Raw genomic sequence first — 144,179 nt, forward strand, 5'->3', positions numbered from 1 at the left:
ATCCACCAAATGTCGCAGAAAAACCCCTCTGCTGGTCTTCACATTCATTAAAGAATTTTAACCCTCTCACTAGTAATATCTGCTGGTAAAGAGTCAAGTTCTTCCCATTTCACCCATTTCACCTGAGGCAATGTACCTTCATAACAGCTGTTTTTCTGATATGCAAATGAGTTGAAAAAAGTATAAGGCGTACAGTGCCTGTTCTTCATGATAGGTTCCCTTTAATTTATGATGTGCCTTCTTTTATTGTAGAATCTGAGTGTGATAAATCATAATTTTTTTTTTATCTCTTTTGGCTTTAGAATCTTACACTTTAACCCCTCACCACATGGGCGCCGCCATCTTGTGACGCCATTGGGGAAAGGCGATCCGTTGCCATGACAGCCTCGGGTCTTCCGCGCTACTTTGTATTAACCCTTTCATTACAATGTGCTATCGCAGCTCCCCCGAACGTCATCGGGAGGCAGCGATCGGTTGCCATGACAGCCTCGGGTCTTCATCTGACCCAAGGCTGAATGGCTTCTGCATATCCATTACATGAGCCAGTGGCTCATTGTAATGTATAGTGTGCAGAAATGCCATACATTGCATTACTGTAATCTGGGTCTCAAGCTCTAGGCCTGACTACACTGACAATGAATGCTATGATTCTCTAATTAATGTCTAATCATCAAATATAAAACTATTATTTTGTGATAATAATATCATTATGATATTCATAATATCGTGGAAACATGTGCCATAAAGGGACAAGATGTAAAACTGCCATACAGATGGTAAATGTCCAAAGAAACTGTAGGAGTATTATCTATAAATATACTTATACACAAGAACCACCTGTGTCTCTACTGCTATATACTAAGCCCATAGTTCATGACATCCCTATTCTCCCCATTCCTCTGCTCCAACACACTTTGATATCCCTGTCACTTCTATAAACTATCAGTCTCAAATATCCTCGTTATACTCTACAGACCTCATGAACTCCCACCTTTATAGCATCCCCCCACCTCCATTTCTATAGTTTATGACATACCTAGTCTTATAGCATTCTAGCCACAGTTTATATATAAATTTACTGCTTTTAAGTACAGCCCCTCACAACGTTATGCCTTTGGCACAGGACCTCCATTTTGTAATTGCAAATACGGTCATGCAGATAATTTAAAGTGTGACATTGTAAGGGTTTATGTCATGCTCAGGGGTGGCCTAAGACTGCTATGGGCCCGGGGCTGTATGAATATTATAGCGCCTACAAGTCCAAAATTCACTTACTACATATGGTGCTAGAATCACACTTCTTGGAGAATGGAGGATGTGTCCCTTCTGACTCCTTTCCATCTGCGGTTTCAGGACATTTGGAGGAACTTCAAAGGTCCTGAAATGGTTCTTATGTACAGTACAGACCAAAAGTTTGGACACACCTTCTAATTCAAAGAGTTTTCTATATTTTCATGACTATAAAAATTGTAGATTTACACTGAAGGCATCAAAACTATGAATTAATGCATGTGGAATTATACACTTAACAAAAAAGTGTGAAGCAACTGAAAATATGCCTTATATTCTGAGTTCTTCAATGTAGCCTCCTTTTGCTTTGATTACTGCTTTGCGCACTCTTGGCATTCTCTTGATGAGCTGCAAGAGGTAGTCACCTGAAATGGTCTTCCAACATTCCTGAAGGAGTTCCCAGTGATGCTTAGCACTTTTTGGCCCTTCCCCCTTACTCTGCAGTCCAGCTCACCAGATGTATGAGGATTTCATGGGTGAAGGTCATTCTCAGTATAAGACTTGGTGGACGGTTTGGATGGCCAAGAACCCCCTAGAAGGCTTGGGCCCTGGGCTACCCCTAAACTACTTATATTATAATCTACTACTGGCTATGCCCTTAGGACAAATTCTTGTTATACAGGGTGTATCATATATCTCTTATAGATGTCTATAGGACAATATTGTATAGCGGTATTTTGAGTATTTTTTTTTAAATAAATCGAGGAGAAATCAAGTATCTACATATCTCCCCATATGTTATATCACAAGCTGCTTATGAGGCCATAGGCAGAATGCTCAAGCGTCTGTCACCCCTTCTGCTGGGGACTGTGATCAGACACCCAGACCTTGATATTGGTGAGGATTCTAGCATCAAATATAGACACGTAGAAACTATAACTCACTTTAGGGGTATACTCATCTCCTCAGCTGTAAAAAACATTGGTATTTTAAAAATACACAAATAAAACAATTATCAAATGCTGCCACTCCATACAATAGTGTTAGATTATTTAGTGAAATAAAGCTAATTTAATATGTAAGATCCAAATCTAAAACTTCCAGTGTTACTGAAAGGGATTTGAAAGAATCAAAAATATTTCTCTAAATTCTCTTCCCATCCCCTGTAACTCTGAGGAAGGCGATGATCTTACTGCTCTCCAGCTTGCGGTGTGAGGGAGAATGTCATTGGATGAGGGGTTGGCTCTGATCCAGGGTTAAACCTCTATATACTTCTGCTACTAAGAGACTGCTCCAGAGTGAGAGAACTAGAGAGTGCTTCTGTCAAAAGCTAAAGACAGCTAGAGCAGACAGTCAGAGACCTACCGGACTGAAGACTGCCAGAAACAGAAGAACAGAAACAACTGCACAGATACAGGCACTTACTTCTGAGAAAGAAAAAGCTTTCCCCAATTTCTTCTCAAGGACCAGACTCACTCCTCAGAAACCAAAATGTGTAAAGGATTAGCAGCTCTGCCCCACACCTGCCTGGAGAGGTGAGAGAATTTGGATGTGCTATAATAATATTGTTTTAATAGACTTAGGAGCCCCTGAGTGATGGGTACAGATATGTAGCATACTTTTATATGTCGCAGATCTAAGGTTGTCAATGGAAAAATCTCACTGCCATGCAACTTGTATTGTGTCATTTTTATATACAATAGGACTATAAAGAAGGTTAAGTTTTGAAGAACATCTGTAGATACTATTCTTATGACTGTATGATCATTCATTGTGATCTCATGGAAACTTGTGGCATAAAGTCACTGGATGATACTGTTGTTGAATGTCCTAACATACTGTAATTTATGTATACTTATAGACTATCACCTGTTTCCTTACTTCTATATACTAAGACCCCCCCCACCCATATTACTACTATAGGTCATGACACACTATGTGCCCACTCATCCATACTACGTAATACTACATCAAAATGTTACTTTTATTCAGTATGAAGCAGATCTGAAGTTGTCATTGAAAACAACTAATTGTGATACACGTGTATGATTTACAGCTGTCTGTAAGGAAAGTTGAATTTGATGGAGTTGTGTAGAACATCTGGAGGTATAATGCTAATGACTAGATATATAACAGTGGGTAAAGTCAATGAACTTTTGAAAAATATGCTACTCAAAGAGTTAAATAACTAGTTTACAGTTGTTTGAAGCTTGCGTGAGATAGCGTTTTTCACGCTATGAATATGATAACATTGTTATCAAATGTCCCAAAGTTTTAGCATTAAAGTATCATATCTAAGCCAATTGTTGCAGAGGAAGATGTCCTGTCAATGAGCAATTTTGTAAGACACCATAGAGAAGTTTTTATGTTGTGTCACAGGACTTTTATCTGTTTCATTTTGTCCAAATCTCATGACCCATAAACTAATCTAAATAATAGCATAAGGAGATCATTCATTTAAGTTTCCAAAAACAGGATGAGAATAGCGGCATGTGTAACATTAAACATGGGGATCTGCTACTATTCAAACTTTATGTATCTGCCATAAAAAGAATGAAAGAAGAGCCTTGGGGTATTCATCTGAGAAATGGGATCTATCCATGTATCTCACATCTATCTATCTATCTATCTATCTATCTATCTATCTATCTATCTATCTATCCATCTATCTATCTCACATCTATCTATCTATCTATCTATCTATCTATCTATCTATCTATCTATCTATCTATCTATTGTATATCTATCATCTCTCTATTATCTATCTTTCTATCTTTATAACATTGGTTCTGTATTTGGGGATATTTTCCACCATTTTACCATATCGTTTACCTGTTTTACCATATTGTTTTCCATTTTTCATGCATTTGGTTTTAATCTTGTGACTATTTTGTTTAAATCTAGCCTAAAGGGGTTTTCCATTTCCAGTAAGTGATAGATTTTGCTTGTATAATGGAAATGTACACACTTTTGCTAAATAATCTCTCCATCATCTCATGGTTAAGTAGATCTCTGCTTGCTGTCATTCATTACTTCCAGTGAATAAAAACCAGTCCCCAGTCGGCTGTGCTGTGTCTTGTGGTGACCATACTCTTGGATGTCCATCATATCACTGTGCTCTATTTTTATCCACTGGAAGCAGACAATTAAAGACAATAAAAGTGATAAAGAAAACTGCAGAACTTTCAATTTTACAAGAAATATTGTATTTGCTGGCACTGGACCACACCTATAAGTTTCTTGTCGCATGTGCCTTGTGGCATCTGCAAGCCACAATATAATTGCACAATTTAGCCCAATGGATCCCAGTGACTAGTACTTGACTCCTATTAAGTTTTCTGTTATTTGGCAACACCCATTCTTTATTACTCTTACCATTAAATGTGATGGAATCGCATAGCTTTCTATGACAAATTTGGCTCTGCTTCATCAGGATATTTATAAAAAAGGCACTAAAATGGACATTATATGACTTGGAAACTTGCATCTCTAATGCTATGTAAATCTGTGCCTTTGTTCTAGATAATTTTGCTTCTCTGCTAATTTAAATTTATTAATACAATCTGCAGCATCTTGCAAATTAAGCATCTTCCAGGCTCGGTCTTAACTTCACTCATACACAAAGACCTTTAACTCCCTGGTGATTTTGTAAAATTTTTATCCAATGTATAATTTCCATTGAAAGGCTTCCAGATGTAAATCAATCAAATGTTCAGCCACTTGGAACTAATGCGATAGCGCAGTATATAGACTGATTGGTATCAGGCCAGAATTTCTCTAACTCTCCAAAAATCAAACTATTCAATCAGTCCAAAATCGTTGTGCTCACTTCAGTTTTTTCATGTTTTATTGCTGTTGTGTGACTATGGAATCAAAAATGCTTTCTGAAAACATCAACCATCACTAACCTGGCTGTGTATAATGCCTAAAACATCATGGATTGATTTCAAGTGTCTTAAAGTTGTCACTTTTTCACGATCCACTCACCAATCCCGAGTACAGTACAGACTCATGTAGTCAGGGGATGTCTACAGCCAAACTTATTCTTTTTAAAGTATCAAAATACTCTAAACAGCTGCGTTAATGTAGATAAGGATTCAGCAGTGCTGAATTTGGTGCATTGATATAGTTTAAGGACAATTATTTAATGGTAGTCTTACACTGGGTAAGATTTGGCGGAGCACCCTTATTTTAGGGGGATAGGCTAAATGTTGGGGGTCATCCAACTGCCTGGCAAAAAAGTATGAAACATGTTAAATCTCAGTGGCCAATCCTTTTTTCCCAGGGTATATAAACTGTGAGGTAGCTGGGGGGTATCTGAAGCATGTACCCCAAGTCATGGCTGCCAATAAGCCACCTGTGTCTTTCAATTCTTCGGAATGGTTGTCTTTTAGTGTTTTTGCAGAAACTTGTTCAACTCGCCTCATACATAACACATGCATGCTCAGCAGAGCTGAGTGTGTGTGTATATGGGGAGTTCATTAACTTTATGAACTCATATACTCATGTAGTATTGAAGCTAAACTACATTGGGTGTTTGTAAAGTTGTATTCACTTCTTGAAAATTTAGCAGAAGCCTCAGTGTCAGACTCAAAATGAACAAAGATAAAGTAGTGGGGAGAAGCCAGATTATTTCTTTGGGAGACATGATTTACAACACAGCAGAAACCCAATGGACCCCATTAAAGTCAGTTGGCTCATCATAATACATTAATGTCCATTATATGGCAGACATATCGTTTAAATGATGGAACAGAATGACTATGAGAAAATAACTTTTATACTTTAGTTTTTCCCATCCACATCACTGAATGTATCACCTATGTGATGATTTGGTGGTAAATTGAGCTTTACAACCTTTTGGACAGCCCCTGGCAAAAACATGATAAGTATAAAAAGAAAATATTATCGCAAAGCGCAGGGCACAATTTGCGTAAAAGGAGAAGAGAGATATGACAAGACTGACTCTACAATGTAATGGACGTTCTCCAATGATGGATTTCCCAATGTTTCCTTTGGCAGCCGTTATTAATCACCCTATAACTCGATACAGATAGAACACTGATGTGTTATACAGCGCAGCAGCAGGTAAACAATTGTGGCTCTGTATTAGGCACTTTGAAGGTAGAGTCATTGTCATATTGCACAAGAAGACTTGTTGTATCTTATTATTATGAGTTTAAGGGAAACTTCAGTTTAGGGTTACTAATGATTATATTACAGAATTATATAACTAGCAGTCATAGAATAGACCATGAGCAAAATGTAATCTGTTTACATAGTTGCATTTTATATTCCTTATTTCAGTTCTATTACTTCATAGAGGACAGGGTATGAAATGTCCTTTCTAGAATTCCCTCTTTTATTTAAAATCTCACACATTTTGCTATAAAAAACTTTCAGATTGGATCAGACCTGGGGTTCTGGGAGCTACAGAACTGGAGATTCACACAGTTAAATCATAGATAGAAATGTGAACTGCATATAAAGATCCAGTCCCAGCCTCTGTTTAGAACTGACTGTATCAATGGTTCTTTAACTGTAGTCCGATGCAATTGAGATTTTATATTTAAAAGATGAGTTTTTTTTTTAAATACAAGAAACATGTTTCTAGATACTTCAGAACCAAAGATGGGGGCATTAGAAATGTCACCTCTGAACTTGACTCTTCCCAGGAAACTGTCACAGTTCTCTGCTCATTGCCGCAGGACTTTGGAGGAGAGTTTCCATCTCAGATTTTTCAGGTAGTGAGATTTCACATAAAAGAGGGAATTCTAGAAAGGACATTTCATAGCCATTTCAAGCCTATTATAAAGCCAAATATTCAACTTTCAACCTCAAATAGCATTCATACTGGATGCTAAAGGACTTCTATCACATTTACTGGCTGGATACCAATTCTGCTTCACTTCCAATGAAGAAGCTTCCGTGTTTCCTTGCGCGGCCGCACTGGTATTCAGTCGACTGCGCAAGGAAGGTATGTTTGCACATGATTTGCCGGGTGACATTAGCGTCTGTCTGCAGATGAGCAGGTGGGACCAGAATATTAAGACAGTGGGGGCATGTGTACATTACGAGACCGCAGATCCGGGAGACGCTCGGTGATGTCGGCTGGAGCACTTCCGACTCATTTGCATATTTTACAAAGTTGTTTTTAAAAGAATCGGGCAAAACAAAAACAGTTCGATCCCACTAGATGTGCAGATAAGTTAGGGCAGTCTACCTTCAGTAGATCTGATGGTAAATGTTCTTTAAAATGCATCAACATTAAATAAATAAAAATAATATTAATATTATTAATGAGAATAAAATTCTTAAAATACACTAACATTATTCCTAAAGTCTCCAAATAAATTGAGTCTTATTAAAAATCTGTTCACTCTCAGATGTCCTTTGTGATAGTCTGAAATGTGCAAAAATCTACAAAAATATTTTTAATAAGGCTCAATCGTGTTTGGTTAAGTTATATTATGGATGCTGGATGGTTTGCAGCCTTTTGGAGGTACTCACAGTTTACAGAATACAGACTTCCATAAATAGTTCTTATGGCACCTGTATGGAACCAATATATGGAAATTAAAGACTCCAAGAAGGTCTTTAGTATATAGTAGTTTTGTTCATAAAGGAAATAAGTAAAATAACATTATAAGGAATTGCTATGTAGGCTTCACTTTAATGGAGATTTGAAGAAATGTAGATTTATAGATAACTCTGTGTTATTACAGACTTGCTTTTAGTACTTCTCATTCTGAAAGGAGTGTTCACATCTTAGACATTTATGACTTATCTCTAGAATCGACCTGAATGTTAAATAAGTTAGTGACATATTCTGCAAGAACGCCATGTTAAACTGCAGAACATGATACATTATCATGTATAATGAGGCTGGTCTCAGATATAACCAGGGTGCATTCTTAGGTCCGTATTTAGGACATGGACAACATACGTGTAAGACAGTTAATCATAGAATATTTTGGTGCTCTAAATGTGTTTCTGTAGCGTAGATGGGTCATCATGACTGCACCATGCGAGTATACCAGGGCACAGGGCAGTCTTTTATATTAATAAAAAACACATTTGAAAATTCCTGAGATCCAAGCTTGTCCTGGGTCGATCTTATAAGCCATCTAAGTGAACTTTGTACTGGACAGGGGTAATATCCAGCAGAGATAACTCACCAAACTGTTTTCACCACACTGTTATCATGGCAATTTTTTCCACCATAGGTCTCATGCAGAAAAACCCATGGGGGACATTGATATGGCCACATAATTTATGGCACCCATTCATGGTGAGGTGAGCACACATTGTCTCACCGTACAGTTACAGAGTCAGGCAGCTGCTGTCCTATATTTTGCCATGTTACGGTGCCGGCCTTTCAAATTTCAATGGAGGACTTACCCCTCTTCTCCGGTTGTATGTAGCCCCGGTGAGCATATGTTTGTTTGCAGGAGGCCTCATAATGGGATCTCTATCTCTCTACCATTAAAGGGGTACTCACTGCTCTATGGTGTTATTCAGGCTACCATGGATTACTCTGACATTGTATATGGCTGTCATTAAAACATCACTTTTAGAAGGTTTATGTGAAAAATCATCCCTAAATCTCCATAAAGATTGTTTTATCAAAGATCCAGATGTGGAGCATTTGTGATATTTTTCTTCTCTTTGACATCAATAGAGAAAAACAGAAAAATAAAAACCATGTGTACGTTTTACATGTGATTCCACATCTGAGTTTTTTTCATATTTTTATGCATATGTATAAAGCTTTGGTTAGACAGTTATCTTTTCAATAAAAGCCACCCCAAAATCACATAAAAAAACGAGAAAGGTCTTTTTTTCCATATGAAATCGAAGCATCAATATTCCCCAACATGACCATTGCTTGAATCGGACTAGTGTTATCAAATACACTTTAAGCAGCTTTATTATTCTCTATGGAAAATCATTGGAATTTAGTTCTACAAAAATAGTTTTTCTGCTCCTTACTCCTTGGTATTTGGAAGTATTGCAGATCAGCCCAAGTGTTTTGACAGTCCTTGTGCTGATATAAACTTATTTATTCTGTTTTATGACATAATGTTGAACTGAGATTTGCAGCATTATTATCACCTGGGTAAGTTATGATGGAGATTATCCAACGCAGGCGTTATTTTTAGAATCACAAAATGTTCTATCAGTTGCGGGAAGTTTATACATCTGCTCGGATCAGAATGCCAAGTATCACTTCCATTCCTTGTTATGGATGATTGCTATGTGGTTCTTTGTGGATACTGAACTGTCTTATTCTTCGCGACTGAATATTTCGGGCAGTTGCTGTTGCCTTTCATCCGTGTTATTCCTTTTAGACAAAGTAATAAAACCGAAACATTAAGCTTTTCTTTTAGGAAGTTATTCAGGCTTGTAAAACAGATGTCTCGTCTTTAGGAATCGGGGAGCTCAGGATGTTCTAAGTTCTGCAGAATTTGCCAAGTACAGTGCACAGTTTTAACCTTTTTATCAATGAATTGGGGCAAAGCTATATTATCTGGAATTGTTATTAATAAAGGTAGGGCATTTAGCAGAACAAACCAAAGTAAGCGTAATAGAGGCTGCAATACATTGCAACCTAGTTATGGTGGCAAGAATAGGACAACCTCTCATCTAATAATCTGGAGCTTCCATACATTCAACTCTGAAGGCCAGCTCTGAGCATAGAAATTAACAAACCATACACAGACTTGGCTATGCACTGTACACTTAGTCCCTACCAGTTTTGTAAGAGCTATTTGTATTTCACATAAAGTTTCAATTAATCTTTTCCACTTGTCCCGTCCCATCAGGGTTGTAGCCGGAGTAGATGGCATGTACCCCTAGGCCTTGTGCAGCACAGAGAGGAGTCAACAAGCCAAATCAAATATGGCTGCCTCATGAAGAAATCATTTTCTATATTGTCTATTTGGCCCCTATGACATTTTAGACAAGTTTTTCAACTCAATATCCTATGTACATATGGGCTAAAGCAGGAATTCATGAAGTAAGGTTGATGACTGTAGGAGATTTTGACTAGGTCCTGTTCTTTTATTGGATTATTAGTATGGTCGATCACTGGGGTGAACGCTTAAGAGATGGGATTGGCTTGAAGAGCTTGAAGTCTACTGCCAATAAAATTGGTCCAATTGGGTTGATATTTATAAGCGGGCTACAGCTTGAATCAGAGGGTCAGTATTCCCATAACCCTTTTTCACTGTTTCGAAAGGTTACAGTTGGGCAAGATGTAGCTTATTATGTTGATGTTGTGAATACTATGGTGCAAATTTATAAAAAGTGTCCTAATGTTAGACATGCATAGTACAACTAGACAGTCTTATTCTGCACCAGATTCATATAAGTGTTTGGTGCTAGATGATAAATCTATCCTGGTATAAGACTGTCTAGTCGTACTCTGCACCTCCTATTAGTTGGTTTACTTTACACCAGAAAGTTAGGACGCAATTCTGTCGGGTCAGCATCATTTCTGGAGCACAGACCTTTTTAGCGCGAGGTCAAGCCCCTTTTGTCAAGATAGTCGTAGGAGAGCCAGAAAACGGTCTAAAACTCTTTATAAATGTGTTTAAGACAGTATTTTAGTGCAACTATGACAGAATTCTGTCATGGACAGATTAATAAATCTCCCCCTATACGTATAATACTGTAAATGTGATGGTACAAAATACAATGCATATTCTGTGCTTACATCCCAAATATTTGTTTATGCACTTTTGCGAGTAGTCAATATCACAGGGAGCCATTTCACAGACTGTATGTAACCACCATGACTCTTTTGAGAGTGTTGGAGACCACCATGCCAGATGACTATTGTTAGGGAATTGGTAGCTACCATGCCAGATTACTCTTGTAGTGTTTGTAATCACCATTTGCTTTTATGCATTGTAAGCCAAACATACCTTTAGAATGCTGTAGCTACACTGATGCAGAAACATATCTTCTTTTATCCCTCAATTGAGTGGTTTTGCAGGAAAATTATTATAAAATTATGATAATGAGGCTATTTCGCTCCTGTGGCTGGCTCAGCTATTCTTCTCTTTCCCTAATTATGCACTGCTCCAGAGAATTATGTAATCGCTGTTTTGTCCCTGATAGGCGATAGTAATCAATCGCTGCACCCTTCCCCAGCAACGATTGATTAAGCTCAGATTGATTATTCCTGTCTGGATAGTTCAGGAAGTTCCGTGTAATGCGTCTATGGCCGGCAGCCAGCATGAAACCCAGCTTTTCCAAGGACCTGACTTTTATAATTGTTTTTTTAGCAAAACCACTCAGATCAGGCATTAAACAAGATTTGTTTCTGCATCAGTGTCACTACAGCATTCTCAATGTATGTTTGGTTCACAATGCATAAAAACAAATGGTTGATTTCCTTTAAAACAAAGTGCCAAAAAGCTAGTGGGTATTCATCTTATTCCCTTTTCCAGGTTAGAAAAGTTTTTTTTTATATTTTTAGGATAGTAGGCAACCATTTGATTTATTACGACAGAACATCAAATTAGAAACAGGATTCAAAGGCTTTGAAAGCAAATAAAGACATTTAAGTCTTGCTGTGCCTTGGCATCATTGCCAATTCTCTGTGAGAAAGCAGTGACTAAATGAGTGGTGACATAAATAGAGACCCTCCTGTATATGCCTCAGGCTGAGCCCCTTTATATAAGGGCATCTAAGTGCCCCCCTGGAGTGCCAGTACTAAGACTGGAAATAGTTTACCATGTATGTACTCTCTTTTAAAAGCTGCCTCAGCCATTAAGTGTAGGGGTTAGCTGTATCTAAAGCACAGATTACTACGCAGCAGCAAGTCCGGGGGTTCTTTAAATGGACCCTGAATTGAGACTTTGGCCTATAATTAAATGCATCTGCACAAGTTTCTTCTATTCAAAAGCTCATCATATAGATTTGAAAAATCTAAAAATAATCGAATGTATAATGCATGGTTTCCTGTATATTTATGAAGTCTATGCACAGAATTAACTATAGAAGACTGTGAGAATCTATGACATAAATTCTGCATATTGGAAACTTTTCAGCGGATGTAATAAAATATTAGATGGACAATCCATAATGATGCTTTTAGCGGTCATTGCATAGCGCGCTTAGCCTATGAAGATATTGCCTTTAAACGGAGCAATGTAAAATTAAATGGTCTGATAATAATTATTACAATTATTCTATTCACTATTTCATGACCTTTACATAGACAGTTCTCTTCACTGAAACCTTAAAGGGGCTGTGCAGTGATAACATATAATAAAATGTTACTTACCTCTCTTTGCTCCCCCTCCATTCTCTTAAAGTGCACTCCACTTTCTGGGTGTATACCAACACCAAAAGAAATAAAGGTTTCACATCCAATTATTACTTGAGCTTCCTCCCCTTGTGTTCCATGTGGTTTTGCTCATTGGTTCTATAAGGTTTTAATGAATGGTTTAGCTGGGGGGACCCTGTGACCCGGCTGCTTGTTTCCGTCAAAGCCATGAGATGCAACCAAATGGTTTACCCATAATGCAACCCATGCAATTGTTTGTGTTCAGCAAAACTTGAGACTTGGGGTGCACTCATTGTCGGAATGCAGCTAGCTCCCCCAGCCAAATAAAGTGGGAGGCCAACCCTTACCCCCACCTTTTGCAGTAAACACTACCTCTAGAATGTCCGTACAGTACATCTGGGGGACCCCAGACATAAATCTGCATTCGGCCCCAGAAATACCAAATCACATGATGTAACAAGCACCTTGATGCATGTTTTGGGCTATTTTTGATGTTTACTTGACATGTTCTCCACTGTGCAAAATTTGTGCAGACTCCTTCAGCGGACATACATACATACACACACACCTGCACATACACTCACACATACACTCCGCTTTATATATTAGATGTCAGGTCTTCCAGAGTAACATACATCATCGTCCTCTCTGTTCAAGAGGATCCTTTAGAGAGAAAACCTCTTTAGAGTCCTTCTACATGAATGTACGGGACAAGAAAGTAGCATACATATCGCTCCTCACCCCTCCCCTCTCCATAGGGAGGGGCTGTTCTTACAGCAAAAGATAGAGCGCGGCATGCCCGGCAATGGCAAGGTAGAGTGACACACCTTGCTCGCTGTACGTCATGTGCACAATGCACTTATATGGCGGCCGCATGAGAGATGCTGTTCGTACAGCTAGTAAATAGGGTCATGTGTAAGGGGCCTAAGGATAAGGAGCTGTACAGTCTAGAAGTATCTAAGCTGCAAACCCAGACTCGGTGTATAAGCAAAAAGTGTGGCATTTTCTATTACTTAGTAATAAGTTGGGATATGCCCTTTTGGGAATTTATTGTCATTGTCAGACTGGATACAAACAAATGTGATAAACCATCTTTCAAAGGAGAAAATGTGATACAAGACTTTAATCCAAATGTCAGAACAACACTATGTGACATTTCGGCAGGCTTCTTCTTTTTGGATTAATGCTATGATGTAGCCTTGGAGAGAGATATCATTACACTATCATTGTATAGAACAAGGGTTGGCATTTATTATGTATTTAATATGGAAATATGAGGCATGGCTGTATCTCTCATTTCCCTCAATTGCTATGCATGGTGCAGCATCACTGAATGTATCATTTATCTGTATGACAATCTGTGTACATGGGATGAGCACTGAGACCCAAATTGATCATTAGAACAAAGGCTCGTGGATGAGAAAATGATGTCTTACCAATGAAGACAACACATGGATAGAAGCAGTGGCGTAACTTGACGCTGATGGGCCCCAGTGCAAAGTCTGTGCCAGGCCCCCCGACTATAATGTATGTTTTGTAGTACTAGTCTTCTCATATTGGAAAGTGAGACCTTATGGGCCCCCAAAGCCTCTTGGGCCCGGTGGTGACTGCATCCTCTGCACCCCCTCAAGTTACGCCCCTGGATAGAGGTAGATTGAGAGAGAAGCACACAGTGCAAATGTTATGGGGTCCATGGAAGAGACTTTTCTAGTTCTACCCTCTCCTTACCTCTGGAGGCTTTAACATGTACAGGACTCTCTCCAGAGAAATGTTATTGTTAGCTAAGAACTAAGTGGGGAATTACAGTCATAGAAACAACAGGGAGAATGAATAGAGCAGCCCCTTCTATCCCAGTGGGCACCAATACTGGGTATTATTTTTTATATTTGCTATGGAAACCTATTATTTCTATGTATTCCATTGAATAAAGGTGTCACATCTACCAAGAGGAAGAAGGATTGTAAACCCAGCACACTGATATACTGGTGTGCTCCCCCTCTGCAGGATCTGCTCTTCTCTTAGCTTCTTAAGCCCTTGTTTTTCCCCCAAAAGTCTTTTAAAATTATGCAAATTAGCCTGAGGGACTCCAGGCTCTATAGGTGTTAATGGAACCTGGAGCCCCTCAGTATGCCAATGCTTGGTTTACAATCCTTCATCTTGGTGGTAGATGTCCTGTCCTAGAAAAAAAGCTGAAGAAGATACCATAAAATATGAAAACTATTAATTTTATCTCCTCAATGTGGCCACTGAAAGAGACCAGCAAGCAGTAAGGTAACCATATGCAGCATTTGCTAATTAGGGACAGCGATGGTCATTAGTGTAATTGCAAAGAGAGAAATAAACAAATCTCCCGTCCCCCTTTTAAATGGCAGTGGATTAAAGGGAAAAAAGTGGAGCTTCCTCAGTGCACTGCTACATTGATTTCAGGTTCAACCAATGTTTGATCACAAACTCATTTTATTCAACAAAGTGTCAATTAATGAACAACGCGTTTCGGGGGCGGACCGCTCCCTTTGTCAGGTTCTTAAATATTCTACAAATACATAATAAGAAAATGGCAATAAAAACAGTGATAAAAAGTAAAAACTGATAAAAATGAATTGGAATAAGACAGTGGTGTGTCTAGGACTGAACTAAGTACGCAATATTGTTGGAGAGACAACTAATAGATATGAAGGCATGTAGACACGCCTATATAAAGGAAATTTGAGGTAAAAATGTCAATGACTTGTTGTGTATCACTGTACTCTAATGTTGATGCATGGGGTGAAGAGTGTCTATACATGTAGGAAACTGATACTCGTCCGTTTGGTATGTACATATCATTTGGTGTGTACATATGTGTACATATTACATATATGGAATTCCCAAAACATGACATTGGTTATGTGATGTACATGTCTACTATTTGTATTAAGTCGGTTTTTGTCCTTACCGTGATCTAGTTGGAGGAGGAATATAGCTGATTGAAAAGCAGTGGTAGTCTAAGGGGAAATCGTATGTTTAAATATACAGAATGAGAAAACCTCTGTTAAGTTAAGGGGAAATTACCCTAAATTTAAGGGGGGAAAACCTCTAAGTTAAGGGAAATTTACCCTAAGTTTAAGGGAGAAAACCTCTGAAAGTTAAGGGAGATTTCATTCATAATTATACACTTTAATGGAAACCCCAGATACAGCTGAAAACTGCAAAAAATAAAACAATCCATACATGGCAACCCAAACCATCACCATATCTACCTGTAATCCAAGACTACACACTAGTATATGTGAACAAAGCAAACAGGACACCACTTTCCAAATAAATGATCCATGACCCATCACTCTGAGTAGAAAGTTCAACATAGATGAAAGTTTTAGCAGTTTTCAGCTGTAGAAGAAACAACCTGCAGAATTTAATAAATGCCAAAACACAGCTCAGAACCCATGTGAGTCGGAAGCAGATTACAGAAATTACAGGGAGGATTACATTTCTTGAATTAAAACAACAGGAACTGAGCAAATTTAAAGAGTCTTTCAGGTAGGCAGTCGTTCATTCCAGACCAAGATCTGGCTTTATTTTCTCCTTGTACTGAGTTTCCATGTATTTTAGTGAGACGTCTCCCTCCATGTAATATACCATGACCGATCTGGAGACATTATGTAATGTATATAATTACAGACTGGTAATCTTATTCTCTATAACATAGGAAATATTGCTGTGGCCACCTACAGAATGTATTTTCACATGGAATAACACACCATTTCATATTGGGCAGATGGGAATTTGCCACATCCAAAGAAAATGTAATATTTTATGATCAAAATGAATATTTTCACTAAGTTATAGCATTAACGGATTCCCCTGCCAAAGGCCTCTGCATCAACATGAAAACTAGTATTTAGCAAAAATTGGAATCATATGTTAGTTATAAGTCATCTGAAAAATGGTAGCTAAAACACCAACAAAAGGCGCCAATAGTGTGTGTGTGTGTGTGTGGGGGGGGGGGTGTATTTGTGAAGACTGCCCGTGACTGTGAGAGTTTACCATGCGTCTTCAGGACTCCAATATTGAGGGACTATTATTACAATAAATAATTATTGCCGATTGGTGAAAGTCTATTTATCAGAACAGACCAAATGTAGATTAAAGCATATTTAAACATTTAACAAAATTTCACAAATTAAAAGTTTAGATGATGATAGTAAACTGTGTAAATACTTCAGCAAAGAAATCTGTTGTTGTGTCCTTCGTTTTTCCCTGCCTTTCTCCCTTATTTAAGCAGTTTATGTAAATCAGCTTTCTGTCTCTTAATCCATGTTCTACGTATGAGAAGAGTGGGGGTCATTTACTAAGGGCCTGAATCGCGTTTTTCCGTCGGGTTACCCGAATTTTACCGTTTTACGCCAATTTTCCCTGAATTTCCTCGGGTGGAAAGTGTCGCTTGTCACACACTTACCTGCACCCACGATAGCTTGGTGAACTCCAGTGAACTCTGACAGACTTCAGCGCAGCAGAGACACCTGGTGGACATCGGGCGCACTACCTTAGTGAATCACCGGAAGACCCGAATCCTCCACAGAGAACGCGCCGCTGGATCGCGACAGGACAGGGTCAGTAAATCTCCCCCAATGACTCTAAGCACACAGCTAAAATAACAAAGCAGTGGCTTCAGAACATCTCTTTGGCCATTCCTGACTGGCCCAGAGCCCTGACTAAACCCAATGGAGCATCTCTGGACAGACTGAAAAATGGCTTCCACCAAGGTTCACCATCCAACCTGAGGGAACTGGAGATGATCTGCCAGAGGATCCCCAAATCCAGGTGTGAAAAACTTGTTGCATCATTCCCAAGAAGACTCATGGCAGTACTGGCTGCTTCTACTCAATACTGAGCAAAGGGTCTGAATACTTATGACCATGTGATCTTTCAGTTTTTCTTGTTTAATAAATTAGCAAAAATATCTACATTTCTGTCAAGATGGTGTGCACAGTGCTTGCACATGTATTTATGAAGTGTTTGCACCAGTTTAGTGTTGTGGCTGTACTGTGGCCCCGCGACAAAAAACTATGCACCTAAAATCAGGGGAAAATGTGACGCGCAACCGATAAGCTGAGGGCACCAAAAAAGAACTCAAGCAGGATGCACCGGATTATTGAACACCATGCGCCAGTCTTCAATAATCTCATACACTCTAGATGTTAGTGAGGCACGTTGTGCAGTTTGCCTCACTATTAATAAATGTGGCCCAATATCTGGCCTGTCTACTGGAAGTGATTAATTGATCCCTGCTCACATCTATTCTGCATTTATTACATCTTCTGGATATATTATATAATACAAGAGATTGGGAACCCCTTTATCACTGTCTAGTCTGGACTAACTTTCCATTAGTTTTCTTAGCTAACCTTAACTTACCCTCCTATTTTTTAACCAAGTAAACCACAACCCTTACAATAAAACCACAGTTTATTTTACGATAGACGTCAATGGCGGCCCGGCAGCAGTACGGTGCCGCACATGTGCAGCACCATTCCGCGCCCTACACAGGAAAAAAATAGAGCATGCTCTATCTTTCCCTGTGTGTGCGGTGCTTTTCTCTTTCCAGCGCACAGCGGTATGCGCTGCGGCCAGGCTGGAATATGGCTGTGTGAATGTACCCTTAGGCTGCATTCACACTACTGTATGTTGTACATATGTCCTCCATAGACAGCAATGGGTGCACAGAGCAATACGGTGCGATTGTTCCATACACGGGGATACAATAGTACATGTACGCCATGCATCTCTATGGAGAGGGGAGGGGTCACCCCCTACTCCTCCCCAGCGCGCTGGACGTATGCCCACCGCGCCGTTGCCGGGTGGTATACGTTTATGTGAATTCAGTGTAATGCTGTTACAATAGATTGCAGGAGCTTTAATCCCACATCATACAATACAGAACCACCAGCCATACATGTATGATGTTTTGTCATTAGGTTTATCTCCAGACTTGGTAATACGGTTGATTCTTTTACGTGATAATGAAGAATTATTAATGGCATAAGTTCATTAGAAAGGTTATGCTTTTTACATATGAAGCCTTTGGAGACTAATTCCGATAACAATGGAGACCCTCTTCAAAGGAAAGCTAGGAGCCAAAAGAGCGGATTCCTTTGTACCAAGCGCACACATAGCGTTCATGAGTCATCTGAAGAATGCAGGAGAAATTTGCTGATGCTAAGTAGGATTGTTTGGTGGGAATAAAGGTTATTTCAGGTCAGCAGAATGGCTGCTCAGTGCAGATATTTAATATATTTTCTATTTATTGAATGACCTATGGTGTCGTCCACATTTCTGCTGAGACAACTATACTCAGAACTCATCTGCTTCCATTAAATTTCACTCCAATGATTTTTTCTGCCATATGTTAAAGTCTGTTTGCTCATGGATGGGAGCTGTCGTGTCGCCTGTGTAAATGTTTAGTTAAGAATCATACAGCAAGAAAGCATCAGGGCAGCTTCAGGTTGATGTGAGGCTGGTTTTGGCCCAGTATTTTGCAGAACCAGTTGGCACAACGAGTCTCCGTACTGTAAAGTGTCCTCTTAGCCTCACTTATTGCAGATAATGGCCTGTCCTGGCAAAGACTGGATGGGAAGTCTTAACGCTCCTTCATGGAGCATATTACTTAATAATATCACACCTTAAATGTTGATAATCATTCACATAATAAGGATAGTGGCAATTTACAAAGGACCTGTCACATAGAACATATAGGAAGCACGTTATAGAGCAGAAGGAGCTGATCAAATTGTATATAGTGCTCTATCTGCAGAGATCACGTTATAGAGCAGAAGGAGCTGAACAAACTATACATAGGGCTTGATCTGCAGAGAACATTTTATAGAGCAAGAGGAGCTGAGCAGATTGTACATAGGACCCTATCTGCAGACATCATGTTATAGAGCAGAATGAGATGAGCAGATTGTACATGGTGTCCTATCTGCAGTACTGTCCGCAGACAGGTCCCCATGTACAATCTACTAAGCTCCTCCTGCTCTATAAGATGCTGCCTGCAGATAGGACACTATGTAAATTCTACACAGAATGTCCTATCTGCAGACAGTACGTTATAGAGCAGGAGGAGCTGAGTAGATTGTACATGGTGTCCTATTTGCAGACAGTACATTATGGAGCAGGAGGAGCTGAGTAGATTTTACATAGTGTCCTATCTGCATGCAGCATGTTATAGAACATGAGAATATGAATTATGAATATGTTACTACACTCTATGCATCCCCTTAAGTTGCATCCTTGGTGTTGCAGTGGAAACCCAGTGGATAGGGTATCAAAAGATTAGACAGTAGTATTGTCTGATATATTATTTTTGCCCTTAATGATATTTCAGAATCCTTTGATTTATGTAGAATTTAGCTTTTGTACAATTTGTTCCTCCTTTGTTCTATAAGTTTTCCTGTAACTTTTTTGCTGATATGCTTTTGAGTCTTTACGTGGCTCTCGCTATTCTCGCATATGTGAACATTTTTTCCCGTCTAGCTGAACTGAAGTAATATTAGTATCTAAAATATTTATCCCATATGGTATTAATTTGCGGCGATTATCAGCGGGGTGAAGCCTTTGCGCACACTTCCCGCACATTGCAAGTGAGTAAATGCTGTCATCAGGGGTTGGCGAGAAAGAACACAGACTAAAGTCTGAACATCATAAAGCAATGCCATCCACAGATGTTCAGCATGGACGGATGGTCGTGTTGCAATATCTGATGAATTGTTTGTACACATTTTTATTTCAGTTGCACAAAGCAATATGGGGGGGGGGGAGGGGCTTCCTCCTAAATTGACCGACATCGCATTCTCTTCTGCAACCTCTTCTCAGGTTTTTCCTATGCCTGATCGGGACTGGAGTTTATTTGTGACTCTTTAACCACTGTTAAAAACGTTCACATCGGGAATTTGAAGATATATCAGACGCAACACTAAAAAAATCTTGCAACTACCAACTAGGCAAGTGCAAAAGTCACAAATTTGATCTGAAAAATTAATTGAATAATCTTATTTGTATATTAATTTATTTTGCCTAGTGCTTTTTTTAAGGAAGCAATACTACACTATATAAGTGTAGGGCATCATCCTAAATAGTCAAGTCTTAGATTTGTTTCCATTTCTGGATACTAAGTTTATGGGGTTGTACCAACTATTTAATAGGATAGGTGATAACAAGCTGATCAGTGAGGGTTGGATTGCTTAAGTAGTTGGTATTAAAGGGGTATTACTATTTTTTAGTATAGGAGATATTGGATTGGTGGAAAAAAGTCATGTCCCATCCATCAACCACTTAGCTTACTTGTAGGGCAGTCCAATTCAAGTTAATGGGGCTTAGCTGCATTATCAATCACAACCAGCAAAGCACAAGCAGCACAGTCTGAAGTCTGCATTCTCTATTATTGGCTGATCTAGAAGCATGTGTCCTAATAAGAAGTTCTCAATGAACGATGTTCCTCAGGATTTCTTTTATTATAACTCTATACACTGTGATTGCGGAAATATAGAGTTATAAAAGTTATGCAAATTACCCTGGGGGGCTCAGGCTACGTCATTCGAGTACCTCAAGGAGCCACGTATTTTAATTTATGCCCACCCCCATTGCGCTAAGGCATATAGAGTTATAATTAAAGTCCTGAGGAACTTCTAGTGAGGACACATTTACCATGACTAAACTGATGGTAGATGTCCTTTAAGGGAGTATAAGTTGTCCTTAGTTATATTTATAAAAAGGTCAAGCCTTTAGTAGTTTTCCTGTTGTCAAAAAGAAAGAACCCTTATGTAAGGACATATTACATCACAGGCTATGTACTGTATGTCCATTAGCTGTCCCACCAGCGGTATGAGGTTGGCCTTCCTGCTCTTGTTTCCCCTGAGAGCAGTTGGTGAAAGGAAAGCCGGTGAGGCTTTTGATCAGAACATTTCCTCTCTTGCAATGTACAGACAGGGTGGCAGAGACATGAAGGAAGCCATTCTCATAACAATCGTGCCCGTCCATTGTGTCCTCACCATTCTATCCTTGCCTTAAAGATTGCACGTATTTGGCTTCAATTCAAAGACTTTTCACTAATGGCCCATTTGCACATGCAGCTTGTATTGAGCCAAGTGATTTTTATTTAATATCTAGTTATGTGATGATTTATCTTTACACATGGCCCAAACCAGTGCTTTTCATAAGGGTGCTCTTGATGATGTTCTTGACACTTAAAGTAACACTCCAGGGAGGAGCATGACTGATTTTCATTGTATTTCTAGAACCATGCTCCTCCCTTCAGTCCGTGCACAATGTATAATTTAATAAATTAGTTTTGACTAGTCTAAATATCAAGCGATATGGAGGAAAGTAGTGACACTAACCACAGGGATTAGAGACGAACATCTTTATTAGATCAGTGCGGCAGTGCATCTAATAAGGATGTTTGTCTCTAATCCCTGTCAATGAGTGCCAATACTTTCCTCCTTATCCCATGGTCATGTGATGTCACACAGGTTCACGGCTTGTTATAACACACCTCTGATTACTCTATGTGAGATCCACAAGAAGTAAACACTGAACAAAGAATTGATGCATAAAGTGTATAGTAATATTGTATAACTTTTCATACAAACAATTTACTTGTGTAACCTGGACAACCCCTTTAAAGTCTTCTTGGAGCACTTGCAAGCAGGGTAAGTAAAGGAGCCTTGAAAAAGAAGGTTGTATTGGCCTCCCTGAAGAAGTGGTAAATACAAATGTATGTAGATGTTTGCAGCAAATGTGTCAGACACCGTTGGACATATACATAATTAAACACACACAAACCACATATATTATATATTTCAGACATATATAATTATACATATCATGCACATACCAGTGTAGTTGGAAAGGGCTCCACTACCCTATGGTCTATGGATTTGCTCAGGCTGTATAGGAAATATACCATCAAAATCAGGCACTTACTCATAGATCCAGGCACATTGATCGGCTGAGCAGTGTGTAGGAACTTTGCCTATTGCAATTGGTACCTATTGGTATTTAGCGTCCATCATATAGTGAATGATCAACCAAATCCAGATGTATCAAAAAGTATTATCACCAAGTACAACAGAACACTAACAAAGTTGGCACAAGAGAACTCCAAAGTCGAAAGTTCATCCAATATTTTACGTGACAGATGCCAAGTTGATATCATGAATAGACAACTTCTCATGTCATCTACCTTGAGTGAGTCATGTTCTGTGGACATCATCTATCACGACCTCTTACTTCTCTTCCACAGAAAAGCTCTGGAAGTGTTTAATCTTTTAAAGATAAATTGTTTAAAGGGAAAAAACTTCAGCTTTGTGTCTTCATCGGAGCAAAATTCTTTCTTCGATGCGGTCGCCTCTGAATAAATAAACAGCATTTCTGAAAATAGCAGCTGTTCATCTAGATGAATAGCTGTAGCTCCAATTATGGAAACTTTCTTTCTGTTGTTTCTCACTTTTCTTGGCCTTTTCGGATTTGTTAACTTGTTGATTTGGCACGTTTATGTGACCCACTAGAGGTTTTCTTGGGTCAGAATGGTCTATCATAGAGTCTTACCACTGAAACCTGGCTTAGAAAACTCATCTATGAAGAGCATCACTCACATCACATCACTGACATGATATTATACTGAACAAACAGCACATTGACAAGCACAGTGTAATTTTGTACTTCTCCTCTGGGGGAGCTACTGGAAAATTAAACACTTGCTTCTTTTTAAGCAGGACATATAAGGGGTGCATTGTAACAGAACAAATTGCATCAAGCAGACAAATGGATAAATGTCCAGAACAAATATGGATATTTACACCTGGTACAGACATGTTTATGGCACTTATCCTTTTGCTTCTTATTGACGTCATTTTCTAAGCTATCTACAAAACACTTCACTTCACCTTCTGTGCTGCTTTCCTAGGAAATCTAATGAGACGCCAGGTACTGTAGGGACAAAAATTCAATTCAATAGCCTTGGATACATAAGCTGGTTGGGTAATGCTTCCTGTTTTTCTGCATGAAGTGGAATGTTTGCCCTTCTGGGTTTCCCTTGGTAGTAAAAGGACCTGTTTTATACACACAAGATTCTGGAGTAGGAAGCTACATGGTAAACATTTATCTTATTATATGGCCATTGTACCAGGTCCAAGACATAATAATGACCCATTTTATGTGAACTAGCCATGATTTTTTACTAATTGTTTATGGCAAAATCATTGAGCTGACTAATGTTTAGTCTTGTAGCATCGTTAACTCCTCAATGGTTAAGGACATCTATCATCAAAATCCATCATGATAAACCAGGGACACTTAGGCCCGTTCCACACTTGCGGGTGTGATGCGATGAACTCGCATTACACTCGCAACACATGCTGCCGGGAACGCACGGCCCGAACGCTGCACCGCGGGAGTGAACTGACATGCTGAGTTCACTCCCGTGGTGCAGCGTTCGGTCTACCTCCCTCTCAATGCTGCTTTTTGCGTCTTGCCCATCTAGTTTAGGAAGTTTAGATGTACATCTGCTTCATTAGTATAGTGGCTGATGCTTAATTTGTTCTTCGCCACAGATCGGAATTATTCCTGGCAGTGCGCCAAATATTTGCCACCCAAAAAACAAACGAGAACCAAAAATTATAAATGCCTGCCTATATGTCTGTAGGTGAAATGTGGTAAAAACTATCTCTTTTTCCAACCACAAACTGGGGTTGAATTTGTTTTACAATAGATTAGTCAATAGATCAAAGTTTAGTGTTTTAGATTGTTTTTATAATCCATATGCGTAAGGGATCTAATCAGTTTCCAGGTGTTGTTGATGTTAGCAAAATATTATACTAGATTTTGCGGAACTGGACAATTTTTCAGAAATTTGAGGAATTCGAAGTCTGTGATCTAGAACACTTATGGAAACTATTTTATGTCTAGTCTTATAAAAATTTGGCGGAAGACGAAAAATTAGAACGAGAGGGAATTGATTCAAGGAAAGTAACAGAGGCCATTTAAGAAACATTAGACAGACAATACTCTGGAATGCAATTGTTGACTTCACAGAGACAGTCGGGTTTTAAGCTGGGCAGCACTAAGAAAGATTTCTGGATGTGATCATTAGGGAAGTTCACCATTATGACCAGATGTAAATACTCCCTTGGTATTGCTGTAGATAAAATAGTTTCTATATGCATTCAGATATAACACTCTTAAAGGGATTGGTTAGAGATTACAAATGATAACCAATAAATTTCTAATCTGTTTAGGGTATCGGTAAACCTTTCAGGATATAACTTTATGGTCTGCATTTATAGAACTTACATACCCTGTGAATAAGGGATAGAGATCATATTCCATGTATCACAAAGACCAAAAAACACACCATGGTCTCCTTAAAGAGAATCTGTCACCTCAAAATACCTACCCAAACTAAATTGTGGTGACAAATTCCTTTTAATGATGGTTAGAACCTTAACAATAGGGAGTACTGGTCCAAATATCATGATATAGGAACATCACACAGTCGAGACTATAATCCATGTTACTCTATCATCTATATTTAAACCTTTGCTGTTTAACTATTAGAAATCGTTGGTAAACATGGTCCAAATTATGTGTTGATGTGACTTCAACTATTGCTTTTCTTCTTCCAAGGGCCAAGGAAATCAAGACCAAACTTGGAACTCTTCTCCAAAAGCCAGAAACAGCCATCGACCTTATCATCCCGTACCCTGAAAAGCCTGAGAAACCAATAAAAGCACCCAAGTAGGTATCTATAACCAGCCAACGTACTTCAGTGTATAGAGAACTCATTGTTCTTCATGATTACTGTATGAGGTAGCTTTATCGTCTTCATGCTTCACCACTCATGATCTCTTGAAATAATTTAGTACATTATTACATACATTTACATTTTCTAATGTTCATAATTTAGTGTATCATCTAAGATGTACACTGGGTACGCAGGGATTGGTTAAAAAAAATTATGTTTGCAATTCTGAAGCACAAAACAACAAATTTTATGTGTTCATAAACTGTCTAAAACAAAAACTGTCTGCAACCAATGATATTTCAAGAGTACCAGAGTAAATATGGTAATAAGTTACTAAAAATAAATATATGAAGATCAAGCTTCGACCTCCGAAAAGACAGGGGTTCCGGATTTTTTTTATACGGTAAGTATGTTCCAACAGTACATTTCAGTTTTTCAAATAAAACAATAGACAGGCTACAACTGTCGCCTTCTTTATCCTTTGAACATCTTGTTGATCCTTGTTCACACCATCTCCAAAAGAAACGCTGCTATACTTCGGATCAAATTTCCTCAATGTGTTCTTCTCTCACAAAAGGACCGATCTCAATGGTGCAACACAGTCGGGAGAAGTGTAATAGTAAAGTATTTATTATATTCACAAAACGAGTGTTAAAAAGCTCTTCATATAAAATCACAAAAAGCCAGAAGACTTCACTGCCTGACCCTGGGTTTGCCGTAAGGCTTCTTCTGGGGCATATATCTGGCTATTCATAGTCATACTTTTAAATTAAAAACATACCCATACATAAAAACATCCGTTGTCCATAATACTGTATGTCTACATATTTTAACTTTTACATAAGGTTTAAATAACCACTTTCCCAAGTTTTCCTTTTTCATAAAACGCAGGTTTTGTCTTCTTAAACAGATTAACCAATCATAGTGCCCCAAATGATAGTATTCTAAAGTCCCGCTAAATTCTCCACCTATCCCTGGGTATTTAATACTGACCAGCCATATCCTTGTGAATTGGCCATTCCATATCAGCCATTCATTCAAAGCAGAGGCGGGCAAATGTCTACCCGGGTAAGCGCCTCATCTCTATGGGATTTACTTACTACATGGTTCTATCTATCAAATTCCTAAACAGTGACACACCTCCCTCTGGTGGCTAATCCTAGGCATACCTTCTCTCTATGGGGTTTCCCATTGTGTTTCCTAACCCATCACAAATACTAAATAGGGCACACCTCCCCTTACTGTCCAACCCTTTGAGCACCCTACCTCGATGGGGATTATTAGTCAAAATATCATCCAACCTGATGCAGTTTCAGATACACACCTCTAGAGAACTGGCCAATCCAAAGACAGCCTCTTCTCTATGGAAATTCTAACTCTTCCTACCATCTAAAGGAAACCTATCATTACACACACCCCTCCCAACACGCCAATAGGAGAAAAAGGAATTTCTCTATGGGGTTTTCTATTTATAAGTTTATATCAATGTTCCCTAAATCTTCTAAATCGTTTCTCCCTTATATTCCAAGGGAGTAAACCACTGAACTTGTTCTGTCCCTAAACCTACATGTTTTTGCCATGGATCCCTATTATGTATCTTCACAAAATGGGCTGAAACCCTGTGTGTTATGAAGCCCTTTCTGATGTTTTGCATATGTTCACCAATCCTTATTTTTCATATAAATTTTCCTATAAAAAAGTTATTTCAGCTGATTTGACAAAAAAAAACATGTAGGGTTAGGGATAGAACACGTTCAGTGGTTAACTCCCTTGGAATATAAGGGAGAAACTGCTTGGAAGATATAGGGAACATTGATATGAACTAATTAATAGGAAACCCCTGATTTAATTTTTCATTTGCTTTAAAAAGATAAGGACTATGTCCTTATTTGCGCCCTGTGTTTCCCTTAACCTCTGTCCCTGCCCTCTTGCCATGCCTGCGCTAAATCGCGGGTGACAACTAGGCAACAATTCCTTCCCTAGGTTTCCGCACAGAACAGTAAGTAAAATAAAGAAGAGAAACAGACAGATGATAGAGAGGTAAGGCAAACCAAATCTGGATGGCAGCAAAGGTACAAAGTCATAAGGCAATACAATAGTCAAAGGTAGAAGCAAAAGCACAGTAGAATATACAGAAAACCTGTAAAATGGAGTGTCTGGACGCTGCCTTCCCCCAGCAGCTGACTGATTTGGGCAACCAGCAAGCCACATGACGCCTGTGACACTCCCCCCACTCCCCCCAAGCTCTTAGATGCAGCAAGATGTCAGTCACACTGTCTTCTCTCCACCTTTGGCTGGAAAGAAATATGATATAATGCACAATTAATCCTACAGTCGTGTTGGGAGGGGTGTGTGTAATGATAGGTTTACATTGGATGGTAGGTACAGTTACAATTCCCATTGAGATGAGGCTATCTTTGGATTGGCCAGTTCTCTAGAGGTGTGTATCTGAAACTGCATCATATTGGATGATATTTTGAATAAGAATCCCCATAGAGATGAGACACTCTGGGGATTGGACATTAAGGGGAGGTGTGCTGATTTAGTATTTGTGATTGGTTAGGAAACATAATAGGAAGCCCGATAGAGAGTAGGCCTGCCTAAGATTGGCCACCAGAGGGAGGTGTGTCACTGTTAAGGAATTTGATAGGTGGAACCATGTAGTAAGGAAATCCCATAGACATGAGGTGCTTACCCGGATTGGTTAGAAATTTTCCCTTCTCTTCTATGAATGAATGACTGACATGGATTGGTCAATTCACTAGGATATGATTGGTCAATATTAAATACCCAGGGATAATTGGAAAATTTAGCAGGACTTTATAATATTATCATTTCACACTCTATGATTGGTTAAGAAGATAAAACACACGTTTTATGAAAAAGGAAAACTTGGAAAAGTGGTTATTTAAACCTTATGTGAAACTTAAGATATATAGACATACAGTATAATGGACAATGGATGTTTTTATATGTGTGCATGTTTTTAATATAAAAGTATGGCATGCCCTGGAAGAAGCCTTACGGCAAAATCCGAGATGTCTGAAGTGCTTTTTAACACTCGTTTTGTGAGTGTAATAAATACTTTACTATTACACTTCTCCCGAATGTTTGCATTATTGAGATCTGTCTCCCTCAGTATAACCTTTTGTGAGAGAAGAACACATTGAGGAAATTTGATCTTGATTGATTTGACTGCAGCGTTTCTTTTGGAGATGGTGTGAACAAGGATCAATGAGATGTTCAAGGGATAAAGAAGGTGACAGTTGTAGCTTGTTTATGGTTTTATTTGAAGCACTGAAAAGTACTGTTGGAACATACTTACCGTATAAAAAAAATCTGGAATCCCTGTCTTTTCGGAGGTCGAAGGTTGGATTTGCCTTTGATTGTAGCTCCCTCGTTAACATCACCATAGAGCCTTTTTTTCCACATTTAAAAAAAAAATTGCTAAGACTGGTTTTATGATTATATTTTATATAATAATTCTCTCCTAGTAAATTGTGCTTAAACACCACTTAAAAACTAAATAACAGCTCCATAAGGAATCAGAAATATCATCTACAGGTTCTCCAATGTTTATCCAGTGGAAGGTTTCATAAAAATAGGTAGAAAAAAATGTTCCCATTCAAGTTCAAAGAAAATTCTTTTAAAAAAAGATTTTCCACCGCAATCCTGAAAAGTCTGTTTTAGTAGATGATTGTATTTTTTCTTAATAACTCTTAAAGCTCATTTCTATGTTATAAGGTGCACTAAGAGAATTACGAATAAATTGATACCTAGTTGTTACCATTCATCTTTTCACAGAGGTTTGTCCCGCTATGGTCACTACTGAGTGGACATTTTTGGGTCTCATGCACAAGAATTGTAATGGGGCCTTTTGTGAGCCATGTTTTTGAGGTCCCATTACTTTCTATGTGCCCTTGGCCACAGCATATAAATGCAACGTGCCATGGATGGGTCGACTAGCTGCAAATTATAGAGCCGGTCCCTTTCCTGCCTGTCTTTTTGGCACGGGCAATCGATTTTTTAATTGACAAATAGGGGAACTTGTTTTGCAGCCCGCAGACTGCACATGTTCATGTGCATGAGGCCTCAGATTGTGTAGGGACATTATTACCAATTTCTAGTAGGAATTACAAACAGCACAACATAAAAATTATATTGTATAAAACAAGCTTTTACTAAAACCGATACTGTATCTTTACATTTCGACAATCAATTTTTCTATGATTTCGAAGAAATCTTAAAATCCTAATAGTGTAGGCGATAAAGTGTTGAGATATTTGGGCAGAAATCTTAAAATCCTAATAGTGTAGGCGATAAAGTGTTGAGATATTTGGGCACTTATCATTAGGTTTTTTTTTACTTTATGCTATTATTGATACATCTGCCCCAGTACTGCTGTTAGATTTCATCATATGCCCATTACTCCCGTTCAGAATCTCTCCCATATGCCGGTACACGTGCTGATGACTTCTTTATCAGTGATATAAGCCTCTTCCTGCAGGCACACGGCTGGATCCCTGTATAAGTAATGGCTGTACACCCCTCATTGCTCTGAACACCTCCCTAAATGACACAGCTTTATTGAATATTGTAGCTGTGGCACCTCTTTAATCTAATTGTGAAGCAATTATTGGACGGCTGTGAAATATCCCACAGAACATCTAATTTTGTGCTTTCTTCCTGCTGAGGGCTGAGACCTGAGGCGAATATGTCAATTACTGTTACGGGTAATGGTTCCTGTGCAAGGACAATGATGAACAAAATGTCACATTTAAGATGTACTTTTAATAAGAGTATTGTATTAGTGTCTGGGGAACACATTATCTCCAGCATTCCCTATTCTGCCTGAGCTTTTCAGATTAAAGAATTGAAAAAGTATAAAAATAGTAAAAGACAAGGTTTGTGTTATTTATGAGAAATATCCACCATTTTCCCTAAAAGTAGAAGACTGGAAACCCCTTTAAGGGCTCTTTCACACTAGTGTTTTCAGGCACAAGTCCTGTACGAGTTCATGATCAATGGGACTTGCATTGAACACTCCTTATATGGGGGACACTCATCTTAGTATCTGCACCAGGTTTGTGGCATGGGATTGTCCATGTCTTTGCTACTTTTTACTATCTACTCCACATTGACATAGTCCCATTTAAGCCCAACGTAGCTAATGTGTCAGCTAGTGTTATACTACGCAAACTTAAAATAATGAATGACAACTTTTGAAAAAGTCCCCCATTTCATTTCAAATCCACTCCAGTTGATGTATCCAACCTATGATTTTTACACCACTTTTTGGTCCCCACTGCACACTGGAGTAATTTAGTTCTTTTCATACTTCTATCTTCCCCAAAATCAAATTCTAGCAAACTTGAAGTACAAAACCACCATAAAGTATATACTAAGAATAACTCTTACTAATTCCACAAAAGTAAACATTATTAGAAGATAAATGAAAAAGATAAGTTTTAGAAATTGGACTTGGTTTTGCTTTTGTAGATACTGTAGATTTCTCTTAGCAGGGGATTCTGTCAGAAAGTGTTCTGTTGGTTAAGTGTATATCGGTTATCTGTTTTATCCAAATTGGTAAGAAACACTCATAGAGGTTCTATTTTTATTAGAAGAATTGAATTAAATGAGTGTTATTGCACAAATAAGAATTGCACATGTAGAAGCATCAATAAAGGAACTAAGAAAACTTCATTATTGAAAACCCATTGAGGAAAAATATTTACTCCACAATATATGTGGACTTGCGTATCCTTGAATTCTTCTATAGCTGAATTTGCAACATTTCTTAACATTAATTACCATAATTAATCACAGATTTCCTGTATACTTTTCAGAAAAAAAATATTTATCAATCTATTAGGGATTTATAGTGAATTGTTCATGATGCATTTTTATGAAATATGTGAATTATGTCACCGTGTTTATGTCAAAGCTGGAGCCTGATATTTTATATGTCATAGCCGGAGCCTGATATTTTATATGTCATACCTGGAGCCTGAGCTGTTATATTTTATCTTGTGTGTTTCCTTTACTAGGCCATCAGTAGAAGAGGCTGTGCAGTGGAAAGATTCTCTGGAGAAGCTTCTTCAGAACAGCTGTGAGTATCCATCTCCCTCTTCTCCGATTCTCTCAACTTCCTGCCTGTATCCCGTCAGCGAAGGCTTAGCATCACTATGATCCATGCCATTGACCCCATATAGCTTCATGTCATTTCCCACAAGTAGAATATTTCTCTAGCTGGAAAATCCAGACCTTCCTGTCCTCTATTCTCAGATGACCCTGTCCCGGTTTGGATTCCTGGAAAGGTTTAATAGGGGCCCCTCCAAAATACTGATATGATTTGTTATACATAGTTTTAGCGTATAGTAAACACTACACATATGTTTCATTACGAATTAATAGAGATGACTAAATCCCTGAAAATCTGCTTCACTCCAGTCCTTTCACTGTTTCACACCGATGTGCAAACAAATATCTGCATTAGCTGATGGACCATATTGGGGGTTCTAATTTCTTTTTTTCAGAGTTGGGGACATATATCTTTTCAAATATAAAAACAGATGCTTTGATGGGAAATAGCTCATACTAACTAGGGGTTGGTGATTTTTTATTTTTATACAGTGCATCCACCTTGGCTAGAAATATCACCCAGCATGGCCATACACAATAGAAGCATATTGGCTGAGCTTGCCCATTTTGGAAGATGTGGCTGATGATCCAAGATGCTTCTTGATGGGACACATCAGGACGATAAGGATAGCTCAGTTAGATCTCAATGTGATTCTTTTTTATTTGGGAAGCTGACAATTTTCCAGAATAATCGAATCTGATTTTTCTGATTTTTGTTCTGTTTTTTCAAAATGGTGGCATAACTGCCTTCAAACATTCAAAGAACCTAGCTTTTAGATTTCAATTTAGGTTAGGATTAACCCTAATGCTAACCCTTTAAAAATATTTGTAAACATAGAAAAAATGAGATAGGACCCTTGTTTAAAAAAAATTAATAAGATGACAAGAAGGGTACCAATATCCTTGACAATTGGAACAACATCACCTTGGACTGATTTGATTCAGACTAGAGATGAGCGAACATACTCGTCCGAGCTTGATGCTCGTTCGAGCATTAGCGTACTCGAAACTGCTCGTTGCTCGGACGAATACTTCGCCTGCTTGAGAAAATGGCATCTCCCGCCGTTTTGCTTTTTGGCGGCCAGAAACAGAGCCAATCACAAGCCAAGAGACTCTGCACTCCACCCAGCATGACGTGGTACCCTTACACGTCGATAGCAGTGGTTGGCTGGCCAGATCAGTTGACCCTGGAATAGACTAGCCCCTGCCTGCGCTGCTCGGATAATTCTGTGTCTGGATGCCGCTAGGGAGAGAGCTGCTGCTGGTCAGGGAAAGCGTTAGGGTGTTCTATTAGAATAGTGTTAGGCAGGAGTGATTCTACAAGAACCCAACAGCCCTTCTTAGGGCTACAATAACGTTATACTTTTTTTTTTTTTAATTTGCTTGTGGCTGGGCTTGCTGGCACTAGTAGTGCAGCTAGTACCATATTGTGAGGAATTTGCTGGGAGACCTGCGACCGTTGTGTTTAGCTCTTAGTGACACACATATCCACCTCAAACACCGAAGTGGGACAATTTATTAGGGGTTTGAGTAGAATTAGGCAGAGTCTGCTGATTTAATATTTTTTTTTATCTTTATTTCATTTTAAACTCAAACTCATCTTGCAAAACAGTGTGCTTTCATTGTAAGCTACAAAATAGCCTTAGGAGAACCCCAACGGCTTACTTAGGCCTACAATGGCGTTATATTTTCCTTTTTTTTAATTTGCTTGTGGCTGGGCTTGCTGGCACTAGTAGTGCAGCTAGTACCATATTGTGAGGAATTTGCTGGGAGACCTGCGACCGTTGTGTTTAGCTCTTAGTGACACACATATCCACCTCAAACACCGAAGTGGGACAATTTATTAGGGGTTTGAGTAGAATTAGGCAGAGTCTGCTGATTTAATATTTTTTTTTATCTTTATTTCATTTTAAACTCAAACTCATCTTGCAAAACAGTGTGCTTTCATTGTAAGCTACAAAATAGCCTTAGGAGAACCCCAACGGCTTACTTAGGCCTACAATGGCGTTATATTTTCCTTTTTTTTGTTTGCTTGTGGCTGGGCTTGCTGGCACTAGTAGTGCAGCTAGTACCATACTGTGAGGAATTTGCTGGGAGACCTGCGACCGTTGTGTTTAGCTCTTAGTGACACGCATATCCACCTCAAACACCGAAGTGGGACAATTTATTAGGGGTTTGATTAGAATTAGGCAGAGTCTGCTGATTTATTTATTTTTTTTACCTTTATTTCATGTTATAGCTCAAACTCATTTTTCAAAGCAGTGTGCTTTCATTGTAGGCTACAAAATAGCCATAGGAGAACCCCAACGGCTTACTTAGGCCTACAATAGCGTTATATTTTCCTTTTTTTTGTTTGCTTGTGGCTGGGCTTGCTGGCATTAGTTGTGCAGCTAGTACCATACTTTGAGGAATTTGCTGGGAGACCTGCGACCGTTGTGTTTAGCTCTTAGTGACACGCATATCCACCTCAAACACCGAAGTGGGACAATTTATTAGGGGTTCGAGTAGAATTAGGCAGAGTCTGCTGATTTATTTTTTTTTTTTACCTTTATTTCATTTTATAGCTCAAACTCATCTTGCAAAGCACAAAATCCAGTTGTGTGCTGTCAGTGTAGGTTAGAAACTAGCTATAGCAATAGGATAGCATCGTTTTGTTAAAAAAAATAAAAAAATAAAAAAAAATAAACACAAAAATTTTTTTTTTTCAAGTTTACACTTTAATTTGGAAAATGTTTAACCCGAGGGCTAGGGGTAGAGGACGAGGGCGTGGACGTGGGCGTCCAACTACTGCAGGGGTCAGAGGCCGTGGTGGTGGGCGGGGTGAGACACCACCTGCTGATGGGGGAGCAGGGGAACGCCGCAGAGGCACACTCCCTAGGTTCATCATGTCTCAAGTTACTGGGACTCGTGGTAGAGCACTGTTGAGGCCAGAACAGTGCGAAGAGGTGATGTCGTGGATTGCGGACAATGCTTCTAGCCATTTGTCCACCAGTCAGTCTTCCACGCAGTCCACCCATGTCAACGTAATCGGCACTCCTCCAGCTCCTCCACCTCAGCCTCCTTCCCCCCAGTCTGCCCCCTCCTAGCAAAATTTGGCATTTGAAGCGGCATACTCTGAGGAACTGTTTTCTGGACCCTTCCCACAGTCACAAACCACTTGTCCTGCTGCTGCTGAGCAATTTTCCGATGCCCAGGTTTTCCACCAGTCGCAGTCTGTGGGTGATGATGACATTATTCACGTAGTGGAAGAAGTGTGTAAAGAGGTGTCGGACGATGAGGAGACACAGTTGTCAGACAGTGGTGAAGTTGTTGTCAGGGCAGGAAGTCCGAGGGGGGAGCAGACTGAGGGATCGGAGGATGATGAGGTGACAGACCCAAGCTGGGTTGATAGGCCGGGTGAACACAGTGCTTCTGAGACGGAGGCGAGTCCTATAGCAAAACAGGTTGGAAGAGGCAGTGGTGCGGCCAGACGGAGAGGCAGGGCCAGAGCTGGTGCATCAGCGCCAAATGTTGCCCGTAGTCAAGCTCCCGTGGCGAGGGCTAGATTTTCAGAAGTCTGAAGGTTCTTTAAAGAAACACCGGATGACCGACGGACTGTGGTGTGCAACCTTTGCCAAACCAGGATCAGCAGTTGTTCCACCACTACTAGCTTAACTACCACCAGTATGCGCAGGCATATGAATGCTAAACACCCCACTCAATGGCACCAAGCCCGTTCACCTCCGGCCGGGCACACCACTGCTCCTTCCCCTGTGTCATCTGCTAGTCAGCCCCCTGCCCAGGACCCGGCCCAAACACCTCCCGTGCGAAAACCCCATCTTCGCCTCCACGATCCTCCACAGCATCCACCAGCGTTCAGCTCTCCATACCCCAGACGCTGGAGCGCAAAAGGAGGTATAGCGCAACCCACCCACACGCCCAAGCCCTCAACGTCCACATCTCCAAGTTGCTTAGCCTGGAGATGCTGCCCTATAGGCTGGTAGAGACCGAGGCCTTTCGAAACCTCATGGCGGCGGCCGCCCCTCGGTATTCCGTCCCCAGCCGCCACTGCTTTTCCCGATGTGCCGTCCCAGCCCTGCACAAGCACGTGTCAGAGAACATCCTCCGTGCCCTGACCAACGCCGTTTCTGACAAGGTCCACCTGACCACGGACACGTGGACGAGTGCTGCCGGGCAGGGCCACTATATATCGCTGACGGCACATTGGGTTAACTTGGTGGAGGCTGGAACCGAGTCTGACCCTGGGGCTGCTCATATACTGCCGACGCCGAGGATTGCGGGGCCTACCTCGGTCCAGGTCTCAAAGGCCTACTATGCCTCCTCCTCCTCCCACCCCTCCTCCACCTCCTCCTCTGAATTACCATCCATGGGCATGGCGCCATCAGTCGGTAGCTCTAGGCACAGCAGCAGTGCCATCGCTAAGCGACAGCAGGCGGTGCTCAAACTGCTGAGCCTAGGCGATAAAAGGCACGCCGCCCAAGAGTTATTACAGGGCATCACGGCGCAGACTGATCTGTGGCTGGCACCGCTGAACCTGAAGCCAGGCATGGTTGTGTGTGACAACGGCCGTAACCTGGTGGCAGCTCTGCAACCCGGCAGACTGACACATGTGCCATGCCTGGCCCATGTGTTAAATCTCATAGTTCAGCGTTTCCTCAAGACATACCCCATTCTGTCTGATTTGCTCACGAAGGTTCGCCGCATCTGTGCGCATTTCAGGAAGTCCAGCACAGATGCTGCCACTCTCAGGGCAGCGCAGCGCCGCCTCCAACTGCCCGCTCACCGACTGTTGTGCAAAGTGCCCACGAGGTAGAATTCAACATTAAACAAGTTATCCAGAGTTTACCAGCAGTGCAGAGCGATTGTAGACTGCCAGATGTCAACTTCCACCAGAACTGGTAGTCAGGTCAGTCAGCTTCCTCAAGTCTACAATGAGGAGTGGACGTGGATGTCTGATATCTGTCAGGTGCTGAGTAACTTTGAGGAGTCAACACAGATGGTCAGTGGTGATGCCGCCATCATCTGCCTCACCATCCCGCTGCTTGGCCTGTTGAAAAACTCTCTGGTCAGCATGAAGTCGGAAGCTTTGCGCTCGTCACAAGAGACGGGGGAAGAAGATTCCCTTGTTGATAGCCAAAGCACCCTTAGGTCTGTTTCTCAGCGCATATCGGAGGAGGTGGAGGAGGATGAGGAGGAAGAGGAGGAGAATGTTGGCGAGACAGAAGAGGGGACCATTGTTCAGTCCTTCACTGTTCAGCGTGTATGGGCAGAAGAAGAGGAGTTGGAGGAGTTGGAGGAGGAGGAAATGGACAGTCAGGCCAGTGAGGGGAGTGAATTCTTGCGCGTTGGGACTCTGGCGCATATGGCAGATTTCATGCTAAGCTGCCTATCCCGTGACCCTCGCATTCAAAGAATTTATTCCAGCACCGATTACTGGGTATTCACTCTCCTGGACCCACGGTACAAGCAAAATCTTTCCACTCTCATCCCTGGAGAGGAAAGGAGTGTGAGAATGCATGAATACCAGCAGGCCCTGGTCCACAAGCTGAAACAGTATTTCCCTTCTGACAGCGCTAGCGGCAGAGGGCGTACTTCTACGGGACAAGTAGCGAGGGAGAGTAGGCGACCAGGCAGCTTGTCCAGCACTGGCAGGGGTACGCTTTACAAGGCCTTTGCCAGTTTTATGTCACCCCAGCAAGACACTGTCACCTGTCCCCAGTCTCGGCAGAGTAGGGCTGATCTTTACAGAAAGATGGTGAGGGAGTACGTAGCTGACCATACCATCGTCCTAAATGATCACACAGCTCCCTACAACTACTGGGTTTCAAAGCTGGACATGTGGCACGAACTGGCGATGTACGCCTTGGAGGTTCTTGCCTGCCCTGCCGCTAGCATGTTGTCCGAGCAGGTTTTCAGTGCAGCTGGTGGCATCATCACCGATAAGCGTACACGCCTGTCGACTGACAGCGCTGACAGGCTGACGCTTATCAAGATGAATAAAGCCTGGATTTCTCCGCATTTCCATTCTCCACCAGGTGAAAGAAGCTGAACCTGAATAATGTATGCACTCCTCCTCCTCATTGTCCTCCTTCTCCTCCTCTTTGTACACTAAAGCAGAGGAAACTGGCTATTTTTTTGCCAGGGCCAACTGGCTCTGGCTATAGTACTCTATGTATTTAATTTTTCTGGAGGGCCAACTACCCTGTCCTCTGTTTTAAACAATTTTTGGGAGTGCCACATACAGGCACTCAATCTATGTAATTTTTCTGGAGGACCAGCTACCTGCTCCTCTGGTTTGAAAACTTTTTTGGACTGCCACATACAGGCACTCAATTTATTTAATCTTTTTGGAGGACCAGCTACCTGCTCCTCTGGTTTGAAAACTTTTTTGGACTGCCACATACAGGCACTCAAACTATGTAATGTTTCTGGAGGACCAGCTACCTGCTCCTCTGGTTTGAAAACTTTTTTGGACTGCCACATACAGGCACTATCCAAATTAAATTGTCTCCATAGCAGCCTCCACACGTCGTCTTTTTAGCTGCCTTCACACGTTGTCTCCATTGCTACCTCCACACGTCATCGCCATAGCTGCCTCCAAAAGTAGTCCATATAGCTGCCTCCATACATGGTCCCCTTATTAAACGAGCTGTGTCAGGCAGAATTTTGGATTGTTTTCATGGCTTCCATGTTAACTTTGTCGCCACCCTGCTGTGTAATCCACAAAATATACTGGCAAACTTTTATCATTTACCAATATTATTTCAGCGCTTCTTGCGCATCTGTTTACATTCCCCTCACCCGCCAGAACCCAAACTTATAAGAACGCTACTACACTTGATCTTATACAAAAGGTTCTTAGAAGTGCTGTTTGGGGAGTAGCCTAGAGACAGGGGCTTGGATTGGCGAAAGCTCGCCTGGCAGCGGAGCGCCAGCTCCATCCCAAGATCCAACTAACATAGTTTTAACTGCAGCACCTTTAATCTACTACTAGTTCACTGCCTCCATACATGGTCCCCTTATCAAACGAGCTGTGTCAGGCAGAATTTTGGGTTGTTTTCATGGCTTCCACATCAAACTTGTTAACTTTGTCGCCACCCTGCTGTGTAATCCACAAAATATGCTGGCAAACTTTTATCATTTACCAATATTATTTGAGCGCTTCTTGCTCACCTCCTTTGGTTCCTCTCTGCCACCCATTGGTTTTAAGCCTGAGTCCATTTGGGGTATGTTGCCAAGACACTCTCTAGCCTGCCGCTGCTGCCGCTGCCTCTGCGTAGTCCCCTATAGTGTCAGGGTCAATTATTGGATGTTTTAGATGCTATCTAGCCTCATTCGGTCACTCTGTCATTGCCATGCTGTTGCCCATAGTTTTGGCATAATGGTGCAATTAAGCAGCCTCAGAGGCATCCATGCATGCTGCCCCTGCTGTTTCCTGTCCATTTCCGTGGTGTTTCCATCCTTTTCTGAGGTTCCCAGGTGCTTGGCCAAGCTTCCCTGTGCAGATCCTTGGTCCCCTTGAAAAATGCTCGAGTCTCCCATTGACTTCAATGGGGCTCGTTATTCGAGACGAGCACTCGAGCATCGGGAAAAGTTCGTCTCGAATAACGAGTACCCGAGCATTTTAGTGCTCGCTCATTTCTAATTCAGACCCGATTCAATTTTTTTCAAAAAATAATTGATGCATCTACCAATGTTTAAATTATTTGATCATACTTTCTTTATTTTTACATCTTCTATTTTACAAAATCTCACTAAGGCTAGCTACATACCTTGATGTAGCCCTCCATTGTAGGTATATGCTGTGTGGATTCCTAACATACTCTTACAAAAGAAGACAAGGGTGAATAACACTGTGTGCAGATACAGTGGGATACGTTGTCCTGTTGTCCCTCCGTCCTGAAAACAAAATCCAGTGAATGTTGAATGTGTTTCCCCCGGTGATGTCACTGTCCTTATAGTTTTAAAGTAAACGCTCAGCGGAGGCCGGGGGTGGATGCAATATGTAGCATCCATCCCCTTTAGGCACCAGTGGCCTCCGGTAAGTGTATATGGCACTTAGCAGGAGGGAGCTGGATGGAAAGAAGCACCTTGATGTTGTTGGATGTGTATTTTATAGGAGTTTTCTTGCCTTATATGCTGAGTGTATGTAGCAAGTACAATTTGAATGTAGCTGAAAACTATAAATTTGTTATTATAGCATTATTTTTCAGCATTTACATGAGTAAAACATTTAAATTGTATTAAATGTTAATATACAATATCCTTACTTCACTTGGACCTAGGTGTATTGCAGACAACAATTTAATGAGCGGGTTATGTCTGCCAGTAGTTATGCACCAATATCTCCCTTCATCGTCCCACAATCTATTGTTAATTTGCCTTTGGCTGTCATACAAAGGAGTCATATTTACTGAGCTTAATTGCTCAAACAAAAACAGGCGTGATCTAAGCACATGCCCGCGGGCGGCACAGAATAGATTACACGACCCTTCACGGCAAATTGTCATATTTTGTTCTGATTAATTATAAAACAGCTCAGGCTCTCTACAATTATCATTCATTTAGCCTCGAGGACACGGAAAGCATTGCATTATATAAAATCTCACATTATTCCCCCTATAGGGAGAACCACACCAGTATACTTTTGTTTACCACCACATTAACAGATTGAAATGTAGTCTGCAATGAAAAGCACGCACCGTGTAATAATACTAATAATATAATGATCTTAATGTGTTACATAATGGCACTGAACATCTCTGTGCCTGCAAAGTATGCTGCATAGCAAGAGTCAATGGTAAATTATATCTTAACCTCCACAATAAGTTTGGATGGACAGGATATCTGCAATGAATGCATTCATTATCAGAAACAAGTACAAAACGTGGATGGGTTTCTCTGATACTTGTGTTGGTGACATAAGACACATTTCCTTTATGGTAATTATATTGTCATCTTGGATTAGTACAGATCTTGGATAAAAATTGGAAAGAACTAAAAATACCTTATCTATGCCAACCCTCCCCCATATTAAATTCCAACTAGTGGGAGAAGAAATGTAAGTTATAACAATGTGTACATTTAATATGCCTTAAAAAAAGAAAAACTTCTTCTCCGGTGCTCTAGAGTTTTGGTGTATTCAAATCCAGATGAGCTGATATTTCAGTGGATGGTTACCTAGAATATTCCAGATGCCAGAAACAACTTAAAGGGGTATTCTCGTCTGGACACATTGGGGCAGATTTACTTACCCCGTCCACCAGCGGCGCGGTGGATTTGGGTCTGGCCTTGATTCACTAAGGTAGTTCCTCCGACGTCCACTAGGTGGCGCTGCTGAGCTGAAATGCACTCAAGTACACCGGCCTATTCCTGGTGAAGGTAAGTGCAAGCTCTGCGACACTTTTTGGTTTTTTAAATGCGGCAGTTTTTCCGAATCCGTCGGGTTTTTGTTCGGCAACGCCCCCCTATTTCCGTTGCGTGCATGCCAGCGCCGATGCGCCAAAATCCGATCACGTGCACCAAAATCCCGGGGCAATTCAGGGGAAATCGGCGCAAATCGGAAATATTCAGGTAACACGTCAGGAATAGTAAATGACCCCCATTCAGTTTCATTCATGTGCCATATATAAACATTTCTTCATTTAGATGTTATTAAAAAAAATGTTCCTATGTGAAGATAATTTCTCATAAATGTAGTCATATGGTCCTTTAGAAACAAGACTGTGTCCTTGGTTACGGCCACCTCTGCTGGAGAGATTGCACAAAGAACCAAAAAGTTTCTGAATATTAAATGTCTGAGGAGTTACTCCAGGTTCCACAGCCGTCCTGTAATAATGAACTCTGAATCCATGTGGTCAGGCTGGGCTCAATAGCGCATATATCTGGCCACCGCTGCCAAAATGTGAGGTGGTCTTATGCGAGGGAGCTATCTCGTATCTTGGGGACAACATGGCTACATTTTTGAGAAATTATCTTCACACAGGAACATTTTTTTAAATAACATCCAATGGAAGAAATGTTTACATATGGCAAATGAATCTAATTAAATGTAAATGCCCAGATGGGAATGTCCCTTTAAACAACGGGGCAGATTTATCAATCTGTCAATCACAGCTCCCCTTTAAAATATTAATGAGCACTGGTAAAATGAAAGCTGAGCTGTTATTGGTTGCCATGGGCAACTAGAAATAGTCTGACTTTCAGACAGCTTGATAAATCTGCCCCCAATAGGTTTTTACTGTATAGAAAAGTGAACATATACTATTGTCATTGTGCCAAATTTCCTTTTGTATTTTCTGCACAAAATTATTTAAAAGAATCATTTCTACTTTGCCAAATTTCCGACATTCAAAATATTGATGCAAGACAATTAAGAAAAAAATAACCAAGTCATTAATTGATTAATCAATTCCCATAATATCGAAAAAGAGGATAGGGATTGTTGAGCTGTGAAATGCATGAGGTTTTTTTTTCCTTAGATGGCTATAAGACCAATATTAGTAATTTCATTATCTTAGCAACCAAAATCAAAGGTTAGCTAAATGTGTTTTTGTATTGAGAAATCTGGCTATTATTGTGAATTGATCTATTAATGATGTGTCCCATTATAATATTGGTGGCATGCCAAGGATCCCTGTACGCCTTTCTTCTATAACCATTGCCTTCTTATACCCTTGGTTCAGTAATGTTCTCACCTCTTATGGCAACTGCACAATTTATAAAGTCCTTGCATCCCTGTATGGTCATACAAATCTTATGTCAAGAGTTACTGCATTCCAAAAAATTCCAACATGGCTTTCAGTCAAAATGAGATTCCTTTACGTTCCAATTTCCCACCGCTCTTCTTTTTCATGATAAAGTAGGAGCCTGACCAATTCATTAATACCATTACCATTTATTTTACAGAAATAGAAACATTTGCTTTGATTTTTTACTTGTATTACAAGAATTTGTGGCTTTCATCGCCTGCTGGTTTTGGAGATTTTATCTTGATTTTCAATAACTCAGTTAAAAATAAATGGGTACAGAAACATTATATGTGGCATTAATCTATATGTCATTCTGTGTGCTTTAGAGGAGTTTTTCTGCGTACTAGGTTTCCCAGGCGTACGTGTAACTCGTGTCTAAACAGAGGAAAACTTGGGATCTGCCTTTCACCAGCATATTTATATTGAAGCTGTATGTCGTAAGCTTTCCGCACTCTTGCCTGGAGCACTGTATAGGTTTCCTATAATGATTTCCCAGAATGCTAGATTTTTAATTATGCATTTTTTATATATTCCACACTCAAAGATATTAGTCTTATCTTCCCAACCCTACTGAACGCAGGCACATACTGGAGTAGTTGACTTTTTAGAATCCAATTTAAAGCTTCAGAACTGCCCAATAACATAGTAGGAGATTAAATCCCTCATCTGGATGTACTAGTTTTACTGAACAAAAAATAAGGGATTCTGTAATAATAATGTTCCGAGTATCAAATTTTAGTGTAAGTGGAAGTAACACTAAATAGGAAATATTTCTTTAGTCTATTTAGCTTTATAACCAAACAATGTTCACATTTCCTTTTACAGTAGAGATCCAGATCATGTAACCCTTTTGTTTGTAGGGCCTTTCTACTGTGAAGTTGAGGTACCCACACTTCCTAAAACACCACAATGTTGAGAAAATACTGAACACTAAAAATAGAAAGTACACACAAATCTAATCAATTTATCGTTTTCCTTTTATCCTATTTTATTACATATTTATCAAAACAGGATAATGAGAAAAATGTAATGCAAATGTCTATGTGTCTCCTCTCCTGTTCTCTCACTGTCATTTGTCTGGGAGTAAGACAACTGGCTGTAAGGGAAATATCCCTGCTTTGTCTTGGCCTTGTCTTTAGTAATAAAAAAATGGTTAAAGGAAGCCTACCATTTGGAAATGGCCATTCTGACCCACACATACCTGCACATAAGTGTAGCTGAGATGATGCAGGAACATATTTTGGTCGAGCATATAATCCGGCAGTTTCATTATAAAATAGATTCTTATATTTGCTGTATACCCACTCGGCGCTTCTGTGTGTGGGTCACAGCGCTTGTGCATTAGCATAATAGGGCAGCCATGTAGAGTGCCGTCCCCGCCTTCCCCCACCCTCCCGAGAGCTTGCAGGAGCATTAGGACATGCGTACCGCCAGGGGTGTACCAAGCCTGTCTGCTGCCTGAGGCGAGCCATAGAGAGACGCCCCCCCCCCATATATGTATTATATCAGGGAATGTCAGGACCAGATCCATCATATTGGTTGGGTGTAAAAATAAAGAAATGCAAAATGCATACAGCGTGCCGCCATATAGTATAAGATAGATAAAGCATATCGTACCGCCATGCAGTATAAAATGCATACAGTGTACCACCATGTAGTATAAAATGCATACAGCGTACTGCCATGTAGTATAAAATGCATACAGCATATCACCATATAGTATATAATGCATACAGAATATCGCCATGTAGTATATAATGCATACTGCATATCGCCATGTAGTATAAAATGCATACAGCATACTGCCATGTAGTATAAGATAGATACAGCGTGCCGCCATGAAGTATATAATAGATACAGAGTTTGCTGCCTTGTGCAGCGGTGGCGGTTTCAGGCCGGGAGCAAGGGTTGGGGGGGAAGTCGGGAACGGGGGAAGAGGGGGTCGGAGCCGGGAGCCAGCAGCCCAGCAGCGAGGGGGGGGGGTTTGAGAGCCGGGACTGTGGGAGGGGTGGGAGCTGTGAGCTTAATTTGGGGGGAGTGGAGCCGGTACCGCAGGAGCGGGGTCGGAGCCGGGAGCTTGTGTTAGGGGAAGTGCAGCCAGGACCGTGCAAGCGGGGTCAGAGCGGGAGCTTTCGTTGGGGGGAGTGCAGCCAGGACTGCAGGAGCGGAGTCGGAGCCGGGAGCTTAGGTTGGGTGGAGTGGAGCTAGGACCGTGGGAGCGAGAGCAGTGGGGGGAGTGGCGGAGTTTGGGGCCGGGAGCGGAGGTATGCGGGGAGCAGAGATATGCGGGGGTGGGAGTGTCGGCCAGCGGCCGGAAGCACGGAGATGGACTTAGCACTGGAGTGCCGGAAGCAGCGGGGAGCAGCAGGGGCGGGCGCACAGTGCCAGCGGGGAGCATGGTCCTGGACAGAGGGCTGCAACACGGTCCTGTCCAGCGGCAGCGGGGGTCAGGCACACGGTGCCTGCGGGGAACTCAGTGCCGGCTGGCGGGGAGTGGGAGCAGACTCGCAGAGCGCACCCGCCGGCCCCCAGGGCGGCTGCGCGTACTGTCACAGAAGTCTAGTGCTATCTCGAGACTTCGGCGAGGAGACTGTCACCTTAATCACCTTAATTCAGATTTTTGTGTAAATCTGCCTCTGACCAGGTCTAGAAATTAGAACTGTTTTCAACTTTTGGAGATTTTTTGTTTTAATAAGTTGCAAATTCACAGACCAAACGCCACATGTATCAATAAAGAAAAACCCTTAAGATACATCTGACCAGCAGGAAAGCCAAGAAAATCTCAAAAACCAGACAGCAAAAGCCAAACTTGTGATACATGTGCCCCACTGAGTCCTTTCAGGTGCAACATCCCCCACTGGGGCCTAGACTTTTCTTGGAGCCTGGAGGCAGCCGGGACCCAGAATACCTGAGTGGCTGGCGGTTGCAGCCTAGACACACTGATTTATAATAATATCACTAACTTAGAGCAAACAGTGATTCCTTTTACCACTAAACAAGAATAAATAATACCGCAATACAGTAATAGATATTAACACTATACAGGAATAAATAATACTGCTATACACAGACAGGGATAAATATTACTGCCATATAGGCAGGGATAAATATTACTGCCATACATTGAATCATCTTCATCTCCTGGAGTAGTACACTCCCTGCATTGCCAATACACACAACGGCTCTCAGAAATAGTGGCGAAGTCACGTATCAGGACTAAGAAAGGAAAGAAGGTTCTGGAGGAAATCATGAAGAGATCCTGTAAGTCCTCTCCCCTCTCTCTACTTGTGTCATATGCTGCTGTGTGTAGTAGCAGCGGAGAGAGTGTATAACTCTATGTGCTGCCACTTGTTTTGAGTTCATTGGTACCACCAGAACACCAGTACAGTTAATACAACAGAGAGGCCCGGGGATTCTCTGGAGCTTCAGCCCTACTGTAGCATCTCCTGCTTGGCCAGGGGAACCAGTGCCGAGGATGGTGCGCATGCCCAAAGAGAGAGCTCTGCGCCCTCTGTGGCTGGTGTGCCATAGGTTTGCCACCACTGTCCTAGAGGGTTCATGACTCCCTCAAACAGCTCCTAACCTGGAAAGGGGCAACTACTCCCTTGCCATTGTATTGGCGGGGCTGTTGCACAGGCCTTATCATTAAGCGATTAATAAAAGCTAACACAGGGACAGCAGTCTTGGTTGTACATTTCTATGTAACTATTATTCCTATTTTCTTTATTGTGACTAATGCACATTTCAGTGCCACTATCTACCTCCAGACTAATGCACTTGCTTCAGACAACGTCTTTATGGTAGGTGCTCTCAGAGATGCTCTCAGAGAGGAACTGTTTATCTTAAGTGTAAATATTGTTCAATAAATTAATGAAATAAAGCGTGGGCAAGTCTGAGAAAGCCCTCAAAGCCATGATGTAACTTCCTCTTCACAACAGGAAATAGAGCAGTGGAGAGGATTCTCGTCACTTTGTACTCATTTATCACGGATTCCGTACAATTACCTCGAGGGAAAATAACTTGTACAGGACATTCATTTCTGCAACATATACAGACGTCCTTACAACAGTAAACAGCAAGTAAAGATTCCAAGAAAACCTAGTACATGTAATGAGACCAACACCGGATGCAAAGAAGACAAAATACCACAAATAAGGCAATAAATATGCACATGAGTTTCCTGGATCTTTTCCTTTGAAGAAACCAAAATGCTGAGATTGCTATCAGTAGAAAAACAAAAGTAATACAGAAAACTTGACCAAAACTAATCTTTCAATAGTTCTACAAAATTAACAGAGCTAATAATAGACGTATCAGTCATTAGATCTGGGTTGATCATGCATGGTGGTATTACTTCTAAAGATCCCACCACTTGTTTCCTACCACACAGTCAAGTGTATAGAAATATTTTTCCACTGCTCATGTATTTATTAAAAGCACATGTCTTTATCGAATAACGTGCATCAATGAACTAGGCTGCCGCCTTCTTTGCTTTGTTGTAACGGTCTTCACAAAGAGGTAAAGGGACCCTCTTTAGTTTTATACCATCTGAAAAGTATTTTGGCTTCTACAAAATTTCATTTTTTTGCACACATGAATTCATACAAAGATGATTTGCTGCATTCTAAAGGGTTTCCTAAGTAATGCATAAAGCAGCCCAAGACCTAAGAACATCTGACTTACCAACAACCCCTACTTACATCACCTCTCCACCCTCTGTGACCTCTGGTAAAGCTCTCTGGGTGCTGGTAATTTACTGATCAAAGGAGGAGTTATCAAAGATGTCTGTGATGAAGCTTTCAGAAACACAAAAATACATAAACATACTTATGGTATACATATTTTCCATAAGAAAAGACCTACAGAGCCTATCTTGTTTATATCCCAAAAATTGGGAACATGCTTAAAAATTCCCTTTTAGCCAATCAATGTCAGGCATAGGTCAACACTGCAGTCAGTGATTGACTAAGCAGAAATCTCTAGTAGGGATCATCTAAACCCAAACCTGAAAGTTCTGTTTGAGTTCGGGTATCAGACCTGAATGCCCATCCCTGCTGGTAACACTTGCTGGCACCAATTGTGGTTATTACCCTTCAAATGTTGCCGCCACCAAAGCCCATGATGTCAAGCTGAGCAATGGTCCTCCAGAAAATGTCAGAATGTTTTGCTGGTAGCATTTAAAGAGTTAATACCCATGATTGTGGGTGTTGACAGCAGGGGCGGCACCAGCACTGGACATACCTGGGTAAGTGCCATGTTCCAGAGAGTAGCAATAAGTAGAAGAGGGGTTAATACCATGTTATTATGCCAGCCTCCCCATTCAAAGCCATGTTACATATTTATATCGATGAAAAACCCTTGAATAACTAATTAATTAGAGTAAAACCTATTCAATGGTGCAACAAATGGGAAGATGTTTTAGTACATCTTACCAATTCTTTCAATAGAGAATTTTATTATAACTTAGTTATTGACATTAGCCTTTTCTTTATGTGGAAATAAATAAGACACTGATCACAAGACAAAACCTGAAAAAATCTCATGTCTTTAACATTTTTTTTGTGATTTTCAAATGCAGTTGTCAAATAACTTTTATGCATCCTACCACTGTAAGTTCATATCCAAATCAACACAGAAATCCAGATTGTCAATGGGGCACATTTACTAAGGGTCCGTCGGACGCATTTCCGTTGGGTTTCCTGAATTTTCTATTTTGCGCTGAATTGCACAGGGGTTTTTGGTGCACGCGAGCGGATTGTGGCGCATCGGCGCGGCTTTTATGCAACACAAATCGGGCGGCGTGGCCGTGGGACAATCCGACTGATTCAGACAAACCATGGAATTTAATAATGAAATTGTGTCGCAAGATCAGCACTCACATGCATCGGGAAGAAGAAGGTGAACCCCGGCGGACCTCAGCGGGGAAGTGACACATGCAGGAAATTGCATTCATCTTAGTGAATTGCGGCAGCTCCGAATCCTCGTCGGACATTCCAGATCGGCGGCGTCAACGGGATGGGTAAGTAAATGTGCCCCAATATGTTGTTTAAACATTGAGTGCTCTTTATGGATCAAGTATTTCTTATGACCAAGTCCACTGTCTATCCCACCTATGTAGCTTCTGACTTAGTGGTTGCTCAACTAGGATTGGTAAGATCATTTCTCTTAGGCCTCATGCCCATAAACGTATATGGCATTTGTCTGTCTAGCTCAAAGCCGCCATTGACTTTATGCACCATCATGGTACGGTGAGGCTTCCTGGCTCCTATGTCCCATCTCCAATGGCTGAAAGCATTCCCCTATTTCCAACCCATTGCAGCACATGCTCAAGTGCATTAGGCTTTAGTCAAATTTTGTAGTTAAAACAAACTCATATCCCAGCTGGAAAAGTCTAAACATTAGGAAGCAGAATGCTGGTGGGAGGTCACAAACAGTATAGTGATTATTAGGTCTCCTGGAATCCATTATGAGATGTTCACCAATAACAAAGTCTACGGATGTATTCACAGAATATCATTCTTAAAGCAAATGTACTGCAAGTGTCCTAAGGTCAAGTAAAGTTGGATACAAACACTTCATAGCTGTCAGCAAAGAGCTTTCTCTGTGAGAGTGCAATAAGTAGCCCTTTTGTAATCACTTTGGATGGGGTAGGCTATGTCTTCTATTTTTCTTTTTTTTCTAGGATGGGGTAGGATATTTCTTCTTTGTTCTCTATGTCATACTGGATCACCCCTCCAACGGTTAAATGGTATCATCTCCTGTATAACAACAGTGAAGAGTTAAAATATTCTAATTTTGCTGATTGAATATATCAGGATACGCTACTCATCGCCCTTATTTTAGTCACCTAGACAGTCAAGTGATCTTGTTACAATCGGGATATTGATGATGAAATTTGATTTAATGGCTGTGTAAAGGAAAAAAGTGTCTGTAATTCCAGAATAACCTGATAGTTCAACAGAAATGTGATGCACACAATAAATCCCTTTAGGTTCCTAATCTGATCAACAATGATTGATCAGACGAAGTGTATCAGTATCATCACAATCCTAAAATGCAATGTAGTGTAGCCTGCGCTTTGTGTATGCCCCATCCAAGGCATATTTTAGTACCTGGTATGTTTGACATTATATGACATTTTTGCTTCTATCCACTTTCTAGATGGACTTTCTGCTTTCCAAAACTTTCTGAAGATGGAATTCAGTGAGGAGAACATTGAGTTTTGGATGGCTTGTGAGGATTACAAGAAGGCTAAGTCTCCAGCCAAGTTGGCAGCAAAAGCCAAGAAAATCTATGAAGAATATGTCCAAACAGAGGCTCCCAGAGAGGTAATTGCATACAAGAAGCCTTTATTAGTTGCTGGCTACGCACCCAGTGGGCTGTTCCTCCCACACACACAAGCATGTTCTACTTGATCAAGATACTTAACCACTGGAGAAACCAAGAACCATGCATTAGAGAGTCAGGGGGTTCCAAATATATTTGGGGACCTTTTAAGGTTCTGAAAAAAACTGTTTTACAACTTTACCATGCTGTCTTATCATATACTACTTAGGGAGCCAAAAGACAATAAAGATGTGGAACAATTTACCCAAGGGGATCACAGTCCTGGATCCTTTGCTGCATGCAGAGTCGGATAGGAAATTGAAGTTGAGGATTAACCACTAAAGTGTGATTACAGAACGACATCTTGCTCGCAGAATAGCTTATTAGAGACCCCAAGATCTGTTCTCATTAGACGCTAGATCCGTAGACGCAAAACTCTGTAATACAGCTAGCAGACCACACAGAATACAGTCTACAGTCTGCAAACATAAAATTGTTATGGGTTTTAAAATAAGGCTGTTTTTCTTAGTAAAGTGTTTTTATCACGGGGAAAAAAGTAAAAAAAAAATGTTTTTAAAAGAACAATACAAATTTATACTCTTTATAATTGTGCTCACCCATAGAATACAGTTATCATTTATATTATATTTATATTATAAAGCAAACACCATACACAAAATTGCATTTTCCCCCCAATTTTCCCACAAAATGGGTTAATAAAAGTTGTAATAATTTCTATACACACCAGAGTGGTGCCATTGATAAAATGCAACTCAGCTTGAAACAACAAACCTAATATACAGCTATGATGTCTGAAAATGCAAAAATTTGGGGGGTTTTGAAAGGAAAGGGTGGAAAGGGTTGAAAAAATGATAAAAATGCTCTGATATTTAGGCCCAAAATTGGCTGATCATTTAAGGGGTTAATTACACAATTATAGCATGCTGCTGCCTGTATACTGCTCCATGACTTGATTTCAGAGCTCTGCGGACACAGCTTTGAACTGAACTGTTTGTATTTGGTTACTTGGTGTACATTTTGGTCACATTAGGTATACGTGAAGAACTAAGGAGGACTAAGGCTGTGTGCACAGCACCATAATGCCCCAAACCTTGTCCATAGCAACCAAGAGGGTTTTGAAGGACTAAGACTATGTGCACAGCACCCTAATGCCCAAAAACCATATATTGTCGGTCAGTTGTACTATGCAATATCAATTTTCTGTCTGTTTTTTGCAAAACCACTTCTATGTTTCATGCCACCTGGTGTTCTTTTGATGTAATCTCAGTCTGTCCACCTAATGTGACCACATTCCTAATTTCATGTTTACTACCAGTCTTACCAGACTCGCTTCCTGGTTGCAATATTGAATGGAATTGGTTACATGAGATTTTGAAATAATTTACCAAAATTTTAGCTAACGTAATAGTGGATATATCCGTATTTCCAAAAGGGGCCAGCACTTAGAGATACATTTTATGTATTGCATTATCCGGTGGGTGATGTGAGGTAGACATCTGGCATACGAACCCTGTTGCTGATTGACAGATTTTTTTTCCCTTAACCAGTAATGGAGACAATCTAACAATCAGCAGCGGGTGGTTGTTTCCATATCATCCATTTCACACATATATTTGTAACACATGAGCAACCAGACAGGTTTTTCATGTTTTTTATGTTCCCTGTAGAGTCCCACTGATATCCATATACGTCCTATAAATTGATAGCAACCCTTCTAATGAGTTAATGCGGTTCAGATATTGAGAAGAACATTTTCTAAGAGTCCTGATCATCAGTATTGTAGCTTTTTTGCTTTTGGCCATTCCACAGTCACATTTTCACACTATTAGCTTTCACAAGGGTTTCCTGTGAACATTACTCTTACTTTCCAAGCTTCAACATTATTTTCCATCATCAATAGAGAAACATTATATCTAGAGATGAGCGAACACTAAAATGCTCGGGTACTCGTTATTCGAGACGAACTTTTCCCGATGCTCGAGTGCTCGTCTCGAATAACGAACCCCATTGAAGTCAATGGGAGACTCGAGCATTTTTCAAGGGGACCAAGGCTCTGCACAGGGAAGCTTGGCCAAACACCTGGGAACCTCAGAAAAGGATGGAAACACCACGGAAATGGACAGGAAACAGCAGGGGCAGCATGCATGGATGCCTCTGAGGCTGCTTAAACGCACCATTATGCCAAAATTATGGGCAACAGCATGGCCATGACAGAGTGACAGAATGAAGCTAGATAGCATCTAAAACATGCAATAATTGACCCTGACACTATAGGGGACGGCATGCAGAGGCAGAGGCAGCAGCGGCAGGCTAGAGAGTGTCATGGCGACATACCCTAAATGGACTCAGGCTTCAAACCAATGGGTGGCAGAGAGGAACCAAAGGAGGTGAGCAAGAAGTGCTCAAATAATATCGGTACATGATAAAAGTTTGCCAGTATATTTTGTGGATTACACAGCAGGGTGGCGACAAAGTTAACATGGAAGCCATGAAAACAACCCAAAATTCTGCCTGACACAGCTCGTTTGATAAGGGGACCATGTATGGAGGCAGTGAACTAGTAGTAGATTAAAGGTGCTGCAGTTAAAACTATGTTAGTTGGATCTTGGCATGGAGCTGGCGCTCCGCTGCCAGGCGAGCTTTCGCCAATCCAAGCCCCTGTCTCTAGGCTACTCCCCAAACAGCACTTCTAAGAACCTTTTGTATAAGATCAAGTGTAGTAGCGTTCTTATAAGTTTAGGATATGCCGGGTGAGGGGAATGTAAACAGATGCGCAAGAAGCGCATGATGCGCATGGAGCTGGCGCTCCGCTGCCAGGCGAGCTTTCGCAAATCCAAGCCCCTGTCTCTAGGCTACTCCCCAAACAGCACTTTTGTATAAGATCAAGTGTAGTAGCGTTCTTATAAGTTTAGGATATGGCGGGTGAGGGGAATGTAAACAGATGCGCAAGAAGCGCTGAAATAATATCCCTAAATGGTAAAAGTTTGCAAGTATATTTTGTGGATTACACAGCAGGGTGGCGACAAAGTTAACAACTTTGATGTGGAATCCATGAAAACAACCCAAATTTCTGCCTGACACACCTCGTTTGATAAAGGGACGATGTATGGAGGCAGCTATATGGACGACTTTTGGAGGTAGCAATGGAGACAACGTGTGGAGGCTGCTATGGAGACAATTTAATTTGGATAGTGCCTGTATGTGGCAGTCCCAAACATTTTTCAAACCAGAGGAGCAGGTAGGTGGCCCTCCAGTAAAATGGGATAGATTGAGTGCCTGTATGTGGCAGTCCCAAAAATTGTTCAAACCAGAGGAGCAGGTAGGTGGCCCTCCAGTAAAATGGAATAGATTGAGTGCCTGTATGTGGCAGTCCCAAAAATTGTTCAAACCAGAGGAGCAGGTAGGTGGCCCTGCAGTAAAATGGAATAGATTGAGTGCCTGTATGTGGCAGTCCCAAAAATGTTTCAAACCAGAGGAGCAGGTAGGTGGCCCTCCAGTAAAATGGGATAGATTGAGTGCCTGTATGTGGCAGTCCCAAAAATGTTTCAAACCAGAGGAGCAGGTAGGTGGCCCTCCAGTAAAATGGAATAGATTGAGTGCCTGTATGTGGCAGTCCCAAAAATTGTTCAAACCAGAGGAGCAGGTAGGTGGCCCTGCAGTAAAATGGAATAGATTGAGTGCCTGTATGTGGCAGTCCCAAAAATTCTTCAAACCAGAGGAGCAGGTAGGTGGCCCTCCAGTAAAATGGAATAGATTGAGTGCCTGTATGTGGCAGTCCCAAAAATTCTTCAAACCAGAGGAGCAGGTAGGTGGCCCTGCAGTAAAATGGAATAGATTGAGTGCCTGTATGTGGCAGTCCCAAAAATTGTTCAAACCAGAGGACCGGGTAGGTGGCCCTCCAGAAAAATGGAATAGATTGAGTGCCTGTATGTGGCACTCACAAAAATTGTTTCAAACAGAGGACCGGGTAGGTGGCCCTCCAGAAAAATTAAATGCATGAAGTATAGCAAGAGCCAGTGGGCCCTGTCAAAAAATAGCCATTTTCCTCTGCTTTACTGTACAAAGAGGAGGAGAAGGAGGAAAATGAGGAGGAGGAGGAGGAGTGGATCAATTATTCAGGTTGAGCTTCCTTCACCTGGTGGAGATTGGAAATTCTGAGAAATCCAGCCTTTATTCATTTTAATAAGCGTCAGCCTGTCAGCGCTGTCAGTCGACAGGCGTGTACGCTTATCGGTGATGATGCCACCAGCTGCACTGAAAACCCGCTCGGACAAGACGCTAGCGGCAGGGCAGGCAAGAACCTCCAAGGCGTACAGCGCCAGTTCGTGCCACATGTCCAGCTTTGAAACCCAGTAGTTGTAGGGAGCTGTGTGATCATTTAGGACGATGGTATGGTCAGCTACGTACTCCCTCACCATCTTTCTGTAAAGATCAGCCCTACTCTGCCGAGACTGGGGACAGGTGACAGTGTCTTGCTGGGGTGACATAAAGCTGGCAAAAGCCTTGTAAAGCGTACCCTTGCCAGTGCTGGACAAGCTGCCTGCTCGCCTACTCTCCCTCGCTACTTGTCCCGCAGAACTACGCACTCTGCCGCTAGCGCTGTCAGAAGGGAAATACTGTTTCAGCTTGTGCACCAGGGCCTGCTGGTATTCATGCATTCTCACACTCCTTTCCTCTGCAGGGATGAGAGTGGCAAGATTTTGCTTGTACCGTGGGTCCAGGAGAGTGAACACCCAGTAATCGGTGCTGGAATAAATTCTTTGAACGCGAGGGTCACGGGATAGGCAGCCTAGCATGAAATCTGCCATATGCGCCAGAGTACCAACGCGTAACAATTCACTCCCCTCACTGGCCTGACTGTCCATTTCCTCCTCCTCCAACTCCTCCAACTCCTCTTCTTCTGCCCATACACGCTGAACAGTGAAGGACTCAACAATGGTCCCCTCTTGTGTCTCGCCAACATTCTCCTCCTCTTCCTCCTCATCCTCCTCCACCTCCACCTCCTCCGATATGCGCTGAGAAACAGACCTCAGGGTGCTTTGGCTATCAACAAGGGAATATTCTTCCCCCGTCTCTTGTGACGAGCGCAAAGCTTCCGACTTCATGCTGACCAGAGAGTTTTTCAACAGGCCAAGCAGCGGGATGGTGAGGCTGATGATGGCGGCATCGCCACTGACCATCTGTGTTGACTCCTCAAAGTTACTCAGCACCTGACAGATATCAGACATCCACGTCCACTCCTCATTGTAGACTTGAGGAAGCTGACTGACCTGACTACCAGTTCTGGTGGAAGTTGACATCTGGCAGTCTACAATCGCTCTGCGCTGCTGGTAAACTCTGGATAACATGGTCAGTGTTGAATTCCACCTCGTGGGCACGTCGCACAACAGTCGGTGAGCGGGCAGTTGGAGGCGGCGCTGCGCTGCCCTGAGAGTGGCAGCATCTGGGCTGGACTTCCTGAAATGCGCACAGATGCGGCACACCTTCGTGAGCAAATCAGACAGATTGGGGTATGTCTTGAGGAAACGCTGCACTATCAGATTTAACACATGGGCCAGGCATGGCACATGTGTCAGTCTGCCGAGTTGCAGAGCCGCCACCAGGTTACGGCCGTTGTCACACACAACCATTCCCGGCTTGAGGTTCAGCGGTGCCAGCCACAGATCAGTCTGCGCCGTGATGCCCTGTAATAGCTCTTGGGCGGTGTGCCTTTTGTCGCCTAGGCTCAGCAGTTTGAGCACCGCCTGCTGTCGCTTAGCGACGGCACTGCTGCTGTGCCTAGAGCTACCGACTGATGGCGCCGTGCCCACGGATGGTAGTTCGGAGGAGGAGGTGGAGGAGGGGTGGGAGGAGGAGGAGGCATAGTAGGCCTGAAACACCTGGACCGAGGTAGGCCCCGCAATCCTCGGCGTCGGCAGTATATGAGCAGCCCCAGGGTCAGTCTCGGTCCCAGCCTCCACCAAGTTAACCCAATGTGCCGTCAGCGATATATAGTGGCCCTGCCCGGCAGCACTCGTCCACGTGTCCGTGGTCAGGTGGACCTTGTCAGAAACGGCGTTGGTCAGGGCACGGATGATGTTGTCTGACACGTGCTGGTGCAGGGCTGGGACGGCACATCGGGAAAAGTAGTGGCGGCTGGGGACCGAATACCGAGGGGCGGCCGCCGCCATGAGGTTGCGAAAGGCCTCGGTCTCTACTAGCCTATAGGGCAGCATCTCCAGGCTAAGCAATCTGGAGATGTGCACATTAAGGGCTTGGGCGTGCGGGTGGGTTGCACTATATTTGCGTTTCCGCTCCAGCGTCTGGGGTATGGAGAGCTGAACGCTGGTGGATGCTGTGGAGGATCGTGGAGGCGACGATGGGGTTTTTGGGCCAGGGTCCTGGGCAGGGGGCTGACTAGCAGCTGACACAGGGGAAGGAGCAGTGGTGTGCACGGCCGGAGGTGAACGGGCTTGTTGCCACTGAGTGGGGTGCTTAGCATTCATATGCCTGCGCATACTGGTGGTAGTTAAGCTAGTAGTGGTGGAACCCCTGCTGAGCCTGGTTTGGCAAATGTTGCACACCACAGTCCGTCGGTCATCCGGTGTTTCCTTAAAGAACCTCCACACTTCTGAAGATCTAGCCCTCGCCGCAAGAGCCCTCACCACGGGAGCTTCACTAGTTGACAGTGGCGCTGATGCACCAGCTCTGGCCCTGCCTCTCCGTCTGGCCCCACCACTGCCTCTTCCAACCTGTTCAGGTCGAGGACTCTCCTCCGTCTCAGAAGCACTGTGTTCACCCGGCCTCTCAACCCAGCTTGGGTCTGTCACCTCATCATCCTCCGATCCCTCAGTCTGCTCCCCCCTCGGACTTCCTGCCCTGACAACAACTTCCCCACTGTCTGACAACCGTGTCTCCTCATCGTCGGACACCTCTTTACACACTTCCACTACGTCAAGAAGGTCATCATCACCCACAGACTGTGACTGGTGGAAAACCTGGGCATCGGAAAATTGCTCAGCAGCAACCGGACAAGTGGTTTGTGACTGTGGGAAGGGTCCAGAAAACAGTTCCTCAGAGTATGCCGGTTCAAATGGCAAATTTTCCTGGGAGGGGGCAGACTGGGGGGGAGGAGGCTGAGGTGCAGGAGCTGGAGGAGTGGGGATTTCGGTGACATGGGTGGACTGCGTGGAAGACTGACTGGTGGTGGACAAATTGCTCGAAGCATTGTCAGCAATCCACGACATCACCTGTTCGCACTGTTCTGGCCTCAACAGTGCTCTACCACGAGTCCCAGTAACTTCAGACATGAACCTAGGGAGTGTAGCTCTGCGGCGTTCCCCTGCTCCCTCATCAGCAGGTGGTGTCTCACCCCGCCCAGGACCACGGCCTCTGACCCCTGCAGTAGTTGGACGCCCACGTCCCCGCCCTCGTCCTCTACCCCTAGCCCTGGGGTTAAACATTTTTAAAATGAGAGTTATAACTTTTTTTTTTTTTTTACTTTTTTTTGTTTTTTTTTGTGTTTTTTTGTGTTTTTTGTTTTTTTTTGTGTTTTTTGTTTTTTTTTGAGTTTTTAGAACCAAACAATCCTATCCTATTGCTATGGCTATTTTCTAGCCAAGTATCAAAGGAAGCACACTACTATGCCAGATGAGATGACACTGAGTTATTGCCTAATAGAAATCCAACCCCTACTGAATTTTGCCACTTCAGCCTTTGCTATGGATATGTGCGCCACTAAGCGCAGAACACAGCGGTCGCAAGTCTCACTACAAATTGCTCAGAATTGGCAAGTACATGCACTGCAGAAACTACAGCCACCAGCAGATCAACCAGAAATCAAATATATAGAACGCTACTGTAGGCTTCAAGAAGCTATTTGTATTCTCCTATGGCTATTTTCTAGCCAAGTATCAAAGGAAGCACACTACTATGCCAGATGAGATGACACTGAGTTATTGCCTAATAGAAATCCAACCCCTACTGAATTTTGCCACTTCAGCCTTTGCTATGGATATGTGCGCCACTAAGCGCAGAACACAGCGGTCGCAAGTCTCACTACAAATTGCTCAGAATTGGCAAGTACATGCACTGCAGAAACTACAGCCACCAGCAGATCAACCAGAAATCAAATATATAGAACGCTACTGTAGGCTTCAAGAAGCTATTTGTATTCTCCTATGGCCATTTTCTAGCCAAGTATCAAAGGAAGCACACTACTATGCCAGATGAGATGACACTGAGTTATTGCCTAATAGAAATCCAACCCCTACTGAATTTTGCCACTTCAGCCTTTGCTATGGATATGTGCGCCACTAAGCGCAGAACACAGCGGTCGCAAGTCTCACTACAAATTGCTCAGAATTGGCAAGTACATGCACTGCAGAAACTACAGCCACCAGCAGATCAACCAGAAATCAAATATATAGAACGCTACTGTAGGCTTCAAGAAGCTATTTGTATTCTCCTATGGCTATTTTCTAGCCAAGTATCAAAGGAAGCACACTACTATGCCAGATGAGATGACACTGAGTTATTGCCTAATAGAAATCCAACCCCTACTGAATTTTGCCACTTCAGCCTTTGCTATGGATATGTGCGCCACTAAGCGCAGAACACAGCGGTCGCAAGTCTCACTACAAATTGCTCAGAATTGGCAAGTACATGCACTGCAGAAACTACAGCCACCAGCAGATCAACCAGAAATCAAATATATAGAACGCTACTGTAGGCTTCAAGAAGCTATTTGTATTCTCCTATGGCTATTTTCTAGCCAAGTATCAAAGGAAGCACACTACTATGCCAGATGAGATGACACTGAGTTATTGCCTAATAGAAATCCAACCCCTACTGAATTTTGCCACTTCAGCCTTTGCTATGGATATGTGCGCCACTAAGCGCAGAACACAGCGGTCGCAAGTCTCACTACAAATTGCTCAGAATTGGCAAGTACATGCACTGCAGAAACTACAGCCACCAGCAGATCAACCAGAAATCAAATATATAGAACGCTACTGTAGGCTTCAAGAAGCTATTTGTATTCTCCTATGGCTATTTTCTAGCCAAGTATCAAAGGAAGCACACTACTATGCCAGATGAGATGACACTGAGTTATTGCCTAATAGAAATCCAACCCCTACTGAATTTTGCCACTTCAGCCTTTGCTATGGATATGTGCGCCACTAAGCGCAGAACACAGCGGTCGCAAGTCTCACTACAAATTGCTCAGAATTGGCAAGTACATGCACTGCAGAAACTACAGCCACCAGCAGATCAACCAGAAATCAAATATATAGAACGCTACTGTAGGCTTCAAGAAGCTATTTGTATTCTCCTATGGCTATTTTCTAGCCAAGTATCAAAGGAAGCACACTACTATGCCAGATGAGATGACACTGAGTTATTGCCTAATAGAAATCCAACCCCTACTGAATTTTCCCACTTCGGTCTTTGCTATGGATATGTGTGCCACTAAGAGCTAAACACAACGGTAGCAAGTCCCCCTGCTAATTCCTCACAAAATGGTAAAAGATGCAAATTAAAATAAAAAAAGTAGAACGTTATTGTAGCCCTAAGAAGGGCTGTTGGGTTCTTTGAGAATCACTCCTGCCTAACAGTAAGCTAATAGAACACCCTAACGCTTTCCCTGACCAGCAGCAGCTCTCTCCCTAGCGGCATCCAGAGACAGAATGATCCGAGCAGCGCGGCCAGCGGCTAGTCTATCCCAGGGTCACCTGATCTGGCCAGCCAACCACTGCTATCGACGTGTAAGGGTACCACGTCATGCTGGGTGGAGTGCAGAGTCTCCTGGCTTGTGATTGGCTCTGTTTCTGGCCGCCAAAAAGCAAAACGGCGGGAGCTGCCATTTTCTCGAGCGGGCAAAGTATTCGTCCGAGCAACGAGCAGTTTCGAGTACCCTAATGCTCGACCGAGCATCAAGCTCGGACGAGCATGTTCGCTCATCTCTAATTATATCGCTCCTACAGCGTTTCATCTTTCAGTCTTCAAGGACTCTTAGGGCATAGGTGACACATTTACGCAAGTCTTATCTTCTGATTAAAGGCTAGCTCTAAAATGCGAGCTAGGAGAGGGCGTCGTACATGGAGCCAGGATGAGTATTTGTGGAGGAAGTGCGCAGTTACTGTCATGCAGCAAAACAAATGACCACAGCACAATTTATTTTTCTGAAATTGTTGGAAGGGAGGTTTTTTTTTTTCAATCATTTTTGTTGGATAGAATTTTATAGGTAAATAACCCATTTCATGCAAGTGTAGATGAAATGTATTTGTGTGTTTTACATATACTTTTTACCAGAATGTAATGTCAAGAAATCAAAAGAGTAAATGTGCCTACTAGGGATTGTCGGTAAGGGCTTCCAGGTTATACATAGTTTACCACTACAGGGGTTTATTTTTAGATTATATGATGTTAAATATGATTTTAAAAACTTTATTAATTGATGTAAATAATTTTTCGGACTATAAGGTGCACCGGATCATAAGGTGCACCATCAATAACTGCCTGCTAAAACGTCTAGGTTCATATATAAAGCACACCGGATTATAAGGTGCACCTGATTATATGGATGAATGACCAGCAGGTGGCAGACCTTTCCAAAGTTCAAGGCAGCTGTTGTCTGTAAGTACGGTGCATATATAAGGCAAACTGGACTATAAGGCGCACCTTTGATTTCTGAGAAAATCCAAGGATTTTTTGTTTGCCTTATAGTCCGAAAAATACGGTTAGTGGAATAGGGTAAAGTAAAATAGAAAGAGAATAAAAATAGATCTTGATGACAATATATTTGTACATAGTAATATCATTTTGGCAGAGTGTGAATAGGACATATGTTGGACCTGAGCACAGACTGCACATGCTCTATGGAGTTCATGCTTTATATCAAAATACAGGCAGTCCCCGAGATACGTACAAGATAGGTTTCGTAGGTTTGTTCTTAAGTTGAATTTGTATCTAAGTTGGAACTGTACATTTTATAGTTGTAAACCCAGACAAATTTTTTTTGGTCTCTGTGACAATTGGATTTGAAAAATGTTGGATTGTCATAAGAACCAGGATTAACAATAAATCTTAATTGCAGACACCTTTAATAACTATCATGGCTGTTTATTGTAACCTAAGGCAAAAGTACAGTAAATTACCAACATTCATAGGTCCGTCTGTAACTAGGGGTCATCCGTAAGTCGGGTGTTCTTAAGTAAGGGACCGCCTGTATAGACAGTTAAAACAGTATGGATACTGAAGTTCAGCCGAAAGAAGGGAAGTACCGTATATACAGTACTCGTGTATAAGCCGAGTTTTTCAGCACAAAAAATGTGATGAAAAAAGTCCCCTCGGCTTATACACGAGTCACAAGTCACTTAAAAAATACTTAAAAAATAATAAACTTATATACTAACCCTCCGGGGGCCCGTTCTGCAGCGCTGTTCCCCTGATTTTCGCGTGGGTCCTCTTCTGGCTTCCACGCAAGCCTTTTGTTTGCTGTACATCGCACCGGGAGAGAGCAATGGCGGAGCCCAGCGCGATGTACAGATGACGGGCGCGGAAGCCAGAAGAGGACCCGTGCGGACATCGGGGGAGCAGCGCTGCAGATCGGGGCTGCCGGATGGTGAGTATATAAGTTTATTATTTTTTTTAATGCTGGGCTGGGCTGTATACTACTGGGGGCAGACTGGGCTGTGCTGTATACTACTGGGGGCAGGCTGGGCTTGGCTGTATACTACTGGGGGCAGACTGGGCTGTGCTGTATACTACTGGGGGCTGGCTGTATACTACTGGGGGCAGGCTGGGCTGTGCTGTATACTACTGGGGGCAGGCTGGGCAGTGCTGTATACTACTGGGGGCAGGCTGGGCAGGGCTGTTTACTACTGGGGGCAGGCTGGGCAGTGCTGTATACTACTGGGGGCAGGCTGGACAGTGCTGTATACTACTGGGGGCAGGCTGTATACTACTGAGGGCAGGCTGTATACTGCTGGGGGCAGGCTGTATACTAATGGGGGCAGGCTGTATACTACTGGGGGCAGGCTGTATACTACTGAGGGCAGGCTGTATACTACTGGGGGAAGGCTGAATACTACTGGGGGCAGGCTGTATACTACTGGGGGCAGGCTGGGGTGGCTGTATACTACTGGGGGCAGGTTGGGATGGCTGTATACTACTGGGGGCAGGCTGGGGTGGCTGTATACTACTGGGGGCAGGCTGTATACTATAGGGGGCTGGCTGGCTATATACTGGGGGGGGGGGTTCGGTGACCAATCCATTTCCCACCCTTGGCTTATACTCGAGCCAATAGGTTTTCCCAGTTTTTGGGTGGTAAAATTAGGGGTCTTGGCTTATACTCAGGTCAGCTTATACTCGAGTATATACGGTTGCGTTATATTCCATGGGATCAGCCAACATACAGGCCTGTCTCCAAAGGCTGCACACATGACAATATTGAACCTAATGGAGAGTTGAACTTTATTGCAATAAGGTGAGTGTGAAATAATGAACTTTACATTTTCTCACAGTAAAATGGGTTCTTCTGATGAGGTTACACACAAAAAAACACACTGACTTCAAACTGCAGAATAAGGGTTCCTGTCTGCAGAGCATCATGAGCTCCCTAGAAATCTATGGCTTAGTGTACATAAAAAGCCAGAAAGACACAAAGCCTGTTACGAAAATTATCATTAAAAGTTGAAATTTCAACTTAAAAGATTCGTATTTTTGACGCAAATAGATTTTTCAAAACAGTCCATCGCTTGATGGCATATAGACAGTTGGCACACTGCTAGTACACCAACTAACAGCCATTAATCACAATCGGTAAGCATCTCATTTGTTTCTGGCTTCCTGCTATTCTCTCGCATGCAGACATATAAAATATAGCCAATCCGAGCCGGCCAAACAGCTGGGTTCATTCCTTAGAAGTCAGTGCACATCACTCCAGCCAAAAAGATAGAAACCAGCACAAATATGGCCAGAAGACAGGAGAGACCGTCATTGTTTCTTGTCAGGCAGTTATTGGGCCTAAAGTTTTATAAACAAGTTTTCAAGTAGGAGATGGCTCTAAACCAGCGTCTCACATTCATCTGACTGTCATCCTCTATTATCAGTAGGGAAAGGAGAGCAGTGGAATAACATGGGCTAAACCATATATTGAGGTCATACAATTCTTTGACCCTTTGAGGACGCAACTTTTTTTTTGGTCTCGGCACCTTCCTTTACAGAGCTGTGTGAGGGCTTGTTTTCTGCAGGACAAACTATACATCGTAATGGTACCATTTAATGTTTAATGCAATCTACTGGGAAGCTTAAAAAAAACCCCAAATACAATGAAATTGATGAAAAACACAATCACACCATTTACGATTTACACCATTTTATCCTTTAGGTCAGTGCGATCACGGCAATACCAAATTTATATACTTATGTAATGTCCTATTACAATTTTAAAAAAATGTAAAAATTATGAAAAAAAAAGTCTCATTATAACCATTTTCTGAAACCAAAGGTCAGTTTAATTTTTGAATCATTTAATTTTGGGAACTGTATGAATTTTAGATCAAATTTTATAAGTGGCAAAATGGCAGGGCCTTAATTAGGGGAGGCAGGATCCCCTAGCAGGCATCTGAATGGCCTTCCTGTTTAAAAAAAATATGAATATTTGTATACTCACAATGTAGTTACAATGACATTTATACACTTATACTATATATACACACAGTTATACACAGGGCCGATTCTAGTATATTTGCTGCCTGAGGCGAATATAAAAATGCTGCCCCGCTCCTGTTCCTCTGCCCTCTCCCTGTTAAGAAAATGCTGAAAACTTTCCTAACAAGTAACATCCCCACAGGCAGCTCCCTGACACTGTGTGACTGACTACAAGTTCTGGGAGTCATTAGTGGCATCTAGTACCTTATAGATGACAATCTCTTCCATCAGGAGGACTTTATTCCAGGTTCTCCAATCCATGACGTATCACTGCTGAATTCACGGCCGGATATCTTCAGCTCCGTGCAGCATCTCCACACTGCGTCCCTAAAAATACCACAGTCACTTACAGTATGAAGTCTCCTGGATAACAACATTGTGCTCCTAAATAATATATACCCCTCACAACACAACTGACCGCACGCTACCCCACATATAAAAGAGCCCTTCATATATATATATATATATATATATATATATATATATATATATAGTCTACTGGAATTATAGCATGCTAAGCACCAATAAATATAAAACACCCCCAATTTATTAATACAGACCTCCCAACATTTTGTTTAAATGATGTAAAGTAATCTATTGTATCCTATAACTAATATATCCCACCCTGTTATTATGTTACATGATTTTACATACAGTGCTACCCTGAACAATGTGAATATATAGCACCCCTAATATACAGCCCCCCAGCTTAGTAATATACTGTATCCCATATACAGCCCCCCAGCTTAGTAATATACCATACCCCATTTACAGCCCCCCAGCCTAGTAATATACTGTACCCCATATAGAGCCCCCCAGCTTAGTAATATACTGTACCCCATATACAGCCCCCAGCCTAGTAATATACTGTACCCCATATACAGCCCCCAGCCTAGTAATATACTGTACCCCATATACAGCCCCCAGCCTAGTAATATACTGTACCCCATATACAGCCCCCAGCCTAGTAATATACTGTATCCCATATACAGCCCCCCAACTCAGTAATATACTGTATCCCATATACAGACCCCCAGCTTAGTAATATACTGTATCCCATATACATCCCCCCAGCTTAGTAATATACTGTATCCCATATACATCCCCCCAGCTTAGTAATATACTGTATCCCATATACATCCCCCCAGCTTAGTAATATACTGTATCCCATATACATCCCTGCAGCTTAGTAATATACTGTACCCCATATACATCCCCCCAGCTTAGTAATATACTGTACCCCATATACAGCCCCCCAGCTTAGTAATATACTGTATCCCATATACATCCCTGCAGCTTAGTAATATACTGTACCCCATATACAGCCCCCCTAGCTTAGTAATATACTGTATCCCATAAACATCCCTGCAGCTTAGTAATATACTGTATCCTATATACAGCCCCCCAGCTTAGTAATATACTGTATCCCATATACATCCCCCCAGCTTAGTAATATACTGTACCCCATATACAGCCCCCCAGCTTAGTAATATACCGTATGCCATATACATCCCCCCCAGCTTAGTAATATACTGTACCCCATATACAGCCCCCCAGCTTAGTAATATACTGTACCCCATATACAGCCCCCCAGCTTAGTAATATACTGTACCCCATATAGAGCCCCCCAGCTTAGTAATATACTGTACCCCATATACAGCCCCCAGCCTAGTAATATACTGTACCCCATATACAGCCCCCAGCCTAGTAATATACTGTACCCCATATACAGCCCCCAGCCTAGTAATATACTGTACCCCATATACAGCCCCCAGCCTAGTAATATACTGTATCCCATATACAGCCCCCCAACTCAGTAATATACTGTATCCCATATACAGACCCCCAGCTTAGTAATATACTGTATCCCATATACATCCCCCCAGCTTAGTAATATACTGTATCCCATATACATCCCCCCAGCTTAGTAATATACTGTATCCCATATACATCCCCCCAGCTTAGTAATATACTGTATCCCATATACATCCCTGCAGCTTAGTAATATACTGTACCCCATATACATCCCCCCAGCTTAGTAATATACTGTACCCCATATACAGCCCCCCAGCTTAGTAATATACTGTATCCCATATACATCCCTGCAGCTTAGTAATATACTGTACCCCATATACAGCCCCCCTAGCTTAGTAATATACTGTATCCCATAAACATCCCTGCAGCTTAGTAATATACTGTATCCCATATACATCCCCCCAGCTTAGTAATATACTGTACCCCATATACAGCCCCCCAGCTTAGTAATATACTGTACCCCATATACAGCCCCCCAGCTTAGTAATATACTGTATGCCATATACATCCCCCCCAGCTTAGTAATGTATGGTAATGCTTAGTAATGTATGGTATGTATAACCAGGGCCGCATCATGGCAGATGCGGCCCTGGTTATACATACCATACATTCAGCATATATACATCACATATATGTTATATACATGTTATGATGTACAATGTGCAGCATAATATATATATATATATATATGTATATATATATATATATATATATGTGTGTGTATATGTATATATATATATATATATATATATATATATATATATAATGGTACAATGTGTCAAGTCAGATGATGGGGTCCCCTGACACTGCAGAACCCAAAGCAGCTGCTACGGCTGCTACCCCAATACAGGAGGCTACAGCTTAACTCCTTACATACCTAGATAATTTTTCACTTCATAATTTAGCTTCATCAGAAAAAGATGTGACAGTGTCTGTAGAGTTAAAGAAGTTGCCCAATTACCAAAGTTTACCACTGTAAATACACTCCCTTAATAGGGTCACCCATATTGTACTAACCCTGATAAACTATGGCCTTCTTCCAGAATGAGCTGCAGTTCATGTTACATGCTTTCCGGACTTACGTTTCTGGTGAGTCAGTGGGCTGATCGACACCCAGCGCTTTTTACTACACTCACCGGCCACTTTATTAGGTACACCTGTCCAGCTGCTCATTAACACTTAATTTCTAATCAGCTAATCACATGGCGGCATTTAGGTATGTAGACATGGTCAAGACAATCTCCTGCAGTTCAAACCGAGCATCAGTATGGGGAAGAAAGGTGATTTGAGTGCCTTTGAACGTGGCATGGTTGTTGGTGCCAGAAGGGCTGGTCTGAGTATTTCAGAAACTGCTGATCTACTGGGATTTTCACGCACAACCATCTCTAGGGTTTACAGAGAATGGTCCGAAAAAGAAAAAACATCCAGTGAGCGGCAGTTCTGTGTAGGCGGAAATGCCTTGTTGATGCCAGAGGTCAGAGGAGAATGGGCAGACTGGTACGAGCTGATAGAAAGGCAACAGTGACTCAAATTGCCACCTGTTACAACCAACGTAGGCAGAAGAGCATCTTTGAACGCACAGTACGTCAAACTTTGAGGCAGATGGGCTACAGCAGCAGAAGACCACACCGGGTGCCACTCCTTTCAGCTAAGAAAAGGAAACTGAGGCACCAATTTGCACAAGCTCATCGAAATTGGACAGTAGAAGATTGGAAAAACGTTGCCTGGTCTGATGAGTCTCGATTTCTGCTGCGACATTCGGATGGTAGGGTCAGAATTTGGCGTCAACAACATGAAAGCATGGATCCATCCTGCCTTGTATCAACGGTACAGGCTGGTGGTGGTGGTGTCATGGTGTGGGGAATATTTTCTTGGCACTCTTTGGGCCCCTTGGTACCAATTGAGCATCGTTACAACGCCACAGCCTACCTGAGTGTTATTGCTGACCATGTCCATCCCTTTATGACCACAATGTACCCAACATCTGATGGCTACTTTCAGCAGGATAATGCGCCATGTCATAAAGCTGGAATCATCTCAGACTGGTTTCTTGAACATGACAATGAGTTCACTGTACTCAAATGGCCTCCACAGTCACCAGATCTCAATCCAATAGAGCATCTTTGGGATGTGGTGGAACGGGAGATTCGCATCATGGATGTGCAGCCGACAAATCTGTGGCAACTGTGTGATGCCATCATGTCAATATGGACCAAAATCTCTGAGGAATGCTTCCAGCACCTTGTTGAATCTATGCCAGGAAGAATTGAGGCAGTTCTGAAGGCAAAAGGGGGTCCAACCCGTTACTAGCATGGTGTACCTAATAAAGTGGCCGGTGAGTGTATATGAACACCTCCAGTGGCTTAACTTGAAGCTGATGGGCTTCAGTGTAAAGTCTGTGCCAGGCCCCCCGACTATAATGTATGGTTTATAGTACTAGTCTTCTCATATGGGAAAGTGACACCTTATTGGCCCCCAAAGCCTCTTGGGCCCGGTTGCGACCACATGCTCTGCACCCCCATCAAGTTACGCCCCTGAACACCTCCTCCCTGTATAACACTCCCATGCCAGTGATTGGAGGGGCCTGTGGATGTCTCTCCAACCAGTCACTTGGAAATGATGATGAGGAGGCTTGTATTCAGTAATAACTGCATGTTAACGCTTGGCCCCCCGACTTGACCAGGGTAAGTACCATATGGGGGACCATATTAGGGTATTGTATTTACACTAATTGCTGGCGGGGAGCAGCAACGCACTGCCAGATATCGGCCTTTATTGTCTTATTGTTGTCTAGATGAGTCTCTACGAGAGGCAATAAAAGGGCTGTTGATAGCTGCTATAATAAACTTTAATTCGCTGACTCCATGAACAGATGAACAGATGCTTAAATAAAAGACAACAAGGGCCATAATCTGTCTGTTTCCTAAGTGAATACAGAACTCTGGAAAAATTGTTATTCTATTTATAACATTAATGACCCTGCAGTGTAAAAATGAGCTTTTCTCATATTTAATAGTAAAATCACTACTGCTAAAGAAGTGTATGCAGTTTTTATGCTTCTTTTGATGCAGATTTTAATTTTGTTGGTGAAACCGCGTAAATAAGGCGAAAGACACACAACCATGCTTGGTCTGTGAATCTCGGACCCCTTGGTGGCCAAACGCAATACTGAGGACAGAACTACAAGCATCCTAGGGATATATGATGCAAGGAGTCCCCTTTTGCTTGCACTGTACTGTTACTGTGATTCAATGTGGAAGTACCGTAGGTTCTCCAACAATTGATGGTAATCGTGCCCCTTTACTGGCGCCAAATACATCAAGAATACACGACCGTGGTGTTTCCAAGTTGCTGTTGGCTTCTAAGCTTTAATGGATTAATGTGGAGCACAGACGCAATATATTTGGCGCACAGCGCTACCATAAGTGCGGAAATAGTTTTTATTATTATTAGTGCATTGTTATTGGTACAAATGAGGCGGAAGCTCAGGATTGTGGTTGTGTACATCAGACCCCCCCCCCCCCCTTTTACTCTGTTCCCAGACAAAAGTAACTTTCCATGTAGATGTGCAACATGTTTTTCGCTTTAACAAAAGCTCAGTGTAAAATATTGTTTAGCAATGGATAGGTTAAAAGCACTTACTACCCACCTACTCAGGCCAGGTGCACCTCACAGCAGCAAGGAGACGTAGATTTACTATGAAGATTAGTGGCTGCCGGGCTGGTTTCTATGGAGAAGCTTCAAAGGTCAGAAGCGAAGTTAAATCACGTTCCAAAGATGTATAATTAAGAAAAATGGTTTATTTCTATGATTTGCAGCTACTGAGCTGTATGTAAGTTATTGTTCACCCATCTGTAAACTAGTGTCACATCTGTACAAACTGATCCACAATGGTAAGAATATCTACTGTCTTGTTCTACTCCTGCAGAGTATGGGATTTACACTATGTATATTTGAGATAATTGGAAATGGCCCTGGTATGGTGGCCTATCTTAGATAAGATAAATTTACAGGGAATCAATCTAGTACCGGTAAATAAATCCATTGCTCAATAAAATAAGTGAAGAAATGTTCAGCCTACAAGGATCATTGGATATTGTCTGTAGATAGCAGGGCCACATTGGTCTTATGGGGGACTTGGTAGGGCCCATTACAGTGTTGTCATGGTGCCCTGTAGGTGCGTGATCCTAGCTGACCTGCACAGATGGCACATTAGCTTTATGTGCTGGGGTGTTTCAGGACCTGGAGCTGGAGCTCCGATATAGATCTGGCTCTTACTACTTTGGCACTGCATGTAAAATCCTGAATCAGATTTTTCTTTATAGAAGACCTTGAGGGCCATATAAAATGAGGTGTTGGGCTGGATTTGGCCTGTGGGCAATGTGTTTGATCTCGACTAGAAGTCTCTGTTTTTCTCTTTTTTTTCAGTATATACATCAAATGCTAGGCCCCATGTATTTAAACATATTTTACTGTACCAACCATTCCATTGAATCAAATTTAAGTCACGTTTTGCTTCTTAAAAATAAAAAAATTGAAAACAGAGACTGGAGCCAAGACATCAGTGGTATATGACAAGAGGATGCTATCACTGGTGTTTGCTATTCCATAATCCACACTTAAAAAGAACCTGTCATCCGGGAGGTAATTTTTACCAAGGTTCCAATATCCTATGGAATGTTCTGTTTCATTTTCAGCAATATGAATAAATCCAGTGGTTTTTCATTGATTATTTTACATTACCTGGCTCCCTGCCAGTGACATGTGGTGAGTCCCGGGGAAGGGGGGCAGTTCAAACGGCAGGAGAAGACGACTCCTTCTGTTTGACTTATCACCTCTCCCCTCCCTGGGATTCACCACACGCTGATGGCAGGGAGCTATGTAATGTAAAGTGATGGATTAAAAAGCACTTGATTTATACAAATTGCTGACAACAGCATTTTTAAAATGAATATGTCAAAGGCTAATGGAACCTGACTTCAGGTAAAAATGATCTTCCTGATGACATGTTCCCTTTCAGAATATATTTTCAGAAGCAAACTAAGCCTCATCAGATGTGATAACTTACTTTATTAGAGCACCTGACATTGAATATTCTCTGCAGAAGACGTATTCACTGTCTGAACATCTACACCGAAGGCAGTAGACCACTTTCACAGCTTGAATTCTGCACGTAGTGAATGTCAAGGACTTTGCTTCCCATGGTGATCTACCCAAGCAAGACACAGATGTTTTATCCCAGCAGAGCTGGTCCTGCCACATTCTGCGGATGTAGAGTCTCCCATGGGGAGTCATGGTGACCCTGCCTGTGCTCAGACACTTGTATAAATATTTAGTGCTGCAGCTCGTGACTTGCAGTACTGTGATAAATGGTGTGATGGGTCTCGCTGGATCATGGCCAAGTGTGCAGCTGGCAGAAGACTATCTTTAAGAGACTGTGCATTCTCTTCCTCAAAATGACCAGTGCATTGAATTTAATAGTGTTCATTGAGAAAAACAAAATGCATATGTAGTCTCTGGCTGCCAGGCCAAACGTTGTAGATGTTGTAGACCTTAGTTTGTTATAGCAGCTCCTACATACTGTATTGGTCAGCCAATCCCTATAGCTGAAGTTCAAAGTTGTTTGTCCTATATAAGGAGACTTTTAATGTTCACATAAATACCCTGAAGCCTACATACAGTGGGTACAGTTTGAACAGTTGAACAGTTTTTTTTAATGTATACTTGGTATCCGAAGATAGCTACATAGATGTCAACAAAATCTACAGACCCTCCACATTCGTACTCCTTGAGATTAGCACTAATGACTTTATATTCCAAGCATTATTATTGATCTGTTTTTTTGAAACTCTCAGACATAAGCCGCTTAAAGTGCCATTATATGTGCATTAAACCTGGATTTCAAGTGACATAAAAGTTAGTGTTAGTTTTTAAAGCATTCCTATGAGATGCTCTGTATTACCATTCACTAATCTCTGTGCTGTGCAATATCCGACAAGCTCATACTATTACTATACTTATATGTGTGTGGTGTGTGTGTATGATACCGCAGAAGGTGGTTACAACCAGCCACTATACAAGTACATGGCAGGAATCATGCGGGCTCAGGAGCTGACACTCTTGCACCACTACCATGACTATAATGTTGAAGGATCCGTACTAGGATATAAAAGGAAAATATAATTTATATGTATATGTATTTGTAATTCTTACAAAAGGGACATGGGCCCTTGATTGATATGGTCACTTAAAAATAATTGATCAACTGCTACAATTTCACGTGTGCAGCAGGTATTGACAGAAGCTGGTCATCTGAGTCCATCATAAAAGAGACTTGTGTCATTTTCTGTTCCCGTACTGTGCCGATTGCAGGAATCTGTCAGCATCTGTAATTCTCACAGTCTTTTTAGGTTGGCATTAAAGCCTCATTTTGTATGTCAGCGTATGTGAAAGGGAAATAGGCAGTTTCCGTGCTATAAAAAAGCATTGTGAATATAGATCCCAGTATTAACTGTTCTGTAAAGGAACACTGACATAAGAGCCACAGTCATTTCATAGAAAACAAAAGGCGAATACGTTATGGAAAATAACTCATATTGTAAAGAGTAAAAATAATCTAATAAGTGAACTTCAAATTGTCTCCACAATATAAAGATTATGGGGGTCATTTACTAAGGGCCCGATTCGCGTTTTCCCGACGTGTTACCGGAATATTTCCAATTTGCGGCGATTTCCTCTGAATTGCCCCGGAATTTTGGCGCACGCGATTGGATTGTGGTGCATCGGCGCTGGCATGCATGCGACGGAAATCGGGGGCGTGGCCGAACGAAAACCCGACGGATTCGGAAAAACCGACGCATTTAAAACAAAAAATTGGTCGCACGGGCCATACTCACATGCACCAGGAAGAGATCAGTGAACTCCGACGCAACTCGGCGGAGCTCGGCGCAGCAGCGACACCTAGTGGACATCGGGCGCAGGACCTTCATGAATCGTCGGAAGACCCGAACCCTCGTCCGAGAAGCCGCCGCTGGAACGCGAATGGACCGGGTAAGTAAATGTGCCCCTATGTATTTAGATGATCTAGGAGACTTTTGCCTTATGCAGTCATCATGGAGTGCTACTATGATTTGGCAGCCCCTGCTTCATCTGTCGCTTTCTTTCAACTTTTCCAATTTTGTTGCTTGAAATTCTAAAGTCTAAAGTCTATATCTACAACCTGTTCTCCAGGAAGATAACAGTTAACAATCAATGTTCTTCTACTGTCAGGTTTGCTATTGTGCAGAAATAAAACTTTGAGCAGTGTATTCCTTCTCCTATATAAACTTATGGGTATGGACTAGAGATGAGCGAACATGCTCGTCCGAGCTTGATGCTCGGTCGAGCATTAGGGTACTCGAAACTGCTCGTTACTCGGACGAATACTTCGCCCGCTCGAGAAAATGGCAGCTCCCGCCGTTTTGCTTTTTGGTGGCCAGAAACAGAGCCAATCACAAGCCAGGAGACTCTGCACTCCACCCAGCATGACGTGGTACCCTTACACGTCGATAGCAGTGGTTGGCTGGCCAGATCAGGTGACCCTGGGATAGACTAGCCGCTGGCCGCGCTGCTCGGATCATTCTGTCTCTGGATGCCGCTAGGGAGAGAGCTGCTGCTGGTCAGGGAAAGCGTTAGGGTGTTCTATTAGCTTACTGTTAGGCAGGAGTGATTCTCAAAGAACCCAACAGCCCTTCTTAGGGCTACAATAACGTTCTACTTTTTTTATTTTAATTTGCATCTTTTACCATTTTGTGAGGAATTAGCAGGGGGACTTGCTACCGTTGTGTTTAGCTCTTAGTGGCACACATATCCATAGCAAAGACCGAAGTGGGAAAATTCAGTAGGGGTTGGATTTCTATTAGGCAATAACTCAGTGTCATCTCATCTGGCATAGTAGTGTGCTTCCTTTGATACTTGGCTAGAAAATAGCCATAGGAGAATACAAACAGCTTCTTGAAGCCTACAGTAGCGTTCTATATATTTGATTTCTGGTTGATCTGCTGGTGGCTGTAGTTTCTGCAGTGCATGTACTTGCCAATTCTGAGCAATTTGTAGTGAGACTTGCGACCGCTGTGTTCTGCGCTTAGTGGCGCACATATCCATAGCAAAGGCCGAAGTGGCAAAATTCAGTAGGGGTTGGATTTCTATTAGGCAATAACTCAGTGTCATCTCATCTGGCATAGTAGTGTGCTTCCTTTGATACTTGGCTAGAAAATAGCCATAGGAGAATACAAACAGCTTCTTGAAGCCTACAGTAGCGTTCTATATATTTGATTTCTGGTTGATCTGCTGGTGGCTTTAGTTTCTGCAGTGCATGTACTTGCCAATTCTGAGCAATTTGTAGTGAGACTTGCGACCGCTGTGTTCTGCGCTTAGTGGCGCACATATCCATAGCAAAGGCTGAAGTGGCAAAATTCAGTAGGGGTTGGATTTCTATTAGGCAATAACTCAGTGTCATCTCATCTGGCATAGTAGTGTGCTTCCTTTGATACTTGGCTAGAAAATAGCCATAGGAGAATACAAACAGCTTCTTGAAGCCTACAGTAGCGTTCTATATATTTGATTTCTGGTTGATCTGCTGGTGGCTTTAGTTTCTGCAGTGCATGTACTTGCCAATTCTGAGCAATTTGTAGTGAGACTTGCGACCGCTGTGTTCTGCGCTTAGTGGCGCACATATCCATAGCAAAGGCTGAAGTGGGAAAATTCAGTAGGGGTTGGATTTCTATTAGGCACTAACTCAGTGTCATCTCATCTGGCATAGTAGTGTGCTTCCTTTGATACTTGGCTAGAAAATAGCCATAGGAGAATACAAACAGCTTCTTGAAGCCTACAGTAGCGTTCTATATATTTGATTTCTGGTTGATCTGCTGGTGGCTTTAGTTTCTGCAGTGCATGTACTTGCCAATTCTGAGCAATTTGTAGTGAGACTTGCGACCGCTGTGTTCTGCGCTTAGTGGCGCACATATCCATAGCAAAGGCTGAAGTGGCAAAATTCAGTAGGGGTTGGATTTCTATTAGGCAATAACTCAGTGTCATCTCATCTGGCATAGTAGTGTGCTTCCTTTGATACTTGGCTAGAAAATAGCCATAGGAGAATACAAACAGCTTCTTGAAGCCTACAGTAGCGTTCTATATATTTGATTTCTGGTTGATCTGCTGGTGGCTTTAGTTTCTGCAGTGCATGTACTTGCCAATTCTGAGCAATTTGTAGTGAGACTTGCGACCGCTGTGTTCTGCGCTTAGTGGCGCACATATCCATAGCAAAGGCTGAAGTGGGAAAATTCAGTAGGGGTTGGATTTCTATTAGGCACTAACTCAGTGTCATCTCATCTGGCATAGTAGTGTGCTTCCTTTGATACTTGGCTAGAAAATAGCCATAGGAGAATACAAACAGCTTCTTGAAGCCTACAGTAGCGTTCTATATATTTGATTTCTGGTTGATCTGCTGGTGGCTTTAGTTTCTGCAGTGCATGTACTTGCCAATTCTGAGCAATTTGTAGTGAGACTTGCGACCGCTGTGTTCTGCGCTTAGTGGCGCACATATCCATAGCAAAGGCTGAAGTGGGAAAATTCAGTAGGGGTTGGATTTCTATTAGGCACTAACTCAGTGTCATCTCATCTGGCATAGTAGTGTGCTTCCTTTGATACTTGGCTAGAAAATAGCCATAGGAGAATACAAATAGCTTCTTGAAGCCTACAGTAGCGTTCTATATATTTGATTTCTGGTTGATCTGCTGGTGGCTGTAGTTTCTGCAGTGCATGTACTTGCCAATTCTGAGCAATTTGTAGTGAGACTTGCGACCGCTGTGTTCTGCGCTTAGTGGCGCACATATCCATAGCAAAGGCTGAAGTGGGAAAATTCAGTAGGGGTTGGATTTCTATTAGGCACTAACTCAGTGTCATCTCATCTGGCATAGTAGTGTGCTTCCTTTGATACTTGGCTAGAAAATAGCCATAGCAATAGGATAGGATTGTTTGGTTCTAAAAACTCAAAAAAAAACAAAAAACACAAAAAAAAACAAAAAACACAAAAAAACACAAAAAAAAACAAAAAAAAGTAAAAAAAAAAAAAAAGTTATAACTCTCATTTTAAAAATGTTTAACCCCAGGGCTAGGGGTAGAGGACGAGGGCGGGGACGTGGGCGTCCAACTACTGCAGGGGTCAGAGGCCGTGGTCCTGGGCGGGGTGAGACACCACCTGCTGATGAGGGAGCAGGGGAACGCCGCAGAGCTACACTCCCTAGGTTCATGTCTGAAGTTACTGGGACTCGTGGTAGAGCACTGTTGAGGCCAGAACAGTGCGAACAGGTGATGTCGTGGATTGCTGACAATGCTTCGAGCAATTTGTCCACCACCAGTCAGTCTTCCACGCAGTCCACCCATGTCACCGAAATCCCCACTCCTCCAGCTCCTGCACCTCAGCCTCCTCCCCCCCAGTCTGCCCCCTCCCAGGAAAATTTGCCATTTGAACCGGCATACTCTGAGGAACTGTTTTCTGGACCCTTCCCACAGTCACAAACCACTTGTCCGGTTGCTGCTGAGCAATTTTCCGATGCCCAGGTTTTCCACCAGTCACAGTCTGTGGGTGATGATGACCTTCTTGACGTAGTGGAAGTGTGTAAAGAGGTGTCCGACGATGAGGAGACACGGTTGTCAGACAGTGGGGAAGTTGTTGTCAGGGCAGGAAGTCCGAGGGGGGAGCAGACTGAGGGATCGGAGGATGATGAGGTGACAGACCCAAGCTGGGTTGAGAGGCCGGGTGAACACAGTGCTTCTGAGACGGAGGAGAGTCCTCGACCTGAACAGGTTGGAAGAGGCAGTGGTGGGGCCAGACGGAGAGGCAGGGCCAGAGCTGGTGCATCAGCGCCACTGTCAACTAGTGAAGCTCCCGTGGTGAGGGCTCTTGCGGCGAGGGCTAGATCTTCAGAAGTGTGGAGGTTCTTTAAGGAAACACCGGATGACCGACGGACTGTGGTGTGCAACATTTGCCAAACCAGGCTCAGCAGGGGTTCCACCACTACTAGCTTAACTACCACCAGTATGCGCAGGCATATGAATGCTAAGCACCCCACTCAGTGGCAACAAGCCCGTTCACCTCCGGCCGTGCACACCACTGCTCCTTCCCCTGTGTCAGCTGCTAGTCAGCCCCCTGCCCAGGACCCTGGCCCAAAAACCCCATCGTCGCCTCCACGATCCTCCACAGCATCCACCAGCGTTCAGCTCTCCATACCCCAGACGCTGGAGCGGAAACGCAAATATAGTGCAACCCACCCGCACGCCCAAGCCCTTAATGTGCACATCTCCAGATTGCTTAGCCTGGAGATGCTGCCCTATAGGCTAGTAGAGACCGAGGCCTTTCGCAACCTCATGGCGGCGGCCGCCCCTCGGTATTCGGTCCCCAGCCGCCACTACTTTTCCCGATGTGCCGTCCCAGCCCTGCACCAGCACGTGTCAGACAACATCATCCGTGCCCTGACCAACGCCGTTTCTGACAAGGTCCACCTGACCACGGACACGTGGACGAGTGCTGCCGGGCAGGGCCACTATATATCGCTGACGGCACATTGGGTTAACTTGGTGGAGGCTGGGACCGAGACTGACCCTGGGGCTGCTCATATACTGCCGACGCCGAGGATTGCGGGGCCTACCTCGGTCCAGGTGTTTCAGGCCTACTATGCCTCCTCCTCCTCCCACCCCTCCTCCACCTCCTCCTCCGAACTACCATCCGTGGGCACGGCGCCATCAGTCGGTAGCTCTAGGCACAGCAGCAGTGCCGTCGCTAAGCGACAGCAGGCGGTGCTCAAACTGCTGAGCCTAGGCGACAAAAGGCACACCGCCCAAGAGCTATTACAGGGCATCACGGCGCAGACTGATCTGTGGCTGGCACCGCTGAACCTCAAGCCGGGAATGGTTGTGTGTGACAACGGCCGTAACCTGGTGGCGGCTCTGCAACTCGGCAGACTGACACATGTGCCATGCCTGGCCCATGTGTTAAATCTGATAGTGCAGCGTTTCCTCAAGACATACCCCAATCTGTCTGATTTGCTCACGAAGGTGCGCCGCATCTATGCGCATTTCAGGAAGTCCAGCCCAGATGCTGCCACTCTCAGGGCAGCGCAGCGCCGCCTCCAACTGCCCGCTCACCGACTGTTGTGCGACGTGCCCACGAGGTGGAATTCAACACTGACCATGTTATCCAGAGTTTACCAGCAGCGCAGAGCGATTGTAGACTGCCAGATGTCAACTTCCACCAGAACTGGTAGTCAGGTCAGTCAGCTTCCTCAAGTCTACAATGAGGAGTGGACGTGGATGTCTGATATCTGTCAGGTGCTGAGTAACTTTGAGGAGTCAACACAGATGGTCAGTGGCGATGCCGCCATCATCAGCCTCACCATCCCGCTGCTTGGCCTGTTGAAAAACTCTCTGGTCAGCATGAAGTCGGAAGCTTTGCGCTCGTCACAAGAGACGGGGGAAGAATATTCCCTTGTTGATAGCCAAAGCACCCTGAGGTCTGTTTCTCAGCGCATATCGGAGGAGGTGGAGGTGGAGGAGGATGAGGAGGAAGAGGAGGAGAATGTTGGCGAGACACAAGAGGGGACCATTGTTGAGTCCTTCACTGTTCAGCGTGTATGGGCAGAAGAAGAGGAGTTGGAGGAGTTGGAGGAGGAGGAAATGGACAGTCAGGCCAGTGAGGGGAGTGAATTCTTACGCGTTGGTACTCTGGCGCATATGGCAGATTTCATGCTAGGCTGCCTATCCCGTGACCCTCGCGTTCAAAGAATTTATTCCAGCACCGATTACTGGGTGTTCACTCTCCTGGACCCACGGTACAAGCAAAATCTTGCCACTCTCATCCCTGCAGAGGAAAGGAGTGTGAGAATGCATGAATACCAGCAGGCCCTGGTGCACAAGCTGAAACAGTATTTCCCTTCTGACAGCGCTAGCGGCAGAGTGCGTAGTTCTGCGGGACAAGTAGCGAGGGAGAGTAGGCGAGCAGGCAGCTTGTCCAGCACTGGCAAGGGTACGCTTTACAAGGCTTTTGCCAGCTTTATGTCACCCCAGCAAGACACTGTCACCTGTCCCCAGTCTCGGCAGAGTAGGGCTGATCTTTACAGAAAGATGGTGAGGGAGTACGTAGCTGACCATACCATCGTCCTAAATGATCACACAGCTCCCTACAACTACTGGGTTTCAAAGCTGGACATGTGGCACGAACTGGCGCTGTACGCCTTGGAGGTTCTTGCCTGCCCTGCCGCTAGCGTCTTGTCCGAGCGGGTTTTCAGTGCAGCTGGTGGCATCATCACCGATAAGCGTACACGCCTGTCGACTGACAGCGCTGACAGGCTGACGCTTATTAAAATGAATAAAGGCTGGATTTCTCAGAATTTCCAATCTCCACCAGGTGAAGGAAGCTCAACCTGAATAATTGATCCACTCCTCCTCCTCCTCCTCATTTTCCTCCTTCTCCTCCTCTTTGTACAGTAAAGCAGAGGAAAATGGCTATTTTTTGACAGGGCCCACTGGCTCTTGCTATACTTCATGCATTTAATTTTTCTGGAGGGCCACCTACCCGGTCCTCTGTTTGAAACAATTTTTGTGAGTGCCACATACAGGCACTCAATCTATTCCATTTTTCTGGAGGGCCACCTACCCGGTCCTCTGGTTTGAACAATTTTTGGGACTGCCACATACAGGCACTCAATCTATTCCATTTTACTGGAGGGCCACCTACCTGCTCCTCTGGTTTGAAGAATTTTTGGGACTGCCACATACAGGCACTCAATCTATTCCATTTTACTGGAGGGCCACCTACCTGCTCCTCTGGTTTGAAGAATTTTTGGGACTGCCACATACAGGCACTCAATCTATTCCATTTTACTGGAGGGCCACCTACCTGCTCCTCTGGTTTGAACAATTTTTGGGACTGCCACATACAGGCACTCAATCTATTCCATTTTACTGGAGGGCCACCTACCTGCTCCTCTGGTTTGAAGAATTTTTGGGACTGCCACATACAGGCACTCAATCTATTCCATTTTACTGGAGGGCCACCTACCTGCTCCTCTGGTTTGAAAAATGTTTGGGACTGCCACATACAGGCACTATCCAAATTAAATTGTCTCCATAGCAGCCTCCACACGTTGTCTCCATTGCTACCTCCAAAAGTCGTCCATATAGCTGCCTCCATACATCGTCCCTTTATCAAACGAGGTGTGTCAGGCAGAAATTTGGGTTGTTTTCATGGATTCCACATCAAAGTTGTTAACTTTGTCGCCACCCTGCTGTGTTATCCACAAAATATACTGGCAAACTTTTACCATTTAGGGATATTATTTCAGCGCTTCTTGCGCATCTGTTTACATTCCCCTCACCCGGCATATCCTAAACTTATAAGAACGCTACTACACTTGATCTTATACAAAAGGTTCTTAGAAGTGCTGTTTGGGGAGTAGCCTAGAGACAGGGGCTTGGATTGGCGAAAGCTCGCCTGGCAGCGGAACGCCAGCTCCATGCGCATCATGCGCTTCTTGCGCATCTGTTTACATTCCCCTAACCCGCCATATCCCAAACTTATAAGAACGCTACTACACTTAACTTGGTGCAGGCTGGGACCGAGTCTGACCCTGGGGCTGGTCATATACTGCCGACGCAGAGAATTGCGGGGCCTACCTCGGTCCAGGTCTCAAAGGCCTACTATACCTCCTCCCACCCCTCCTCCACCTCCTCCTCCTCCGAATTACCATCCGTGGGCATGGCGCCATCAGTCGGTAGCTCTAGGCACAGCAGCAGTGCCGTCGCTAAGCGACAGCAGGCGGTGCTGAAACTGCTGAGCCTAGGCGATAAAAGGCACACCGCCCAAGAGCTATTACAGGGCATTCCACATCAAAGTTGTTAACTTTGTCGCCACCCTGCTGTGTAATCCACAAAATATACTTGCAAACTTTTACCATTTAGGGATATTATTTCAGCGCTTCTTGCGCATCTGTTTACATTCCCCTCACCCGCCATATCCTAAACTTATAAGAACGCTACTACACTTGATCTTATACAAAAGTGCTGTTTGGGGAGTAGCCTAGAGACAGGGGCTTGGATTTGCGAAAGCTCGCCTGGCAGCGGAGCGCCAGCTCCATGCGCATCATGCGCTTCTTGCGCATCTGTTTACATTCCCCTCACCCGGCATATCCTAAACTTATAAGAACGCTACTACACTTGATCTTATACAAAAGTGCTGTTTGGGGAGTAGCCTAGAGACAGGGGCTTGGATTGGCGAAAGCTCGTCTGGCAGCGGAGCGCCAGCTCCATGCCAAGATCCAACTAACATAGTTTTAACTGCAGCACCTTTAATCTACTACTAGTTCACTGCCTCCATACATGGTCCCCTTATCAAACGAGCTGTGTCAGGCAGAATTTTGGGTTGTTTTCATGGCTTCCATGTTAACTTTGTCGCCACCCTGCTGTGTAATCCACAAAATATACTGGCAAACTTTTATCATGTACCGATATTATTTGAGCACTTCTTGCTCACCTCCTTTGGTTCCTCTCTGCCACCCATTGGTTTGAAGCCTGAGTCCATTTAGGGTATGTCGCCATGACACTCTCTAGCCTGCTGCCGCTGCCTCTGCATGCCGTCCCCTATAGTGTCAGGGTCAATTATTGCATGTTTTAGATACTATCTAGCTTCATTCTGTCACTCTGTCATGGCCATGCTGTTGCCCATAATTTTGGCATAATGGTGCGTTTAAGCAGCCTCAGAGGCATCCATGCATGCTGCCTCTGCTGTTTCCTGTCCATTTCCGTGGTGTTTCCATCCTTTTCTGAGGTTCCCAGGTGTTTGGCCAAGCTTCCCTGTGCAGAGCCTTGGTCCCCTTGAAAAATGCTCGAGTCTCCCATTGACTTCAATGGGGTTCGTTATTCGAGACGAGCACTCGAGCATCGGGAAAAGTTCGTCTCGAATAACGAGTACCCGAGCATTTTAGTGTTCGCTCATCTCTAGTATGGACCCACTCAATATAGTCTGCCATTATATCTTTATTGACCTCCAAAGCCATGTTATGTCATCACAAGACACAGATGCATAGATTAAGCCAGGGGCAGTAAATCATCATTCACTGTGCATGTACCAGATGTGGCTTGTAGTGACATAGTTGGACGTCAATCAAGCCAAGATGTGAATCGGTCAGCATGACTTCTCGGGATGAACCACCATGATTCCTTACACACGTAGGAAAACAATGTTCCTTTTCAGCATCAGCCTGCATGTAAAAATAAAAAATACAGTGGGAAAAATGTCACCTCCTTGAGAACAGGTTGATGGCCCTTTTTGAGGCATAATTCTTCATGATTAGATAAAAGTTCTGAGGCCCCAGTATGAAGAATCTACATTTGCAGAGTTGTAGCTCCCACAAGTTTTTCATCAACCAGAGCAAAGATCACTTCCTGAATACCTATATAATATACCCAATGTCAGAATTTATAATATGTAAGTAGCAAGGTGAGGGGCTCGTGTATGCAGGGTCCATACACTACAATCACTGGAACCTCGGTAGCTATGCCGCTGCGCCTAGTGCAATAGGTGGAATCATAAAACAAAATAACAAGTAAGGATTAAGTTTGGAATGCAAAATTCCCCTAATTTCCCCAACCATTCTGCAAATCCCTTCTGCACTACTTACAGTCATTCTACTTATAACAAAATCCCAGGCATTTAGTGTTTATGCATTTCCTGAATATTATGTAGAATATGAGGAGCTGATGAAAAATAGAGACCAAACTTGTGGGAAAATATTGAGCTTACTGGATAGTGTCAGTTTATTCCCTCCCCAGGGATAATAAAATGCACACAAAGAATATGACACTTGCCCCTGTTACCATGAAAACCACAAAGATTACCCATAAAAATATCAATTGTTTATAACTACCAGGGCTAAGTCATAGAGTTGCTTTCTTTTTATTCATTTTTTTAGGTTTGACCTTTTTTTGTGTAAGGAAAGTTTAGAGGTATAATATCAATTTATAATATACATATTTATTTCTGGATTCTTTTATAGACTGTTTCAAGAGTTAACAATTTATGTTTTTTTTAAATTGTTATATCATATTATAGTTCAGCATATTTAAAAAAGTTAGAATTCCAATATGTCTCTAAAAAAATCCCACCAATATGTCTCTACCATCTTTATGCACTCTTCCAGCTGAGTATTATTTGCATGTTATTTATTATTTTCTATCATCAACTGTATCCAAATGTTGAATGCTAGATAAACTTGTGCATGGAGAACTGCCAGACATTGTCAACCTACACATTTTTCTAACCAAAAATGTTACCCATTCTAATGACTGGGGTGAAGCAAAATCTACGGCAAAATACTGTTGAAATCTGCAAGTAATTCATTTTTAGCTGGATACAGGTTGCAATAGCCTATGCTATGCTGATACAAAAAATTCCTTTTTCAGCTTTCTGAATCATTTCAGTACTTTATAAAACTTTATTTCACATGGATCCCTGCCAGCAGTGTGTGGTGAGACCCAGGGGCAGGGGGGTGGGGGATTAGCTGCATCAGCCTGTGTTCCTTTGTCTCAGTCTCCTCTCCTCCACACTCCTCCTGCTCCCACCCCACTTCCTATCATATTGAGCAGGCATGGGAGGGGGGTGTGGAGTAGAGGAAGAATGCCTGAGGAGACACAGACATACCACTACCCACCCTCCCTATGACTCATCACATGCTGCTGGCAGGGAGCCAGCTAATGTGAAATAAAGTTTTACAAACTACTGAAATAATTCAAGATGCTGACAAAGGCATTTATAAGATCAGCATTGCATGGATATTGAAACCTGTCACAAGCTCAAAATGACATTCCTGGTAAAATGCCAACTTTAACCATCTCTTACCACTGCACTGCCTTCCAACATCATTGGCCAAAACACAATAAGATCATGAATGTATTATTGAATGAATTATTCCCTCAAACCCAATGAGATAAATATTAAAAAATATTGACATATACATACATTTTGAAGCCAAATTATTATACATAATATTATATGAAGGCATACACAGATAGATATATAAACGATAAGTACTATATGAACAAAGTGTATACTACATAGAAAGACCCAAGATGAAAAAGTAGATGAATGGAATATATGAAACCAGTGCAAAAATACTTTAGACTATGAAATTCCAGGCCTGGTGACTACAAGGAACTTTTGAATTGTACATTGATTTGTGGCATCATGTGAGCCATTTGTGAAAAAATGCAGTTGTCCTATTGTCACTTTGTTATTTTACTTACTCTGTTTTGGAACTGCAATTTGGTAAATTTTACATGCATACATCTGAATCTGAAATCCATGTTAAATTACTTGTGTCAAACATTTCTAAACACTGCTATTTTTTTTTTTGACAGGTCAACATTGACCACTTCACCAGAGCCGTGACCATAAAGAACCTGGTGGAACCATCACCCTCAAGTTTTGACCTGGCCCAGAAGAAGATCTTTGCTCTAATGGAAAAGGACTCCCTGCCCAGATTTGTCCGCTCTGACATCTACCAGGAATTAGTGAAGTAGCAGAGTGATAGAGCTGTGCAGTGCACCCCCAGCAGACCTTGGGTGTCACCCGCTGATTTGCTGGTCTGTTGTTTCTGCAATTGCTTTTCGTAATGGGCCTTTCCAAATGACTGTTGTTGCCAATCTGTCCATTATTTTATAGACTATAGAGCATGTACAAATTCTGTTAGTTAAAAATAGTTAAGAAAATAATAAAAAGTTGTCCCATGTAATTCTTTTAACAAGATGATGTGAGCAGTCGCGCCATGAGCAGTGGAATTCTGGGAATTTAGGGGTTTATTCGATGGTTGTTTTTGGTCTGTTACGTTATTGCCCAACCTGTCCCATGTGATACTGAGAGAGAACTCAACAACAGGTTACAGATTAGTAATATGGTAATATATCCTGGGGAAGGGGTTATTTTCATGACCTGAGAGATTATCACAAAATATCTTTTGGATTAGTCCCAAGGTTAACTCTTACTCATCAAGGCCTCATTCAGCATAGGAAGCAGAGTGTTCCTAATGAATGCGCTTTTCATGTTGATGATGATTCGTTGGTGTGTAGACATCTCACAGAGCTCCTCTGTAGACCACTAGCAGAAGTTCTGGGCGCAGCTGAATGGCATTAACAGTTTTATATGCACAGGCACATTCCCTACTAATTTAAGAGTCAAGACTGCTGACCACAAAGTACACTTGAAGTTTCCTAACACTAAAATGTGCAGTAATACTTCCCTATAATATTACAATTGGGTTATAAATTAATACACTGTCTAAAAAATGCATTCACAATGCATGTACACGTCCTAGTGACCTGCAAAGACTGTCACAGTAAGTTATTTTAGGAAGGTAATACTTACCCATACAGGGCCTGTAGGATGGCACTCCCAGCCCCAGGATAAGTATTGGTGAAGGGACATAAGGTTGTAAGGTTCCGGGAATGGGTTGAGAAGCTTACAGAAAGGTATAATAAGGAATGGGTAGTTTCAAAAGTACAGGATGACCAAAATTATTTCATATGGAGATGAGAGCTCTAGGGAATTGGTGTTAGCGGGGCCTTAGGTGGTAAGGTGGCAACGAACGTTCTAGGTAAATGGGGTTAGAGGGATAGCTATTCCAGGCGGGTCAATAACAATGTGTCCATCTGGGACTGTAACACTGAAAATTATAATTGGCTTAGGGAGTACTTTATCACATTTTAGAAGGAAGTAATCCATAATGCAAATTTACTATTTAGCAACCACTTTCTGATAAAGTGATAAAGTATTCCAGAACATATCACCTCCTAGCCCTGAGTATGAGCAGGACACATCCCAAATTGTATGTATAAAAGTAAAGAAGGCCCTAAGGATAGGCTAAGGTTATGATAAAACTGATAAAATAGTTATTTCCATTCCCAGGTATAAGAATAGGCTTCATTCCAATCACCTGAGACAGTCATTAAATTATTCTGTAGGCTGCGACATATCTGTCCTGCCGAGAATATTCTGATTGGTCGCCAGCTCCATAATATACTGTCGTCTCCTGAATCATGGAACACAATTGTATTAGGTCCTGTGAAGTGTTAAACCTGGTTAGGTCTACACACAGAACAGCCTGTACACGAGGGATCCTTTCTGTAAGGCAGGCACATGGGCTGAATAATTGGTGCACATGTAACCTAGGATAGTACTTTATATGGAAACTATGGAAACACTGCTCGGATTGTAGAGATGGAAAAAAGTAATTGCATGCATTCCCTTTAGATATTGTAAGTGTTCTCTACTATGACCGGTCTGGTATGAGGGTGCATTGTTTGTCTTTTTTTCTTTAAATAAACTTTCAAATCTTTTACTGATCAATCATGAATCTTTGTGTATGAAAGGTCACATAAATTATTTCTTGAAGTAAGGGTTTATACACTCTGTTCACACCACATTTAGAATATATACACGCACATTGGATTACATTCCTAATAGTGAACAAATATAAACTCTGCAGGAGTTTATATTAATCAGTTAATTTTACCACTGTATTCCATACCACAAAAAAACATATGGATGCCATACAGTGGCCTACACAACTTTGCAGGATCATAGAGAATTGGGGCCCACACAGTGCTTGATCTCTTGGACTGGTTCAGGGAAATTGGTAGATGCAGGAAGCTGAAACACAACCCATTCTTTCAACTGTAACGGCGTCTTCAGGCTGCCAATACAGTTTAAAGCTTTGGCAGAGCAGGAAGCTATAGGAGCTATCTGTCCTGATTCTTTGTCACAGGAGATGTGTGTATTAAGGGAACCCCATATGTATCTGTTCTTGATGTCCTTGAACTTCCAAATCTCTTTCTGATGTCCTATGTTCTGGGCTGTGAAGTTTTCCCACCACATATATTATTAATAGGCTCTAAATGTGGTATGAACAGAGTCTAAATAACTTAGTTGAATTTATAATTGTTATTAACCCCACTTTTTTGATTGAAACCATTTGTCTTCCTTGCTGAGTGACAGACCTTTTTAGGTCACTGTGGGTGACAGACCTTTTTAGGTCACTATTTGTCTTTTAATGGTCACAAAGAACTTGTTGTACAAGAAACTACACACATAATATTCTGTCAGCGAGCATGACAAATGAAATCTATTACAAAATCAAGCAAGATAAGAAAGAAACCATACCAAGCCAAGATGTGTAGTGATAGGAAAGGATCTCAACAAATTTCAAACCTAGCACAAACAATATACCTACAAAAACATCACATAGACTTATAGGTTATATGCACATATGCAAGATTTGTTGCAACTGTCTCATTCTTCTCAACAAAGATTGGTTTTCAGATCCACGCAATGGCTATTCAGTTGCACAAATTGCTTCTACTGTGTGTGGATATATAATTTAATCTGCTACTTCCTTACAAAATGTTCATAGTCTATTGAATCCCAATCCGTCAGCCAGCTACTTATATTATAAAGCAGGACACCTTGGCAATAACAGAATATACCAATATCTTTATGCTTTTGCATTGAATAGTTTTATGGGACTTCTGCACAGCTCAGTAACCTGCAAATTGAGACAGTGGTTTATTTTTGCAATATGTTATAAGCTGTAATCTTGCTTTGTAGGAGAAATGCCATTCTTATGTTCTGTACAAGCCATCTTAGTTATCAGATATCTATATCTGAGGACTAATCTTCCTGTACCTAGAGTTCAAAACAAGAGTAAAGCACATTTATTGGGTAATCTGTTATAATTTTTTCGGCAGCCCATTCTGGTTTCCTGACCCTGTTGCAAGAGATCTAGGGAATGGTGGATCTATGGTAATGGATAGGATTACTCTCATGTCAGCCAACATGAGACACCTGTCACTGAGAATATGTCCATGCAGCCATCGTAAAAAATGATGCTACTAATTAGATGTCGTTAGGTTTTGGGGGATCGGTGCTTATGTTCCAACCTCACCCTGAAGGTACTTGCCTTGGAACATAGTGGTAACCAGATGGGCTCTTCTAACCATTGTAGGCATTGCAAAATTCTATCATAAATTCAATCCAAAGTACTTTAAAATTTCTTCCAGAGGATATGATGTGTGACTGGACTAGTTTTCTCTCAAAGCCCTTGTTAAGTTCTTCTATGAATAATATTAACCAATCTATGTGTTGTTAATGGGTAGAGATCACTGATTGAAGCACACTCTAAGGTGCATTGTTTTTACAATTATCATAGATTTTTATATTACATATAAAGCCCTGAAAAAATACTCTTGCCAAAACCCTCTATAGGTAATGCATACATAGAAATGAAAATGTTTCACTCTGATGCATCTAAAGTACAAGTCAGACAACACTGCTATGTGTCAAGGTCGGCTCCAGGTTTCAGTAGGCCCCTTGGTGACAAAGCCTTAGTGGGCCGCTTTGTAGTGAACTTGCCTAGTGGCATTAAAATTTGGATACTTAAATGGTACTCTGTTGCCTAAAATATTCCCTAGTTTATTATACCAAACAGGCACCTCATGGTTATATTACATACGGGCACCCTCATGGTTATATTGTATACAGCCCTGCATGGTTATTTTATATAGAGGCCCCCTCACCTCCCATGAATTCGTTATATACAGCCCCCTTAACCCTCACTGACAAAATGTGATCAGTAAATAAGTAAAAATGTAATACTCACCTCAGTCCACCAGGGCTCCCACTCTCCTGTATTTATCTGGCTCTTCTGCTGGCAGGCACGCAGTGAATTTAGTGCAGAGACGAGGGCTGGTGTCACATGCACAGGATGCAACTTTGTGGCGGCAGCACCTAGGCACTGAAGCATATGGCCAGCTTAACACATAGCAGGGCTGGTGCAAGCACCAGGCATACCTGGGCAACTGCTGGGGTACAAATCTGCTGGGGGGCCCACATGGCCAAATCTCAGTCCCCAGAAGCACCATGCCTGGTGCTTTCTCCGGCCCTGCTATGTGTTAAACTGGCCATATGCTTCAGTATCCAGTCTCTTTCAGCTGACATCTACAGTATCTGGTCTGACTACTCTATTCACATGCATGCTTGGCCCACCTTGCTGAGTCCAGAGGATCCATCCATTTGGTGGCAGGCCCAATCTCCCAAATTTGTCAGTTTTGACTGATCACTGGATACAAATATCTATTGTGTACGGCCAACTTTACTCCCTTCTATCTGCCCACCTAGATATGAATAAGAGGCAGTGGAGTAACACACGAACCATGGAGATACCTGCACCATGGAGTCTGCATAGGACCTGAAAACACAAACCAATAAGATGTTTTACACATAACTTTAAATGCCATGTGGCTTTATATGAATATGGAGGTTAATAAAATGTAGTCATTACTCCTATGCTATAAATGTTTAACACCTTCGTGGATATATTCAGTTGCGGGACACTGATTTTATTTTCACTGATAGTGAAAGCTGTGATGGTGAGATGGCATCTCCTACACTTTATATAATAGCAGCTCTGTCACCTTGCTTAACCTTTTTGCTAGCGTATATATTATGTGCACTTGAATGAGGATAATGATGTGCTTCTGCGCTTTCCTGCAATGATTTCATTGATTACATCACCAAGACATTCAGAGGCGAAGGCAACTTCGAAAACATCTTGAGGAGATCATTAGCTGTACATCTATAAGTCATCTGCTAGCAGAATAAATAATACCAATCCAAGGAAATATGGCATAGAAATAGTTGGTACTACAAAAATACTTTTAATATTTTTAATATTTTTCAACAAAGTCTTACAGATACAGCAAATAGTAGCAGGCATACAATTCCCTTCGAGTATGAATAAAAGTTATGGGTATAACACGGCCATGATGCAGTTGTGATGCGGCCGGCCACATTAATTAAGGAATCGTGGCGATCAATCATAATAAAATTATTATTTAGTGACAGTTTCATATATAGTTAATATGAAACTGTCGCTAAATAATAATTATTATTATGAATTATCAGCACAATTCCTTCATTGATGAGACCGGCTGCATCACGGCCGCACCGTGTATTTGTAGCCTTACATTGACTATTTGATCTACGGTAGTAAAGGATAGATATCTGTCCAATATACAAGGCGAGCAGAGGAGAGTTTCTCATTTATCAATGTATTTTGGGAGAATTCTGCTAACGTTGATATTAATGGAAACATATAGGCTTGACTAGACAGATTTAATTAATATATATACGGCTGTCATCCCATACAGCGAAATACATACATGTGATCAGATCAGCATGACAATATATCCCAGTCTACTTAATGTAGTCAATTTATCTTTCTCCTATCTCAGACAGCAGAAAAACTGCCTGTTACAAGTCTTTTGTTCTCGTCTGTAAATCATTCCATAGATTCCTGATGTTGTGTAGATCTGAAGTCATGGGGGGAATATACAACACTTGACATTTGGAAGCAGTGACTTAAGAGTCGACCTGTTTGCTCAGTAACCAAGGACGGGACGCACTCATAGATCTATGATAATAAATAAATAAAATTAGGCGCCACAGTAAAATGTTAGGCGCCCGTACTCCAGGGACGAGGCTGGCCGTGTTTAAACCTTTCCACTGTAGATCATTACAGTCTATCATGTGTAGACACTTTATCATTTGGCTGTGGATATCAAATCTCACGTTATTTTAGTTGATGTGTGTGAAGTTATACACACAGCACCAATGACGTGGAGAAAGTAACTGTATTGTAATAGCTCCACTTCTCAGCTGGAAACACTGCCAGGTTATTTCCCAGATAACAAAATGTTCGCCTCAAAATATCTGACTCTATAAGCATACCTAAAAAGGTCACAGAAAGGAATCAGAAGGACATTGATGAACCTAAATCATTGCTGTGTTATGTTTTTCCGGTTACTAGGCAATCAGTTAGAAAAGCACTATCCTGCCCGTGCACCATTGTACAGAGCAGAGTATGTTGTCTTTCACATAGGTAGTTATACTTTCTGTGTCTTCCGTGGATTTTTATACAATTCTTACTTCATGTTCTTCACTGAGGTCAAATATACTGTAAGCATCATCCCACTATGATGTTTCATAAACTGACATTTGGAATCATAAAAGAAAATAAAGTATAGTTCATGGAAACCATCCATAGAAGCATAAACCATCACAATCAGCTCTTTGTAGGACAGGCGAGATCCCATGCCACCATACAGTCTATGGGGCAGATTTATCATCAAGTTTCTGGGGTAAAACTGTTCTAATTGCCCACGGAAACCAATAAGAGCTCAGCGTTCATTTGATAACATCTGTGTGAAAATGAAATCTGAGCTATGATTGGTTGGCATGGGCAACTACAACATTTCTGCTCTGAGACTTATGACAGATATCCCCCTATGTGTATGACCACGTCCATGTACATAGAACAAAGATGGGAGTTACAATGGTTTAATTGTGAATATTGCAGAAAATAATGGCAATATAAAAGGAAGACAAAAACATAAATGACTAAAAAAGTGAATTTATATTGCAGGCAAATAGCTTCCAACAATAATCAGACCATTCTAAGTAATATTAATGTGCAGAAGTTTAACCATAGAGGGGTTTACTCCATCTCTGCTGTCTCCTGGCAGATTGTGATGGTGAAGTGTTGCATGTATCGCATATGAATTAATATTTCTCTCTGAAACTATCTGGCTAACATTATATATACTCAATGTAACACTGCATGTGAAATAAATAGTAAGAACTAGCCTTGTCTTTGTGTAATCAGTGCTTACAGGGGAGGGGGAGAGAGTAGTGAATGAGAAAATGTTATGCATTGGATGTGTGCCGTAGATGATTTCTGATGGGACTGGAGTAGTAAGGGGACCATATGCCGTCTGCCATGAGTCATTGCTGATGATGTATTGATCACAACAAGGAATGCAATGATGTCTGGAAACTGATCAGCTGTGGTAAGACAAGTAGCAAACATGCTATTCTACTGAAGCATAAAATACATTCAAGACATTATAAATGTAGCTTAACAAAAACAGGAAAATACACAAGCAATGCGAAAAGATTATCCGAGAAGCCATTCAAAATAATTGGGGTGTATTAGGGCAGGATCCACAGTTAAAAGAAATTACCAGCATCAAACCTATGGTCGCATTTAGACGCTCCCCGACTATCAGAAACTTTTTGGTAAAAAGTAGATTTCATACTTCCCGCTCTACCTGGTTGGAAAGTGAGACTCCTATTGGAAACTACAGGTGCGGCAGTTGCATCGCTTGTGCTTTCAATAGCCAACTTAAACATATACGCTTTGGAGGAGAAAGTCTAAATGTACGCTCCTTTATCTCCTGTAAGACCACACATGTAGTGTATATAATTTTTTGTCCATGCAGATTGTTCTATATTGGCAAAACTATACGCAGATTAGGGGTGCGTTTCAGGGAACACCAGCTGTCTATTCATTCTGGGAAAGGATGCCCACGACTAATTGAACATGTTAGAACTGCTCATGATGGCAATCCTAATGTTCTTAAATTTGCTGGCATGGAAAAAATTAAAGCAGATCCTTTGGGAGGCAATAGAGATCTCGCCTTGATGCAGCGAGAAAGCAAATATATTATAAAGTTTAATGCTGTAGGCCCCTTGGGCATGAATGATAAGAATGACTTAAGCGTCTTCTTATAGATCTCTTTATCCTTGCCCTTACCGATTATTAAAAAATCTCTATTTAGGTGATAATATCACATTCCTATTAATTAGGGTTCGTTCTAGTATCTTTCCGCAATTCTACTTATGTATAATGTTCCCTCTGCAATAAGACTGCTGAATTACGCTGTTTTGTTTTTAACTCTGTAATGTTTTTATACTTACTTGCACGTCACTGTTGTTTACTGTTGCCTTGACGCCGCCGGCGGACTGTGGCGCATATATTGTGCGCAGTCGCCGACGGATGACGTCACGGCTTGAGAAAGCGCGTTTTAGCGCGAAACGGCCCGTCGCCTGGCCCCGCTCTTCTCTGTACTGCACCTCGCTTCAATAAAGAAAGTTTGCCATGTTGGTGAGTGCCACCTTGTTTCTCCTTTGAATTAGAAATACACAAGCAATGTTTGAACAATTAAGTATACCCTTATTACTTCCCTGGGGATTAAAAGAATAAGTAGCAGTCAGTAGTGTTTTATTATGACTAACATGGGCACTTGGAGTCCTTTGGACAGCAGCTATGTCCCACACTGTGCTCCAAAATAATATATATACAACTAAATACAACTGACCACATTATGGCCCCCTCAAAATATTATAATATAAATGAATAATTACAATATTAATATAGATGTATTCTATCATAGCCCCTGAATATACTTCACAAACTAAATACAATTTATATGATGCCCCTTATTTTAATATAATTTATATTCCCCCATAATTAATTATGGTAAACAGCACAGAATACAGAATAAAGTAACTAGAGATGAGCGAACACTAAAATGCTCGGGTACTCGTTATTCGAGACAAACTTTTCCCGATGCTCGAGTGCTCGTCTCGAATAACGAACCCCATTGAAGTCAATGGGAGACTCGAGCATTTTTCAAGGGGACCAAGGCTCTGCACAGGGAAGCTTGGCCAAACACCTGGGAACCTCAGAAAAGGATGGAAACACCACGGAAATGGACAGGAAACAGCAGGGGCAGCATGCATGGATGCCTCTGAGGCTGCATAATCGCAACATTATGCCAAAATTATGGGCAACAGCATGGCCATGACAGAGTGACAGAATGAAGCTAGATAGCATCTAAAACATCCAATAATTGACCCTGACACTATAGGGGACGGCATGCAGAGGCAGCGGCAGCAGGCTAGAGAGTGTCATGGCGACATACCCTAAATGGACTCAGGCTTCAAACCAATGGGTGGCAGAGAGGAACCAAAGGAGGTGAGCAAGAAGCGCTCAAATAATATCGGTACATGATAAAAGTTTGCCAGTATATTTTGTGGATTACACAGCAGGGTGGCGACAAAGTTAACATGGAAGCCATGAAAACAACCCAAAATTCTGCCTGACACAGCTCGTTTGATAAGGGGACCATGTATGGAGGCAGTGAACTAGTAGTAGATTAAAGGTGCTGCAGTTAAAACTATGTTAGTTGGATCTTGGCATGGAGCTGGCGCTCCGCTGCCAGGCGAGCTTTCGCCAATCCAAGCCCCTGTCTATAGGCTACTCCCCAAACAGCACTTCTAAGAACCTTTTGTATAAGATCAAGTGTAGTAGCGTTCTTATAAGTTTAGGATATGGCGGGTGAGGGGAATGTAAACAGCTGCGCAAGAAGCGCTGAAATAATATCGGTAAATGATAAAAGTTTGCCAGTATTTTTTGTGGATTACACAGCAGGGTGGCGACAAAGTTAACAAGTTTGTTGTGGAAGCCATGAAAACAACCCAAAATTCTGCCTGACACAGCTCGTTTGATAAGGGGACCATGTATGCTTACAGTTCATGCCAGTCGCTGCACTGGCTGCCAGTCTCCTTTCGAATACAGTTTAAAATAATAATAACCCTCATCCATAAAGCTCTGTATAATGCTGCACCCCCCTACCTCTCCTCTCTTATCTCAGTCTATCGCCCAACCCGTGCTCTTAGATCCGCCAGTGATCTTAGATTAACCTCTACCCTAGTGCGGACCTCCCACTCGCGTCTCCAAGACTTCTCTAGAGCTGCACCAATTCTATGGAATGCTCTGCCCCGGACTATCAGACTAATACCTAACCTCCAAAGTTTCAAACGTGGTCTTAAAACCCATTTCTTTAGGTAAGCCTATAACACTCATTAACTGCATGACGTTTTAACTCTTCTACTAACCCGTCCTGTGTCGTCCTCCCATCTGTTATCCAGCAACCAACAGGCACCAGACTTCTCTGCAGTCCCATTCACCCTGGACCTGGTATATAAGATGACGGCTGAGTGGTTCAAGCGACAGCAATTCCATTTATTATATTTTGTTCTATTCCCTAAGAAGAATGGCTTGACCATTAAATATTCTTTTAGCTCGTGTTACCCCATCATCTTCATAAACCGTAAGCTCTGGCGAGCAGGGACCTCACTCCTGTTGTTCCATACAAATGTTGTGCTCTGTTACATTACATTTGTATTTGTTTCCTATGATTTGTAAAGCGCTACAGAATATGATGACGCTATATAAATAAAGATTATTATTATTATTATTATGGAGGCAGTGAACTAGTAGTAGATTAAAGGTGCTGCAGTTAAAACTATGTTAGTTGGATCTTGGGATGGAGCTGGCGCTCTGCAGCCAGGCAAGCTTTCGCCAATCCAAGCCCCTGTCTCTAGGCTACTCCCCAAACAGCACTTCTAAGAACCTTTTGTATAAGATCAAGTGTAGTAGCGTTCTTATAAGTTTGGGATATGGCGGGTGAGGGGAATGTAAACAGCTGCGCAAGAAGCGCTGAAATAATATCGGTTAATCATAAAAGTTTGCCAGTATATTTTGTGGATAACACAGCAGGGTGGCGACAAAGTTAACAACTTTGATGTGGAATCCATGAAAACAACCCAAATTTCTGCCTGACACACCTCGTTTGATAAGGGGAGGATGTATGGAGGCAGCTATATGGACGACTTTTGGAGGTAGCAATGGAGACAACGTGTGGAGGCTGCTATGGAGACAATTTAGTTTGGATAGTGCCTGTATGTGGCAGTCCCAAAAAGTTTTCAAACCAGAGGAGCAGGTAGGTGTCCCTCCAGAAAAATGGAATAGATTGAGTGCCTGTATGTGGCAGTCCCAAAAATGTTTCAAACCAGAGGAGCAGGTAGGTGGCCCTCCAGTAAAATGGAATAGATTGAGTGCCTGTATGTGGCAGTCCCAAAAAGTTTTCAAACCAGAGGAGCAGGTAGGTGTCCCTCCAGAAAAATGGAATAGATTGAGTGCCTGTATGTGGCAGTCCCAAAAATTTTTCAAACCAGAGGAGCAGGTAGGTGGCCCTCCAGTAAAATGGAATAGATTGAGTGCCTGTATGTGGCAGTCCCAAAAAATTTTTAAAACAGAGGACCGGGTAGGTGGCCCTCCAGAAAAATGGAATAGATTGAGTGCCTGTATGTGGCACTCACAAAAATTGTTTCAAACAGAGGACCGGGTAGGTGGCCCTCCAGAAAAATTAAATGCATAAAGTACTATAGCAAGAGCCAGTGGGCCCTGTCAAAAAATAGCCAGTTTCCTCTGCTTTACTGTACAAAGAGGAGGAGAAGGAGGAAAATGAGGAGGAGGAGGAGTGGATCAATTATTCAGGTTGAGCTTCCTTCACCTGGTGGAGATTGGAAATTCTGAGAAATCCAGCCTTTATTCATTTTAATAAGCGTCAGCCTGTCAGCGCTGTCAGTCGACAGGTGTGTACGCTTATCTGTGATGATGCCACCAGCTGCACTGAAAACCCGCTCGGACAAGACGCTAGCGGCAGGGCAGGCAAGAACCTCCAAGGCGTACAGCGCCAGTTCGTGCCACATGTCCAGCTTTGAAACCCAGTAGTTGTAGGGAGCTGTGTGATCATTTAGGACGATGGTATGGTCAGCTACGTACTCCCTCACCATCTTTCTGTAAAGATCAGCCCTACTCTGCCGAGACTGGGGACAGGTGACAGTGTCTTGCTGGGGTGACATAAAGCTGGCAAAAGCCTTGTAAAGCGTACCCTTGCCAGTGCTGGACAAGCTGCCTGCTCGCCTACTCTCCCTCGCTACTTGTCCCGCAGAACTACGCACTCTGCCGCTAGCGCTGTCAGAAGGGAAATACTGTTTCAGCTTGTGCACCAGGGCCTGCTGGTATTCATGCATTCTCACACTCCTTTCCTCTGCAGGGATGAGAGTGGAAAGATTTTGCTTGTACCGTGGGTCCAGGAGAGTGAACACCCAGTAATCGGTGCTGGAATAAATTCTTTGAACGCGAGGGTCACGGGATAGGCAGCCTAGCATGAAATCTGCCATATGCGCCAGAGTACCAACGCGTAAGAATTCACTCCCCTCACTGGCCTGACTGTCCATTTCCTCCTCCTCCAACTCCTCCAACTCCTCTTCTTCTGCCCATACACGCTGAACAGTGAAGGACTCAACAATGGTCCCCTCTTGCCAACATTCTCCTCCTCTTCCTCCTCATCCTCCTCCACCTCCACCTCCTCCGATATGCGCTGAGAAACAGACCTGAGGGTGCTTTGGCTATCAACAAGGGAATCTTCTTCCCCCGTCTCTTGTGACGAGCGCAAAGCTTCCGACTTCATGCTGATCAGAGAGTTTTTCAACAGGCCAAGCAGCGGGATGGTGAGGCTGATGATGGCGGCATCGCCACTGACCATCTGTGTTGACTCCTCAAAGTTACTCAGCACCTGACAGATATCAGACATCCACGTCCACTCCTCATTGTAGACTTGAGGAAGCTGACTGACCTGACTACCACTTCTGGTGGAAGTTGACATCTGGCAGTCCACAATCGCTCTGCGCTGCTGGTAAACTCTGGATAACATGGTCAGTGTTGAATTCCACCTCGTGGGCACGTCGCACAACAGTCGGTGAGCGGGCAGTTGGAGGCGGCGCTGCGCTGCCCTGAGAGTGGCAGCATCTGGGCTGGACTTCCTGAAATGCGCACAGATGCGGCGCACCTTCGTGAGCAAATCAGACAGATTGGGGTATGTCTTGAGGAAACGCTGAACTATCAGATTTAACACATGGGCCAGGCATGGCACATGTGTCAGTCTGCCGAGTTGCAGAGCCGCCACCAGGTTACGGCCGTTGTCACACACAACCATGCCTGGCTTCAGGTTCAGCGGTGCCAGCCACAGATCAGTCTGCGCCGTGATGCCCTGTAATAGCTCTTGGGCGGTGTGCCTTTTGTCGCCTAGGCTCAGCAGTTTGAGCACCGCCTGCTGTCGCTTAGCGACGGCACTGCTGCTGTGCCTAGAGCTACCGACTGATGGCGCCGTGCCCACGGATGGTAGTTCGGAGGAGGAGGTGGAGGAGGGGTGGGAGGAGGAGGAGGCATAGTAGGCCTGAAACACCTGGACCGAGGTAGGCCCCGCAATCCTCGGCGTCGGCAGTATATGACCAGCCCCAGGGTCAGACTCGGTCCCAGCCTCCACCAAGTTAACCCAATGTGCCGTCAGCGATATATAGTGGCCCTGCCCGGCAGCACTCGTCCACGTGTCCGTGGTCAGGTGGACCTTGTCAGAAACGGCGTTGGTCAGGGCACGGGTGATGTTGTCTGACACATGCTGGTGCAGGGCTGGGACGGCACATCGGGAAAAGTAGTGGTGGCTGGGGACCGAATACCGAGGGGCGGCCGCCGCCATGAGGTTGCGGAAGGCCTCGGTCTCTACTAGCCTATAGGGCAGCATCTCCAGGCTAAGCAATCTGGAGATGTGCACATTAAGGGCTTGGGCGTGCGGGTGGGTTGCACTATATTTGCGTTTCCGCTCCAGCGTCTGGGGTATGGAGAGCTGAACGCTGGTGGATGCTGTGGAGGATCGTGGAGGCGACGATGGGGTTTTTGTGGCAGGGTCCTGGGCAGGGGGCTGACTATCAGCTGACACAGGGGAAGGAGCAGTGGTGTGCACGGCCGGAGGTGAACGGGCTTGTTGCCACTGAGTGGGGTGTTTAGCATTCATATGCCTGCGCATACTGGTGGTAGTTAAGCTAGTAGTGGTGGAACCCCTGCTGAGCCTGGTTTGGCAAATGTTGCACACCACAGTCCGTCGGTCATCCGGTGTTTCCTTAAAGAACCTCCAGACTTCTGAAGATCTAGCCCTCGCCGCAAGAGCCCTCACCACGGGAGCTTCACTAGTTGACACATTTGGCGCTGATGCACCAGCTCTGGCCCTGCCTCTCCGTCTGGCCCCACCACTGCCTCTTCCAACCTGTTCTGGTCGAGGACTCTCCTCCGTCTCAGAAGCACTGTGTTCACCCGGCCTCTCAACCCAGCTTGGGTCTGTCACCTCATCATCCTCCGATCCCTCAGTCTGCTCCCCCCTCGGACTTCCTGCCCTGACAACAACTTCCCCACTGTCTGACAACCGTGTCTCCTCATCGTCGGACACCTCTTTACACACTTCCACTACGTCAAGAAGGTCATCATCACCCACAGACTGTGACTGGTGGAAAACCTGGGCATCGGAAAATTGCTCAGCAGCAACCGGACAAGTGGTTTGTGACTGTGGGAAGGGTCCAGAAAACAGTTCCTCAGAGTATGCCGGTTCAAATGCCAAATTTTCCTGGGAGGGGGCAGACTGGGGGGGAGGAGGCTGAGGTGCAGGAGCTGGAGGAGTGGCGATTTCGGTGACATGGGTGGACTGCGTGGAAGACTGACTGGTGGACAAATTGCTCGAAGCATTGTCAGCAATCCACGACATCACCTGTTCGCACTGTTCTGGCCTCAACAGTGCTCTACCACGAGTCCCAGTAACTTCAGACATGAACCTAGGGAGTGTAGCTCTGCGGCGTTCCCCTGCTCCCTCATAAGCAGGTGGTGTCTCACCCCGGCCAGGACCACGGCCTCTGACCCCTGCAGTAGTTGGACGCCCACGTCCCCGCCCTCGTCCTCTACCCCTAGCCCTCGGGTTAAACATTTTTAAAATGAGAGTTATAGCTTTAATTTTTTTTTAACTTTTTTTTGTGTTTTTTTTTTTTTTTTGTGTTTTTGAGTTTTTAAAACCAAACAATGCTATCCTATTGCTATGGCTATTTTCTAGCCAAGTATGAAAGCACACTACTATGCCAGATGAGATGACACTGAGTTATTAAACAAAATAAACGTAAAATAAAAAAGGACAAATGGCAGACTGTGCCTAATTGAAATCCAACCCCTAATAAATTTTCCCACTTCGGTCTTTGCAATGGATATGTGCGTCACTAAGCGCAAAACACAGCGGTCGCAAGTCTCACTACAAATTGCTCACAATTGGCTAGTAGATGCACTGCAGCAAGTACAGCCACCAGCAGATCAACCAGAAATCAAATATATAACGCTACTGTAGGCGTAAGCCGTTTGGATTCTCCTTTGGCTATTTTCTAGCCAAGTATGAAAGCACACTACTATGCCAGATGAGATGACGCTGAGTTATTAAACAAAATAAACGTAAAATAAAAAAGGACAAATGGCAGACTGTGCCTAATTGAAATCCAACCCCTACTAAATTTTCCCACTTCGGTCTTTGCAATGGATATGTGCGTCACTAAGCGCAAAACACAGCGGTCGCAAGTCTCACTACAAATTGCTCACAATTGGCTAGTAGATGCACTGCAGCAAGTACAGCCACCAGCAGATCAACCAGAAATCAAATATATAACGCTACTGTAGGCGTAAGCCGTTTGGATTCTCCTTTGGCTATTTTCTAGCCAAGTATGAAAGCACACTACTATGCCAGATGAGATGACGCTGAGTTATTAAACAAAATAAACGTAAAATAAAAAAGGACAAATGGCAGACTGTGCCTAATTGAAATCCAACCCCTACTAAATTTTCCCACTTCGGTCTTTGCAATGGATATGTGCGTCACTAAGCGCAAAACACAGCGGTCGCAAGTCTCACTACAAATTGCTCACAATTGGCTAGTAGATGCACTGCAGCAAGTACAGCCACCAGCAGATCAACCAGAAATCAAATATATAACGCTACTGTAGGCGTAAGCCGTTTGGATTCTCCTTTGGCTATTTTCTAGCCAAGTATGAAAGCACACTACTATGCCAGATGAGATGACGCTGAGTTATTAAACAAAATAAACGTAAAATAAAAAAGGACAAATGGCAGACTGTGCCTAATTGAAATCCAACCCCTACTAAATTTTCCCACTTCGGTCTTTGCAATGGATATGTGCGTCACTAAGCGCAAAACACAGCGGTCGCAAGTCTCACTACAAATTGCTCACAATTGGCTAGTAGATGCACTGCAGCAAGTACAGCCACCAGCAGATCAACCAGAAATCAAATATATAACGCTACTGTAGGCGTAAGCCGTTTGGATTCTCCTTTGGCTATTTTCTAGCCAAGTATGAAAGCACACTACTATGCCAGATGAGATGACGCTGAGTTATTAAACAAAATAAACGTAAAATAAAAAAGGACAAATGGCAGACTGTGCCTAATTGAAATCCAACCCCTACTAAATTTTCCCACTTCGGTCTTTGCAATGGATATGTGCGTCACTAAGCGCAAAACACAGCGGTCGCAAGTCTCACTACAAATTGCTCACAATTGGCTAGTAGATGCACTGCAGCAAGTACAGCCACCAGCAGATCAACCAGAAATCAAATATATAACGCTACTGTAGGCGTAAGCCGTTTGGATTCTCCTTTGGCTATTTTCTAGCCAAGTATGAAAGCACACTACTATGCCAGATGAGATGACGCTGAGTTATTAAACAAAATAAACGTAAAATAAAAAAGGACAAATGGCAGACTGTGCCTAATTGAAATCCAACCCCTACTAAATTTTCCCACTTCGGTCTTTGCAATGGATATGTGCGTCACTAAGCGCAAAACACAGCGGTCGCAAGTCTCACTACAAATTGCTCACAATTGGCTAGTAGATGCACTGCAGCAAGTACAGCCACCAGCAGATCAACCAGAAATCAAATATATAACGCTACTGTAGGCGTAAGCCGTTTGGATTCTCCTATGGCTATTTTCTAGCCAAGTATGAAAGCACACTACTATGCCAGATGAGATGACACTGAGTTATTAAACAAAATAAACGTAAAATAAAAAAGGAAAAATGGCAGACTGTGCCTAATTGAAATCCAACCCCTACTAAATTTTCCCACTTTGGTGTTTGAGGTGGATATGTGTGCCACTAAGAGCTAAACACAACGGTAGCAAGTCCCCCTGCTAATTCCTCACAAAATGGTACTAGATGCAAATAAAAAAAAAAAAAGTAGAACGTTATTGTAGCCCTAAGAAGGGCTGTTGGGTTCTTGGAGAATCACTCCTGCCTAACAGTAAGCTAATAGAACACCCTAACGCTTTCCCTGACCAGCAGCAGCTCTCTCCCTAGCGGCATCCAGACACAGAATGATCCGAGCAGCGCGGGCAGCGGCTAGTCTATCCCAGGGTCACCTGATCTGGCCAGCCAACCACTGCTATCGACGTGTAAGGGTACCACGTCATGCTGGGTGGAGTGCAGAGTCTCCTGGCTTGTGATTGGCTCTGTTTCTGGCCGCCAAAAAGCAAAACGGCGGGAGCTGCCATTTTCTCGAGCGGGCGAAGTATTCGTGCGAGCAACGAGCAGTTTCGAGTACGCTAATGCTCGAACGAGCATCAAGCTCGGACGAGCATGTTCGCTCATCTCTAAAAGTAACCCTTTACTAATGACTCTACATATTGCACCCCATGTTCATATAATATACTGCAAGCCCTAATTTATATGCATCACTTCAGGATTTAATTTACATGCAGATCCAAATGTAGTGCCCTGGGGTTGTGTCCAGCAAAAATAAAGCAATAAAAGTGACATAACTTATATTCTACAGATGTGTCTTTTCCTGGATCTTTTGCCTGGGTTATTGCAGGCCGGTAGATTGAGGCGGTGCCAATGTAATATCTCTCTGTTAATCAGTATTATCTGTATCTTAGAAACACAGATACTCCTGATAATCTTATTATAGAAACTTGTAAACTACCTTTTAGCATGTCTCTACTTCAGGTTGGTTATCTGGTTAGCCACAGGCCACTGGTGCCTGGTATCCACCATTGGCATTCAGATGCCTACAATCAACTCGCCATGATAATTGATCATCAGCAAGTGTGACCACCTCTATGGAAGCAAAAGTTTTTTACTTGCATTTATTACCACAATGCCATAGCGATAAAATCTGAGCAGTGGTTTTAGTTACTCATCAATCTGGGTAAGGTTATAAAACATCAGTCCTTATAAGAACATGTTGCTCAATACATTGGCGATCCTCCCAGAAGTGGACATCCCAACAAAATCACCTTAGGGTCAGACTGATAAATTGCCCAAAAGAGACTCACAAAAGGTGTTCTTAAGATACGGAAAACTGAAAGGACCAGTTTTGAATAAAATAGAAAAATAAATAGGGGGTTATCTGCTTCTTCGGAGTAAAGATGTAAACATGATCGACATGAACGAATTGAGTCTGTATGTAGTCTGTGTTTCCTTTCAGACTCCTATTGCTGAGTGCACAGTGTAAGTCTATGCAGTGACACAACCCCAAGCAGTAAATGTATTCAAATAGCTCTCATAAAAATAACATAGAAATAAGAAAAATGTTACCGGATAAGGAAAAATTACCCCTCAGGAAAGAATTGATGGATTATTATAAACCATTTACTACGTACTAAAACAAGTATGCCTGTAGTTGTGATGGGTCTTCTTTAAGAGTTCTTTGGTCATGTAGGATTCTTGTTTCCTATAATATGTCCATATTTTTACTTCTAATATTTTCAATGGCTTTTGTTCCATGTAGCGTTAGGCAAGAGCTCCTTGGGTCTACAAAATATGGTGTAAACTCTAAATTTAATCTTATTCTGTTTTATTGTCATTTAGTATTCAGCTAACAATAATAATAATAATAATTCCTTTAGTTATATAGAGCACACAGATTACGCAGTGCTGCACAGCGCTTGCCAAATCGGTCCCTGTCCCCATGGGACTCACATTTTAATCAACCTACCAGTAAGTTTTTTGGAGGAAACCGGAGGACCCAGAGAAAACCCAACGGAGAGAACATGCAAACTCTTTGCAGATGTTGTTCTGGGTGGGACTTGAACCCGGGTTCCCAGCACTGCAAGGCTGTTGTGTTACCCACTCTAATATAGTAAATAAGATCACATGAGTTATATGTTAATCATTCTATAAGAAAGAGACTGACGAGTTATCAGCTTCATAGTTGCTGACTAGAGATGAGCGAACACTAAAATGCTCGGGTACTCGTTATTCGAGACGAACTTTTCCCGATGCTCGAGTGCTCGTCTCGAATAACGAACCCCATTGAAGTCAATGGGAGACTCGAGCATTTTTCAAGGGGACCAAGGCTCTGCACAGGGAAGCTTGGCCAAACACCTGGGAACCTCAGAAAAGGATGGAAACACCACGGAAATGGACAGGAAACAGCAGGGGCAGCATGCATGGATGCCTCTGAGGCTGCTTAAACGCACCATTATGCCAAAATTATGGGCAACAGCATGGCCATGACAGAGTGACAGAATGAAGCTAGATAGCATCTAAAACATGCAATAATTGACCCTGACACTATAGGGGACGGCATGCAGAGGCAGAGGCAGCAGCGGCAGGCTAGAGAGTGTCATGGCGACATACCCTAAATGGACTCAGGCTTCAAACCAATGGGTGGCAGAGAGGAACCAAAGGAGGTGAGCAAGAAGTGCTCAAATAATATCGGTACATGATAAAAGTTTGCCAGTATATTTTGTGGATTACACAGCAGGGTGGCGACAAAGTTAACATGGAAGCCATGAAAACAACCCAAAATTCTGCCTGACACAGCTCGTTTGATAAGGGGACCATGTATGGAGGCAGTGAACTAGTAGTAGATTAAAGGTGCTGCAGTTAAAACTATGTTAGTTGGATCTTGGCATGGAGCTGGCGCTCCGCTGCCAGGCGAGCTTTCGCCAATCCAAGCCCCTGTCTCTAGGCTACTCCCCAAACAGCACTTCTAAGAACCTTTTGTATAAGATCAAGTGTAGTAGCGTTCTTATAAGTTTAGGATATGCCGGGTGAGGGGAATGTAAACAGATGCGCAAGAAGCGCATGATGCGCATGGAGCTGGCGCTCCGCTGCCAGGCGAGCTTTCGCAAATCCAAGCCCCTGTCTCTAGGCTACTCCCCAAACAGCACTTTTGTATAAGATCAAGTGTAGTAGCGTTCTTATAAGTTTAGGATATGGCGGGTGAGGGGAATGTAAACAGATGCGCAAGAAGCGCTGAAATAATATCCCTAAATGGTAAAAGTTTGCAAGTATATTTTGTGGATTACACAGCAGGGTGGCGACAAAGTTAACAACTTTGATGTGGAATCCATGAAAACAACCCAAATTTCTGCCTGACACACCTCGTTTGATAAAGGGACGATGTATGGAGGCAGCTATATGGACGACTTTTGGAGGTAGGAATGGAGACAACGTGTGGAGGCTGCTATGGAGACAATTTAATTTGGATAGTGCCTGTATGTGGCAGTCCCAAACTGGGGACAGGTGACAGTGTCTTGCTGGGGTGACATAAAGCTGGCAAAAGCCTTGTAAAATGCTCGGGTACTCGTTATTCGAGACGAACTTTTCCCGATGCTCGAGTGCTCGTCTCGAATAACGAACCCCATTGAAGTCAATGGGAGACTCGAGCATTTTTCAAGGGGACCAAGGCTCTGCACAGGGAAGCTTGGCCAAACACCTGGGAACCTCAGAAAAGGATGGAAACACCACGGAAATGGACAGGAAACAGCAGGGGCAGCATGCATGGATGCCTCTGAGGCTGCTTAAACGCACCATTATGCCAAAATTATGGGCAACAGCATGGCCATGACAGAGTGACAGAATGAAGCTAGATAGCATCTAAAACATGCAATAATTGACCCTGACACTATAGGGGACGGCATGCAGAGGCAGAGGCAGCAGCGGCAGGCTAGAGAGTGTCATGGCGACATACCCTAAATGGACTCAGGCTTCAAACCAATGGGTGGCAGAGAGGAACCAAAGGAGGTGAGCAAGAAGTGCTCAAATAATATCGGTACATGATAAAAGTTTGCCAGTATATTTTGTGGATTACACAGCAGGGTGGCGACAAAGTTAACATGGAAGCCATGAAAACAACCCAAAATTCTGCCTGACACAGCTCGTTTGATAAGGGGACCATGTATGGAGGCAGTGAACTAGTAGTAGATTAAAGGTGCTGCAGTTAAAACTATGTTAGTTGGATCTTGGCATGGAGCTGGCGCTCCGCTGCCAGGCGAGCTTTCGCCAATCCAAGCCCCTGTCTCTAGGCTACTCCCCAAACAGCACTTCTAAGAACCTTTTGTATAAGATCAAGTGTAGTAGCGTTCTTATAAGTTTAGGATATGCCGGGTGAGGGGAATGTAAACAGATGCGCAAGAAGCGCATGATGCGCATGGAGCTGGCGCTCCGCTGCCAGGCGAGCTTTCGCAAATCCAAGCCCCTGTCTCTAGGCTACTCCCCAAACAGCACTTTTGTATAAGATCAAGTGTAGTAGCGTTCTTATAAGTTTAGGATATGGCGGGTGAGGGGAATGTAAACAGATGCGCAAGAAGCGCTGAAATAATATCCCTAAATGGTAAAAGTTTGCAAGTATATTTTGTGGATTACACAGCAGGGTGGCGACAAAGTTAACAACTTTGATGTGGAATCCATGAAAACAACCCAAATTTCTGCCTGACACACCTCGTTTGATAAAGGGACGATGTATGGAGGCAGCTATATGGACGACTTTTGGAGGTAGGAATGGAGACAACGTGTGGAGGCTGCTATGGAGACAATTTAATTTGGATAGTGCCTGTATGTGGCAGTCCCAAACATTTTTCAAACCAGAGGAGCAGGTAGGTGGCCCTCCAGTAAAATGGGATAGATTGAGTGCCTGTATGTGGCAGTCCCAAAAATTGTTCAAACCAGAGGAGCAGGTAGGTGGCCCTCCAGTAAAATGGAATAGATTGAGTGCCTGTATGTGGCAGTCCCAAAAATTGTTCAAACCAGAGGAGCAGGTAGGTGGCCCTGCAGTAAAATGGAATAGATTGAGTGCCTGTATGTGGCAGTCCCAAAAATGTTTCAAACCAGAGGAGCAGGTAGGTGGCCCTCCAGTAAAATGGGATAGATTGAGTGCCTGTATGTGGCAGTCCCAAAAATGTTTCAAACCAGAGGAGCAGGTAGGTGGCCCTCCAGTAAAATGGAATAGATTGAGTGCCTGTATGTGGCAGTCCCAAAAATTGTTCAAACCAGAGGAGCAGGTAGGTGGCCCTCCAGTAAAATGGAATAGATTGAGTGCCTGTATGTGGCAGTCCCAAAAATTGTTCAAACCAGAGGAGCAGGTAGGTGGCCCTGCAGTAAAATGGAATAGATTGAGTGCCTGTATGTGGCAGTCCCAAAAATGTTTCAAACCAGAGGAGCAGGTAGGTGGCCCTCCAGTAAAATGGGATAGATTGAGTGCCTGTATGTGGCAGTCCCAAAAATGTTTCAAACCAGAGGAGCAGGTAGGTGGCCCTCCAGTAAAATGGGATAGATTGAGTGCCTGTATGTGGCAGTCCCAAAAATGTTTCAAACCAGAGGAGCAGGTAGGTGGCCCTCCAGTAAAATGGAATAGATTGAGTGCCTGTATGTGGCAGTCCCAAAAATTGTTCAAACCAGAGGACCGGGTAGGTGGCCCTCCAGAAAAATGGAATAGATTGAGTGCCTGTATGTGGCACTCACAAAAATTGTTTCAAACAGAGGACCGGGTAGGTGGCCCTCCAGAAAAATTAAATGCATGAAGTATAGCAAGAGCCAGTGGGCCCTGTCAAAAAATAGCCATTTTCCTCTGCTTTACTGTACAAAGAGGAGGAGAAGGAGGAAAATGAGGAGGAGGAGGAGGAGTGGATCAATTATTCAGGTTGAGCTTCCTTCACCTGGTGGAGATTGGAAATTCTGAGAAATCCAGCCTTTATTCATTTTAATAAGCGTCAGCCTGTCAGCGCTGTCAGTCGACAGGCGTGTACGCTTATCGGTGATGATGCCACCAGCTGCACTGAAAACCCGCTCGGACAAGACGCTAGCGGCAGGGCAGGCAAGAACCTCCAAGGCGTACAGCGCCAGTTCGTGCCACATGTCCAGCTTTGAAACCCAGTAGTTGTAGGGAGCTGTGTGATCATTTAGGACGATGGTATGGTCAGCTACGTACTCCCTCACCATCTTTCTGTAAAGATCAGCCCTACTCTGCCGAGACTGGGGACAGGTGACAGTGTCTTGCTGGGGTGACATAAAGCTGGCAAAAGCCTTGTAAAGCGTACCCTTGCCAGTGCTGGACAAGCTGCCTGCTCGCCTACTCTCCCTCGCTACTTGTCCCGCAGAACTACGCACTCTGCCGCTAGCGCTGTCAGAAGGGAAATACTGTTTCAGCTTGTGCACCAGGGCCTGCTGGTATTCATGCATTCTCACACTCCTTTCCTCTGCAGGGATGAGAGTGGCAAGATTTTGCTTGTACCGTGGGTCCAGGAGAGTGAACACCCAGTAATCGGTGCTGGAATAAATTCTTTGAACGCGAGGGTCACGGGATAGGCAGCCTAGCATGAAATCTGCCATATGCGCCAGAGTACCAACGCGTAAGAATTCACTCCCCTCACTGGCCTGACTGTCCATTTCCTCCTCCTCCAACTCCTCCAACTCCTCTTCTTCTGCCCATACACGCTGAACAGTGAAGGACTCAACAATGGTCCCCTCTTGTGTCTCGCCAACATTCTCCTCCTCTTCCTCCTCATCCTCCTCCACCTCCACCTCCTCCGATATGCGCTGAGAAACAGACCTCAGGGTGCTTTGGCTATCAACAAGGGAATATTCTTCCCCCGTCTCTTGTGACGAGCGCAAAGCTTCCGACTTCATGCTGACCAGAGAGTTTTTCAACAGGCCAAGCAGCGGGATGGTGAGGCTGATGATGGCGGCATCGCCACTGACCATCTGTGTTGACTCCTCAAAGTTACTCAGCACCTGACAGATATCAGACATCCACGTCCACTCCTCATTGTAGACTTGAGGAAGCTGACTGACCTGACTACCAGTTCTGGTGGAAGTTGACATCTGGCAGTCTACAATCGCTCGGCGCTGCTGGTAAACTCTGGATAACATGGTCAGTGTTGAATTCCACCTCGTGGGCACGTCGCACAACAGTCGGTGAGCGGGCAGTTGGAGGCGGCGCTGCGCTGCCCTGAGAGTGGCAGCATCTGGGCTGGACTTCCTGAAATGCGCACAGATGCGGCGCACCTTCGTGAGCAAATCAGACAGATTGGGGTATGTCTTGAGGAAACGCTGCACTATCAGATTTAACACATGGGCCAGGCATGGCACATGTGTCAGTCTGCCGAGTTGCAGAGCCGCCACCAGGTTACGGCCGTTGTCACACACAACCATTCCCGGCTTGAGGTTCAGCGGTGCCAGCCACAGATCAGTCTGCGCCGTGATGCCCTGTAATAGCTCTTGGGCGGTGTGCCTTTTGTCGCCTAGGCTCAGCAGTTTGAGCACCGCCTGCTGTCGCTTAGCGACGGCACTGCTGCTGTGCCTAGAGCTACCGACTGATGGCGCCGTGCCCACGGATGGTAGTTCGGAGGAGGAGGTGGAGGAGGGGTGGGAGGAGGAGGAGGCATAGTAGGCCTGAAACACCTGGACCGAGGTAGGCCCCGCAATCCTCGGCGTCGGCAGTATATGAGCAGCCCCAGGGTCAGTCTCGGTCCCAGCCTCCACCAAGTTAACCCAATGTGCCGTCAGCGATATATAGTGGCCCTGCCCGGCAGCACTCGTCCACGTGTCCGTGGTCAGGTGGACCTTGTCAGAAACGGCGTTGGTCAGGGCACGGATGATGTTGTCTGACACGTGCTGGTGCAGGGCTGGGACGGCACATCGGGAAAAGTAGTGGCGGCTGGGGACCGAATACCGAGGGGCGGCCGCCGCCATGAGGTTGCGAAAGGCCTCGGTCTCTACTAGCCTATAGGGCAGCATCTCCAGGCTAAGCAATCTGGAGATGTGCACATTAAGGGCTTGGGCGTGCGGGTGGGTTGCACTATATTTGCGTTTCCGCTCCAGCGTCTGGGGTATGGAGAGCTGAACGCTGGTGGATGCTGTGGAGGATCGTGGAGGCGACGATGGGGTTTTTGGGCCAGGGTCCTGGGCAGGGGGCTGACTAGCAGCTGACACAGGGGAAGGAGCAGTGGTGTGCACGGCCGGAGGTGAACGGGCTTGTTGCCACTGAGTGGGGTGCTTAGCATTCATATGCCTGCGCATACTGGTGGTAGTTAAGCTAGTAGTGGTGGAACCCCTGCTGAGCCTGGTTTGGCAAATGTTGCACACCACAGTCCGTCGGTCATCCGGTGTTTCCTTAAAGAACCTCCACACTTCTGAAGATCTAGCCCTCGCCGCAAGAGCCCTCACCACGGGAGCTTCACTAGTTGACAGTGGCGCTGATGCACCAGCTCTGGCCCTGCCTCTCCGTCTGGCCCCACCACTGCCTCTTCCAACCTGTTCAGGTCGAGGACTCTCCTCCGTCTCAGAAGCACTGTGTTCACCCGGCCTCTCAACCCAGCTTGGGTCTGTCACCTCATCATCCTCCGATCCCTCAGTCTGCTCCCCCCTCGGACTTCCTGCCCTGACAACAACTTCCCCACTGTCTGACAACCGTGTCTCCTCATCGTCGGACACCTCTTTACACACTTCCACTACGTCAAGAAGGTCATCATCACCCACAGACTGTGACTGGTGGAAAACCTGGGCATCGGAAAATTGCTCAGCAGCAACCGGACAAGTGGTTTGTGACTGTGGGAAGGGTCCAGAAAACAGTTCCTCAGAGTATGCCGGTTCAAATGGCAAATTTTCCTGGGAGGGGGCAGACTGGGGGGGAGGAGGCTGAGGTGCAGGAGCTGGAGTAGTGGGGATTTCGGTGACATGGGTGGACTGCGTGGAAGACTGACTGGTGGTGGACAAATTGCTCGAAGCATTGTCAGCAATCCACGACATCACCTGTTCGCACTGTTCTGGCCTCAACAGTGCTCTACCACGAGTCCCAGTAACTTCAGACATGAACCTAGGGAGTGTAGCTCTGCGGCGTTCCCCTGCTCCCTCATCAGCAGGTGGTGTCTCACCCCGCCCAGGACCACGGCCTCTGACCCCTGCAGTAGTTGGACGCCCACGTCCCCGCCCTCGTCCTCTACCCCTAGCCCTGGGGTTAAACATTTTTAAAATGAGAGTTATAACTTTTTTTTTTTTTTTACTTTTTTTTTTTTTTTTTGTGTGTTTTTTTTGTGTTTTTTGTTTTTTTTTGTGTTTTTTGTTTTTTTTTGAGTTTTTAGAACCAAACAATCCTATCCTATTGCTATGGCTATTTTCTAGCCAAGTATCAAAGGAAGCACACTACTATGCCAGATGAGATGACACTGAGTTATTGCCTAATAGAAATCCAACCCCTACTGAATTTTGCCACTTCAGCCTTTGCTATGGATATGTGCGCCACTAAGCGCAGAACACAGCGGTCGCAAGTCTCACTACAAATTGCTCAGAATTGGCAAGTACATGCACTGCAGAAACTACAGCCACCAGCAGATCAACCAGAAATCAAATATATAGAACGCTACTGTAGGCTTCAAGAAGCTATTTGTATTCTCCTATGGCTATTTTCTAGCCAAGTATCAAAGGAAGCACACTACTATGCCAGATGAGATGACACTGAGTTATTGCCTAATAGAAATCCAACCCCTACTGAATTTTGCCACTTCAGCCTTTGCTATGGATATGTGCGCCACTAAGCGCAGAACACAGCGGTCGCAAGTCTCACTACAAATTGCTCAGAATTGGCAAGTACATGCACTGCAGAAACTACAGCCACCAGCAGATCAACCAGAAATCAAATATATAGAACGCTACTGTAGGCTTCAAGAAGCTATTTGTATTCTCCTATGGCTATTTTCTAGCCAAGTATCAAAGGAAGCACACTACTATGCCAGATGAGATGACACTGAGTTATTGCCTAATAGAAATCCAACCCCTACTGAATTTTCCCACTTCAGCCTTTGCTATGGATATGTGCGCCACTAAGCGCAGAACACAGCGGTCGCAAGTCTCACTACAAATTGCTCAGAATTGGCAAGTACATGCACTGCAGAAACTACAGCCACCAGCAGATCAACCAGAAATCAAATATATAGAACGCTACTGTAGGCTTCAAGAAGCTATTTGTATTCTCCTATGGCTATTTTCTAGCCAAGTATCAAAGGAAGCACACTACTATGCCAGATGAGATGACACTGAGTTATTGCCTAATAGAAATCCAACCCCTACTGAATTTTCCCACTTCGGTCTTTGCTATGGATATGTGTGCCACTAAGAGCTAAACACAACGGTAGCAAGTCCCCCTGCTAATTCCTCACAAAATGGTAAAAGATGCAAATTAAAATAAAAAAAGTAGAACGTTATTGTAGCCCTAAGAAGGGCTGTTGGGTTCTTTGAGAATCACTCCTGCCTAACAGTAAGCTAATAGAACACCCTAACGCTTTCCCTGACCAGCAGCAGCTCTCTCCCTAGCGGCATCCAGAGACAGAATGATCCGAGCAGCGCGGCCAGCGGCTAGTCTATCCCAGGGTCACCTGATCTGGCCAGCCAACCACTGCTATCGACGTGTAAGGGTACCACGTCATGCTGGGTGGAGTGCAGAGTCTCCTGGCTTGTGATTGGCTCTGTTTCTGGCCGCCAAAAAGCAAAACGGCGGGAGCTGCCATTTTCTCGAGCGGGCAAAGTATTCGTCCGAGCAACGAGCAGTTTCGAGTACCCTAATGCTCGACCGAGCATCAAGCTCGGACGAGCATGTTCGCTCATCTCTATTGCTGACGTTTTCAGGGCCTTAATGTATCAGAGCTTGGGCTCACTGGAGGATCTTATGGTAGTCAGACGTGCAGGTCCAACTCTGATTCTGTGGATAATGATAAAGGATGTCCTAGAACTGGCAGGCAGATCTAGCGCAACAACTCTGTTCCCTCATCTGCTCCTTGAGAATGACCATTGATCCTGAAGGTATATGCATTTCCCCTGCCTTTTATTGGAACTGGATAAAATTTAATAGAGAGAAAGAAGCTGCCACCAAGTAGGATTTTAAAGCAAACCTAAAATTCCATCTTAGATCAGAAAAGTAATATCTTCAGATTAATAGATAGATGATAGACAAATAACATTATATAATCTTTATATTAGTCTACCATGTTTATATATATTGCCTATTCTTACTATTCTATTTAACAATAGGCAATCTATTTGTTTTATATAATATTGATGTAAAGTATATGACAGCAGGACACTAGTAGGTGAATATAATAAATTGTTGGAGAAGAGTAGATATATCTTGGCTGCTATTTTGAATGATCTTCAGTAAATTAAAAGTCATTTCCAGACAAAGAACCTGTTCGCTCTACTTCATCATTAATCTAAAGCAAATAGAAACATCAGCTCTTAGAGAAAAGGAGCTCTCCTGACAGAAGAGCAAATACATCATGTAAACAGCTAAATAAGGAAGTGCCCATGGTTCAAAACAGAAATGGAGTGACAGTCATTTTGAAGATTTTATTGGGAAACATACCATATTTTTCAGACTATAAGGCGATCCTTTGATTCTCTCAGAAATCAAAGGTGTGCCTTATAGTCCAGTGCGCCTTATATATGAACCGTACTTACAGACAACAGCTGCCTGGAACTGTGCACAGGTCTGCCACCTGCTGGTCATTCATACTTATAAGCAGGTGCGCCTTATAATCCGGTGCGCCTTATATATGAACCTAGACTTTTTAGCAGGCATTTATTGATGGTGCACCTTATAATCTGGTGCGCCTTATAGTCCGAAATATACTGTACTTGGTTAAAATTATTATTAGCATTCGTAATATAAGAGACTATTACTGTAACTGATATGCACCCTTAGATGATCTTCCCTGGCACTTAAGGAATTACCTTATATACTCGAGTATAAGCCTAGTTTTTCAGCACAAAAAATGTGCTGAAAAACCCAAACTCGGCTTATACTCGAGTCAAAAAAATAAATATATCTAAGCTCACCTTTCCGGCGACCCCTGTATATCTTCTGTGCGATCTGTCCGGCAGTGGCGGCAGGCTATATACACTGGGGCAGGGTCTGGCAGGCTATATACACTGGGGCAGGGTCTGGCAGGCTTTATACACTGGGGCAGGGTCTGGCAGGCTTTATACACTGGGGCAGGGTCTGGCAGGCTATATACACTGGGGCAGGGTCTGGCAGGCTATATACACTGGGGCAGGGTCTGGCAGGCTATATACACTGGGGCAGGGTCTGGCAGGCTATATACACTGGGGCAGGGTCTGGCAGGCTATATACACTGGGGCAGGGTCTGGCAGGCTATATACACTGGGGCAGGGGCTGGCTGGCTATATACACTGGGGCAGGGCCTCGCTGGCTATATACACTGGGGCAGGGGCTGGCTGGCTATATACTGGGGAGGCTGGGACCAATGCATTTCCCACCCTCGGCTTATACTCGAGTCAATAGGTTTTCCCAGTATTTTGTGGTAAAATTAGGGGCCTCGGCTTATACTCGGGTCGGCTTATACTCGAGTATATACGGTAAATGGATGTGTGTTTTTATAATATTTAGGAAATAAAGATTATGTCAACTTTTTCTTATGTCAGCTGCACCAATAATGTATTTTCACAAGAAAAATTCATGTCATCAACCACTTGAATCACTAAAAAACTTTTGTATGGATGTACAAATAGTGTACAGAAAGAAACTTTTGAAAATCTTGAAGACCCTATGCTGCCCCCGTAGGCAACACTAGGCCACAGCAGAGGAATTCCTTTATTTTACAGATTCTAAAATGAGACAAAGTAGAGAACTGAATAATCATTCCCATAAGAAAAGTAGAAAATGCAGTCAAATAAAGTAGTAAAAGATAATAGAAACCACACAATGTGATAATACTGAGGACATTTTAACGGGTGTCACAATTAAAGTATGACATGTTCTCCCTTCACTTCTTGGACAGTAGAAGTAAGAAGCTCTCACTCAGTTCACCACAAGCCTTACTATGAGTCTTAACTCACCTAAAGGTTTATGGTCCACAATATGATCAGCCCCTAGGACAGATATATACAACCCACACAGTCTCTGATAGATGGATTCCCTCAAGGTCGATCACTTATGAAGCTTGATAATACAACAAAGCTCTTTCAGCTAGTGCACTGACTGACTCAATGTGATAATACATGAACCTTGAGATGCTGCACTACCTTGGCAGTTCTATATATCGGGTTCACCTTGGCACATTTCCTCAAAATAGGTGTCTCACTTCTTACGCACTTCATACGTCTCCACAAAATCACTTGTCTAGGGGCCCTCACTCTCCTTAAATATCCTTCATCTATGCCCCTTTGTACTAGACTTTTACAACATCCTCTTAGTGCCACAATACTTTTATAGACTTTCACGAGTGATCGTTCATCTATCTGAAGGTTGGCATGGTGGCATCTTCCTCCCTGCCTGACCACCTGGATTCAGGGTTCAGTACCACAGAACAGCTGTAGTATATGCATTAACTCCCGGGCATTTCATATACAAAAATGTTTACTTTCTTTGTGCAATCACTCCAGCAGAGGTGGCTGTATCCAAGGACACAGTCTTGTTTCAAATGGACCATATGACTACATTTATGAGAAATTATCTTCACACAGGAAGATTTTTTTTAATAACATCCAATTGAAGAAATGTTTATATATGGCAGATTAATAAAACAGAATGTGAATGCCCAGACGAGAATACCCCTTTAACACATTGAATCATATACAGATATTTACATGGCACACACTTGCATAGACCGTACTAGAATTTGTGTTGTACACACCATATATAGTAGTCAATTAAGGAGTTGATGGTGCACATGTTTTCCTGCAGTGACCTGTACATCTGTATAAGATTATTCACTATTGTTCATCAACCTTTAGACTAAGAGAAGATGACAAGTGCTTTAAATGTTAATTCTCCATCACACCCTTATAAAAGGGACTTTTCATGGCTCATCAGGTACAGTAAAGCTCATTAAAAGGCATATATGGTGACATAGAGGCAGCTGCCACGATAAGTTGATAGGAGAAGGTGCGTCACTCCTGGCAAACAGCTGATTGTGTCTGAGGAACTCATGACCAGACAAACATTCCCCATGCAGTGTATGTCAAAGAGGAATTGTAGGAGGGAATGGTGGCCATTTAGAAGATGGGCCCTGACAAACCTCTATGGTGTCCTTATGCACTCTTCTTCATGTACTAGCCCTTTGATTTTGTCCCGTTATCTCACATTAGATTTAAAAACCAGGGAAAAGTGAAAAGTAGATGCTATACACAACTGGATTGAACCATCCATAATTTAGCCATCACTACCATAATCAGGTCAGATTAAATCCAAATGTTTTCATTACCCGAGACCAAAATAGCCCTGGAAAAGCCATATGGCAGATATTATTTCTGTCTACGGTATCTGATCAATTTATATAAAGATGTAGAGAAAAGTATATTTTTAGAGACATCTTATTCAGCTTTAACAGAATATGACAATATAATCACATCCCAGGGGCACGGCATTCGAAAGGAATTATTATATGTTATTTGAGCTAAGGTTCTTAACCTTCCTTTGGGAAAACCCAGACTAAGCTTGGGAGATAACTTCCCAAACCACAGCTTTAGTTTTCAATTAATAATGTATTTCCTCTTATTTACTTTACTGTTGTCTAGAAGTTTAATATGTTACAGCTACAGAATCTAAATAACTAAATATTAAAGTACTGGAAGAGCACGTAGCGGACGTCTGTATAACAGATCACTAATATCACTGTAATGATAAAAAATTCCGACTGTATTCATTGAATATAAATAGGTTCAAGATCAATAATTAGATAAACACAAATGTTTATAGAATTGTATGATAAAGTCAATGCAAAAACAGGATTCAAATGGTTTCTGCAAATGCTACAATCACAGTCAATGTACGCTATGAGCTACATGGCAATGTATACTACCCTGCAATATTTGATTTCTATTTGGAAACCTCATTTAGTTCATTACATTTCAGTTTTTATAGGGATAGTAAAAAGGTTGTTTAAGAGACTCCCACTGGGTCCATTGATTCAATTTGGTATGTTACATGTCATTTTTTTGGATGAAAAAGTCTTATACTGCACCAAATTAATCACCCAGCATCAGACACAAGGATTAATTTAGTGGAGCAGAGAAATAGTTCTACTCTGCTCTGACATGGGCTAAAACCCAACACATTAATACATCTCCCCCATTGGGCATCAGGGGTGGATATCAGGACTGGAGCACATTGGAGGGAACTCATCAAGACATTTAGATGGCAGTCTTAGAGATCCCCCCGCTCCGGCCTCTTAGTGAATATAGACCGGATCAGAACTGGCGGAGCTTTTTGCTATAGTTTTCCAGTGGAGACTATAGTAAATGTAACACAACAGTTGTTCACCATATGCACATACAGTATATACAAATCAACAGTTGTATACCATATACACATACAGCATATACAAATCACTTATACATATATACATAGCATATAAACATGTATATATCAGCAGTATAATATGTATCTAATGGAGAACATCCTCCATTCTTTAGTGTGTCAGGTCAGATGATGGGGCCCCTTGACACTGTAAGCCCCATAGCAGCTGCTATGGCTGCTACCCCTGTAGTCACGCCCATTGATAGGAGGGTACAACTTAAATCCTTACATACCTAGAGAATTTTCTCACTTCATAATTTAGCTCCATCAGAAAAGATAAGACTATCCAGTAACTGTCTTTAAAGTTAAAGGGTTTAGCTAATTACCAAAGTTTACCAGGGCAAATGCACTCCCCTAATGGTATCACCCATATTGTATGGCTGCTACCCCTGTAGTTGCGCCTCCTAACCACACATAGAGACATACCACTACTACTAATGTTTATTTCCACCAATGCCAAAATGTTAGTGTAGATAAATAGATCATAGATGAAGAATAGAGATTTGAAAACTAACACTTGGAAAATATTTAGTAGGATTTCATCCTGGTCATTTTTCTCTAATAGTCCTAAGTCAGATTCTGTAAGTTAAACTTTTTTTTTAGACTTTTAGGTTCTCTGTAAAATAAATATACTCTACTATACATCTCACAGAAGAAATCACCCAGATGAGGCATTTGTCTGGTCAGTAAAGAAGTACCATATTTTTCGGCCTATAAGGCACACCGGACTATAAGGCGCACCTCTAATAAATGCCTGCTAAGACATCTAGGTTCACTATGTGGGCACTATGGCGGCTCCGGTCTCTCCGTGCTAGGGGAGGGCAGGATGGGCACCATGTTAGTTGTGGTGCCAGGGCACTACAGGAGCCAGGGACCCTGTATACTGTGTGGGAAGGTGCATGAAATTTCTGGGGTTGGAGCTATTAAGCACTGGTAAATGTACAGTACATCTTGTCTGTAGTACATTTCTGTATGAGTTCATATATAAGGCGCACTGGCCTATAAGGCCGAAAAATATGGTATGTCAAAACCTAATTACCGCACTGGCTTCCTGCTAAAACTATGATACGAAAGCAGCACCTACTGGTAGTGGTAGCAGGCCATCACCTACTGAGAATATGAGAAGCCGGGTGTGCTCAACCTTTTACCGTGGCTGGTGTAAACCATAAGTGATTCATCTTTCTTCATATACTAGGAATTTGCCTCCAATGGATCATCTTTTCAGCTGCATAAATGTCCTTGTGCATTTGTTTGTCCATTGGAACACTTGTGTTTCCAAGTTCAGATTTTTGGATGTAGTTTTTGAAGTAAAAACCAGTAATAGATTGAAAATAATAGTAGTTTAAACTAATTCTTGTATACAATCCCTCCATCAATGATCCACTTTATATGTGGAAACCCATCCTTGCATTGGCCAATAATAAGAAATGTTGTTCCCAATAAATGGCTGATAATAAACCCCTGTATTACCTTCAAACAAACATAAAAATTCTCACGTGAGCGCAGATGACGCCAATATCTTGCCTCACTCTTAACTTACGGCTATGATGCAGGGGGTCCCATATATATTCAGCATTGTGATCGGTCTGTGAAATGTGGCTAGTGTATGGTCTGTTTTTTAACGGATCCACATCAGTCATGTACTGCTTGCCTAAGACCATGTACTGGGGAAGATTAAAGGGAACCTACCACCCAGATTCTACCTATAAAGGTAGAAGGGTTGGTAGGTGGATGGATGGGACGTGAGGATAGCCCTTTTTTGGGCTAATACTCACGTCCCGGGTGTCTTTTACAAAACTTTATTACATCTATATGCAATTTTTTTTATGCGGCTACTGGGGCGTGGAGTAGCCGGACATTAGGCTACTATTAGCGCGGCTACTCCGCGCCCCAGTAGCTGCGTTACTCCGCCTACCAGGAAATCTTCGGCGCGCAGCTCCTGGTAGCTGCGCGCCCTCGTCCGGGACGTGAGGATTAGCCCAAAAAAGGGCTATCCTCAAGTCCCATCCATACACCTACCACCCCTTCTACCTTTATAGGTAGAATCGGGGTGGTAGGTGCCCTTTAAGCAAGATGGATTGCATAAAAAGCCAAGCTTGATCTCCCTTATGTTGGAATAAAGACATGCTTAACCTGTACTCCATTCACTTCTATTAGACAGCATACAGGCACAGCGATGGCTACATGTGCTTCATCTCCTATGGGGGATTTAATCCTTTATTCTCTAGGTCATTTGTGATTCCAGCACGCAGACCCCCATCTTCCAATTTTTTTTATGGAACACACAAAGTAACTGTCAGAACTCGCAAATTGTACTGATGGATCAGATTTCAGGTTTCTTGCTGGAAAACCACACCCAGAGCTGCCTGTGATTGACAGCTCCATTTCTGATCCTGGGAAAGCTGGGTGTGTCTCTGTAATTGTTTTGCCTGCAGCTGTGGTTTGAGTGATGGACGGCTGAGCCAGTCAGTGCTGGAGGCAGTGTCCATTACTGCCTTATATTCTGCTCAGCCCCTTCATTTGGTGCAGGTTATTGCAGTCTATCTGTGTATCTAGTGCTCTTGCGTTTCTTGCTATTCTGTGTACTGACTTCTTCTTTGCCTACTGACCATTCTATTTGCTATACGAATCTTTACCTTTGCCGCCATCTTGGTTTTGATCCGCTTTGTTTGACTCCGCTTGTCTGTCTGTATCTGTTGTTTGTCCCTCAGTATCGTTTATCTCCTACCACCTTCCTGTCTGTCTTGTGTCGGTTTCTGTTACCAGTGTGAACACTGACCTATATCTGTATTCCGGTTACCTGTCCGCTCCACCATCCAGCAGCTGCCAGACGAAGTAGGTTTTCCCTGTAATCTTGTAGGGTCACTGAAGGACCGTCAGTTAGGTTCCTGATAGTGGGTTCTCCCTTATCAGGGCGGTATATCTGCTTTAGGCAGGGCCTTAACCCGCAGGGATGTCGCAGGGTGAGTTCGCCACCACTTACCTAGTCTGACAGCTAGCGCCAAGCCTGGTTGTGGTTGCGCGATTTGCTGGACAGGTACTGACAGTAACATTCTCCAAATATACGAAAGTCAACACACCAATAATGTCCATGGTTTGTCAATAAGAAACATCTTTATTTCAAGTAATACAATAAATAGTCTCAAGTTCAGCAACATATGGCATAACCCAGGCACGGACTATAGAAGGTTTGTACATTCATGTACTGCATACTGACATTACAGAAGAGCTAAACACAGATGGTGCAGGGAACATATGTACATTTGGGGATTATCAGATAAATACCATGTTGACCAGTTTTATGATGATGACATACTGTTAGTGTAGGTGTCTCTATGTGGTAATGATATACAATGCATAGGCAAGACCCCATAGTCTATAACAATCACTTTTGCACTGAAAATAAAATACAATATTCTGCCTCTTGGTACTTTTCATGTTGCATTTTTAACATTAGAACCAAATACACCATACACTATGTCACTTATATCTGATGTGAAGCTACACTTCATCATGATAACATGATCTATACTTCGAGGAGCAATGTTTTATTATCTGAAACATTATGTACGGACAGACTCTGGTTCCCATGAAACTTCTTTTCTATAGCTATATACATTGTACAGTACAGTAGTATATGGCCTCCAGTCAGTTGCATAAAATACATAAGGATCAAGTCTGGGTCTACTGTATGTTCCAGTAGTTGAGCTTTTTAACGTATTAGATGGGGGCACTAAAATGGCTTCCAGGTAATAAATCTGCTTTGACTAAAATAAATATTTCTTTCTCTGGATAACATATTTTATCTCTTAATATATCATTTCTTCCATTAGGGTCTTCGTTCCTCTCCTTATATATCTTGTTAGTGCCTGAGTGTATACCCATCACACATGTCTAGTGAATCTGCATTGGGACATCATGTCCTAGGATGGCATCTCTACAATATAACACTATGTACATAACATGGTAATATTTGGCATCGCATACTTTTTGGAAATCACAAACATGCACAGGTTTTTGAGTACCCAGGCAGATACATGCTTGTAACACTATAGGATTGTTCCCTGCCATTATCAACAAGAATTGCTGACAGTCACCATTATCCTTGTTCTACTTTCTTCCCTCTCAATTGTTCATTGACAAGGTGTTTGATCCGTAAGAGCCCCATTCGAATGATTCTCTTCACCATGATAAAAACATAAATTATAAAAGCAATGCAAAAAAAAAATCTTAAAATATGCTTAGAAAAAAGGCAATTGGCTGTAATAAAACAGCATTGTCAAAATAAATATTTGTAATAAAATAAATGCAGTGTTGCCTGCTTCAGTCAGTAGTTTCTAGCTTCCATCTATCATCATATGACACTGTAAAAAAACAGCCATAAACTGTTGCTACCTTTTGGCTGCCATCTTTACTGTAGATCCTGACCACCTTTTCTCCATGAAAGGAAAGCTCTGGTGTACTCTTGATCACTAAGAATTAGCTAGTCGTAGCCTTTCTGCTCAGCTAGCTAGTGTCATGTGGACCTCTAGAGCATCAAGATCTGGTATAAGATACAGTAACTATGTCCTTCATAATGAAAGAACCCTTAATCTCACCTGAGAATATTGTATTAGACATGCTTAAGAGTGAGTCCCTAGTCTGTACAACATTGCACGGGTCTGTATAATTCTTCCAGCTCACCCCAATAGAACAGAAATGCATGCAAGTCACACACACATCTAATAAATAAGAGGAGCTAGCTCAGGATCAGATCTGAGCCATGGTAGAGTATAGATAAGAGCACATAGACAATCAGTTCTTAACTGCGGCCATGCACAGTCTGTGTCTTAGGCACACTGAGGAATGAAGGGGTTGATGTCAGTGCTAAGACCTTTCATCTTCTTGCTACTGGTCAAGTGGACAAGGTCCAGGTAGAAATGGGACTTGAGGAAGCGTCGGTATGAATCCTTCTCCATTAAGATAAATATTTTGTGCTGGGCTTGGTCAAAAATGGATTGTGTTGGGTGAACAATATTCTTGATTGTCTCTTCTCGTGTAGTTGAATCTAAGTTGACCTGAAGCAGGCAGAAGAAATAAAAACATGTTAGATGATTGCCTACAAAATTGGTTTGGACATAACTTTAAATGTTGGCTTTATACATAAACATTTTAAATACCCCAAGCTGAGACCTTAAACAAGCAGGGAAAAATGTCCACCAAAAATGTGAAAACCAAACAACCAATCGATTAGATAATTGGGGGGACTATGAATAAGAAGGATTCATTTTCAATTAGTTTTTTCTTGGTGGCCGGATCTTTCACAACCTCTATTTTACGCTGATAGCCCAAATGTGTTATCAAATTTTTGGCAAATGTCTTAGCTTTTAGTAAATTTTTCACAAAGCTTCTATAGCGATGAGGTGTTGCTTCAGCATCATAAATTAATCTGAGTAAATAGAAATATAGTCAGACCACTTACTTCTCTGGAAGCCTCCACAGAGATGAAGTCCTCATAGATTTTCTGTGCTTTGCTTGAAAGCTTTGCTGTTGATTTTGTCTTCTTGTAGTTTTCACATGCCAGCCAAAAATCAAGGTTTTCTTCACTGTACTCAGATTGAAGGAAGGATCTAAAAGCCACAATGCCACCTGAAAGAAACATTGATTCCATTAGACGAATATGGCAATAGCCGTTTTCTTAATTCTCCAAACACAATTTCTCAACAACGTCCTTCAAATATTGTTAAGTAGCAGCAAAAGTACAAGTACTACTTTACACTTCCTGAAGTACAGAAATTTTAAACAAATGACTCAAGTGAAGAAGTGTTTTATGAAATGATAACGCTCTATTGCTTTATTGAGTTTCTTGACCTTCCGCGTAAAGCATAAAGTAAACAATAAAGACTATACTAAATAAGAAAGGGCCAAGCAGCAGATCTCACCATATGTCTGACATCTCAACATCTGACTCACATACTGTAGGTCAGGAAGAAGCAAAAGTCCTTAAATCTGGGAACCATGGTGCAGTTGGACTGACAAACCAATTAAAATATTTCCATCCCTGGGGACTAGTAGCAACAGAGTGTCTTGTACCGCAGCCAAACCAAGGACATCTGAGACGAGTAGTGACCCTATGCTGACGTCATTGAAATCTGTATTAAAGTATCAAAACTCATGATATATATTGAGGGCAATATTTCTAGGAAAGTGGTCTTTCTCACGTCCCAGCCATCTGAGCTTCTTTAGCTGACTTAAGTCACGTTCGTGTAAACAACTATAGACTATAGAAGGGTCTCCATGACAACAAATGTAAAAACATCCAAGTTGAAATTTTGGTTCACGAAAAAAGCTTAGGTCCTTATGTTTGCTTATTTTGGATATGGGATTTAGTCTACAACCGAATTTCTAGAGTCTCAAAAATTATTCTACCCCCACTGATAATATGCTCCAAAAAACTTTTTTGTTTTCTATTGGTCCTTTAGAAGCAATTATCACACTATCATACAGGTCTGTCAACTCCAGCCTATAGTCCCAGTGAAAAACATCAAGTAGATGTCATATATCCCGTAGTAAGTAGAAAATCTTTCCTAACACCAATGATCCTACAGCACTTCTCTTGGGAGAAATCAATATAGGTTTTGGTAAGCCACATGGGTCCTGTGTCTACACAGATATGTCCTCATGTTAACTGAGGCTCTCATTTGGTTTTATTTGAAAATACATATTAACTTATCAGGATTTGGCCTTATTGTTTACAACATGACATTTGTTCACTTACATTCGCTGGTAATCAGATTTTCCAAACTCTCTGCCCATCTCTTAACTTCTTCTTGAGTTAGCCTGGAAAAAAAGAAACATATTTGTGAGGCTTTAAAATAGATCTTATTCACACAATACATTCACACAATACATCAATAGGATTATTTATGTGGACATTACAAGCAAATAAAACTGAAGCTCCTCCCTTTAAGCCACACTAAGACAAATGTGTTCTAAACAATACTTTCTATTTTTATTTAATGTACACTTCCATTAACAATAACTCTAATAATTGTGTGATGCAGGTACTATGTGGAATGAGGACCATACTATAACCGCCATTGATAGTTGTCTGGTCCCACTAAGATTGGCTGGTTTGGCAGAACTCAGTCTTAGGGCAGTTTCACACTGCTGTCTGTGAACCACAGACCATGCTGAGTCTGGTGGCGCCGACTGACAATACTGCTGGGGACGGAAGTCCTTACATGATAGCGTCCCCAGCAGCATTGTCGGTCCATGCCACAGGACTCATGCACAGTTCAAGGTTCACGGATCGACAGTGAGTGCAGTTTCACGAGATGCATTTTTTTGTGAACCATTGTGCCGATGTGGGCGAGTAGCACAGGCACTGGTGAGTGGCTTGGGCAGGAATAGGACCTGATATTGTGAAGCTTGGGCAGTTGCATGGCCACAGCCTTGTACATGAGCTCATAGAAGTAAATAAGGATGTTTGATAGCTATAAAAAATGGCTAACCCGGGGTCACAAAATTCAAATTAGTGTGCATGAACCTTAACATCTATTGTGATCTTCAAGCCTATCTTCATGGTTAGTAGATAATAATACACAGCACTCATAAAACAACACTAATTGATTAAATGATTCATGTATATGCTGATTCATGTGCCCTCAATTTAGTAAAAAACGAATTTACAAAAAATGTGCTCTATAATTTAACAGATTTTTTTAATTATTGCTGTATGGAAGCTTGAGATACGTGCACATCAGGTGTTGTGTGTTTGTGCACATCCTAGATCTGTTATTTTATTTCCTAAGATAAAGTGGTTGTCGCACTTGGGGATGAAGGAAATAAATCTGGAGTATTGGCAATCCTAGCTGAGAACGTATTACATAAGAACCAGCACCAGATGATTATCTCAGAGATGTGATTAGTAAACAGCTCTGCTTATTAAACTTTACCAAGATGGATTTCCCTTCTCTCGGATTACACAGAGCCAGCCATTAGCAATTAATCTATGGGTAATTGCCAATTATTGGGTATTTAGTGTGCAGCACAAACACACACAAGGGACAGGATGGACTTACCTCTGACAAGCAGGTTTGTCTTTCTTCAAGCCGCTGCTGTTTTCGCAACCATCAGTTTTTTGGAGAAGAAATCCAAGTCGATGTTTCATATCTTTTGCACTGTTTGGAAACAAAATAATAGTTTATGTAGTGATCCCTTTTCATTTTTATGTACGACATAGTACATTGTACATAGTTATCTATGGCTTTTTACTTGTCTAAGAATGAATTGAATCCATGATCCAAATTCACTGATTTCCGCTCCATTCCTTGAGTTTAAAAAGCTTTTCTCATCCACTATTCATGACATGAAAGATGATGGTCTCAATTCTGGGATCCACTCCTATCTCATGAACGGGCAACTGCTGCCCCTTTCCTGCAGCTGGAATAAATCTAAAGTTTACTGCGCATGCGCTGCCACTCTGTATTCAGATCTCTGGAAGCGCTGAAAATAGCTGAGTCTATCCATTGGACTCTCATAGGTCTGAATTGATAGTTGTTGGGCATGCGAAGTAAGTTAGACCTTCAGCCCAGCTACAGTAATGGTCAGCAGACCCCTCTCGAGATAGAGATAAGTGTGGGTGCCAAAAGTGGGACCTACATCTATCATTTATTTATGACATATTCTGTGGCTAAGGATGGGGAAACCCCTGTAATGGAAAAGGACAGTATTGCGAATCCTAATAACTTAAAAGGGTTGTGCATGGTTGTTTATTGATGGTCCATCTTGAGGATATGCCATTGATATTCAATTGTGGAGCTAGCTCGGTATGCATGGTCATCCGTTCATTAAAGTAAATGGGAATGGAGAATTTACAGCACAGCCACTTCTGGCTTCATGTAATGTGGTTTCTGTGGTTGGGTGTTGGTCCCATGATCACCATTTTGTGGATAGGCCATCAAATGAAACTCATAGACCAACCCTTTTAATTGTTTAACACAACTTTATTGACTTAATTTATTGACAGAAGCTAAACCCTGGAAATGTTGAAAATTTTATATAGACTTATGACATGAACCGGATCTAAAAGAAAGGAACCTAAATCTTTTGATTAAATATTGGTATTGTAAACCTGGCTGTATCTATACATACAAATATGTATGGAAACTCGAGTATCTGAATCCTGTAATAAACTATGCTGAAAATTATCACAAACTATAGCCGTAAGGACTGTATCACATCCTATGCCTTAGCCTTGCAACACATAATGAAGAAAGCAGCAGCCGCCATCTAGGGAGGTGATAATGATTATTATAATCTATTCTGCAAGAAACGGTGTAAGCTGATTCATATGTGATATAACTATACCAGGGGCTTTGTGTATGCATATTCAACCTGTTATAACCCGCTGGTATTATGTGATATGCACACACTGCATACACCTCTAAATGCTCTTAAATTAAAGGCAAATAAGTGTGAGAAGAGAGAAGACTCTCTAGTATGTTACTATCATAGTATGTTACATGGCATCTGGCACCAGACCTGCAGGGATTTCCCTCATTGACACATATTCTCTGTAATCTCACCATGTTGACATGTTATTACCTATTGTTCCCTATGGTATCAAATAGAAATTGCTCAATAAATGATAATTGGTGACATTAAATATGAGTTCACACACCCCGGTCAACAAGCAATGATGTAAATCTGGACTATCCCTTACAGAGCGACAGATAATATTTCACTTGATGGCAGTATAATATATCATGGAACGTCTCTTATATCAGAGAGAGTTATGTCATGGAAAAGATGAGTGATAAAACCGCCACATAGAAGTCAGACCGGTGTCTGAAATCTCAATAAATAGGGTTAAGGCCGTCATACAGTGACATAGACCAGTAGCAGTGGGTCCCAATTTCTCAGCAAATTTACTAAACAGTCCTCATTTAAAGTGATAACTGTGATAAGGACCAGACACAAAATGTACAGTAACATTACCATTAATGGTAGATAATGTATACACAGCGCTGTGAGGGTTCATTAATTGTAAGCTCTTCGGGGAAGATTAGATATTATACATCAGTTAAAGTCTAATGATGAAAATATTACTACCCGTTGTGCCGTGTTACTGGGTAAACAGAAGCTGTTCTCCCACACAAAGTGCAAAATAATAGGCAATTATCTGGCAGCTCGCAAAGGGAACCATATTTATCTTAGCTTGAGAGCCCGTCTATTCTACATGCACAGGCGAGGATGAGGGATAGCCTGCTTTCAATTTTCTGCAACATCTTATTGTGAGGAGTGAAGCAGACTCTACAGACTCCAGTAGCGATGTAGCAGAGCTGATCCGACCCTTTATATAATGAGCTGGCAGCACTGGATGTACATAAAACTGCTGGTAAATCATTGCTACTAATGAAGTATGCTAATAAATTACTACGCAGATAATGAAACCCCATCTCTGCTCAATGTTAACATCCTATCTATTTTATTAACAGTAGAGCAACCTATTGACATGAATATCAACCCAAAAACTATACCTATAGTATACATTTTAAAAAAAAGTCCTCATTTAGCTTAGCAATGCGACCTCTACATTTTTAAAACGGAACTACAAAACAGATCTTATATCATTGCATGAAGGAAATAGTTTAATGACAAATTCAGCTCTGTTACATCTGTATAGATAGTGGCTTTGAAGCCCATTTGTCCTGACTAGGATATTATCAGGGGTAGCATCTACATGAAAGTTGGACTGGTTAGTGTGTGGGTGGCTTCTGCATACTGTACTCTGGTTTCCTCCCACACTCCAAAGGGATACTGATAAGTTAATTGGCTTTTTATGAAATTGACCCTCGTGTGTGTGTGCGTGTACGTGACATAGGGAGATCAGATTGTCAGCCTGACTGTGGACAGGGACTCATGGGAGTTATTAAAGTGTCCAGCACTACGGAATATGTGGGCGCAACATGATCAATTTAGAATTCCAAAATCTGATTGATACATTTTATTATAGAAATGGAAAAAAAAAGAAAGAAAAAAAAGTGCAAAATTCGACAACTACTGAGATAATGATGATATAATAATTAATTAAATAAATTATTTAACACATTTTATATCTTTATGTTGGATTGTCTTACAGCACTGCAGTAAGGCAACTTTTTTGTGTGCCATATTTGATTTAAAATAGTCTCATTTACAAAATATTGACTTTAATACACACAATATTTAACCAGATAGATGCCATATAATTACATCTGACGTTCTAAACATCCAGCATTCTGATATTTTCCTTGTTCATTTTGTCACCGTAAAGGATATTTTAGCAATGAACACTGTCATTACTGTTAGATATTATGGCCAATGATTTCGAGATCTCTTCCAAAGCCTTCTATGAAAGCAGGACATATGCCAGTCTCTTGAGTTATAAGAGCTGCTTATAAAATAAAGTGGCCAAGCAAACTTTACATGCTCTACTTAACCGAGTGGCCAAGTTAGTAAGGCAGTCCCAGATTTATTCAGTCTGACCAATAGAAATCTATTTTAATAGCATGAAATATTAACCCCCAAACACATTTTACTGTATTCTTGCAAAATTAGAAATACATGTAAGATCTATATAAGATTTCCATATGAATGACTCATAATAACTTATTTATATTGTAGTGAAATAAATGTAACATTTACTGTTCACCAAATTCATGTAGTCAGAGGTAAAGTCAACATTTTCTACATTATAACCAGCCATTGTATAGCTAATCCCAAAATAATCCGGATCCAAGAAAACGACATCAAATGACGCAACCGATCCTCACCTTAAACTTCATGCAGCACAATCTATAACCAAGCATCTCACAAGGAGTTAACATCTAGGAATAAGGAACCAATGATGTTCTGTGCTTGGAAGCAGCCGCTTGAGGCTCTCTAAACTGGGATGAAATGCTCTGCAGTGCTGTACAGAAGCAAAGCAAACCCCCACAGCAGCACAATACCCCCTTATATAATGATATACTGTATAGTACACATACCCCCGATATAATAGATCCTGCGTACCCCCATTAACCCTATAGTATACTGCAGTACAGACTGCAGCCTTACCTTTTCAGGCAGGTGGCGGGGAAGGAGGTCACCCCAGCAAGTCCTTTGCACATCTTGGCTGTGAGGTCAGGTTCCCAGACCCGGATACTATAATTTCTCTGTTTGGTGTCGGTGTCACCGGATTTGTCTGTCCAGCTTGTCACTGCTCTGCTGCTGCTGCTTCCCATCCTCTCATCTTTTTATAGCCTCAAACAGCAGGACTCAGATGGAGGCAGTAGCCAATCACATCCACCCCCTGATCTGCTCCCTCCCTCCCTGCCAGCATCATCCCTCCTATTCCCTTTTTTTTCATTTCCCTTTTTTTTTCTTCCTCCTGATATAGTGGGAGAATTCAGGCAGCGTTGACGTGTGAGGAGGAGGAGAAGCAGACGCCAGAGCTGCCAGTGAGGTGATCAGGGAAGAGTCTAACGCTGAACCTGAGACGCTGATGCAGAGCAAAGTCTGGAAATATTTATCCTACATGGAGACGAATGAGAGCAATATGTACCCAGGGAGAAGGCGCAAAGTGCTGCCACTTCGTTATGTCTGACTCATGACCCCTCTGGCTGGTCCCCACTGCGCTGTGACTCAGACTCCATTATGTATCTGACCCCGCAAGATGCTGAGATGTCCTAGTCAGTGGGGCATTCACTAACAACTGGGTAAAGGCGACAGTCACAACACTGCAAAGTTTCTACCCATCTTTGATACAGTCAAGAATGAGTGTAAAAGTGCAAAATGTTGCAAATTTTTGTGGCAGGATTTCTGAGCACCTGAAATAAGCCATTTTTCTATAGTTGTATTGTATTTTTGACAACTATCATTGTAGTTGTCAAATTAACCAATCAACTGTGGTTGGCAGGTAATACTGTAGATAGGGAATAAATGCTGCTTGTGGGAAAACCCTTTATGGTCTTCAGTGCATTTTGAGATGCACTACAGAAAAGCTGAGTGTTTTATGGGATTTTTACTGCCATTCCTGATGCATTTCTATTCTTGGTACAAGGAAATCATTACAAGCAAAAGATAAATGAAAACTGCAAAAAACAGCAAATACAAACTTACTCTAAGCAATTGCCAATAAGCAATTACTATGTGACACATTATGACATGTTTGAAAGAACATAAGATATCATTTTAGAGGGTTAGCAGAGAAGAGCAATGGGAGGAATTTATTAATCCACCTTGGCAATACTTCTGGTGTAATTAGTCTGCGCCAAATTTATTGAGGCTTTTGGCCTTTTTTAAAAAGAAAATTCTGACAAGTCTGACTAAAGGGGTTTGATCTGTGGAAAAGAGGGCATGATCAGATGGGAAATAGTCTGTGCGACATTTAGAGGTTGCGCCATATTGTGGAGCTTATGTGTTTTAAATCACGGGGGAATGTTTGTGAAATAATCAGTATGTTCTCATTTTATCAATGATCAATTTTCTTATTTACGCAGAGCATTTATTGTTTGCATTGTTTAAATAACGATATAACTATATCTTTCTGACTAGTATATTACACATCCATATGCTGTGAAATTTGCTGATAGCATATCGACCAATATGCGGCTATTAACATGTACGTTTTTTTTTTTTATATTTAAAATCCAGATAAGATAAACCAGGGACACTTACTCGTAGTACCAGGCAGTGTGACTGTGCTAATCCCCTAGTGGAGCATCCATGACTAAAAGTCTCCACACACCTACACGGTAGCCTTAATTGGCAAAGTCTCCATAAGGACAACTTTTACTTCTCGACCCTAGTCACTAGCCTCTCACTCAGCCAAACCAGTTCCCTTCACTGTACTGAAGAGATGCGACCAGGTTGAAATAGTACTGTCTACAGTTGGGAGCCTGTTCCTTTCGGGAATAGATATACTGGTTCAGTATTAATCACGCATCACGTCATAAGGCTTCCTGAAGGTCGTGCTTGATGTTATGGGAGTTGCCATACCATGTAGCTAAAAGAGAAGTGTTTTTTCTTATCCCTTCCTGTACAACTTATTTGCAAGTTTTCCCATAATTTTATATTTGTTGTCCATGGTCTCCTTCCTTCAAAAATCAACATTTAAAATGATGTTAATGAGGTTAAAGGGCTACTGGTCGGTTTCCAGAGTCCCTCCACGCTGTAGTTTCACAGGCTGTCACGGTGTGCAAAACGCACTTTCCCCAGCCAGCGTAAATGCATATGTAATCAGTCCAAGCGTCACCCAGGATTTTTCCTGACGGGCCACATTGTACATCAGTCATAATAAATCCCCTACCACCGCAGCATTATGTGCACAATCTTTATGCTAGGACCCGTCAGCATAGAAAACTACTATAGGCTGCATCAGGAACCTTGCGCAGGTTATAGTAAATGTGTCAGGCCAGGGCATCACCCTGTACACTCCCTGCTCATTGGGGTTAGGTTGGCTTTAATAAAAAGTAAAAGCTCACCAGAAACTATAAATCACAAGTTCTGATTACAACAGAAAACAGCGCCAAATTGGGCATTTGCATATTATTTGATACTATTTTTATCACAAAGCCACACCTATCAAACATGCAAAGTTTCTTGTTGTTTTGCATAGTTTTATTTGTACAATATTCTGTATTTGGCTTGTGAGCTTTCATCATCATTTCGACAATCACTAGGGATTATGAGAACCTCACAGGCATCTGTGTTTTCCAATTGCCACTAAACTCAGCTTACGGAAGAGAATTAGTCAAATGAAACGTAAGAGCGAAATTGCGCAATTCTACTAAATCTGGTGCAATCACATGACAGGATCCATGCACTTTGCCTGACTTGGACTGAAGAAGAACAGTGCTGACCCCTGCCTATACTTCCCTCCCTGAACCCTCTTCCAAGTTCACATGGTGAAGTCCTGCATCTGTGAGGGTTTCTTGTAAGACACATTTGTAACTGTGATTCATCCTACTGCAACATATTGATGAATTGTAGATAAACTGTGAAATCATATAAAACATTATGAGGCTGTTCCTGTTTTCCCAATAATATTATTATATTAAGTTGCTTCCTGATGAAATTACTCTCCTGACCTAAGACTTTACTGTAAGTTATAGAAGTATAATAAAAAAATATATTTCCCTGCCTGAGAGAGAATGTACTATATGAGACTTCTGATTTGAGATGCTTTACTTAAAGGGGTTTTCCCACAAACACAAGTTTGGCTCTATCCATAGTGTAGGGCAGTGATGGCCAACCTATGACACGCGTGTCAGTGCTGACACGCATAGCCATTTTCAGTGACACGCTGCTGCCAGAGAGTTAAATTTCATTCTCGGCTCCTACGCGGCCAGGTGCAGTAGCCGGGAGGCTGAGAGATTGTCCAGCACATTGTAATAAATGTGGAAAATCCCCATATACTGCTATACTGTAGTATGGCAGTACATCGTAGGATCAATCACACAACCTAGGATTAAAGTACCCTAGAAGTTAAATAATTATACATATTTGTTATTTAAACTATAAATATCACAAAATTATGTTTTTTTGTCAAGGTGACACACCACCCGAGTTATGCTTGTTTTTTTTGCGAATTTTGACACACCAAGCTCAAAAGGTTGCCCATCACTGGTGTAGGGCCTGACTTGCTGATCGGTGGGGGTCTCAGTCATGAGATCCCCACAGGTACGGAAACAAGGGATCCGATGGGGTCCGTCACGTTGTGTTTAGTCACGTTGGACCTGCCATTGCCTGATCTCTCTGCACAGGACTCTGAGCGCTGTGCATGATAGAAGTAGAAGAAGGAAGCGGTAAGTAGCGGGTCAGGAGCTGGTTATTGAAATCCAAAAGAATTATACATCTCATTTGATTTCTTCTGCACTTCGGTGTACCAGGCCAGAATAACCCCGTCCCAGATTATAAACCGGGTATAGTCTGGGCTAGCCCAGATTTTACCCCCCAGGACTGAATATACCCCTCTGGCCCAGGTGTAATCGGGGCCAGGCCACATTATACCCCTGGGCATAAATTATATTCCAGGAAGTATAAAATAAATTAGGCCCTATCCACCCAGACCTTAATGTTATCACTTCACTGGTAAACTGGCCACACAAACTGCTCATGGTCGCTATTGACTAGCATTATTGCACCCACCATGTCTCACCACAACATGACCGAGCAACAAGACCAAAATTACAAAGCGTTTCCATAAACACAATTTGAACATTATGGGGCTTATTTACTAAGGGTCTGGTGCAGCACTTTCGCCGGATTTTCCAAGGTTTTTCGCGCCGCTGGGACAGGTATTTAACAGGTGATTGTGTCGCATGCGATCTGATTGGATTTAACTTTCATTTTGTGTAGCAAGCCCAAGCACTTACATGCACCAGGAAGAAGAAGGTAAACTCCGGTGGACCTGAGCGGGGCAGTGACGAATGCAGGATATTGGGCGCACGATCTTAGTGAATTGCGGCACAGGCATTATTGTCGGACAATGCACTTTCGGGGAACGCGTCAGGACGGATAAGTAAATGTGCCCCTATGTTTACACCCCTTTTGCATGAACACAATGTGAATAGGATGTTAGGCCACGCTCTCACAATTTATTTATATAGTGTCACCATTACACTGATTTAAACAGGGTTACGTAAACACAATGGGGCACATTTACTAAGAACAGTGCAATGTGCTCTATGTACAATTTGCCTAAAAGAACGTGCAAAGTCCGCCAGAAAACTGGTGCAAGCCAGTTAATAAATGTGATCTCATGTTCACACCACATGTCCATAAACAGCTATTATCTTGTTTCTAAGGGAGAAAATGATGACATTTCTGAGAAATTATATTCACACAGGGACTTTTTTTTAATAAAATGTCATTGAATAAATGTCTATACATGGCAATGTAAATGCCAATAATATTGGGAAGAAATAGCATCTCCAATATAAGTTCTCACCAACTGGGATCCGCACCAGCTACAAAATGGCATCCAAAAACCTCAATGTGGGAATGAAGCCTAACAATGATGTTATGTGTTTGGAGACACTTACCAGGGCTGAATCCCATATAAAATGTAGAAAAAATAATAATTTGTGTGTACATCACATTGTTACTGATGGGGGTGTACTGTCATCAAAGGGGGGAGGGGGTATACTCATAATACCCGGGGGTATGCCCGGGGTATAGTCTGGGCCAGACCACTTTAACCCCGGTTATAGATTGGGCTGGGGATATACTCTGGCCTGTTACACCAGATTAAGTTTGTTTGTTTCTTTAAACCTCTCCAAAAGATACTGCCCCCGATTGTTTTTTATGTAACTTAGCTCATTCTAGTTACATTATTGGACATAAATGGAAGAGGAGGGAAATGTTAGAGCAATACTGCATCCCTCTCATGCTCAGGCTCAGTGGGGGTCCTGATGGTCAGATCTCCTACAATAATAATTCTTTATTTATATAGTGCACACAGATAAAGCAGCGCTGCACAATGCATGCCAAATTGGTCCCTGTCCCCATGGAGCTCACAATCTAAACAGCCTACCAGTATGTTTTGGAGTGTGGGAGGAAACCAGAGTACCCACGCAAACACGGAGAGAACTTACAAACTCTTTGCAGATTCGAACCCAGGACCCCAGAGCTGCAAGGCAGAAGTGCCACTCAGCCACCGTGCCACCCTCATATCCTACTGAAATCTGCCATTTTTCAATTAGATGGGAAAACCTATTAAGCAGTTCTTCCTTTATAACTGCACAGTGATAGTCAGGATAGCGTTACAAATAAATACGAATGCAGCTTGCTCTGGACAGTGTGTTCGTCTTTAGTCCATAAAGCTAGCCAGGCTTGTATTAACTGGTACAATCCTGTACACAAGGTGCCTGCATGCTAGGAATGTCCCTAGTATGGAAAGATAATCTATGCAGAATAGTTTGAGGGCTGCCATCCATTTCAAATAGCACACATTCACGAGGAAGGGTCATACCCAGGTCTAATATATGGCAAAGCTGTCTTCTATCTGTTTCTATCATATGTAACGTTACTGATGAAAAATGGAATTTTAGAAAAATATAATTTTTGCCTTTAGATAAGATTTGGGATATAATAATAATAATAATAGTAATAATAATAATAATAATATTAAGAATAATCTTTATGTATATAGCGCCATCAAATTCCACATCGCTTTACAAATCATAGGGGACATATAAAATATAATATTACATCAGAGTACAAACAGTCATATGGAACAATAGGAGTGAGGGCCCTATTTACAAGAGCTTACAGTCTATGAGGATGAAGGGGGTGATACAAGAGGTATAAGAGCTTGTATTATAATCCAGCCATTCTTTATACGGGAACAGTATAAAATAATTTAATAAATACAAATTCTGCTGCTTGAACCAGCCATCAGCCGCCACCTTATATACAAGGTCCAAGGTGAAAGTGACAGCAGAGAAGACTGGAGCTTGGTATATATCAGGTGTTTGGCAGATAACAAACGGGAGGAGCACACCGGATGGATAAGTAAAGAGAGAGTTGACATTTCATGCAGTTAGCGAGTGTGATAGGGCTTGCCTAAAAAGATGGGTTTTAAGAGCACTTTTGAAACTTTGGAGGGTGGGTATTAGTCTGCAAGTCCAGGGAAGGGCATTCCAGAGAATTGGAGCAACTCTGGAGGGGTCCTAGAGACATGCATGAGAGCTTCGACTTAAGGTAGAGATTAATCTGATATCACTGGCAAATGGAAGAGCACGAGAAGGGTGATAGACTGAGATGAGAGAAGAGAGATAGGAACTTGCAGCATTATTTAGAGCTTTGTGGATGAGGGTTATTATTTTAAACTGAATTCGGAAGGAGACAGGCAACCAGTGCAGTAATTGGCACAAACTGGAGGCATCCGTGTAGCGTTTGGTCTGAAAGAGCAGCCTAGCTGCTGCATTAAGAATATATTGTAAAGGAGAAAGTTTAGTGAGTGGAAGACCAATTAGTATGGAGTTACAGTGTTATAGTCTAGTTAAGAGTGAATAAGCGCGACAATTATCATTTTAGAAGTTTCAGTTGTCAGAAATGGTCGGCTCCTGGAGATGTTTCTGAGATGCATGTGGCAAGAGCAAGCAAGAGATTGAATATATGGTGCAAAGGAGAGGTCCAGCACAACCTCCAAGACAGCGGGCCTGCTGCCTCAGTGCTATAGTGATCCCACAGACCGAAATGGAGAGGTCAGGGGTGGGTCGGTTAGTAGATGATGAAAAGATAATCTTCAGAAAGATTGCGTTTCAAGAAGAGAGAGGACATGATGTTGGAGCCGGCACAGAGACAGTCACTAGTGTTCTGGAGTAAGGCAGGGTTGATGGTATGTACAGAAGTATACAGCTGGATATCATCAGCATAGAAATGATATTGGAAACAAAATCTGCTGATGGTTTGTCCAATGGGGCAGTATAAAGAGAAAACAGAAGAGGACCTAGGACTGAGCCCAGCGGAAAATTACCAGCATCCAGGTAGCTTTACTAAAGGTCACATTGGGCAGAGAGGTCCGTCTGTAACTAGGGGTTGTCTTTAAGTTGGGTGTTCTTAATTCAGGGACTTTCTTTACTAACAAAATTAATAGGCTTGAGGGATAGGGGATGAATGAGGTAGGATTAAATTTAATTCCATGCATCCATTATGAATCCAAAAGTATCGGAAATCTAAAATTTTACTGGAAACTGAACAAGATGTTACCTTTTTCATGAGCTTATTCACACAAAAAATTTCTCTCCAGTGTTAAATAAATGTGATGAAAATTGCAATAAAGTGAATCTATTGATTCAAACCCCCAATAAAATCAATAAAATCATGATACTATGTTTGTGCCAGGCAATGGAATATGTAAATCTCATTCATAGGATGGTATATGGTGGCGTAATTTGAGGATGATGCTGCATATGGATGACAGTGAGTACTATCAACAATGTATGATTTGTGGTGTCAGATAGGTCCACTGTCTTCCTTAAAATGTTTTCTTACCTACCATACAATGGTCATCATATGGATGAAGTCTGTGCAGCATTAACAAGCACTTTACGATGTCTACTGACCTCCTTCAACCTCTCATCATACGCCTCTTTAATCCAATATTTGTGTACCCATAAAACATTATTTCATAGTCAGGAGAGGCCTGCCTTACATGACCTACTGTAGGGGTAAGTTGTATGGTGCACAACCCCATTATAATAAGACATACAAAGACGTAATAAGGATACTTTTAGTAACATGACTCTAACTATTCTTAGAAGTTAATTACATTGAAATATAAAAGTATACATATTCCAGACATGGTCATACAGAGTAATTGGACTTTTCATGTTGTATATTCTGTATTGGAGCAGGCATTGCTCAGAGTGAAAGATAATGTACTTATAGCTTAATGAAGAGCACTTTTACTGCGGCTGAGAATATATACAGTTCCCGGGTGTGACAATAGATCAGGTCCTGTAACTCTCTGTTATTTGTACAAGTCAGGGAGACATGTCTGCAATGCAGTAAACTGCACGTCTCATGTGTAATATTCAGTTTCAACAAAGATTTTTAAATAGCTTCTTTGAGATTAGAAAAAAAAATCTGTGGAAACACGTTGGAGTCCATTTAATTGCTGGTTCCAATACCATATTAATTTTACCTACAGATTTCAATCCCATTCACATGAACATGCAAAGGACAGGAGCCCCTGCATCATAGAGAAATATGATCCCACGACACCCGGTTGGTGGGTACTGTAACAGTTGTTATAGTGTCGCCACTACATTTTGGTAGGACTAAAAAGAGAAAATGGGACCCTCTAGGATCTGTGGTTGATGGTAAAAGTGGGGGTAATGTAATATCTCCTTTTCCATGTTGTAGGCTGTCTCCCTCCTCGCACATAATTTGGAGTCAGTCTCGTAAATGATCACAGGTGGAAAAAAAATCCATATATTTAATGCTGTGCTAATTGAAATGGAGGTCCAAACCCTGATGTAGCGATTCTTTCTAGATTGTAAGACCACAAGTTTTCAGAAAGGAATTTTCCCTACGTCATTTGGATTTCACTGTGCTCAAACCACGGGAGCTTACCAGAACACAGATCTGTTTCTATGGGTCTAGTATGTTTGTGTGCAGGCCATCTTAAACATTTGCAGTGCAAAAGAAGAGTTTCCCACAAAACAAACACATGTGAAAAAGACCCATTGTAAAAATAGAGCAAGTGGTTAATTTTTTTTTGTTTTTTTAAGCGATTTCTGGCCCTGGAAGCATCCATATTCATTAACCATATCCAGAAGTTTTAGCTTTGAGTAATGTAAGGAGACAGACAGGTTAGTATTGAGGTTTTAGCTTTTAAGAATCTTCATTGTAGATGTACCGTGTGTATCCATATAGATATTATAATAATGTATACTAGTCAGGACAGTCTCAGCCTGGAAACCAGTTGCCATCCAAACAACCCTACCATGACCTGCATTAAATCAGAACAAATAGCTCTATTTTAATCTTGTTAGAATTTTTTTTAAAACCAAAAACTGCTCTGTTATTTTTGATACTGGGACTTCATAAATAATTCCGGGCAGAAATCACATGTTTATGGGGTAATCCAGCTACCATTAATCTCATTGTCTAATGATTCCTAGCCTCCATAAATCAGACAGGATTTCCCAGATCAGGGAGTTTGTTACATCGGCAATGCCCAAAATATGATAATTTGATTACAATTGTCTCATGCAGTAATATATGAGACTATATCTCATAGTACGGGAGTAGGGGACTTTCCCTTGAGATTGTGGAAAATATTCCTGATATTTTGGTCATGTTGAGTTATGAATCAGATTTATTGTGGAAATATTAGTTTTGGAAGTATGACATAAAATTCGCTAAAAGATCCCCACTTTCCATAAACACATTTGATGGATATTCAATTAGGTTTCTAATACAATGGGGCAATGTATCACAGGGTCCACAAGTCTAGAGCTAAAAAACACCAGTTTTTTGCTGGGGCAGATACATCACTGTGTTGATAAATTCTGGCGCAGGGGAGGGACTGTTGAGTTCTACTTTTAAATCTTCTTTTAGTTATTTTAACCTACAATATAGTGCAGTTATTTTTTGGCACATGGACCATTTAGTGACCACCCATTTTGAGAGCCGGGCCCCTTTTCTATAGGTCCCCCTGTCACACTAGTCAGAAAAGTGTCAAAAAAGGTCTAAATGCCTCTATAAATGTGGGGCAAAGCATTTTGGATTGGTGCAAGTGGATTAATCAGAAAACTGAAAACTTTTCAGATCCCACACACGATGCAGTTCGGCTAGAGATAGTATTTTACTTGATAATTCTGCTCTGTAAAGAATTAAAGGCATTGTATAATATATGTATTGCCTATCCTGTGGATAAATGTATGATTTCTATGGATCTCATATTTTGAAGCCCCCACAATTTGCAGAATGAGCAATCGCAAGCCACACGGAGGGAAACTTCGCATTTGGGTTGTTGTGTAAGCCGATCTGAAAGTCCCATAAAAGTCAATGAAAGACTGGGCAGAGCTCTATCCTGTGCTCCTTTGAGTTCAATGGGACTTCCATTTGGCAGAAACCTAAAATTCAATGGCAGATTAGGGGAACTTAAGATCTCCTGTTCTGCCGATTGTAGGGAGTCCAATAGTGGAGATTCCTTGAAAGCCTACATTTAAGGGATACGTCATTAGAGATTCTATTAGTTTCTTATCAGCTACCTGTGCAAGTACAGGAGGGAAAGAATATTTAGGCAAACATTTTACATAAAGTATAATACAATATGAACTATTATGATCTGAACTATTGATTTGAAATCTTCATTCATATGGCCAGGCCAATGTTTAGTTGTGCTTATCATAAATATATTGGGTTTTATTTGTGGGAATCCATTTTTTATAGACCTATTGGGGGATATTTATCATACGCTGTCGCTTGTGCGCCAGTGTATGATAGCCCCATCGCTGCAAATTCGCAGCCTGATACATCGAGAGGCTTCTGCCTCTTGATGTATTGGGGCTGATTTCAGTGCAGCGTTTATCCTACGCCTGGTGGCCGGCGAAGGTGGCGGATCGGGGCAAATAATTGTAAAAGCTAGCAATAAGCTAGCATTTGCGATTATTTCAGAGCCTCTGCGCCAATGGCGTGGGCACAGAGGTCCTGATAGATATCCCCCATTGCCTACAATTGAGTTGTGTCTCTGGAAATGAACGTGCCTGTACAATCCAATAAATGCATTTATCCCCTTTCCCACTTATCACAGGAAGAAGAGGATCATAGTGGATAATGGTGTTTTGCTGCTGAGAAGTTCTTCAACAGTTTAGACATCTGCTCCTTTGATTGTTGAAATATCTTGCAACTCTTATAACTGGAATTCACACATTGAGCTGTCATTTTTTAATAACATCTACAGACACCATTGCAAAAGAGTTGAAGTTGGAAACAAAGATACATATAAGCTGTAATGTCATTAAGACCTCTAAGGCGCTGATGTATATACAATACTAATGTTTCTGGAAATGAGCCGAGCGGAGCTGAGGGCTTGTCACATGCTGCTGCTTTACAACAAAGAGATATTGCGCGGCCATTGGGTAATACTTGTGTCTAGGGATATTTTTAGCAGTGGGATTTTCATTGGGGCTTCAGAGCCAAACACATGTCTCAGCCTGTTTGAAGTATTGCACTCTTCCAAGGTTGCTGGGAAACTTTCTTGATGGATAGTGAGGGGGCTTTACCAGCATCGTTTTACTGGAAAATCCTCACTCCCCTTACTCTCGAGTTTATACACATGACGAGTCAATAAGGTTTTAATTGCCTGTTTATAAGGGCCATGGCCATGCAAAAACTATTGTTACTACATTGAGAGTATTCACCATACTGTCTTCTCAAAGAGAACCTGCCATTAAAAATTTACCCAACTGAAATAAATAATTAAAACTATGGCATTGCCTTTCTCCCTAAATAGTCCCTTTCCATGGCTGCAATGTTACAAAAATCAGTGTGTAAACTTATATGGAACTCACACAAGTCCTACATTTTACTTGCAGTGCCCTGCTTTCTTGTTCCTGATTGACAGGTCTCACTGCTAGGACTTGCTGCTCTGTGGAACATTGAGAGAGAACATTGAGATGGGAAGGAGTAGAAGCCTATGGAGGCATGCTGTGATTTCATGTGATCAGATGCATACATGGGGGAAATGTTACAAAAGGTAAATTACTTTACATTACATCACCCTGTGCTGACTGCTGAGAAGAGGCATGGGGCATGAGGTGGAGAAGATGGGAGGGGCTTTAGTTTCTTTTAACAGTCACTAAAATTTCAACAAACTTTGCATTAACCAACAGTATAGGGGAATATTAAAAACTTCGTACCATACTGATTCTTATCAGAGAAAAAAGCCTATGTTCCCAAAAACCAGACTACTGCTTCTTCTCAATTGACATTGGGGTTGGTAGGGGGAGCAGAAAGAAGAACCCTATAAGAGAAGAGAGACATAGATGGACAGTCAGTCGGCAACATGAAGCTGCTGGGCCTCAATGCTAAATCTTTACCATTGCTTATAGTACTAGATTGTTAAATTGGGAGAGAGACAGGTCTTCTTACACCCCTAAGAACAGTGCTCTTAAGCACCCTGACTTAATTCATATTAACCCCTTAACGGCCTGGCCCTTTTTAGTTTTTTCGCTTCCATTTTTCACTCTCCACCTTCAAAAATCCATAACTTTTTTATTTTTCCACATAAAGAGCTCTGTGATGGCTTGTTTTCTGCTTAACAAATTGCACATTGTAGTGATGGTATTTAATTTTCCATGTCATGTACTGCGAAGCGGGAAAAAAAATCCAAAGCGCCGTTTTCTTGTGGGCTTGTATTTTACGCCTGTCACTGTGAGCCCAAAATGACATGTGTACTTTATTCTTTGGGTTGGTGCGATCATGGGGATACCAAATTTGTATAGGTTTTATAATGTTTTCATACATTTACAAAAATTAAAACCTCCTGTACAAAAATGTTTTTTTTTTATTTTGCCATCTTCTGCCGCTAATAACTTTTTCATACTTTGGTGCACAGAGCTGTGGGTGGTATCATTTTTTGCAACTTTTGATGAAGTTTTCATGGCTATCATTTTTAGCATTGATCACTTTTTATTGATGTTTTTCTATTTTTCAAAATGGCACAAAAGTCCCATTTTTGACTTGGGACGCTATTTTCCGTTACAGGGTTTAACACGGCAATACCTAATGTGTTTATGATTTTTACTGTTTATTAATATTTCTATCAGTTCTAGGAAAAGGGGGGTGATTTGAATTTTTAGGTTTTTTATTATAGTTTTTTTAACTTATTTTTATTTTTACTATTTTTCAGACACCCTAGGATACTTTAACCCTAGATTGACTGATCGATCCTAACATATACTGCCATACTGCAGTATGGCAGTATATGGGGATTTTCCTCCTCACTCATTGATAATGATAGGGTTAATACGAGTCAGCCTTCTTCCGAAGACCCAAGGCTATCATGGCGATGGATCGCCGCTCCCCGATGGCGTCACGAGGAGCAACGATCCTCAGCAAGATGGCGGTACCCATGCAGCATTGCCGGCAGCGGTCGGCGGGAAAACACCCGCTAGCACCGGGTGCTACCGGTAAGTTTTTGCTGCAATATGCATACTAGTATAATACTGGTACCGGGCGTGTCGGGAAGGGGTTAAAGTTTACTGCGCATGGTCACAGTGTGGTGAGGCACATTGCATACACCGTGTCACACTGCACCATAAGTGAACCGAGCTGCCACGCCGAAGATATAGAGCAGGTCCTATCCCTGCCCTGATATGCGGCACAGCCATCTGGCTAAAAGGGCCACAAGCAGGCCCTTGTAGGAGAAACCATAGCTATTTACTATCTAAATCAAAGCTGAGTACAAAAGGCTTTCATAAGGAGAAATTGCTAAAATGTAGAATATGTATAATCATATAATAATCTTATATTCCTTATATACAGATACATGGCAGCTTATCCTGAACCTCTTTGGAAAGGTTAAGTACACTGTAAAGGGGTTTTCCAGGCTAAACGTAGTGATAGCAATGAGCATATCTCTAGTATATGTCCTTCATATTAGATTGGAGGGGCTCCAGCTGGGAACAGCTCTGTTCTCAGTGTAGTTGAATTGTATTCATAAAAACGAAATTCTAAAATCGAAGGCACAAAGGTGTAGAGTGGTAATCGGAGTATTGTGGATGGAAGTATTAAAGATTTGATCAGAAAATCATTCATTGTTTCACCCAATGGATTCAGCAGACAACCTTCTATGTTCCCGGAAAATAAATTAAGTAAATAAGAGGGTGAAATTTGTGCTTCCAGGTGAAAGATGATACCATAAGTTATTATTGGAAAGTTTTATTATATTAGTGTGGTTGACAATGCGTTAAGACGCCAAACAAGATTTTTCGTCAGGTCAGATACAACGGGACACTAAATAACTCAAAATATATTCAAAATCCTTTGCGGCATTAAACAAGGTTAAACAAGGTTACATCTCCAACATCGACTGTATTTGCATCCAGAACTCGTGTTGTAATGTGTATCTTCAATGAAGTCACTGGGGGAAGTAAATGGACCTTTAGACCAAGGTGGAGCAGCACATGACACAGGAAAAGGGAAACTAAATGCGCCACAAAGAAATCTTCTAATCTTTATAGATAAATGTTTACTTTTTGTGTTATAACAATATTTATTTCATAGATTAAAAGAGAACAGGGAAATCCCTTTAAGAGAAGCAGAAGTAGTAAACTAGGATTTTTTTTTCCATGACTGTTGTAATATCAATTTATTTTATGAAAGTAAAGCTTCCTAGCACATTCATTCTGATAAGATCTCTTTATTTAAGGATTGCAATAAAACTAATTTCACACCAATGTTAGTGGGGTCCATTACTGTAATTGGATTTTAGTTCCTATAGATTTGCACATGCAAAAGTGATGCTATTATTAACAACAGAACAATTGTGTTGCACCTTGCATTGTTTTTATGGTTATAAAATAAAGTGTAAAGGACACGTTAAAGGTGAACTAATCCAAAGATCCAATAAATAATCTGAAACTGCTAAGGGAATACATCTGCAAATACTCCATTTCTTTGATGACCATCAATATGTGGCATTCCTTAGCTGTAGAGAAACTCTTTATAAACTTTATTCCTCTAGAGTAGTAGATAATGCTCCTAAAGGTCCTGATTTCAATAACTGAGGAAAAGGCAAAATTTTCCCATCCTCCAAGATTCATGAGAAGTTTTACTCCTTGTATATGTGTTGCCTTACTTTGTATAACTTTGTATAGCTATTGAATGGGATTCTCTTTGAAATAACAGATTGCTGTTTTTACATGTTAGGTGATCAAGATGCTGGTAAATTTCTTTTAAAAGGCGCTCTATTCTAGTGACAAATGGGAGAGGATCACAATTGATGCTTAGGGCTGGATTCACACATCCCAGGTTGAAGTGCAGAATATGGACACAATTCTAAACTCCATTAGTGAAATAACAGTAAGTTTTATTATGCAAATATAATCCAGAAAATAATGTGAAGTTTCAGTTCCTTTGCATGGCCCATTATCAAACACTGTGCAAAGAAACCTAAACTAAGCATTAGCTTAGTGTAGAACTATAATTTACAGAAGTCAGACAAGAGTATGTATAAAACAGGGGCCAACTATTGTGCATCATTTTCAGTAGCATAATTTTCGCACGTGAGAATAGGACAATCCCAGCCAACACATCCCATTGATTCATACCGTTCACTCTTTTTCATACAACGT

At 42.4% G+C, this 144,179-nt stretch overlaps 2 protein-coding genes across 2 annotated transcripts; one reads left to right on the plus strand and one right to left on the minus strand.

Annotated features, from left to right (window-relative positions):
- Positions 1-2,512: 2,512 nt before the first annotated feature.
- On the plus strand, positions 2,513-90,840 carry LOC140103529 (regulator of G-protein signaling 5-like). Its single transcript, XM_072126624.1, has 5 exons — positions 2,513-2,765; positions 25,193-25,303; positions 31,358-31,419; positions 49,364-49,530; positions 83,507-90,840. The coding sequence occupies exons 1-5, from the start codon at positions 2,722-2,724 to the stop codon at positions 83,666-83,668; spliced, it is 546 nt and encodes a 181-aa protein (XP_071982725.1). The 5' UTR covers positions 2,513-2,721; the 3' UTR covers positions 83,669-90,840.
- A 28,610-nt stretch (positions 90,841-119,450) lies between these two features.
- Positions 119,451-128,660, minus strand: RGS4 (regulator of G protein signaling 4). Its single transcript, XM_072128868.1, has 5 exons — positions 128,437-128,660; positions 124,419-124,517; positions 123,113-123,174; positions 121,817-121,983; positions 119,451-121,412 (listed from the first exon to the last, which is right to left on the minus strand). The coding sequence occupies exons 1-5, from the start codon at positions 128,601-128,603 to the stop codon at positions 121,185-121,187; spliced, it is 723 nt and encodes a 240-aa protein (XP_071984969.1). The 5' UTR covers positions 128,604-128,660; the 3' UTR covers positions 119,451-121,184.
- Positions 128,661-144,179: the final 15,519 nt, after the last annotated feature.

Source organism: Engystomops pustulosus, chromosome 10 (genome assembly GCF_040894005.1).
Source record: "Engystomops pustulosus chromosome 10, aEngPut4.maternal, whole genome shotgun sequence".
In the NCBI taxonomy this organism is placed as follows: domain Eukaryota; kingdom Metazoa; phylum Chordata; class Amphibia; order Anura; family Leptodactylidae; genus Engystomops; species Engystomops pustulosus.

Coding starts and splice junctions, on each gene's coding strand:
- LOC140103529 (XM_072126624.1), top strand. CDS start 2,722: ATGTGTAAAGGATTAGCAGCTCTGCCCCACACCTGCCTGGAGAG. Junction 25,304..31,357: donor AAACCAATAAAAGCACCCAA/GTAGGTATCTAT, acceptor TTCCTTTACTAG/GCCATCAGTAGAAGAGGCTG. Junction 49,531..83,506: donor AAACAGAGGCTCCCAGAGAG/GTAATTGCATAC, acceptor TTTTTTTGACAG/GTCAACATTGACCACTTCAC.
- RGS4 (XM_072128868.1), bottom strand. CDS start 128,603: ATGGGAAGCAGCAGCAGCAGAGCAGTGACAAGCTGGACAGACAAATCC. Junction 124,518..128,436: donor CCCGCCACCTGCCTGAAAAG/GTAAGGCTGCAG, acceptor GTTTCCAAACAG/TGCAAAAGATATGAAACATC. Junction 121,413..121,816: donor CTGTGGAGGCTTCCAGAGAA/GTAAGTGGTCTG, acceptor TGCCTGCTTCAG/GTCAACTTAGATTCAACTAC.